The sequence below is a fragment of the Gossypium hirsutum genome, chromosome D05, assembly GCF_007990345.1.
Source record: "Gossypium hirsutum isolate 1008001.06 chromosome D05, Gossypium_hirsutum_v2.1, whole genome shotgun sequence".
NCBI lineage: Eukaryota > Viridiplantae > Streptophyta > Magnoliopsida > Malvales > Malvaceae > Gossypium > Gossypium hirsutum.
In genome coordinates, this window is record NC_053441.1 from 28,059,963 (window position 1) to 28,199,072 (window position 139,110).

The 139,110-nt window shown below is 32.6% G+C and overlaps 6 protein-coding genes, 1 non-coding gene and 4 pseudogenes across 9 annotated transcripts; 7 read left to right on the plus strand and 4 right to left on the minus strand.

Moving 5' to 3' along the window:
* Nucleotides 1–13,178: 13,178 nt before the first annotated feature.
* On the minus strand, nt 13,179–14,527 carry LOC107904848 (expansin-A8-like). Its single transcript, NM_001326940.1, has 3 exons — nt 14,340–14,527; nt 13,861–14,173; nt 13,179–13,772 (listed from the first exon to the last, which is right to left on the minus strand). The coding sequence occupies exons 1-3, from the start codon at nt 14,479–14,481 to the stop codon at nt 13,469–13,471; spliced, it is 759 nt and encodes a 252-aa protein (NP_001313869.1). The 5' UTR covers nt 14,482–14,527; the 3' UTR covers nt 13,179–13,468.
* A 1,876-nt stretch (nt 14,528–16,403) lies between these two features.
* TRNAT-UGU (transfer RNA threonine (anticodon UGU)) lies at nt 16,404–16,475 on the plus strand. Its single transcript has one exon. It is a non-coding gene; the product is annotated as a tRNA-Thr (tRNA).
* Nucleotides 16,476–23,578: 7,103 nt separating this feature from the next.
* Nucleotides 23,579–28,111, minus strand: LOC107904847 (transcription factor RF2b). Its single transcript, XM_016831351.2, has 4 exons — nt 27,078–28,111; nt 25,198–25,330; nt 24,759–24,843; nt 23,579–24,387 (listed from the first exon to the last, which is right to left on the minus strand). The coding sequence occupies exons 1-4, from the start codon at nt 27,596–27,598 to the stop codon at nt 24,011–24,013; spliced, it is 1,116 nt and encodes a 371-aa protein (XP_016686840.1). The 5' UTR covers nt 27,599–28,111; the 3' UTR covers nt 23,579–24,010.
* Nucleotides 28,112–39,078: 10,967 nt separating this feature from the next.
* LOC107902561 (protein MAINTENANCE OF MERISTEMS-like) lies at nt 39,079–42,605 on the plus strand. The gene is made up of 3 exons (XM_016828718.1): nt 39,079–39,091; nt 41,882–41,943; nt 42,057–42,605. The coding sequence occupies exons 1-3, from the start codon at nt 39,079–39,081 to the stop codon at nt 42,603–42,605; spliced, it is 624 nt and encodes a 207-aa protein (XP_016684207.1).
* Nucleotides 42,606–48,152: 5,547 nt separating this feature from the next.
* LOC107904846 (uncharacterized) lies at nt 48,153–48,863 on the plus strand. Its single transcript, XM_016831350.2, has one exon. The coding sequence runs from the start codon at nt 48,153–48,155 to the stop codon at nt 48,861–48,863; it is 711 nt and encodes a 236-aa protein (XP_016686839.1).
* Nucleotides 48,864–52,073: 3,210 nt separating this feature from the next.
* Nucleotides 52,074–54,959, minus strand: LOC107904844 (probable microtubule-binding protein TANGLED). Of its 3 annotated transcripts, XM_041094565.1 has the most exons (7): nt 54,460–54,959; nt 54,149–54,328; nt 53,710–53,767; nt 53,371–53,513; nt 53,222–53,280; nt 52,719–52,900; nt 52,074–52,605 (listed from the first exon to the last, which is right to left on the minus strand). In XM_041094565.1, exons 4-7 carry the CDS (start codon nt 53,406–53,408, stop codon nt 52,588–52,590), a joined length of 297 nt encoding a protein of 98 aa, XP_040950499.1. In that variant the 5' UTR covers nt 53,409–53,513; nt 53,710–53,767; nt 54,149–54,328; nt 54,460–54,959; the 3' UTR covers nt 52,074–52,587. The 3 variants fall into 3 exon arrangements, with proteins under 3 accessions (XP_040950499.1, XP_040950500.1, XP_016686837.1); XM_041094566.1 differs by lacking the exon at nt 53,710–53,767; XM_016831348.2 differs by having other exon boundaries at nt 54,149–54,959.
* Nucleotides 54,960–57,002: 2,043 nt separating this feature from the next.
* LOC107904843 (uncharacterized) lies at nt 57,003–61,039 on the plus strand (annotated as a pseudogene).
* Nucleotides 61,040–62,195: 1,156 nt separating this feature from the next.
* Nucleotides 62,196–64,166, minus strand: LOC107903105 (phenylalanine N-monooxygenase-like; annotated as a pseudogene).
* A 21,446-nt stretch (nt 64,167–85,612) lies between these two features.
* On the plus strand, nt 85,613–86,833 carry LOC107904842 (two-component response regulator ARR17). The gene is made up of 5 exons (XM_016831347.2): nt 85,613–86,030; nt 86,120–86,199; nt 86,274–86,351; nt 86,442–86,512; nt 86,646–86,833. The coding sequence occupies exons 1-5, from the start codon at nt 85,868–85,870 to the stop codon at nt 86,740–86,742; spliced, it is 489 nt and encodes a 162-aa protein (XP_016686836.1). The 5' UTR covers nt 85,613–85,867; the 3' UTR covers nt 86,743–86,833.
* A 38,493-nt stretch (nt 86,834–125,326) lies between these two features.
* LOC121217919 (G-type lectin S-receptor-like serine/threonine-protein kinase At5g24080) lies at nt 125,327–126,822 on the plus strand (annotated as a pseudogene).
* Nucleotides 126,823–127,751: 929 nt separating this feature from the next.
* LOC107902560 (G-type lectin S-receptor-like serine/threonine-protein kinase At2g19130) lies at nt 127,752–131,934 on the plus strand (annotated as a pseudogene).
* Nucleotides 131,935–139,110: the final 7,176 nt, after the last annotated feature.

The following is a 139,110-nucleotide window of genomic DNA, read 5'->3' on the forward strand; positions in this document are numbered from 1 at the left end:
AAAACTTAACAATTGAACAAATTGATACATGAGCTATCTAAATCAAGCTCCCATGGTAAAAAAATCTATAAAAATTTGATGAAAACAGCTTGCTTACCTTGGTAATTTTTGTTTGGCCAAATGAATGAGGAACTAGAAGTTCTCTTCTTTTCTTTCTTTAGACGGTGGAAAAAGATGAGAATTGATGGGTGTCAATTCTGCTAATATAAACCTACGCCTAATTTGCAATTTAAGCAGTATAGGGAATAGGGTCGATCCCTCAGAGACTGGGTTTACTGAAATTACTTCTCTTTCTCGACCAGATTTGTGTTTGGGCAGTTGTCGTACCCAAGAAATTTGGGGGGGAGGATAAAATTAAAAACCTGGAACCTGAAATGAATAGGGGGAAAATGTGTGAAAAGTAAAAGCTGGAAATAAAATAATAAAAATAGTTAAATAAATCTGAAGAAAATTTAATTAAACTAAGCTCAACTTTAGGCACGGGTTCTTCCTCGTCTTTCAACCGATCCTCGAAATTAGATGAACCCTCTTTTCTAATAAGCTAGTTATAGCTACGAAGGACGCCTCAGTCACCAACTCTTTCTTGTGTAAATTAGTTATGGAACATCCTATAACTAACCCTTACCGATCGAACAACCAACGAAACGTTCGTGGTTTAGAACTCCGGTAGCTTTGCGTTCTAGAAGAGCCTAGCTCGAACCAATGTCCTCAATCGCATGGGACATTTAAATCCGGTTACTACTTCCCTTGACGAAACCAAACAGCAATCCCCACTTGGCACGCCAATGTGTTCACGAAAAATCGATTAGAAAATCAATCCTTTCAGAATTCCAACTGTACGTCTAACCACACTAACTCAAACGACATCTTTTTTGACTTAGTGTTGATTCGACATTTTGAGTTGATTAAGTTATTTTCTTAATCCGGAGAAGTAATAAATATTGAAAATTAGGAATTGAATTGCTCGGGTTCGTAACTCATGGATCTTGACGAAGCTAACACCGACTTGAAGTTGAAATGGGTTTAGTTAACTAAGGTTTGGGGCATATTGGAGTTGGGCATATTTGGAGAGAGTTGGAAAAATGAAAAAGAAACGTAAGTGGATGCATATTTCCAAAGCTGGAAATTAATAAATGGAAAAATATAAGGAATCAATATTAGCAAATAAATTTGCAAAAAGGAAAGAAAAGATTGAATTCAAGAGATGAAGGCTTGATTGAAAACTTAATGATTAAAAACTTGATGGAAAACTTTATGAAAAGACTTGATGAAAAGCTTAAAAAGAACTTGATGCAAACTTAAAAAAACTTGATAAAAGAACTTGATGAAAAACACTTGAAGAAAGAAAACACTTAATGAATGACTTAATTGAAAGCTTGATTCATGAATTGATGAATAAATGAACAACGTAGCCCCCTATTTATACTAGTGGCCTTGCTAAATTAAGAGCCACTAATCATAGAAAATTAAGTAAATAAAATATTAAAAATCCCTACATAATCTCTCACTAAGTCAACAAAAATTTCAGCTAATTATATTTTGGAAAAATTCTGCTTTGGCCCTCCTTCTTTGCTTCTTTCTTCAATCTAGCCCAATTGTTTAATTTTTCTTCTATTTAGCCCCAAATTACATCCCTGTATAAAATTCAACATAAACATGGAAAAATCAATGGTGCTCTCTCATAAATTAACCAATTTAATTACATAAAATATGTAATTTTAGCATTTAATCAAATCCCCCTACTTAGTTCATGCTAGTCCTCGAGCATTATGCATGTATCTGTAAAAGGAAAAATTTCCTCCAAAATAGGACTTGACCCTCATGGTTTGCACAATTCAACAATTTAATCCTAGCACATTAACATCTCAAATAACCTAGCCTAAGAAGTAAGTAAATATATTTCAGAATTTATTAGAGCTTGATAGACTTACCTTTCATTTTATTATTTTTGTACTTAGGACATGCGAGAAATGATGACAACCTAAACACCATGTTCCGGTTACTCAATTCGAACGTCTCAAAGCCGGTTATTTCGCCCTACTCATGATAACTTGTTAGCGGAGTGAGTGCAAAGAAATTGGACAGCCACACGAACCTTTTTATGCGAGATGTGATGACAACCCAAGCACTACGTTCCGGTTACTCAGCCCGATGTACAACCCCAATTTTTCACTCTTAACATTCGTATCAGAGGAGTATTATTATTTATTATTTTTTTGAATGCATTCAAAAATTTGACATCTGATAAAAGGTAGGCAGGTAAGCAAACTCATAATTCCCAAAAATTTCTTACCCACTAAGTCTAGGTTATTGAAAATTTTTATGTGTAAAGAACTAAATAGCTAAATAGGTCAAACCATAAGTGTACCATCCCAACTTATCAAAAGAAAAATTTTACCTTTTACCGAAAACATGCAAAAATAGCGATGACAGATAAGCAAAATAGAACCGATATTTATATTCCTCTCCCCCTACTTATTGTACATTGTCCCAATGTAATTATATTAAGGATAAAAAGTAAAAGTAAGTAGGTAAAGGAAGAAAAATGAACTCCCCATGTATTTCAACGTCGTGGAGGGTGGCCTCGTAGGTGTGTGAGAACGTCTGTCACTAAGGTACGTAAAGAGTCGAACCCTTCCTCGATTCGGGTTAACCGAGATTCGACGGAAGTTGGAGGCTCCGTTCTGTGCTGGTGTCTTCGTCGGAACACTCTATGCGACCGATCCATTCTTGTACCTAGAGGAACAAAATAAAAAGAAGAAAGGGTACCAGCAAATAACCCCATAGAATCCAAGCAGTACGTATCTAAAGAGTTCGTTTTGTATGCCAAATTCAAAGAACTAAAATTGATAGCTGATGGATTCAAATTAGAGGTTAAATGTGTGATGTAAGTACCCACAATTAGTTACCGATTCGACCGCAAAACATGCTGGAACTGAATAGCAAACCAATAGCCTAAATTCACCTTCCTACCCAAATGCATGCACCATAGAAAAAATAATTCAGTCCTAGTTAAAGAGGCAGACGTATCATTACGTCCAGAAAAATTGAAAACAAGAAATCGATGTATGTATCAAAGTGCAGGACTATGAATTCCTATGTCCTTGCAACGTTTCGGATCGTACGAAATCTGTCTCATTTTAGTTAACAATGCTAAAGCTTCATTACCATCAAAGTCAGATGGTACGTCGAGAAATAAGTCATAATAGTCATCAGTTGCTAAATAGTCATCACTAACGAATCCCAAAGCAACATTAAACTCAGAAATAGACAGATTATAATGCACACCTAGCAAGCGAAAATTGACAGCATGAGGCGTATCTATGGTGTTAGCAGAACGGTCGAAGAAAAATGTAGAATAAAATTCAAAAACCAACTCATAATATGCAGGTTTATCAATGGCAGCAAAATCAGTCCACCCAATAGCATCAAAATATTGATTAACAGATTCTTCAATATCTAAAGAATATAATGAGAATGAGTCAACGTGCTTACATATTGGAAGAGGGCGATGTTGGATTTGTTCGAATTATGCTTGATGTATCGGGTTCGTGAACGTTAGATTCTCGTGAAATCTATTCTCCGAGGGCATGAATCCTCTTCCTTGTCGAAATTAACCTCGCTCACATGGGTGATACTCAGTGTCCTGATTTTTCATTTCATTTTCGCAATATTCGACATCATTTGCTGACGGAGTTGATGAACCGGCTAAAAGTGGCTGTTGGCGACCTTGGGTTCGTCTTTGCGTTGAATGTGATTCAGCACCATCGTTCGGGGGTCATAAAATTCTTCTCGAAGGCCCCGGTTCTGTTGGTTGATGTGCATGGACGTTTGGTCGGGGAGATGGGTGGTCTTGGCTGTCGGATGAGTTTGGTGGTTCGACCGGGCTGTTTGGAGGATGGTCGGCCGAATTGGGTGGCTCATGAGGTGGGTAGACTACGGCGATCGGAGTTGGGCTACGGTTTCTTCTAGGATGGCACGGTTGCGGCGGCGAAGATGGAGGAGACTCGTCGGAGTCGATGGTGACGAAGGGTGGGGCGGTGAACCGATTTCATCGTCAATTTATTATGGATGGTGGTTCATGCACCGCGCGGTCGCAGCTGCGGACCATGGTTTGGTGGTGGATGGTGGTGAGTAGTGGTGAAAGGGGAAGGGGTTTATGAAGAGAAAAAGAAATTTTGAAGAAATGTTTTAGTAAGAAACATTCGGCTGGTCAAATAAGGGGTAATTGGGTGTTTGATTGGTGAAAGTGTTTTATTTGTTTGAGGAGAGTGGTAGTGGAGTTTTAATTTCCTATGTGAAAAAGTATGATTTGATGGGTGAAAGGTTTTTTTTTTTAATTTGAAAAGAGGTGGACGGTTGGGGAGATAGGGAAGGGTTAAAATGGGGGTATGAAGTTGTAGTTTTCTAGGTGAAAAGCTGGATGTGATAGGTGAAAGATTAGGATTTGATAGGTGAAAGGTTGATGGGTGTAGGGTTTTTTTTTTAATATTTGAAAAGGGGTGGACGGTTGGGGGTAAAAATTTGGGTTTTTTGTTTTTGATTTTTTTTTTATTTTTTTTATTGGGAAGGGTGGTTTCTTTTCTTTTCTTTTTTTTTTGGGTTTGAATTTGGGTAGGTATAATAGGTTTGGGTTTAGTTAATGGGTTAGCTTTGGTATTGGATTGGTTTAAATGGTGGGTAGGTGGAGTTCGGCCTTGGCTGAAATAAAAAGAATTTTGTGGGTTGACATGGGAGATTTAATTTTGTCTTGAAATGTCTCCCTGTAAAATAAAAAAATAATAAAAATAAATAATAAGGAAAAATTAAAATTAAAATGTGTATTTTTTTTATTTCTTGAATTTATTAGCTAAGCTATAAACTCGAGAAATAAATTATTAAAAACCAAGATTACGAGATTTGGTAAAACAGTTGTGATAAATGCACCAAGTAAGTTCCCAAGAAAGAGAGGTGAGTCACAATGGACATTCTTAAGTACCAAGTCTTTCCTTAGACAGAACTGATCCTCGACATGCATTTTCATTTTCCATTTTACCAAAACTTTTATTTGCATAAAAGGAAAATTTTGGGTTGCCTCCCAACACCGCTTTGTTTTACGTCGTTAGCTCGACGACCTGTTATTCAAATTCTGGGCTCCTCGAAAATGATCTCCTCAACTGTGTGCGTTTGAAAATTATTGTAAAAGGGTTTCAGTTGTTGACCATTCACCTTAAAGCACTTCCGGGTTTCTTTGCTTTGAATTTCTACTGCACCATTTGAGAATAAATTAGTGATAGTAAATGGATCTATCCATTTCAATCGAAGCTTACTAGCGAAAATTTTTAAGGTGGAGTCGTATAGAAGAACTTTTTGTCCTATTGAATACTGCTTCCTAGTGATCATCTTATCGTGGAACGCCTTCGTCTTTTCTTTATGAACTCGAGCATTTTTATGTACATCGTTTCTAATTTCCTCGAGTTCCTGAATGTCCAACTTTCGAGCCCTTCCTACAGTCTCCATCTCCATATTACATTGTTTAATTGCCTAAAATGCCTTGTGCTCTAATTCGACCGGGAGATGGCACGGTTTACCAAAGATGAGTCGATAAGGTGACATGCCTATTGGTTCCTTATAAGCTGTCCTATAAGCCCAAAGTGCGTCATTTAGTCTCAAGCTCCAATCTTTTCTGTTAGGTTTAACAGTTTTCTCCAAGATGGACTTGATTTCACAGTTTGACACTTTGGCTTACCCGTTTGTTTATGGATGGTAAGCAGTGGCAATTCGTTGAGTCACTCCATATTTTTCCATAAGTACACTTACGAGCTTATTGCAGAAATGAGTTCCTCTATCATTGATTAATGCTCGTGGGGTGCCATACCTGGAAAAGATAGAACTTTTAAGAAAGTCAACCACAGTCTTAGAATTATCATTGCGAGTAGCCTTTGCCTCTATCCACTTAGAAATGTAATCAACAACTAAAAGTATATAAAAATTATCAAAAGAAGAAACAAAATGACCCATAAAATCGATACCCCACACATCAAAAATTTTACAAATATGAATAGGAGTAAGGGGCATCTCATTTCGACGACTAAGATTGCCAACTTTTTGGCATCTTTCACAGGTTTTGCAGAATAAAAAGGCATCACGAAATATGTTTGGCCAAAATAGTCCACGTTCAAGAATTTTATGTGCGGTGCGTTTTGGTCCAAAGTGTCCTCCACATGCATAAGAATGACAAAAAGTTAAGATAGATTGTACCTCTGTTTCTGCTACACAACATCGAATTACCTGATCAGAGCAATGCTTCCAAAGGTAAGGATCGTCCCAAATGTAGTACCGTGCATCCTTTTTGATCTTATCTTTTTTAGACCATGGTAATTCCAAAGGAATAGTACCTGTAACGAGATAATTTACTATGTCTTCGTACCAAGGATGAACCGCATTTGCTAAAAATAGGTTTTCATCAGGGAAGTTTTCTTTTAATGGTATGTCGTCTACTGGAATCGGTAATCGACTCAGATGGTCAGCTACTAATTTTTCGCATCCCTTTTTATCTCGAATTTCAAAATCGAACTCTTGTAAGAGCAGAATCCACCTAATCAGTCGAGGTTTTACCTCCTTCTTCCCTATTTAATATTTTAAAGCTGCATGATCAGAAAAGAAAATCACTTTAGTCCCCAACAGGTAAGATCTAAATTTGTCTAAAGCAAACACAACAACTAATAATTCCTTCTCAGTGGTTGTGTAATTGCTTTGGGCAGTATCCAAAGTCTTCGAAGCATAATAGATAACATGAGGCTCTTTCCCTATTCTTTGGCCAAGAACAACTCCCACACTTTGATCACTTGCATCACACATGATTTCGAATGGGAAGTTCCAATTTGGTGGTTGCACTATGGGAGCAGAGACCAATTTCTACTTCAATACGTCAAATGCATCTTTACAAGTTTGATCAAATTCAAATTATTTATCCTTTTGTAGTAGACTGCAAAGCGGTTGCACGATCTTCGAGAAGTCTTTTATGAATCGTCTGTAAAATCCTGCATGGCTAAAAAATGAACGAACCTCCCTCACAGATGTGGGGTAAGATAACGAGTTAATAATATCTATTTTTGCCTTATCGACTTCAATTCCTTGCGAGGAAACTATATGACCCAAAATTAATCCTTTGTCAACCATGAAGTGGCATTTTTCATAATTTAAAACAAGATTAAATTCTAGGCATCTCTGTAATATCTTAGCAAGATTATTGAGACATTCGTTAAAAGAGTTACCGTACACCGTGAAGTCATCCATGAAGACTTCAATGATTTTCTTGACATAATCAGAGAATATGCTTACCATACATCTCTGGAAAGTGGCCGGAGCATTACAGAGTTCAAACGGCATTTGTCTATACGCAAACGTTCCAAAGGGACACGTGAAGGTTATTTTGTCTTGATCTTCAAGTGCCATCGGAATTCGGAAAAATCCTAAGCACCCATCAGACAACAATAATGGGTCTTACCAACTAATCGCTCGAGCATTTAATCGATGAAGGGAAGTGGAAAATGGTCTTTTCGGGTAGCTGCGTTCAACTTCCTGTAATCGATGCAAACCCTCAATCCATTCTAGACTCGGGTAGGGACTAGCTCTCCTGATCAGTTTTTCACCACTGTCACGCCAGTTTTCTTGGGCACGACATGAACCGAGCTAACCCAATCATTGTCGGAGATCGGGTATATCATTCCAGCATCCAACAGTTTCTGGATCTCCTTCTTTACTACCTCCATCATGGGTGGATTAAGGCGTCTTTGAGCATCTCTCTTTGGTTTTGTGTTATCTTCGATGGAAATTCTGTGCATACAGGTAGATGGACTTAACCCTTTTATGTCAGCTATTGTCCAACCAATAGCCTCCTTATAATCCCTCAGAACTCGAACTAGACTTTCCTCCTCCTCTTTGGTCAATTTGTTTGACACTATCACCGGTAAGGTGTTTTTCTCTCCCAAAAAGACGTACCTAAGGTGGTCCGGTAATGCTTTAAGCTCCAAGGTTGGTGGCTGTAAAACTGAAGGTAACATTTTAGTTTGGGAAGGTAATAGTTCAAATTGGTTACCTCGATTCGTCAACGATGGTTGCATCTCCAAGTGTTTGACAATTTCTCGCAACGGTTCTTCTATAATTACTAATTCCTCGAGATGATTTAAAACGTCCATGTCAATGCTTCTGTAAAGGACAGTTTCCAACTCATCATAGTCATGATATTCGAAATAAGATTGAGTTAAACAATCTATACTATCGATGCTAGAAATATTTGATAGTGAGTTAGGATGACTCATAGCTTCGTAGACATTGAATTTTACGATTTCGCCATCAAACTCCATTGTCAGTGTTCCACTCCGAACGTCAATTTTTGCACTTGCGGTACTTAGAAATGACCTTCCAAGCAAAATGTTAAACGAATTAGTTGAGTTATCGTCCTCCATATTAATAATGTAGAAATCTGCAGGGAAAACTAATTCGTTAACTTTAACAAGAACGTCTTCAAGCAACCCTTTAGGATAGATGACTGACCTGTCCGCCAACTAGATTTTTACTCCTGTCTTTTTCAAAGGACCCGTTTTAATCAACTTATAAATAGGATAAGGTATAACATTAATAGAAGCCCCTAAATCACACATGGCTTTCTTAATTCCTACATTACCTATCTCACAGGAAATAGCAAACATACCTTGCTCCTTGTATTTGGGCAGAACTTTATTTTGCAGTACTGCGGAGACATTTTCTCCTACATTTACTCTTTCGTTACCTATTAACCTCCTCTTGCTAGTACACAGTTCCTTGAGGAATTTTGCATAACGAGGGATTTTTTTTGATAGCGTCGAGCAAATGGATATTTACCTCCACCTTCCTGAATGTTTCGAGGATTTCTTTTTCCTCCTTCTCTTTCTTATCCTTTGTAAGCCTCCCTGGAAAAGGAGGTGCCATCACAATTGGTTTCTGAATTTCTGATTCCAGGTTGGCTTTTGGATCAGAGATATGCTTTTCCCGTTCGTTGTCTTGCCCATGACTTTTGTCTGGAATTGTTTCCAAAACTTTTCTGCTACGAAGAGTTATTGCACTTGCATTCTGCCGAGGATTCGGCTCTGTTTGGGAAGGTAATTTACCTTGAGACTCCAAATGATTAACTGCTATCGAGAGTTTACTCACTTGATTAGTTAACTCTTATATTGATGCGTCTGTCCTTTGTTGGTAGTTTGCAGCATCAACGGCAAGTCTCTCCATAATAGCTTCTAGAGATGTGCTCGGCTTGAGTGGCGGTTGCGGTGGTTGCAGAGGTCTCAGTTGGTATGACAGATTGTATCAGGGATTAGCTTCATAATTCTAGTTGGGATAATCCTTCCACCCGGGATTGTAGGTGTTGGAGAAAGGATCATAGCGTATTTGCGGAGGTCTTGAAAAGCCTCTGACAGTGTCAACATGTGCTGTTGAATTTTTGTTAAGGATTGGGCACAAATCCGTCGGATGTTTAGATGTAGTACAAATTCCACACAGTTGGGTCAGATTCTTCTTTTCTGTAAATATAGATTGAACAATATTAGTAAGCTTATCCAATTTATCTTCTAAGGATGAAACGTTTACCCTATTAACCCGGCTTGTGGGTTCTGAATTCGGCCGATACTGTTGAGAATTTTCCGTCATGGTAGATATCAGTTCTCTTGCCCTTTGAGGAGTCACATTGACAAGCGCCCATCCACTAACAGCGTCAATCATTTTCATTTCCATAGGGAGCAAACCCTCGTAGAAATACTGAAGAAGTGATTGCTCGATCAAACCGTGTTGAGGACAACTTGCACACAGTTTTTTGTACCGCTCCCAATAGTCGTAAAGCGATTCACTCTCCATTTGGCGAATTTCCACTATGTCTCTCCTAAGTTCAGCTGCTCACGATGCTGGGAAAAATCTGTCAAGAAAAACACGAGATAAGTCATCCCACGTTGTAATAGAACCTAGGGGTAAGTAAAATAACCATTCTCTTGTTGTATCAACTAAAGAAAAAGGGAAGGCCCGAAGTTTGATTTCATCTTCAGTTACTCCCTATGGTTTCTTGCTTGAGCAGACCATGTGGAATTCTCTCAAGTGGGTATGTGGATTTTCGTTCTTCAAGCCTCGAAAAGTGGGCAAAAGGTGAATCAGGCCTGATTTCAACTCGAACGGGGTTTCTCTAGTTGGATAGTTGATGCATAACGGTGTTTGCTCGTTGGGAGCAGCCACTAGTTGACGAATGGTTCGGTTCGCCATCCTTTCTAGTTCACCAACTTCTGCTTCTTTTGTTTCAAAAAGTGGTTCGGTCTCAAGTTCAACCACTTCGACTTGTTTCCTACGTCGAATTGCCTCTACACGAATTGTTTGGCTTAACCTTTCGACGTCGGATTCTAGGATCCCTTGTCCTAGCTCAACTTCTGTTTTACTTGCACGTTTAAGAGCTTCTGCCTCTTTTCGTCGTGCTCGTACTAATTTCTCGATCTCTGGGTCATATTCGAGATCTCCGGATGAAGATCTGGTCATGAAGATGATTTAGACAATTATAAGTGTTGCCAGATGATTTAGACAATTATAAGTGTTGCCAGTCCCCGGCAACGGTGCCAAAACTGATGGGTGTTGATTCCACCAATATAAACCTACACCTAATTTGCAATTTAAGCAGTATAGGGTGTAGGGTCGATCCCTCAGAGACTGGGTTACTGAAATTGTTTCTCTTTCTCGACCAGATTTGTGTCTGGCAGTTGTCGTGCCCAAGAAATTTGGGGGGAGGATAAAATTGGAAACCTGGAACCTGAAATGAACAGGGGAAAAATGCGTGAAAAGTAAAAGCTGGAAATAAAATAATAAAAACAGTTAAATAAATCTGAAGAAAATTTAATTAAACTAAGCTCAGCTTTGGGCACGGGTTCTTTCTCGTATTTGAACCGATCCTCGAAATTAGATGAACCCCTCTTTTCCAATAAGCTAGTTATAGCTACCAAGGACGCCTCGGACACTAACTCTTCCTTGTGTAAATTAGTTATGGAACGTCCTATAACTAACCCTTACCAATCGAACAACCAACGAAACGTTCGTGGTTTAGAACTCCGGTAGCTTTGCGTTCTAGAAGAGCCTAGCTCGAACCAATGTCCTCAATCGCATGGGACATTTAAATCCGGTTACTACTTCCCTTGACGGAACCAAACAGCAATCCCCACTTGGCACGCCAATTTGTTCACGAAAAATCGATTAGACAATTGATCCTTTCGGAATTCTAACTGCACGTCTAACCACACTAACTCAAACGACGTCTTTTTTGACTTAGTGTTGATTCGACTTTGTGAGTTGATTAAGTTATACTCTTAATCCGGAGAAGTAATAAATACTGAAAATTAGGAATTGAATTGTTCTGGTTTGTAACTCACGGATCTTGACGAAGCTAACACCGACCTGAAGTTGAAATGGGTTTAGTTAACTAAGGTTTGGGGCATATTGGAGTAGGGCATATTTGGAGAGAGTTGGAAAAATGAAAAAGAAATGTAAGTGGATGGATGTGGGTGACGCAAGGTTTGGGTGTAGTATTTCCAAAGCTAGAAACTAATAAATGGAAAAATATAAGGAATCAATGTTAGCAAATAAATTTGCAAAAAGGAAAGAAAAGATTGAATTCAAGAGATGAAAGCTTGATTGAAAACTTAATGATTAAAAACTTGATGGAAAACTTTATGAAAAGACTTGATGAAAAGCTTAAAAAGAACTTGATGCAAACTTAAAAAAACTTGATAAAAGAACTTGATGAAAAACACTTGAAGAAAGAAAACACTTAATGAATGACTTAATTGAAAGCTTGATTCATGAATTGATGAATAAATGAACAATGTAGCCCCCTATTTATACTAGTGGCCTTGCTAAATTAAGAGCCACTAATCGTAGAAAATCAAGTAAATAAAATATTAAAAATCCCTACATAATCTCTCACTAAGTCAACAAAAATTTCAGCTAATTATATCTTGGAAAAATTCTGCTTTGGCCCTCCTTCTTTGCTTCTTTCTTCAATCTAGCCCAATTATTTCCTTTTTCTTCTATTTAGCCCCAAATTGCATCCCTGTATAAAATTCAACATAAACATGGAAAAATCAGTGGTGCACTCTCATAAATTAACCAATTTAATTACATAAAATATGTAATTTTAGCATTTAATCAAGAATTCACATCAATCTTTAATTAGTTTAATCAAGTTATTATTATACTTAATCAATCATTAATTAAACAAAAGTGGAATCAACATCATCACCCACTAATTCATAATGGAAAATGGCCAAATAACCATTTTGGTCCTTTAGATAATTGTTATCTAGGTCCTCAAGCATTTTCTAATTTAAAACTCAATAGTGATTGAACTTTTACAATTTAGTCTCTGAGCTTTAATTAACTATTTTCTCGGTTAAATTTCTTAAACAAGTTTCAATATATTTTCACAATAACTTCCTTAATCTCTGTATTTCATCCTTATGGACTCAGTTTACGGAAACGAGGTTCCGAAACTGTATTTTTCGACACCATTGAAAATCTGGTCATTACAAGCACTAACAATATTAGGTACACATTTCACCATCAGTTGAACTGCAATGTCTGGTGGATGATTCTTCTATATTATAGTGGATAGATAAAGATGGTTCGAGATTTCTACCGACCTGCTATTGCTAGTTCCACATGACTCATGGTCTGCATAGAGCTTGTACATTTGTTTGTCTATACTTTTACTAAATAAATTTGAAAAGGACTATATCTCTGCCTACTTGCTTATGTCAGTCAGTTTTCTTCTATGGTTTTGGATGCACCATGATTTTCATCAGGATTGGGATGCTACTGAATCTTCATACTGATATATTGCGCTAACAAGTTAGCAATATGCAAGTTATGGACAAATGAAGCTCTATGTTTAAGTATAATAAATTTGCCGTTCTGAGTACTTGTGAGAATGGTCTATGCGAAATTGATGTCCCAACAAAATCTGTTACAAAATAAGTTTTCTTTGTAGTTAAAAACATTGGCTTCTTGCAACAGGTAGCTTGACCATTTTGAAGTTTCTTTGTAGTTTGTATTGAGATGGGCTGCCAAAAGCAACCACCAAACTGGGATCTGTGATCAAAATCATACATATAAACTAACATAAGGCAACTTTAGAATTAAGTAAAGAAATCTTTTAAATATATATTTTGATTCGTTTCATGGCATGGCTATGATGAATTAGACAAAAGCCAAACAGATGAAAATATCCTTGATCATCATCAATCAAGTAAAGATATATGTATAGGCCTAGCGGGTGCCAATAAATCACCTCAGCAATTGACAGCCATATGGGGCCGGCTGAGCCTCTCCTTTACCCTAACTCTCCTTCTTATACCTTCCCCTATCTCAAACAATGGCTATTACATATACAAGCTTCCATTTAAAGACCCTTTACTGTCCTGAAACTCTAGAACTGATCGCCCTCAAATGTTTGTCCAAACTGCCAATTTCCCGGTGCCACGTTGTAGCTGGTCACAGTCCTTCCATCGCTTGTGGTGACTTGGAATGAAAGACTTTGACCGTTGAGGTAAGAGTTGCTCTGCCAGTTTTGGCCCCAGTTCCTCGACATTGATTGCCACCCTGTTTTGGAACCTTTGATTGATACTGAATGAACATCTCCAGCACCACCAACATTTGTAATGAGGACCAAGTTGAAGTAAGAGTGACCATTGATTGTAAACCTGATTCCTCCTTTCTTCATACAGGGGACTCTGTTTAGACCAACATGAATTTGTTATTCAGGCGAGAGCTCAAATCATTGTTTTAGTACATAATTAGTGAAGGTTTTGTAAGTTTTACCTTCTGAATGAAATGGGGACGATTCCAGCCCGGTACTGAGCAATTTGCAAGAAGGCTGGCTCAGCCAAGTCAAAGTGCTGTAGAGGAGGATTGCACCAGCCACCATTGTCATTGGACAAGGCCAAGTTAGGGGGGCAGAAGTTGGTTGCAGTGACGGTAATGGATCCAGGCAGGCACCATTTGGGGTCGCTGTCACACCTCATTTCATAACAAGAACCACAGCTGAGGCCATTGTTGAACAAAGCAGTGCTAAGTGCTGCAGTGTTGGTCCCATAACCTTGGCTATATAAGTTACCATATCCACAAGCGCCTCCTGAAATAGCAGCAAATAGAAAACTCTCAGATTAAGTAAACTTTTAATAAGTTATAGACCATTTAAAGTGACTAAGTCCAATAACGGAAAATACACAAAAGAACTTGAAACAGCAAGTTGCTTTAACTTCACGTTACCCCACACTACTTTTTTTAAGTTGACTTACCCATTGTGCCAGATGCATCACCGCCCCCATAAAATGTAGCATGGCCACCTTGCCATCCTCCCACATAATCACCAAAGGCGCCTCGCAAGCAAAAACCAAAGACGAAAAGCAGAAAAGTTGCAGAAACTGCTGATGTTGCCATTTTTGACAAATAGAAAGAGGCTAATCAAAAGGCTGGTGTGTGCTATGTTCGTGGTTGATGTTTGTGACATAAAAGGGCTGGAAAGAAAGGGGTTATATAGGAAACAAAAGGGCGGTTCGATGTGGACTTGAATAGAAAGAAGAGACAAGAAAGCAATTGTGATGTTAAAGAGAGAAAAGCAAGACCAAGAAACCGATTTTCGTATATTCGGGAGTCATTTACAACGATCAAACCCTGCACATGCAGATGTTCCAGTTAAGACTTAGGCCCCCACCTGCACATGCATTTTGATGTATCAACCCTTCCCTGACCACCCACTTGGTTTTATCTTAATCTCTTAACTGCTCTCCTTTAATACTACACCTTCCTTACGTGTAGTTCCATGGAATTTTCTCCTTAAATTCCCTGAAATCCCGCCAATCCCTCGGCTAGATCCGATTGCCTTTTTTTTTTTTGGGGGGGGGGGGGAGGGGTCTTTTTTGAGCTTTTATTTGGTACCAAGTAGTCATTTTAAACCATTTCGCTGTCAAACACATTGTAAAAATGCTGGTTGTGGTGAATTAAGGACGCCAACAATGTCTTTCAACCATTCAAATCAGTAACATAAGGACGACATGTGAATGTATTTTTCCTTTTGATGTTCTTGTAAGCATATACATATACATATGTGTACGTGTGTGTAATGAAATCAATAACTTTTTCTGTCAAAGCAATTGGCTGTTTAACGGGGAAAGCTGAGCATCTTGTATTTAAAAAACATCATGTTTCTTTTTTCTTTTTTTTTTTGTTACAGCAATGAACAGCTTGTTAGGTCAACTTTTGCTTAAGCTTAATCGGAAATACGTTGCTGAAAGCAACAATATATTTTAGTGTTAACGACACATGCGCATCGATCTATACATGGATAGCGACTATATTATCCATTAACCACTACATTATATTAATATGACTTCCAAAATCCTATTAATCAATCGTTAATGGATGATTGAAATCATCAGCGGACGTGGGGGGGAGGTGATGATTTTTTAAACATCAAGATTTTGTAGTTTTTCACAATGACTACTTGGTTCTTCGATGAATTATAATAAGAATAATAGGGTTATTTAGAGAAAGATTTGGTTTGATTAGAGATAGGGTGGAGCCTACCATGTTAGGAAGCACATGCAAGCTCCGGACTTCACGGTCCCTTCGCCCGGCATCCTTTTCATTTCAATTTCAGTGGTAATCCCATACTTATATGATAAGATAAATGAAAACATCCAAAATATAATGATATAAAGTAATATTATATATGAGATATCAACCACATGATGTTGATTAATGCTTTTGTTTGCTAATTTATTTTCTTTTTTTGAAAAAAACCAAAACAAAGGGAAGATTAAAGAATCAATTAGAATTGTGATCTGTTGTCAACCCACTAATTTCAAATTTGATTTCTATACAATCTTTATCCCAACCCCATTTCTACTTCTTTCTTGATAAAAACTTCCACCATTTTACAAAATTCTAATTTATATGAAAAAGTCAAGTTTTGTGGCTTTCAATTCCAAAACAAAAATTTGAAATTTAATTTTTATACTTTTTACTTCTTAAATTTCAAAATTCAAATCTAACTATTAAAACTGTTAAAATTATTTTATTAAATTCAAGTTCATTAGAAAGCGATTCTTTTTAGTTACATAGCTACTAAATGAGTTTTTTTTTATTATTATTTCAAAATATCATACTAATAAATTTAACAATGTTAGCAATTGCATCTAGAATTTAAAATCTGAAAAGTAGAGAGGTTAAATTCAAAATTTGTAAAGAGTATAGGAATCTATGCTATATTTTAACCTAATAATAAAAATATAAACATCCCACTATCTTATTGAGGTTTACAAATTGTAGAAATAAATTATGTTTGGAGCGGAGTCTCAAGAGCCCCTATAGCTCAGTGGTAGAGCGTCAGTCTTGTAAACTGAAGGTCTGTAGTTCGATCCTGCATGGGGGCATTGTCGTTTTTGTTGTTTTTTTTGTATCAGAGACGAATGGAAGAGGAATAATAAAAAGCTAGATTTGGATTTTTAATTAGAACAATGACGAAGATTTCTTCAATTAATCTTTATACAAATTGGTCCCTTTGCTTGGTTCAGATTTTCCCTCTCTTATTTCTCTTTATATCAGTAATGATTAAGATATGTGACCATAAAACTCTGCAGCCATATAGGAAAGCTTGAAATAAGATCCACAAAAAAGAAAGGTCATGTGGATTTATATCCAAATGTAGCTATCTTTGGTGCCAATGAGAGTGCCCTTCTCAAGGGATTGTCTCTCTTAGTCCCACTTCAAACAGACATCTTCAATGGTCATGGGACCAGTAACTCAATAGTCATTTTCCGACATCATCAACCACAAAAACAGACCCACTTGGGGGGCTGCCAAATTCCAACATAGATCAGTTCTAACTAAAATTTGTTCACCCCTCAGCCATGTGCATTTAATTGGAAGCTCACTTTGTAGGGCAGCTTCACCCCTTATAAGTTGGCAAGGTAGTTATGTTTTGATGACCAAAGCCTTGATTTTGTGTGCTACTGCAAAAATATGTTCCAGATCTTGATTACGTAAAACCCACTCTCTGAACGTAAAACCAAGGTTACATGTATTGACGTTCAACAACACTTCGATTCTTAATTCTATTTGTTAATCTTTTTAATAGGTTGAATAAACTACTTTTATTATAAGATTAGTTATGTCTGTTTTCGATAAGTGTTTACAAACTGTCTGATAAATGTGAGGCACACCTCACAAAATCATATCAACTTTCTATTGCCTAATATTCTTAAGTTTACATGGTATTAGAACTATCAACGCTCATACGAGCTTGATATATTTATTCACCCCATTACTTCTCTCATAGTCGTCGTTCTAAATGGCTTCTACCAATAATTTCGTTGTCAATATCGACACCACTAGTAGCCACACTATAGTTATACAATTTAACTCCGGTTTTCAACTACCCGTAAAATTAATTGATAATATCAAATTCTCAACGTAAAAATTATAATATTTAGTGTTCGTGCATGATTATGATCTTTGACCATCTCAATGGTTCTAAAGTAGCCCCTTGGTTGGCCTAACTTTTTAGGAACTATATCTCCACAACTGTTATCAGTCACCAAAAGCACCCCAACTGTACAACATGACACCATTGTCTTGGGCATCCCTATATTAATGTTTTAAATAAATCCTCTCTGACTTATTCAGCCAAGGAAAAATTGCATTTCTATAATTCTTGCTCAATCAATAAAGCTCATCACTTAAACTTTTTTAAGTAATTAGTTTGTTTATACACTCTTTACAATCTTATCCTTAATAGAGAATTATATTATTATATTTTTTGTTGGCTAATTTTCAGAATACATTTGGTTTTATACTCTTAAGACCCAAAATGACGTAAAAGATTTTTAATGGAAAAACATTATAATCCAAAAATATTTTCTTTTTCCACTGATGGTGAAAAATACGAAAGCCTTGATTTGAATCTTGTCTCTCAAGACATGAAGCACTTTGTAATACCTTTCTATACACCTCAAAGAGTAGCTTTTGCTCACCGTGGACATTGACACTAGGGGTGAGTATTTGATCGAATCGAATCGAAAATTTTCGAGTTAATCGAGTTTTCGAATCTCATTTTATCATCCTAACTTTATTTGAAGTTTTCTCGAATCGAGTCGAGTGAGATGGAATTCGAATCGAATCGAATCGAATATATTTGTTCGAGTTAAATTTTAAAAAATAATTTTGGGTACTTGTAACCATTGTCACCCATCGTAATAAAATTTGTCCACCTTAATCAAATTTTTATTAACTTTCATCACTTCATAATTTATTTATTAATTTTTTATATACTGGTTAGCTTCTTTGTTTGCTTAGTTGTTTCAATTATCTTCAGATTCTTGTCACTATTTATTTTAGAATTAAAAAATATATTAAATGTAAAAATATGATTTTTTAATAAAAGTTTTTTTAAAAATAAAATGATACCAATATAAAATTTTAACACGAATATTTTATGGCATAATTAATAATTCAATTTTAATATAAATATTCAATATGGCTAAACAATTTAATAATATAAATAATATAAAATGTGAAATTTAATTTAATAATATAAATAGTAGATATAAATAAAATTATTACTATTTATGTTTAGTGATTTTTTTTGGATATTTTGATTTTTTATTTGGGAGTAAAGGGTGAGAAGTAAAAGTTTAGGGGAAAAATAAAAAGTTTTGGGGAATAAAAGTTTGAGGGAAAGTAAATAGGGGGAGTAAAGTTTTGGAGGGAAAATATTAAAAAAAAAATTGGAGGGGAGAGGATTTGGGATAGATGGGAGGTGAGATTGGAAGGGAATAAAAGTTTTAGGGGAAAAGTGGGATGGAGTAAAAATTTTGGGGGAAAATAAAAGGTTTTGAGGGTTTTTGGGAGTAAAATTTTGAGAAAAAATAAATGGGAGAGTAAAATTTTGGTGGGAAATGGATTTTGGGTAGGTTGGGGGGGTTGGGGGAGGGGAGTAAAAGTTTGGGGGGAAAGTGGGAAGGAGTAAAAGTTTTAAGGGAAAAGTAAAAAGGTTTGGGAGTTTGGGGTAAAAATGTAAAAATGTAAAAATTGGAGGGGGAGGATTTGGGATAGATGGGAGGTGAGATTGGAAGGGAATAAAAGTTTTAGGGGAAAAGTGGGATGGAGTAAAAATTTTGGGGGAAAATAAAAGGTTTTGAGGGTTTTTAGGAGTAAAATTTTGAGAAAAAATAAATGGGAGAGTAAAATTTTGGTGGGAAATGGATTTTGGGTAGATTGGGGGGATTGGGAGGGGAGGGGAGTAAAAGTTTTGGGGGGAAAGTGGGAAGGAGTAAAAGTTTTGAGGGAAAAGTAAAAAGGTTTGGGAGTTTGGGGTAAAAATGTAAAATATTATAGTTTGATATTCGAATTATTCGAATTATTCGAGTTATTCGAATTCGAAAACTCAACTTGATTCGAACTCGAAATTCGAAAAAAAAATTCAAGTTGATTCGAATAACTCGATTAGTTTAACTTGAAATTCGAATTATTTTTCGATTTTTTCGAGTCGAATCGAGTTTTGTTCACCCCTAATTGACATATAGTGAAAATAGCTAGAACTCTATTACATGAAGCCTTCCTCATGGTCTTTTGCCTGTCAACAAATATCTTAACTACATGTCATGAATACAACTATTCATAGGTCGGGTCATCCGTTTAGACTTAAAAATTCATCGATAAAATTGGAGGGTTTGAACAAAAATACAAAATCCGAAAAAATGGGCTTAAGTAATATTTAAGGCTCGTTTTTTATATGGGCGAAACTTTGGGCAAGATTTTTTCCCAAGCTCGACTTGTATATATTATGTTATAGAAAATATTATATCGATTATATATGTTAAATAATAATTATATATTTATATTTATATTTATATTAAATCACTAACCCAAAAACAATTAAACTCTTTACCTAAAACCTAAAAAAAATTTACCCAACTAAATAATTCAACCCAAAATATAAAATTTTAAAAATTATATTTAATACAATAAAATATTTATTATATTTGTTTGTGTTTTTTAATATAAATATTTTTAATGTCTTAGAAAATTTTTATGTTAGCCTTTTTTTTAATGCATTTAGTGTATTATATTTTTTAAAAAATTATTTTTAAATAAAAACTAATCTTAAATATGAACAGTCTGGGCTAGGCTCAGGTTTACCTTTCTCAAATTGGGTTGGATTTGGACAAAAAAGTAAACACATTTTTTAGGTCAAATTAGAATCAAACTTCTAGGTACCTTACATAAACCCAACCCGACTCATAATCACCTATGGCTAAAGAAGTTTGCTACCCTTGGCTATAGACATATGCTGATAAGTAAACTAGATCTCAAGTCTAAACCATGTGTCTTTGTGGGTTTCTCTACCATTCATCACTGCCATCAATGCTATGATCAAATTTCCTCGAAAGCATATTTGTCCAATGATGTATATTTCTTTTGAAACAGTCTTCCCTTTTCAAAATTTATTAGTCCATATGAAACAAAACTTTAAATCTTAACATGGGATATGCCCACGTCTAATTCTTCCTCAAATACAAATATTACCCCTTCAATACCAACTCTTGAATTACCCTTGCCTAGTTTAGTTCAAGCATCTCAAGTCCCATCTCCATAAAATCAACAACAAACACCCTTAGAGACATTTATTCTGTGAACCTAGTAGAGGTGAGGACATTCATTATGACTCTCAAATTTGCCAAGGGTGGAGGCTATTTTGATGTCATGATCGAGGGCAACTCCATGACTGTGATCAACAAGTTCCATTTGAAAAGCACAAACCTATATTTTTTTGGTGTGCGCCTTTTGGAGGCTGATAGCATTATTAGTTCATTTACTTCTATTTCTTTTTCATATGTTAATCGTATTGATAATTCTGTTGTACATCATTTGGCTAGTTGGGCCTGTAGTTATATGAATGTTTTGCATTTCGATTTTAATTATTTGAATTTCATTCATTATTTTGTAATGTATAATGCAATAAATATTTAATAAATTATCTTTTTACCCTAAAAACAATAACAAACAGCCCCTCCTCATTCACAGGTCACTCAACGATGCCACCCTCACCTACTCCAATGGATCTTGCATAGGTACATCCTCTTCACCTACTACATTCTCTCTTGGCAATCATGCTACTTGGAACCAAAACCTCTCACCCATCAGAATCCAACCCATCCAAGCTTCACAACATCAAAAACTCAATCGGTTCCTTATTATTTATTCGTCGAATGCCACGACAGAATCAATCCACCACCAATGTCCCTAACAATACCTCTCAAAACCCAACTCTTCCGACTCCAATAATAGCCCTTAGCTAACATCTACCTCACCCTCTACTAACTATACTAGGACCACCACAACTAACACTAACATCTCCCATTGAACCAAATCCGTCAGTCATTAAATCGAATGATAACCTGTTCCCAAAATAACATTCACAAGACATTTTTTTTATCTCATGGCTCTTCTTCATCCAAACAACACTCCTCAAGCCTTTGCCCAAGCCAACAAACACTCTAAGTGACAAAATGCAATGAAAGTTGAGTTTGATGCATTGCAACAGAACTAGACTTGGGGATTAGCTTCTAATGACCCTATGAAGAATATTGTGCGGAAAAAATGATTGTTTAGAAAAAGAAAAAAAAAAGTAGATGAACTCATCAATTGATCTAAGGCTCGTCTTGTTGCAAAAGGGTTCACTCAGTGACCTAGAGTGGATTTTCATGCAATATTCAATTCAGTAGTTAATTCAACACAACTGGGTATTACGTAAACTCAGCGCCAACAATGCCTTCTTGCAAGACAGCTAGAAAAAAGAGGTATATATGTCTTAACCTCACATTTATCATATTTGCAAGTTATGCAAAGCTATTTATGGACCGAAACATACGCCATTGGCTTAACTCTCAACTATCTACAATCGTGGTTTTGTGAAATCAGATCTGACCTATCTCTATTCATATCCATTCAACCTCAAGCAATAGTCTACCTACTTGTCTATGTTGACGACATCATCATCACAGGCTATAAGCCATCTTTCATAAACAACGTTATGTCCTCACTTGCTACAAGGTTTTCAATTGAAGACCTTAGTTTATTGACTTACTTTTGAGTATTGAGGTTCTCAGACAACCTAATAGTTTCGTTTCTCTCAAACAAACTATATCAAGGAGCTACTAGCTGAAGAAAACATGGAAAATTGCTACCTGTCCAAGACGCCCATGAGCAACACCAAGATTTTTTGCACTATTGATGGTGCACTACCAATCAATGCAACCCATTTTCGTCATGTAATAGGTAAACTTCAATACCTATCCTTAACATGACTTGACATCAGTTTCTCTATCAACAAACTTTCTGAATATATGCATGCACCCTCTTAGTCACATTGGAAGGCAACTAAAAGGATACTTAGATACCTTCGTGGTACCTCTCATTATGGCTTCTATATCATTTGAAGCGACTTCAGTATATATGTATATATATTCTGATGCTGAATGGGTAGACGATATTATAACCATAGCTCAACCTCCAGCTACATTATATTCTTTGGCCTTGACTCAATTGCTTGGTCATCTAAGAAGCCACATATTGTTGCTCACTCTTGAACTGAAGCAGAGTATCGTTTTGTTGCCAATGTTGTCATTGAAACTACTTGGGTTAAAAACCTATTGTTAGAACTTCACACCCCGCTAAAGAAATCTTCAGCAGTCTACTGTGATCATGTTGGAGTTACTTAATGTGAAAGTCCTATCATTTGCAACTGCATGAAACATATTGTTGTGGACTCGCACTTCGTTCGCAGTATGGTCTTTGCATGAATAGATTAATGTTATCCATGTTCACGCTACGGATGTGGATGCATTGACCAGGCCACTAGGGAAAACAACATTTGATCGTCCTCTATTCAAACTAGGCGTCGTTGCACATTGCCTACGTTAAGACGGGCATATTGGCGATGAACAAGTCTTTGGTTATTACTTGATTTTTGGGTTTCTTTGACCATTTCTTTAGCTTTTGTTTTCTATTTGTTAGTCTTTTTAAGCTGTTTTTGCTTGATTAAATTAGCTGTCATAGGAGAGTATCATGAAACCTGTTAATAGTTTGTTACCACTGCAGTGTGTAATTAAAAAACTCTCCGGTGAATGATATCATATCAGCTTTCTATTGTCCATTATTGAATTTACAACATGAAGCGTTTTTTTTCTCATTCACAAACTCCAGAACTTTATCTATGTTGCTCTGGCATGAATATGGGGATTTGACCCTCTCCAAAAACCCTCTAAATACATAGAAAACTTTAAATGATTTGAATATACACGTGTTGGGTACAAATCCAAATCTGAAATTCACACCCGAATTTGAGTTATGTACATGAGTGAACATTTGAGTTATGCACAAAAGCATTAAACTGGATGCGAGTCATTTCTTAGGAGTCTCCTTGCACTAGTTTAATCTGAGCTACACATGACTCTAAAATCATAAAGGTTAATAGTAAACTCAAAGGAACAACAATCAGATAACCATATACAGTTACAGTTGCACGCACATCCTTTTGGAAAGGAGAGTGAGTGAACGACTGAAACAAATAAAAACAACTTAAAAGAAATTCAGCAGCAATACAACTTTAAAACAATTCTTAACAGACAATACAATGGAAGCCACCAGCAATGTAGCATTAATCTACTCCTAAGGATCAAACCTCTATTCCCACAACATTGCTCCAAAAAAAAAAAAAGAATCTGAATTCCATGAAAAAAAGAATCTAGAACATCTAATGACCTAGCAAAGCTACAGAAAAACTAAAATTCCAATCACATTAAAAGAATCGACTCCAAACAAATAGTACCTTTTGATGTCAATAAGGTCAGTCTATGAACAATCCAACAAAGAGAGCAGAGCAAGGTGTAGACCAGCAAAACTTGTATTATAATGTTCCACTGCTTTCATCGGCAGAAATTGAGGGGCTTTCAGATTTCACTAAGTGGGAACTCCTGCTGCTGATATCAAGCCCCTGCAATCGACCAAGAGGATCCTGTTGCATAAGACCAGCAAAGGCTTGTGAGTTTGAGGAAGTTACCACGGATTGATTAGGTGTCAACATGTTAGATCGCAAGGGATGAAATGGTGGCATTTGTATATTCTGCGTGCCAACTTGCATATGCTCTGGCTGGGGAGGAAAGAAAGAAGACTGGTTATATGGCATACAGTGCATTCCCAAATTAAAGGTATCTGTGGATGTTGTTATTTCTCCAGTAGCAATCTTGAGCCTCTCTACTTCCTTCTTCAGCGCTTCATTTAGAGCTGTAGCCAGAAATGGACAACAAGAAAACCATATACAGTTAACAACTCTCTACAATATTTTTTATAAATGAAATACCAGGGACATGATAGAACCATGTCTAGATACCTACATGAAAATGGACAATCACTAATGGTGCCTAAAGCTTGAGCTCTAAAATTAATGTCTAGAACACTATTTAAAATGCACGCCCCGGGTTTTGACTACTCTGGTGCCAGCTTGTTTTGTTTCTTATCAATATCATTTAGATGTAAAAAAAAATGCTCAACTTGTGAAGAAAATAAACATGTCCATGGACAAGTGAGTGTACACTAATGAGAGCATCCCATATTGGAATAAATTTGGTCACTAAAATAGTCTGGACAGAGCGTACCATCACGTAGCTGAGCCTGTTGCTCCATAGCTTGTAGCCGAAGCTTAAGCTCAGTGTTCTCAGTAGTTAAGCCTGTTGTATCTCTCTAGAAAGAACACAAGAATTAAGACTATTAACATTCAGGTAATAATCAATATAGAAGCATTAAATCAACATAAAACAGAACGCATCAAAACTAGTGGAAAATCCAGAAAAATAAGATGCCTTTATTGAGTTAGAAGCATATGCAACTACATCCACAGAAAAAGAGGGCTCTCAATTGCAAAAAGAATTAAAGCCTCCAGCTGCAAAAAGCTATTGATTTATTAGAAAGTAGAATTGTCAAATTTTAATTGTTTAATTTGTAGATACGACATTCTCATAAAAAGGAATGGAAATAATCACCACAACAAACAATCTCATAAGTTATGTAACTAGACAGGTATGCATATTTTAGAACCTGGAATAGAGTTAATTGTGCAGAAAGAGTAGTTGCTTCTGTTTGAAGTGTTTGAACTTTTCTCTCCAGTTCAGATATATACCGGGCCTTCCTCTCTTTAGAGCGAGCAGCTGACTGCCGATTTGCAATGATCCTACACAAATTATGTACTTTCTTAGCAAAACTTAAACGAAAACACAAATCTGACCATATAATGAGTTTATCAAATCTATGAGAGAAAATTTTGCACTAAGTTTTCAGGAGTGTTGAGCAAAGAGATGAGAACAGCTCTAGCTCATCCACCTCACCCAATGCTCATGCATTTAAGGCAAGGTACACCTTGTCAGTATTTTATAACTTACAGGATTAGAGTTTAGAAGCTCTCAAACACTAGAAAATAGTGAATGGAAAAAGGTTAAAACATCCCAAATGTAGAAATCCGTTCGCACATGACATAACCCAACCCATTATTGTAAGTTCCGAAGTCTGGAAAGACAGCTCCTTTGCACAAAAAGTTGAACTTAAATGAAACCAACAGTATTCAAATGTGCGAGATATAGAAACATTCAAATTATGATTTCAATGAAATCCATAACGTTCAATAAGTCATTTTATTGATGTTTAAGTGAAGTTCACCATATTTAGTTAATCTAATGATAGTTGCATCTTTGTACTGCATAGAATATGGTCACAGGACCAGACTTCAAAATTAACACTTTCATAAAGGCAGGGTGTGCCATGATAAATAGGTAAATATTACAAAACAGATTATCAAACTTTAAAGAGAGAAGGATAAAACTATTACGCAAAAAAAAAAATCCTATAGAAGGAGATAGAGTGACAAGGTCAATAAGTTTACAATCAGGAATAACTCTATCAGATTAATTGAAGCTAAACTATGCTAGTATTTATGGAGAAAATGTTCAATGAGACTGACATAAAATATGACCTACCCATGACTATACCATTACAGCATTAGATAGTGAAACAGCCCATATATATGTTGAGATTCCCCTAGACAAGCAAAAGATATACTTGGCGATAGATTATGCAATACAAGATTTGATTTGCTATTAGAATTATATTAGTTGAATTTGGCACTTCTGACTACAGTATTTCGTTAAGCATTTATGCCATCTCCGAATCATAGTACAAAACAAATCATGAAAAAAAATATATATATATATAAGAAAAACATATTGGACTGTCCAACAAAAGAAGCCAAACACACAACACAAATAATCCCTAAAAAAGCATGCATAAAAAGAAACCTTGTAATTCACATGAATTTGGTTCGTAAAAATACATTAAGGCCTAAAATAATGAGAATCCCATTAATCAAAGGGTGAGAAAGGTCAACCGAAGCATTACTTGTCAAAAATGATAGCCAAAACCATAAGTCCAAAGAACGCATGAAACAAGAACATTAGCTAAGAACCATTCATGATCCATATATATAAACCCATACTCTCCAAATTCTCAAATGCATACCTTCCAACTCTCAATTTCTTTCAAATTCTAACCTCCCCATAATTTTTTTTCACGTTCCAACTATTTAAAATCCTTGCTTCGGGTTCCTAGTAAACTCCATTCAGAAGCACCCAAAACATAAGGGGGAAAAAGTAAACTTCATCATTAAGATAATAAATAAATAAAAAAAACACTTCTATAAAACAATCATAATGCCCATGAAAAGAAAAGGAAAAAAACCAACCAAAGAAGAAAAAAAACTCGTATAAACAAAAAATATAATTTCTTTAAACAACGAAAAGATTTACTTCTTCTAAAAAAGTTCCAAACTTGCAACTTCCTACTGCAATTTGAAAAGTACCCCAGCTCAAACTCACTTTAAAAAGGCTCAAAAAAATAGTTTGATGGAAAAAGGAAATAATTCCACAAACCTTTTGGCTCTCTTTGGGTCAATAGTCCACAATTCAGCAAGCTTATCAGGTGACATAGCTTTCTTAGCTTCAATCGACTCCATTAACGAGCACCCATCAATCGAATTACTATACCTATGCCTTCCTTTCCCTCCTCCATTATTCTTCTCTCCCTTCCCCGACACGCCACTCATTTCCTCTCCCTCCGGGTTCCGACCCGAACCACCACTGGAAGACCCGGCAGCCCCTCCTCCATCTTCCGACCCCTTGGATGATCCACCCAGCTTCTCAATATCCACGTAAGTGCAAAACAAGTCGTCTTCGGATCCTAACCCTTCGAAGGGGTCGGAGACGAGATCCAAGTCGTCAGGGATCCGAAACTGGACTTCGGAATGGGCTCGCCTGTGATAAGAGCCTCGAAATGAGGTTGGGTTGGGGAAGGAGGGCGTGGTTTGAGTGGTGGAGGATGATGCATTGGAGGGGAATGGTCGATCGGGGTTGGGGTCTAGACTTGGCGGGTCCTGCATTTTTGGTGTTCCCATTTTAGATTTCAGATCTCAGAGGAGAAACGTGAGAGGAAAATATCGCTGACTGTTGAAATCTTTTCCTCTTCAGCTTTCTTCTTTCGGTCTCTGCCCCAAAGAAAACATTAAAGAATGTCTCTAAAACGATGGGAATTCGCAAATTATATGATTGTTTACATTTGAATTATATAAAATAACCAACAAAAATCGATTTTATTCCCTTTAACTCCATTTGGTTTAAATATTACATCCTTACAATTGAAGTTAAGTAAGTTGTCATTATTATATATAAGAAAAATGTCCCTAACTTTTAATTTTAATCACTCAATTCCCCTTCTCCATTCACTCTTAATTTACCAATAACATATATTTGATACTACACTCCCAACATCAACTTTAAAATTTCATTACAAAATAAATAAAGATGATCAAACCAAACATGTATAGCATAATTTGTTTTCCGGCCAAATGGTTTCTTGGTATGGTTTCCTTATATGCTTTCCTCCTTCAAAGGTATTCTCAATTCAGGTGAGTTCACAAACATTCTTAGTATTATAGTGATAATAATACGACGAAAACTGCACAGGTATGTCATAAATTGGATGATCTATTAATCAAAAAAACATAAATTGAATTGTGTTATTGTCATGTTCATCATCTTCAACTTACTTTCGAAACGAGGATCATCAGCAAAAATAAAATAGACAAAAGAACATGGACTTACTTTATTCATGGTCAAATGAAGAGAAGAAAAGAATCATACAGTGGAAAGTTGTGTAACTGGATAATGGGGTTTTAAGCTCTCTCTCTTTTTTTCGAGAAAACTTTTCAAAACTTTTTTATAATTTTAATTATATTTTTAAAAAATTATTTTTATAATTTTAAGAAATAAATCAATTATGGATTTTCATATTTTTTTTAGATTTTTTTTTTGCTGTTAAAAAGATTCTAAAAAGTAACAAATTGATATTTTAGTTATAGTTTAAGGACCAAATTAATTATTAAGCCTACGAGAAAATATGTCATGTCATCGATCTATTAGTGTTCATTTCTTTTCATAGTTAAATGATCAAAATAAAAATATACTAATAATTGAATGACTAATACTGTAACTTACCCAAATATATTTGAAGAACAATGACTTAACGGTCTATGTTGACATCCGCTAACAAGTTAACGAATGAGTGATTTAAATAATCAATTTCGAATAGTTGAGTGGCCAACTTGTAACATTTTATAATTAATATATACTTATCTATTATTACAATGCACAAATGAACACATTAATGTTTGAAATATGTTCAAAGGTAGACCAAAATATGATGTGATAAAACTAAAGTCTCAAAGGTTTAAGACATCAACTTGTACATGAATCATCTATACCATAATTAAAACATTCTAATTGAATCAATGTCTTATATTCAGTACAGAAAATTTTATATAAATTTAATAAAGTAAAATTTAAACTTAAACCATTATAATTTTTATACTTTAATTAAAGCTATATTTGGGTTTATATTTTTTATAAATTTGTAATAAATAATTTATTTTTCACATAATTTGTTCATTATCGATAACTTGTGGGCGAAATGAAATTTTTTTTTGTTAAAAATATCTTGAAGATCTCTATATAATAGAGATTGGATCAATTTAATCTTCATATTATTAAAGAGAATTAAAGAAGTTCAGATCATATAGTGTTAACATTTATTATATTATAAAATGTCTTGAAAATCTTTTTTCTCAATTACAGTTTAATTCTAAACAAAAGATTTCATTTACAGAACTATAAAAATTTTAAAAATATTAATTTTGTTAAATAATAAATGATATTTTAAAGACAATAGATTTTAATTTTATTTCAATTTAATTTAGTTTGAATCTTTTTTAATAGTATAAGAAGCAAAATAATCTATTTAAGTCCTTCGCCCGTCATTTTTATACGTACAATGTTGATTGCTTCTGCTTAGCTTTTACCTAAAAAAGCTGTCGACATTATTGTGAAAATGTAGAGGGGGCATAAACCCATGCTAAACAAAGGTTTAGAGTGGAATTTGACATGTGGACCTCTTGATTTTCTTTGTAGGTCATTGCCCACGTGATCTCCATGTGCCTCACTCGTTTCTTTCATATCCATCGTAGCTTTGGTTGTTCTTTTGGACCATTCTCAGCAACTACTGCAACTTCACCTTCATGATTTCATGGAAATATAAGCCTCATATCTTATATATGAAGAAGAGATTCATATCATACCCTTCTAGGGTTTTTAACAAAATAATGCTTTAAAGGTTTTCTTTAAAAACTTAAGTAATTCATAATTACTTAAAATATAAATAAGTTACGGGAAAGTTTTCAAGAAATTAAATAATTACTTAAACTATGAAACCATTTCTTAAAACATAAGTAATTCATAGTATATAAAAGAATTACTTAAAAATACGAGGTTTTTAAAAAAAATTAAGTCACTTTTAAAACATAAAAGAAGTACGTAAAAATATTTTTTTCCAGTATGGTGTTTGTATTTAGCAAAAGTTATACATTTAATATCTAGAAGTAATGGTGTCAACTTTTTAATATTTAATTGTGAAAATTCATAATTAACTAATAATATTTACAAATAACTTTCATTAAATTAACCCAAAAAACAACAACCACCATACTAAATTTAATAAATTGAAAAGTCAAACCTAATAATATTAACCATTAAAATTTCATAAAATCATTATCTTTGAATATAAAAAGTTAAATATTGAATGTTAATATTGTTACCTTTACATAAAAAAATATATAACTGGCATTAAATGCATATACATTTTAAATAAAAAATATCACATTAAAAAATTATCAAAATTATTAAATCTTATGTAATTTATAATACAGAAAAATATAAGCCGGTAAAAGGCTAAAACACCCGGAATTCACTTGAGATTTTGGTGCTTATAAAAGTCATAATCGGTGTCATCAGTTTGATATACCACTTGCAATCTCTTTCCAGGGCAAATTTTATGTATAACATCGTTACAGCATGTTATTTTGACTGCAAGCGAAGAATTTCTAATTATTTTAGATAGGGCTAACCCTTCGATCAAATTGAATGAAAATATTTTAAATTAATTGAGTTGATAGTTTTATTTTATCATCTTAATTTGATTTGATTTTTTTTTCAAATCAAATTGAGAAAAATGAAATCTAAGTCTAATCAAATGAAATTATTTGAGTTAAGTTAAAAAATAAAACATGTCAAACTAAAATCTTATTACAATATAACTAACTTCATGTTAGAGCACGTAAATTTGAAATCATATATATTTGAAAATTCTTCCAAAGCAAAATAAGAGAAAAAATAAGATACTTCACTATGATAATCTTGAATCATTAATTTACTTATTTAGATTCTAAAATTATCATATTAGAATTTTTAAAATTTTTCTTATATATTCTTTAGAATTTTTTTAGAATTATTCTTGTGTAGCTTTAGCTTTCTTAGGTTTTCTCTTAGTTTTCTCTTCTAATTTTCAAGGGTTTTCTTTTTTCTTCATTTTCCATAGTTGCACAAGTTATTTTTTTTCTGCATTTTCTTCTTGCTCTTAGTGTTCTTGTAGTTAGTTAAGTTAGTTAACACTGTAACTTAGATTTATTTGCACCTTTTACTTTGGTTGTAATGACATTTTCAATTTTAGTTTAATGCATTTCAGTTTCTTTTTTTACATTAATGTGTTAAAGCTTGCTCATTTTATGTTTCTTGCTTTAGACTTTCATGTAATATGCTTCTCCTTAGATTTCCTTTAAGTTCTCTTGCATAAAAATCCAAACTTTTATATTTTTCTTATGTTTTTCTTCAATGGCTTCCATGTTCTGCACTTTCATGTTCATTAGCTTTATTATTAGTACGGGTAACTAAACTTTTAAGGGGGTTGGTTGATGGAGATGTGGTGAGCTGATTTTTGGATGAGGGACCAAATTGTAATAAATTAGACTAATTTGAATGAACCTAAAAACTTAGGATTGACGACCCTAAGGAAATATCTAAGCAAGTGAGACCAAGAGGAGATCTTGTTGAGCACCAATTCATTAGTCTTGGGTTAGCCGGTGAGATCGAGAGATAAACCGAATTAATTTGTCTAACTTGGTAAAATTGAGATCAAGAAGTAAAATGGAACCATTTTAAGAGTTTAAGTAATTTGGATCCCTAATTTGAGAATGAGTAAACCACATTGAGATCAATCAACCACCTTTTGTTATTTATTTTTTAATTTCATAATTTCACATTTGTTACAATTTAGTCCTTGGTAGTTAGATCGTAGATTAGTTTAACCATTCTTGACTCTATTATTTGCTGTAATATAATTTATAAGTTATTAGCTAGTTAGACTCTCTATTTTGCATGCTCGTTCGTAGAAATTGTTTAATCTCCAACTCTCTTGGGTTCGATCCTCAGAGTACTCTTATACCCCGTTGTACAAATATATTACAATTGACTTGTCACACTTGCAGGCACCACACCTATTAGTTTTATTCGATCCTTGTCTATCTGTTGATTTCTTCCTCTCCCCCTGTCTTTCATGAGAGCGAATAGGAGAGGAAGGCGGTCAACTTATCAACAAGAGGAGTTGTAGCTCATAGAACAACAACTTTCTTTTCCACGAAACCTAGATGACGTTTCTCCAGTGCTCGATAAATCTTTAACATGAGTTGCAACCTCATGTTTCACACGAGCATCAATCAAATGTTGATTTTCATTGCTCAAATGTGCTCGATCCTTCCTTACCCAAATCTATCTATGTTGTGGTCTTATTGTTCCATGCATTCTTCTAATAGGTTTTGCAGTCGAGTTGAACTTCTTCCAATCTCGCATCATTTTATAACAAAGGGGTCTGATATGTCCATCTTTCCCACAATAATGGCATGCAATCTTTCTAAAGTTTTTATTCCCTGCCTCATGACGAAAAGAAGAACTCACATCTTTAGCTCTAACAAAAATTGGATGAGCGGTAGTTTCCTTACCTTTATTGATGTAACCAACTCTTCTATGGCTTGGTTCAGTTCTCTTTGAAGCCAAAATCTTATCAAGCTTCTCACTTTGGCCTCCAAACTACTTCAAGACAAAATTTGCATCATCTACTCACTCTAGGTTGCTTTCAAAGCATCATCCTTTTCTTGGACCACTATTTCAAGCTTTTTTTTTCTCATTTAAGGAGAATAATTTATTCCCTTAAGGAATCATTCAATTGGCACAATTTCTCTATTTTATTTAAACATCCCTCAAAGATTTAAAAGGAACACCGTCATTATCCGAATCTTCTTCAGAATTTGTTGGAATATGGTTTGGAACAGTAGTAATAAAAACAATATAGTTGCTTACATATTTATCTACATAAGAACTTCCTTTATCACTCCAAGTGATTGTGGGTGACTTCTCTTTCTTCTTAGTATTAACACATTCTGATTGTAAGTGACCAAATCTCTTACATTCGTAACAGTAAACATCTTTTTTTTTCCTATCTCACTGTATCTACTTTAGTTCCCTTCTTAACGAACCTCTTCATGCTTTTGGTGAGCAAGGCTAATTGCTTTTAAATCTCATCAATATTCTCCATTGTTTGTTTCCCTGTTGGGATAGCCTTTTTAGCATTGAATGCTACGTTCTTTAGCAAATCCATTTTTTCACATTTTTCTTCCTCTATATTCAGCTCAAAGGTTTGAAGTAAACCTATTAACTTGTCCAACTGGGGAGCAGTAATATCTTTGGCCTCCTCTATTTTCGTGACTTAGTGATGAATCGTTCTAGTAAAGATCTCAACATTTTGCGTACCAATTTATCATTAGAAAAATGTTCACCAAGATAGAAAGCCTCATTAGAAATCTCACATAATATTGCATAAAACTCAGAGATATTTTCATATTCAAACATTTTCAAATTTTCGAACTTGGTTGTTAAAATATAATGTTTTGACATACGTACAACATCATTTCCTTCATGTTGGTTTTTCAAGATTGTACATGCCTGCTTAGCACATTTGCATACAAAAATGACTTTAAGTTGGTCTAAGTCAACTTTATTGAAAATTACATTTAGAGCTTGTAAATTTCCATAAAAAGCAATAGGGGTCGAGTAACCTTCCTTCATGGATTCCTCAATCATAAATCGAACAAAGGATCACCTTTAAATAACATTTAAAGCCTGCTTTGATACCAATTGAAAAATAATTTGTTTGCCAATATGATAAATCAACTTTGATTAACGTTAATAAATAGAATATACTATCTTTTTATTGGTAAGATCATACCTATTATCAAAAATCAATCTTGAACCTAACGAATCATTTCTTTTTCTAATATAAAAAATATGAGATTTCACTAAGTCGATTTTTAAGAAATATTGAATTAGACCATTTGTCCTTACTTAAACAAAGGAAGCACAAACCTCTTCGACTGAAGAACTTTTGTTGTCTTAGCCCCAACTCAACACTAAACAAGTTCAAACTAGCTGAATACTTGTGTAAAAAATTCTCCAAGTTGGTTTGCCATTTCCATAAAGGATATAATTGGCAACTCGAAATTGCATATGATCTTTTTCCTGAAATGGGTTTTGGGGGAAGAGTGTTGCTAAATTTAGACTGTCTGATATTTCATATGGAGTTACAGGCAATAGGCAATGAAAAAAATAAGAGCAAAAGAATTGACATGATCAATATTTATTAACGTAGTTCAAACACAATGGTCTTATGTTTGTAGAGCCTCACCCAGTAAATAATTTATTACAACAATTGTTCGAATCACCTATTAGCTTAAGCCCAATCTACCCTTACACAAAGAAGTAATTGCAACCTTAATACCAAAACCCATTTGTTACAAATCACTCACACAAATACCTCACAATTCAACCAATAAACTTTCCAAAGAATACCTAAAAGAGTGTCACAAAATAACCACAAGAACACAACAAAATTGTTGACAAATACACTCCAAAAACTACTCTTGATGTGCAACACAAAACAACTTATTTATAGGCCTCTTCAAGTGGTCAATCGATAATGTTTTGAAAGGCTTTAAACTTCTATTTAAAAGTTAAAATTATCCCATTAATTTTCTAGAGTATTTATCACTAAGCTTTCATAAATCAATCTTCCAACTGCTCTAAAACTTTCTTGAATAAATATGATATTTATCTCTAAAAAAAGAATTTTAATAATGAGACTTTCATGTTTATCCAATCACCTCAAGCAATTCAGTTGGGAGTCTTAGTACCCTAGTCTGCCCATGCTTCTAATTTTGTCAAATATGCCACAATCAAGTGAACCAAACTCAACACAAACGATATCTATTCAAGGCCCAAGTCATTGACCCAAGTAGAGAAACAATTTCATTATAACAAGACCTGGAACCAACAACAACTTTCTTAATAGTAACCATCCCTCAAAAGTAAAAGGCACAAAATGTTGCACCACAAATCCTCTATTTTTCTCTTTTTAATATTTTTTCTTCAACTAGAAATTTCTAAATTTAAACCTAAAAAAGAAATGAGTCTGTCACATAAGACAAAATAGAAAGCTCAAATCATAGTTACCATGGCATAAAAAAGAACCGATAACCACATATACTTATTGAATAAGGGCCAATTTGACAAATAAAAAATGCAAACGTTGAGGACTAAATATATCATTATGCCCTATTTTTTGTTTATTTTTCAACGTCATGTTATTGTTTATTAACGATGTATGAGACTCATACACCAATCATGTATCACATATTCACCATTTATATAACACATCTAATGATAGACATAAGTTTTTTTGTTTTTGTAAACTCACATACCACCGACAATGGCAAATCATTGCCACACATACTATTAGTAGCAATGACGAATCTAAAATTCTTTTTAGTAGGAGCTGAAATTTAATTATACATTCTTGAGAGAGAAGGCTATCATGTATTAATTTATAATTTTATTATTTTTGAAGGGGCTAAATAGAATTTTATTATTTTAAGGGGTTAAAGTGTAATTTCACTACATATTAATTTATAATTTCTTTATTTATAAGAGAACTCAATTGAATTTTTTTTTATTTTGAGGTGCCAAAGCCTCTACCTTCGCCCCTCGAATTCACCTTGGACTTGTAGACAATTCTAACAATTTGATCCCATGAGGTGGAAATAGGGATTAACACTTTTAACCAACCAAACTTTGGGTTAAAATTTACCAAGGAATGTAAAGAGTTAAACTCATTTGTGAAATATCCTTTTGTAAGATAATAGTACGATGCTTTGGATAATAAATTCAAATTGCTTTCATCAAATTATGCTTTCTGTGCTTTGGCCAATATCTATTGAAATCATATAAGTGATGAATTAGACTAATCTAAACATATATTATTTTAATTAAAATGAATATCACTCAATTTTATCTTATAAAAAATAAATTATTTTAATTATAATATATAAATATTAATATAATTTATATTTTCATTTTAATTAATAAAAAATTTACCAAAATATTTTTTTAGAAATTCTACTAATAATCAAATAGCATATTAAATTAAAGAAGATTTGAGGATTTTTTACAAAATTATTATAAAAAAATAAAAATAACCAAAATATTATAATTTTTTTATTTACCAAAATAAAAAAACAGAAAAAAGAACCTACAAAAAGCCTGCATCGAATTGACAACACCCTGGTCAGGCCAAGGTGATTGGCGGCACCAAAGGTGCCAAAGCCATTGGTGGCACCAAGCTTATAATAGGGCCGGTCGGTGGTTGGGGGGAGAAGGAGAGGGAAAGAAAGAAAGAAAGAAAGAAAGAAAGAAAGGAAGGAAGGAAGGAAGGAGAGGAGAGGAAAGAAGAAAAAGAAGGAAAGAAAAGGAAAGGAGAAGAGAAAAAAAAAGAAAGAAGAAGAAGAGGAAAGAAGAAAGAAAAAAAAGGAAAGAAAAGGAAAGGAGAAGAGAAAAAAAAAAGAAGAGGGAAGGAAGGAAGGGAAAAAAAGAAAAAAAAGGTAATTTTTATTATAAATTTAATTTTTTTGTAATATTTGTGTGTTAAAAATTTATGTTATGTAATGTACATTATACGTATTTTATTATTTTATTTAGCATATATATTTTATGAAATATATTTAGAATGAAAAATTCATGGCATGTACATTGTATGTTGATTAGAGATTTTTTTTTATGAAATTTACTTAGGATGTTGAAATTAGTTGTTTTAGGAAAATAGTATTAAAAGTAAAATGATAAAGAAATATGTTTAAGAAAACATAAAATACGAAAAGAAAAAACAAAAATTGTATATTCACCGAAAATAATAAAATGCGAAAAAAATTGTATATATAATAAATTTCAAACATAATGCATTGAAATAATGTAAAATTATAAAATTAAAAATTACGATATTTTTTAAAATAATAAAATACGGATAAAAAAATAAGAACAAATGGCCGAAGTAAGAGTATTAGTAAATTTTTTAAAAATTCAAAAATAATTAATACAAATTATTGAAACAAAATGTACTGAAATAATATAAAATAATAAAATACAAAAATAATATGGTTTTATTGAAAGTAATAAAAATCGAGAAAATAATACGAATAAAGGGCAGGGAAAAGGGTTTTTTGGGTTTTTTACCAAAATATTACAAAAAAATAAAAAAAATACCAAAATGTCGAAACCGCTTTTTGAAAAAACAAAAATTTCAGTTGTCGACTTTAAAAATAAAAATTGGAGTCGCCACCGATCCTTTATTAAGGTGTGATCGGCCCACCTTAAAAATTATTTTGGTCTACGAGTTTTAAGAAAATGAGTTCGGGAGTCAGTTACGCGCGAGGAAGGGTTAGCACCCTCGCAACGCCCAAAATCGGTACCAAGTCGATTATTTAATGTCTTAGTGTCGAATTTTTTTTTTAAATTAGCTTGAATGATGAAATTTGCAAAAGGATAACAAATTGTTCAAGTCATGTAAAGAAATCGAGTCACAATATGTTAAGGTACAATTCCTCATAATCCTCGAACTTTGAATATCACTTTTTATTTTATGCGAAAATCTTCATTTCGAGAAGGTAACATGCCACACCCAATACGTTAGGGCACGACAAATTAAGTTCCCAAAAATGATTTTTGGTGCTCGTGTATTTAAAATAAAGAATATCCTCGGTAATTTGAAATCAGCAAAGAAAATCAGAACCCAATACGTTAGGGCTCAATTTTCCTCGAAAATTCCAAAACCTTGAATATTGGTTTTTATTCACAAAAACTCATGAATTGAGAAAAATTAATTTTAAGGCTTTGATAAAACCCCAAAAAAATAATTTCTAAAAGGTATGTTGAAAACCTCAATGTTCAATTATGTGGCAGATACTTTAATTTAAAGCATATATGAATAAATATTTATAAATACATATACAAGTACAGTAAGCAAATTTGCAGATATGTATACACATATATTTAACACACATATGATAATACTTATAAAAAGATGGAATGCAATATATATAAAAAATGCATGTATGAGTGAATATGAAAATTGTAAAAAAATAAAAAAAAAAATGTACATACGTTAATGCACATAGAAGTGTACAAATAAAAAACAAAATTTATAATAATTTCTAAAAACATGTATATGTAAAAAAATGCATATGAATTAGAAAATGTAGGCATATACACGTATATATCTACATATTTATTTATAAAAACTATGGGAGCAGAATATATAAAAATATATGACATATGTGTATATAAGAATTAAAATATGTATGCATATATGTATCTATTTTAAAAACGTATAAGTATATATATGGAATATAAAGTATGAGAAAGTTAAAAAAAACTGTAAAAAAAAGGTTTAAAAAAATGTATGAATGCATGTGTTCATGAAAACTTAAAAAACATATATGTATTAATTAAGCATTAAGATAGGCGTATATAATAATAATAATATTATTAATAATAACAATAAATAGGATAAAATAAAAAATGATATAGCATAATTATGATAAAAACAAAAAATTGGATTAAATTGAGTTAAAAACGAAGCAATGGGGCGAATTTAGAATAAAATTTTAAAAAAGGGGCCCACTCGAATGCGCGCGTAACAATGGAGGACCAAAAGGGAAATTATCCCATCATTCCAATGCGCTGCGCAGCGAGGGACCCAATTGAAACAAAAAAGAAATATGCGGCCTAAATTTCAAAAAAAAAACAAAAGGGGCTTGACTGAAGCGCGTCGCAGCCAGCAGGGACCATTCGCGCAAATCTCCCATTCGGCCAGAACGCGCGGATCCTCCCCTCCGGGTCGGGTCACCGCGCGGGCCAAAGCCTGGATAAAACGACGTCGTTTTAATCTGCTATTTAAAGCAGTTTTTTTCCATTAAAACCATTTGAAACCAAATAAAAGAAAAAAATTTTAAAAAAACTGTAGGCCTTCTGCTAGGGTTTTCTTCTGGCCCCTCCTTACACCACCGCCGCAATCGGTCTCCGCCGCGTTTTCGCCGATCGGAGATGCGGCGCGATGGGCTCCGAAGGTAAGTTTCTTTCCTTTGTTTTTGATAAAAGAAAAAAAAGTAAAATAAAATAGACTGAGAAAATAAAACGCAAATCACCTTAAAAAAACACTTTGTATTCAAGATTGTCTCTGTATTTTCCTATTTCTTTGCCTTTTTTTCCCCTCTTCACAGATTTCCAAAGGCTTTTATAGCCCGAAAAAGATCAACTACAAGTGCTATGTTTACTGTTTTCTCTCATTCGGACTCTTTTGAGTCTATTTTTTGCAGGTGTCGTGCGCGCGAACGGCGCGCGTGGAGAGGTCGGCCTCGAGACGTGCGGCGCTTGGGACGTCTGCTGGAGGCGCGGAAGCTGCTGTGGCTAGGGCGTATAGTGCTAGGGTTTTTTGTTTAATTTTGCAATGTTGGGCTAGTTCAATTGGGCCTACGTATGTTTTTAAATTTGGGCTATGCTTTACAAGGGCTTGGGCCAGTTGGGCCTTATTATACAAAATATTATAAACTTTTTTTTATTTACCAAAATAATAAAGGAAAAAAAAGAGGGTGATGGAGGGGAATAAAAATGCGGCAGCAATGAAGAGGAATAAAAAGGCGGCACCAATTTGTGGCTAATTGCCGTTTAAGCCCTCCTTACTTATTATTTTCTTTTATTCCCAATCAACACACTAAATTAATAAATTTCAAACATTATGTACTGAAATAATGTAAAATTATAAAAGACTAAGTTTATGATATTTTTTAAAATAATAAAATGCGGAGAAAAAAATACGAACAAATGGCGGAAGTAAAAGTGTATTATTAACTTTTTATAAAATTCAGAAATAATTAATACAAAATATTTCAAAGAAAATATACTGAAATAATATAAAATAATAAAATACGAAAATAATATATTTTTATTGAAAGTAATAAAAATCGAGAAAATAATACGAGCAAAAGGCAGGGGTAAGGGTTATTTTCTTACACCAAATTAATTTAAATAACACACTAAATTAATAAATTTCAAACATTATGCACTGAAATTAGGGGTGAGTAAAACTCGATTCGACTCGAAAAAATCGAAAAAAATAGAATTTTGAGTTAAACGAATCGAGTTATTCGAGTTAATCGAGTTATTCGAGTTATTCGAATCAACTCGAATTTTTTTTCGAATTTCGAGTTCGAATCGAGTTGAGTTTTCGAATTCGAATTCGAATAATTCGAATATCAAACTATAATATTTTACATTTTTACCCCAAACTCCCAAACCTTTTTACTTTTCCTTCAAAACTTTTACTCCTTCCCATTTTCCTCCAAAAACTTTTACTTCTCTCCCCTTCCAACCCCCCAATCTACCCAAAATCCATTTCCCACCAAAATTTTACTCTTCCATTTATTTTTTCTCAAAATTTTACTCCCCAAAACCCTCAAAACCTTTTATTTCCCCCCAAAATTTTTACTCCCTCCCAGTTTTCCCCTAAAACTTTTATTCCCTTCCCATCCCACCTCCCATCTATCCCAAACTAGACCTGTCCATGGGCTGGGCCGGGTTCGAGTCGGGCCCGGAAAAAATTCGTGGCCCGCCTCCTAGGCCCGGGCTCGGCCCGGCCCGAAATATGGGCCTGAAATTTTGCCCAAGCCCGGCCCGGGAAAAATATCATAAGCCCGAGCCCGGCCTGGCCCATTTTTAATAAACATTAAAAAATTATTTTAAAAATAAAAAAATAAAAATATTTTAAAAGTGTTTTAAAAATAAAAATAAAAATATATATTTATTATATTCGGGCCGGGCCGGGTCGGGCCCGGGCCAAAAAAGTGGTGCCTGAGGCCCGACCCGTTTTTTAAACGGGCCTCGTTTTTTTGCCCAAGCCCATATTTCGGGCCTATATTTTTACCCGAACCCGGCCGGCCCGGGCCACCCAGCCCATGGACAGGTCTATCCCAAACCCTCCCCCCTCTATTTTTTTAATATTTTCCCTCCAAAATTTTACTCCCCCTATTTACTTTCCCTCAAACTTTTATTTCCCAAAACTTTTTATTTTTCCCCTGAACTTTTACTTCACATCCTTTACTCTCAAATAAAAAATCAAAATTATCCAAAAAAAATCACTAAACATAAATAGTAATAATTTTATTTACATCTACTATTTATATTATTAAATTAAATTTCATATTTTATATTATTTATATAATTGAATTGTTTAGTCATATTGAATATTTATATTAAAATTGAATTATTAATTATGCCATAAAATATTCGTTTTAAAATTTTATATTGGTATCAATTTCACATTTTATTTTTAAAATAACTTTTATTAAAAAATCATATTTTTACATTTAATATATTTTTAATTCTAAAATACGTAGTGACAAGAATCTGAAGATAATTGAAACAACTAAGCAAGCAAAGAAGCTAACCAGTATATAAAAAATTAATAAATAAATTATGAATTGATGAAAGTTAATAAAAAATTTGATTAAGGTGGACAAATTTTATTACGATGGGTGACAATGGTTACAAGGACCCAAAATTATTTTTTAAAATTTAACTCGAACAAATATATTCGATTTGATTCGATTCGAATTCCATCTCACTCGACTCGATTCGAGAAAACTTCAAATAAAGTTAGGATGATAAAATGAGATTTAAAAACTCGATTAACTCAAAAATTTTCGATTCGATTTGATCGAATGCCCACCCCTAACTGAAATAATGTAAAATTATAAAATTAGAAATTATGATATTTTTTAAAGAAATAAAATACGGAGAAAAAAATACGAATAAATGGCCGAAGTAAAATTTTTTTTACTAACTTTTTTTTCAACTTGCAGGCATCGCAATGGCTCGATTGATTGGAAGCGATAGACACATATCTGATGCGGCTAATAACGCGGTATGATTTATTATTTGTTAATCACGAGTTCTATTTATTTAAAAATGATATACGCAGTATATACAAATAAATCATGTTATCGTAATATTTTTTCTGTAATTTAACACTATCAGGACTCGTTCCGAGTATTAAGGGGCCTTGTGAGTGTTTTAAAGAAAGCTCCGGATGCACGATTGATGACGTACTTGGAGCTAGCCAGATTTGGGTCAGTAGCATTGATCCGGTCCTCCGACTTGCGTTTTGATTTATTATCTGCGCTAGTGGAGCGGTGGCGCCCGGAGACCCACACTTTTCATTTTCCGTGCGGGGAGTGCACTGTGACCTTGGAGGATGTTGCATTGCAGCTTGGGCTCCCAATTGACGGGAGTCCCGTAACGGGAGTATCTTCATTTACCGATCTGACTGCACTTTGTTATCAACTCCTAGGAGACTCGCTAGGGGACGGTGAGTCATATTTTTCCGGCATAAAATTTACATGGCTGAAAGCCAAAATTAGACAATTATTAGCGACTGCCACTGAAGGTGAGTTGATGTGCGCTGCTCGAGCGTACATCATGCATATGGTAGGGGCAGTACTCATGCCTGATGCAAACGGCGATAATGTGCATTTGATGTACTTGCCCCTGTTAGCTGATTTGCCCACTGCTAGGTCGTATAGCTGAGGTTCCGCCGTTCTAGCAATATTGTATCGGGAGCTTTGTCGGGCGACAAACCCGGATGTTGTAGACATGGGCGGATGCCTCATACTGCTGCAGTCCTGGACACTTTATCGGCTGCCGTTTTTGGCATCCGTTAGTCACCAACCGTATGTGTATCCACTGCTGAACAGGTGATAAAATATAAATTGTCATTATTTGTAGTTATAATATATTGACTAATGTTACCAATCCTAAACCCTATATTATTTTTTGTAGGTGGAGTGTTCGTCCAGGTATCGGGAAGTCGTATAATGTCCCGATATACCGCCTCATGATTGAACAGCATGCCCGGGAAGGGGTAAGCTGCTATTCTAATATTCATGACATCTATTCTATTTCTATATCTTACTCACATGTTATGGCTCTAACTCGTTACAATGTTATTAAGCATGCAGTTTATATGGATGCCATACCGTAGGCCAGAAATTACAAATGTTGTACTGCCGTCCGCATATGTTGATTCCCACATATGGTGCACTAACGCACCAATTATCAATTTCAACGTAGTTTAGTGGTATCACGGAGATCGAGTGTTACGACAGTTTGGTTGCATCCAACCTATCCCGGATCTGCCGTGCCAGGTGGGGGTAGTTCAAGGCATGACTAAGCGAGGAAAATTTCAAATGGATTGTGGAATTAAACACCAGAAATTTGTGGCACGTGGAACGATCGATTGCATCGAATACCTCAGATGGTTATGGCTACCGACCCGCAACCATATCAGAGTGTATACAATGCTACTATAGTTGCAGGAAGCCATATATACTTGGAGGCCAGTCGACTGTAATCCCCCCGCACGTGCAGCAACTTGGGGGATCAGACACAGCAAGCCCGATGGATCCGAATCCGATGGCATATTATCCTCCGCGACCAACAGAGCCCGAGCAGGAGCCCCAGCCAGATCCCAAACAATTACAGTCAAATGTGGATTCACATGGCTATCGTCTGGATTTAGCCAGCGGTGACTATTTTCCGAGCTTCGCAAGGGGCGAATACGCCTACAATTTTGAACTGTTTGGATCCTACCCGTCGCAATACGGCATTCCCGCCCCGTCCGACCCGTATCCGCAGCATTATGGGACTCATTCCGGTTCAAGTTCGTCGGCAGCGAACGAGCCATAGGATTTTTCCTCTATGTTTGCCACACCCCCATCTGCATCGAATGATGATGTTGGTCGTCGCCCAGAACGTGATCGTCGACCTCTGAATAGGTATACCCCTAGGACAACACCATCAAACCATCAATTTTAGGGGTTTAATGCACTTTTTGTATAAATTTAATATTTCTAATTTAATATTTGCTTACTTCTGAAATTTTTTGTATAAATTTAATTATTCTATTTTTTCATTATATTAAAGCTGAATCCAATTATGAATGCCTCTATTTTCGATATAATTTTAATAATTCCAAATGCGCACATGGTATTTTATAACTTAATTTGGATACAATTTAAGCATAAGCATAAGCCGAATAATAAAAATTATTTCAAATGAATTATACTTTTTATAACAATATACATAAAAAAATTTACAGCATTAGGTCAATTTCGACCCGATCCGGATGACTGTCCAACATGAAAGTTTCGGTCAGGGCATTTATTCCGACTATGACCACTTAACCTGCATATTCCACAACGCTTTCTGTCAGATTTCTCCCTAATGTCCATATCATTACGGATTCTGCTTGACTGCGGACGACCCCTTGGATTCCTCCGTAGCCCTCTGTCTAGGAGAAGCTCGAAAGTCATCGGCGGCACCTCCCACTTAGATAGGTCGGACAGGACGGGGAACTCATTCTTCCAGACACGCAATGTGCGCTCCAGCGTGTACACATCATCGACATATTGTTCAGCATCTAGGTTGACTTTAGCACACGCTGCCACGAGATGCGCACAGGGATAATGAAGTGTTTCGAACCTCATGCACTCGCACCGTCTGTTTCAGAGATCAACTCCGTAGGACCTAGTTGGTATACGAGGTTGATGACTGATGGTCCCAGTAACTTAAACGTTTCCAGTCGTCGTGAATATATTTCCACGTTTATTGACCTCGCCAACCGACGGTTTGCGACCATTACATCCCTGACATGTTCGACAAACACATGTCCCGCCTAAATCTGGTCGACTTGCTGCTGACCCATTCTTGGCATCAAAGTAGCCAGGTTGTAGAAAGTAGCAGAAAATACCGATGCAATCAAAAGATGACGTGTTTTCAACAAGACAGCGTTTATCCCCTCGACTAAGTTTGAGGTCATTTGGCAATAACGAAAGCCCTCGTTAAAACTTTGAGCCCACTGCCACGGCTCCATTGTGCCCAACCATTGTCGGAAAGATGTGTTTGTCTACTCCTCCATGTCACTCTCAAGTCGGATCATTCTTTTCCGGAAAATATGTGGCTCTAACTCGTACGCTGAATACGTATTAAGGAAAAATAAGTTCTAGTAAGTCGATAACATCAAACATTACAACTTATATTGAAAATATAATGTTATCATTTACCCATTGCCACGACTTGTCTCTTCCAGTCAGCATTCTTATAATCTTTGTGGAAGTTAGCCGCAATGTGATGGATACAGTAAACGGATCTCCACGGCACACCGGAGTGCCTAATAGCTGTAATTAAACCCTTTCCTCTATCGAAGATGATGCAAATGTTATCGTTCCTAATAACATACCTCCGCAAATTTGTGAGGAAGAATTTCCAAGACTCCATGTTCTCTTTATCTACGATAGCAAATGCTATCGGGAGCATGTTTCTGTTACCGTCTTAAGCAACTGCAATAAGTAGGATCTGTGTATATTTTCCATACAGCCAGGTCCCATCCACCTGCACAAGTGGCTTGCAGTGGGGAAATGCTCGCACACATGGATCGAACGTCCAGAACATTCGATGGAAAATCCTTTTTGCCGGCTGTAACTGGTCGTCCTGGCCGTAATATGGCATTGTCTGCAACTCAATCACAGTCCTCAGTACGTACTCTCGCATAGTTGCTATCCAACCTTGAAGCTCGTTATACGACGAATCGTAATCCCCATACAGTTGCTCCATCGCCATATGTTTAGCTATCCATGCCTTCCGATATAAGACTCGATACTGGAATCGTGCTTGCATTTCGGCAATCAGTACCGAAACTTTAATGGTCGGTATGCCCTTCACCATTGGCATGATACACGTACAGATAGTTTTCGAATCAAGTTTTCCATGATTTTCTGTCATACGTGTTGATGTGCATGTATGAGGACCAATAAATTTTCGTATCTCCCACATCTGAGAACTTCTAATGAATGCAGCTCGTACCTGCCAATTGCAGCCTTCCGCTGCCTTCAACACTCCCCAACATATATTGTCGGAGTAGACACGGAGACTTTATAATCCACCGATATATTCATGTTGTACCGTTTAATGGCATATACACACTCTTATTTACAGCTGAATCTCTGGCCTATGAATAACTCCTCATCATCAGATGTTACGGCCAGCCCGCAAGGATGAACTATTTCAGGGTACTCCGGGAACTCAACTATATACGCTGCGTCGGGGTCTATGAGCGACATGTGTGGCCCAAGATTATTGTGTATCAAAATACGCCGCATCTACTCCCCGACCGAAGAAGCGTTAATGCCTTCATCGTCAATATCATCAGGTACATCGTCTACATCGGGATCACCGTCACTATCGACCTCTTCATCCCAATGATCGCCACCACCTTCTTCTTCACCACCAACCATATCAACATCGGGTGTAATATTCAGGTCGATACCAATCCCACCCATAGTCGATTCACTATCAACGTATGATATTGGAGCCACCATCCACGGTTCTTGAGCTCCGTGTTCTTCATCAGATGCATTGATATCTTCATTTTGCTCCATACCGGCTAACTCAGCAAATAAGTGAATCGGTGCATTCTTGTCACTCTCATTCCCACAGTAGAGATCGACCATTGTCTCCACGTCTTCGTCCTCTACAAGTTCCATTTCGACAAATTTGACCGGATTTGTCAAAACTGGAAACTTGTAGAAAATTTTGAATTCCTTCTCCCACAACGTCTAAGAATTTTTGCATTAATCATTGCCTTCATTTCATCAAACGAGACATTTCTATTAAATTTCATTGCTATTTGTTGCCGACATTCAAATACACATCCAACACTTGTTGTCAAGATGACTCCATCGAAATAAACGCATACAAAAAGCTTAGCATCCATCTTCAATATTTAATATGTCAAAAAATAAACAAAATCTCATAAAAAATCTCGAACGGTAAATAAATTACTTAAAAAAAAATAATGTTTCAATATGCAATTTTGTACATGAAAACTGTTTAACCACTAATCCTAATAACTAACACAATAATAATATTAATAATTTTATACTCAAAATAATACACACTAAAATTATTAATTAGGGTTTTACTAAAAATAATAACTAACTAACTATAATAATAATACTAGTTTTTTACTAACTAGTTTATTTTGGTAAATAAAAATAATAACTAACCATAATAATAATACTAGTTTTTTACTAACAATAATACTACTAAGTTACATCTTAATACATTAACAACAACAACAACAACAACAATAATAACTAAAACTATCAATTTGAGTTTTATTAATCTTAATAACTAAACTAAAACAAAAAATATTACAAAAATACAAAACAATAACAACAATATAATCAATTATTTTTTTAAAAAATACCTTTTTTTTCTCTTCTTTTCAGCAACATCTCTTCTTCTTCTTCTTCTTTTTCTTCTGATTTTTCTCCCTTCAGCTGGACAGAGCTCGTGTTTATAACACGAGTAGTGTCGCCAATCAGTATGGCACCATTGGTGCCACCAATGGCTTTGGCACCATTGGTGCCGCCAATGGCTTTGGCACCATTGGTGCCGCCAATCACCTTGGCTTGACCAGGGTGTGGTCAATTCGGTGCAGGCTTTTTGCAGTTTTTTTTATTTTTTTTGTATATTTTGGTAAATAAAAAAATTATAATATTTTGTTAAATAAAAAAAATTATAATAATTTAGTTATTTTTTATTTTTTTTATAATAATTTTGTAAAAAAACCCAATATTTGACTAAAATATATCTCTATGCTTAGTTAGAAGACACCCGATTCTTTTATGAATCATGTGATTTTGTGTTGGTGACGTGGAAAACTCACGTGGCAAACGTTTTAGACAAGGATTGGGTACAGAGCGTGTGGGCGCGTACATCCTGCATGCAACCACGTGCCTTTTCCTGTCACCGTTGGATCAGATCTCAACGGCCATGATCCTCCGACAAGTCCTCGAGGACAACGTGTTTAGCATCGGAAAACAAGTACATGGTATACAAGTGTACAACTAAAGGAGATCTTAATCAAATAAAACTACAGCTTTGATAAATGTTTTTAATCTTTTACGATTTCTTGGAAGGGTGAAGATTAAAACATTTATCAATGCTTGCGGCAACGTAAACCGATTTTCCGAGGCGGACCATAAAAAAAGAAAAGAAAAGAAAAAAGCAGTAATGGCGGTGGCAGGCGGTGTTTGTCGCGGCGGAAACGTTTGCCTCCGGCGCCGCGATTCTTTCAATCTTTTCAACTTCCATAATCAGAATGCTCGCCCACGTTGTTTCATGGTCTCAGGTTCACAATCGTCATCGGGATCAAGAAAAGAAAAGATGCTGGCGTCGTCTAAGGTAAGAAGAGTAAGCCTTCTTCAACCATTGTTGAAACAAGAAAAGACGAGAGGGAAGGAATTGTCGTACGAGAAAATAGACGAGTGGATGAGAGATTCGGTGGCGGAAATCGTGAAGAGGTTGCCGGAATCTCCTTTATTGGTCCAGGTGTTCTCCGACGTAAAAAATAACACCACGAGAACAAGGACGGAAAAGGCGGAGGAAGATAAGTGGGGTTTGGTGAAACAAAAGTGGGAGAAAGGGGAGAGTCCAATGCCTGATGGGGTGATTTTTGTCGAACAAATACAACAAGGAGAAGAAGAAGAGGAAGGGAAGGAGGAGGTTTGTAATACAAGGGCATGGGGGATAGTGGTGCAGGGAATTGGGGCGGCTGCTCCAGCGTGTTATTTGTTGAAGACGAGTAAAGTGGGTTCAGGGTTAGGGATAAGGTGCACCCACTTTTGCTTGGTTAGGGTAAAGAGTTTCAGGGAAACTGCTTTCTCACAGCTCAAGAATTGTTGGCTGTCGCAGCAGGCGATCCTTGAAGACAATGAAACATGAGCATCTGATTTCTATTTTCTTGATGATGAGAACTGGTATTATGGGAAACGGGCCCTGTTAAGTATTCACAATTGATGTACAATATAGGAATTCAGAATTCAGAATTCAGAATTTTCACTACTCACATTTCTTTTATAATATGATACCGGTTTTAAATTAATTTAGCTCTTCCTTTTCATATTTTTTTATGCTGATTATTTCTTTTAAAAATATCATTTCCAAAATTTGAATTTGAATCCTCCTTTTTCTAATATCTGAAAATAGATACACAGAATAACCTTAAAAAATAATTACAATTAAAAAAAAAAAGGCAACAACTAATTCCATCCGTTGTTATTATTCTTCCCCAGATTTGAATTAAGTTGAATAAAAAACCTATATTCACATCGGTGGTGTCGCCTCTTTAAAATCTTCTCAGCTGTGCTGCTACTATCACCGTGAGACAATTCATTCAACAACTCAGCCAGAGCAGTACCTTCTTCCTCCCCAACCATGGTTCATGCACTTAACCGTGTATTTGTATTTAAAAAAAAAAAACAACAACTAAGAAGTGTACGAGCCTTCAAGTTATGTCCCCAAAGTGGAACAATTCAAGAATGTTATCAACTTTCCAAAATTGTTTTCGAAGGTAATTATTCTCACGTGGAGTTGTTCCCGATAGTTGCTTCCAAATGTGCTCCTGCAGCAAACAAATGTTTTTAAAAGCCATCGTTGTTTTGCCCAATCCATCAAAATTATCATTCACAAGAGTGTTTTCATGCATTGAACTAAAATAAAATAAAAAATGAAACAATGAGATATTACAAGTTACATGCAATGTTCAAAAACCAAAGTCTATTCTCTTACAAGGCATTTAAGCTTTGCTTGGCAGGTGGAAAAAACATTGGAATGATCGAAAATTAAAAGGTAGAAAATTAGAAGGACGGAGAACAATTTTTTTTAAAAAAAAACCATAAGTGTGAATGAAAAAAATAAAAAGAAATTACTTAGTTAGAATTGAAAAATGAAAGTAAAGAAAATAAAACATTTGAAAAATACATTTTTTTGAACTAGCATACACCATCTCTCCCATTCCATCATTCAAATTTGAAATGATTGATTTTTATATATTAAGATGGAAAATGATCATCTTTCTTATTTTCTTTTATCTTATTTTTCTCTCCAACCAAACACACTCAAAATTTATTTTCTTTCCATTTTTTCACCCAACCAACTACACCCTTAAAAATAATTGCTTAAGCTATTTAAATAGCAATGTGTACAAGCAAGTGATATATGAGCAAATGTATTTTCTTCTATAAAAAAAAATGTCACAAAATAAAGAAAGAAAAGAAAATGGTTTATAATAAAGATTTCACTAAAGTATGTAAAAGAATAAGTTTTGGGGCATTTGGAGTCATTGTGATGAAATATAAATGTTGGAGTAACAAGAAAATATTCATTAGCTATGGGGCATCGATCCCGAGATTGATCGTTTAAGGATTATTGATTTCAAAGGGTTTTGATCCTTGCACAAGGGAGATTAGTCCAACACTTCATCGTTTTTTTAAAAAATCTTTAAAACGCATTGGTATGATTTAGGATTCACTCAATAATATTTCAAATAGATCAAATATTTTATTAAATGTTTTTGTGTATTTTAGATAAGATAACTTAAAATAAATTACAATTTCTAATTTTTTTTGAAAGTGATACAAGTACAATTAAAGTAGAAATATATGTTAGAGAAATCACAAGTAGGAGTGTTCAAATTTTGGTTAAAATTGACTTAACCGATCGAATCGATCTAATCGGTTGATTAACTAATCTAATTCGGGCGGAGGTCAGTTAATGATTTTTTAGAAGTTCGGTTATCGATTAATTCAGTTCGAAGTTGGGCAATTAACCGAACTTAATAATTAATAATACAAATTATATGTAGTTTTAATTCGGATAATTCGGTCAAATGAACATTATCAATTTATTTTTCATATGTTTTATACTTATTTTAACCAAAAAAACAAAAACATATAAATTTCGGTTAACCAACCAAATTAACCGAAATGATTCGATTCAGTTAATTTTTTTTGAAAAAATTCGATTCGGTTAAAAGATTAAAAAGTTCGGTTTGGTTAATCGTTTGAACACTCATAACCACAAGTATTAAACAATTACAACACGAATTGTCCAAAATAAGAACATGTACAATTTAGACTAAAGCCAACATACACACGACAACTATACATAGTGGGACTCGAAAACCCGTGCATACAATTGCTAATGATAAATCTTAAATCTAGGTACTCAAATTCCAAAGCCTCATTGGTTGTACTTTCAATTATTTAAATGTTATACCATAAAATCAAGGGAAATTCTAGGGTGAGTTCCAAAACATCTAAGGGCACGTTTGGTTCGCTGTAATGAAATAGAGATGTAATTGAATAGAGCTGTAATAAGTAATTTAATTGTTTGATTGAATGGAATGAAATAGAGCTGTAATAATATTCTTGTGTTTGGTTGAATGAAATGATGTTGTAATAGCATAAGGAAAAAAACTAAAATGACTAGAATACCCTTAGCAAATTTTTTTTAGGTAGATGATTATTGTTATTGTTATTGTTATTAAATTTTAATAAGATTATTATTAAAAATAATTTAATAAAATAATATATAATTTAATAAAATTCTTAATATAATTATTATTATATGAATTAAAAAAATCATAATATATAATACTATAAAAAATAATATATAATCTACTTTAATTTCTTATTAATAAAATTTGAAACATTGAACTCATCCTCTTCTTCAACATCAAAACCGCACCAATTATAACAATAATCCAAATTGATTTCAAATTTTTTGGCATTTAAACCATTCCCTCTTACTAAACCTGATTTCACCACGAATTCGTCAAACTCTTTGTTTCATCTGGGGCAAATTATAGGTTTAATTTTCGTCCTTTTTCTCTTAAATTCTAAGGAGGAATCTCACATTTTTTTCTTCAATTTTATTATGAAGAAAATTTAATAAATAAATTTGATGAATTTTATTAGATTTGGAAAATGGTGCTTTAAACAATTAGATGATACACCTTTAGACTCCACAAATAGAGTCAAAAGATTGACAAGTGTTCCATAGAGGTATAGTAAAATATTAACCTAATAAGATTAAAAAAGAAAAAATGTGAAATTGTTTTCTGGTAGAATCTAAATAGAATTGAAGAAGAAATAAAAGGGAAATGTTACAGGCTAAATTAACCAAAATGGTAAAGATTGAGGGCTGTATCTACAATAATATAGGGATTGTGCTTAAAATTTACGCCATAAGTTAATAGGCCTTAAAACGTTTGTGATAATATCCAAAATCTTGTCCCTATAAAACTGGGTGATGATGTTACACTAACCATGTTGGCTTTTAGAGACCCGAGTGCTAATACCTATCAAAATTCACTCAGTCCCATATACATATATATAACACACTCCACCTAATCCAATTTTACCTCATATACAAACACTTTTGTCTCTCAAGTCTCTACAGTCTCGTTTTTCACTTGTGTCCTTTGGATCGCTGCTTCCGAGTTGTTTTCAAACCATTCAAACCTTCTTTTATTGGCTTCATATCACCATTGCTTAATTGGTAGTCAAATGTTTTAACATTCGTAACAATTGCATGAACTATGGTCTCACTTTTCGGGACTAATACGGTTTTCCTCTCCACCACTGCAGTCTGCCCGCATTTCGAATCATCCTTTTCCATCAGACTAGAAGCACCAGGAACAGTATATTTTAGCAGAACAGGGAATATATCATGGCACGACCAGAAAAAAAACAACGGAAAAATTTGAGTTTTAACTCAATTGGTTCATGCAACTACCTTTAAAAATTGATATCTTTGCTTCTTGTGTTCAGTCAATGGAGTTTTAGGATCCTTAGAAGTATTCTTGGTTTTGTTATCAACAACAGCTAGGATATGTCTTGCAAATTGATTTGCTTGAAGTATTTCACCCACTGTTTCCCCTACTAACATTGTTGGTAATGACATTCTCCTACATTCACCTGCATCAAAAAGGTTGGATAAATCCAATTATTTGCCATCTTAGCTTGCTCAACGAAGTTGAACTTTGAAAAAGATCATTTCATCAAAAATTATCTTATAAAGGAAAGCTAGTCTAATTGGGTTTAGGGTATATATGTATCTAACCACACTCAAGTGCAAGAGAGTACAAGAGGTAGACAAATATGGCATTCTAAAAGTTACCTTGTAGTGGATACTTATATAGGAATTTCAAAATGAATGATAAATTCAAGAAACAATGCTCAAGAGAGGGAAACTAGGCCACAAAATTTAAGAATATAAAGAAAATAAGAGGGATATACCTCCTGCAGTGGCTGGAAACTTCCCAACTGGTGATTTCCTTGGAGTAGAGTTCTTTATCCTTCAAATTGAAAACCACCTAATTTAGTATGCAAAACAAAAAGATTGAACCTTTTGGCACAGTTGAAGACAAACCAAAATTTGATCTTACCTCAAGGACTCTTGCTTGCATTTGAGACTAGTCCTCATATAACCCCTAGTACGTCTTGGACTTAAACTCACCCCTGATATAACCTTAGACCCTCTTGCAACCGTTAACTACAACTCTTGCAATCTTGCCATACATTTCTCCACCTTCAAAATCCCAATAATAATTAAAAAAGCAAAAACCCCATAAGTAAAAAAAAAAACACTTTTTTTTTCTCATGATTTGATTAGAAAATGAAGTGCCCAAATTTACAATATGGGGGAGGATTCGTTAACATATACGTTAAATACACAGAGATTCATTTTCTAAAATAAGATTTTGTGTCTTTAAACCATAACATACATCGCGCATTGACTTGATGTCCAGATTCTGCTATTGAAATTCCTTACGAAAATCCTCCCTTGAGTATAAGAAAATGAAAAAATCTGTTAGTTTAATGTCTTTCACAGGACATTCAATTTCTGCAACAAAACTAGCAGGCAAAATCCTTCGATTTAAGAACCAAAGCTCACTTTCCAGAACACACAGACACATACATATATATATTGCATATACATTTGCTCCATTACAGGCAAGGAAACACAATCCATTTGCAAGCCTAAAAAACCAACTCAAAATTTTGCATAAAAAAAGACAGTCAAGAAATAAGTAGATAGATTTTAGCTCTTACACGACAAGGGCACACGAATAAAAGCATGAAATTTCCAGGCAGGGGAATGTTATAATCAACAAAATGTTAACCAATACTATGAACAAAAAATGATTCATAAGCAATACTCACAAGAAGTAAAAGAAGGCAGTGGAGGGTTTCTTAGGCATTTTATCTTCGATTTTTGTTTTCTTCTTCAGCTTCGATTTGAGTCTTGACTTCGACTTGGGTCTCTTTTCTCTCTCGCTAACAACACTCACTTCAGCTGTCTTCTTCATGTTCTCACTTGATTTTACCCTTAACGCCGTTTGACTAACAATTTTTTTTCAAGCAAAAGTGTCTATTGTTAACCCCAAAAATTCCTTACAAGCAAAACAAACTAAGAAAGCCATAATTTATTCTGCAAAAAATACAATAAAAGCAAAAGGGTAAGTGAGAAATACTGATTGGAGGCTGTTGATGGGTTCTTAGCGGAAGTAACGTAGGTTGAAAATGAACGATCATTTTTCGACTTTGAAGCTTTCTTCGCCATTTTTTTTCTCCTTTCTATTTCTAAGACAGGTAGGAGATGGAGACAAAGACCCAGTGTTGGCTGGCTCTCACCAGTGAAGCAGTTGCCACCATAAACTCGACTGTTTCCGGTGGGAAGGTGCTGGGATTTAGACTACCACAAGCGAGGGTCAGTGCCAAATTGCTAACGTATTGCTCTCAGAGGAAATGGGGAGAAGAATGAGAAATAGGAAAGCTTCAGATGTGAGAAAGAAAGGGTAATCAGAGGAAATTTTTCACCCACCTATTCGTTGAATAGATATTCCCAATCCAGACCACCGAATTGTAAACGACACTTTTGCCCTGAATAAACCCGCTTGGAATAGTGCTGTAATAACTCATTACAGCCAACCAAACAATGGAATAGGCATCGGCCACCGAATTGGGGAATGCATCCCTATTCCTCTAATCAAACATGTTGTAAGAATTTATCAATATTTTTAAGACTTTATTAAAATTGATCTTTTACTAAAATATTTAAGAATTTACCAATATTTCTAATATATATTGATAAACCTTAAAAATATTGATAAATTCTTAGATATTTTGGTAAAAGTTTTTCTAAGTTGAAGCAAACTAATTACCTTTGGGATATATAATGTATAATAACCCCTTTTTAAGTTCATTTATCAACTTCAACAAATTATTGCTTAAACAATAAAATATATTTAAATTATACTCATTTTCCCAAATTTATATGTAAATTTATCTTTGTCACGAGTGACGCTAAGTTATATTTCTTATCTAAAATAGTATCTAAATTATGCTCCGTACTCAAATTATCCCGGCCATTAAAAAAATTTCTTAACCAATTATTTTGTGACAAGTGACAATTTTTAATTAAAAAATCTAAAAAGGGTTAACTATTTTTTCCTTGAGCTTTTTTTTTTAACAAAAACAAACTTATAAACATATTTATTTCTTTTGTTCTTCATCAATAACTCCAGTGATGGAAAATTCAAGAACTCATTAAAAAGCTCATCTAAACTCATATTTCAATGACAAAACCTAGATTCTGACAAGTTTCTTTTCCTTTTTAAATCTCAACTTTAATTCCTTTCTCACCCTAATTCAAAATCTATATGTTATTTTTCTTCAAAATAACTTACTTCGTTATTTTCTATATACTTTGTATAAAAAAATTAATATTAGGTGAACTTCAATAATAAAATGACCCCAAATAAAGTATGAAATCCAAATACATAAAACAGGTTAAGTAGAAAGAAAATGGAAATAGGATTGCAAAAAAAATCTATAAGTTAAAAAAGTGCATTAAAAGAGAAGAAAGAATTGTGTGAGTGAGATAATGTAAAAAAAAAAAGAAAAATTTTAGAGTTAATATTTTGTACACAAACCACGTAAATATTCAATTCTACAAAAAAAAATTAAAAAATTGTTATGTGCCTCTTTTCTTATATATATATATTAAACATTTTATTATATTTTATAGGACACTTATTATTACTTAAACCTTGTGAGGTTAAAAATTTCACTGACATGTTCCAAATGTTTTCTCAAAGTTTTAATTTAATTAAAGAAAAATTATCTTATGGAATTTTTTAGATTCCACGAGTGAGTTAAAGGTACTATATATGTCCTATAAGATATAGTAAACATTAAAAAGAAAAAAAATGCTCATCAAAATTTGGGTTTTGTTGTCAAAAGTTGGGTTTGGATGAGTTTTTTGACATGTTCTTGAATTTCCTGTTACCAAAATTATTGGGTGAAGATGAAAAGAGATAATATATCTATAAGTGTATTTTTTAAAAATTTAAAAATAATATTTGACTTTTTTTTAGATTTTTCAACAAAAATTTTGTTACAAAATGATTGTCTAAGAAACGGTAATTTAGATAATGTGATATAGTTTAGATATAATTTTAAATAACGAAGTATAGTTTAGATATCCATTTATAAAAATGAGTATAATTTAAAGGGTAAACTATAAAGATAGTCAGTTTTGTTTGTCTCAGATTATATTTTAGTCACTTATGTTTAAAATGTTACGTTTTAGCCACTTACGTTATCGTTTTGTTACGAAGTGGTCACTCTACTGTTGAGCTCCATTATCTCCCTAACGGCGGTCCCACGTGGCAGTGCAAATAGGTTTTAAATGCCAACTTGGATGTTTTACGTGGCAGTTCAAATTAAATTTATTTAATTAAGAACCTATTTTCATCCCAACAACTGAACATCCAAGTTGTCATTTAAAATCCATTTAGGCTACCACGCTAGGGAAGTAACGAAGTTTAACGGTAGAGTGACCACTTCGTAATAAAATGATAACGTAAATGACTAAAACATAGTATTTCAAACATAAGTGGCTATTTTTATAGTTTTTCCTAATTTAAATATCATTTTATGATATTTTTAATCTAAAAAACAGGAAAAGATATAATGGTGTGAAAAATGCGGGGAACAAAGGAGTCAACTTCTAACCTGGCTCGCATTTGAATAAGAAAATCCCACCAAAAAGTTGCTATATTTCTTTTGCATACATAAAATCCTGAAGCAAACCAAATGCCTTTGCCAATTTAAAAATGTAAAAAAGCCCGCTACTTCCTTTGCTTCTGTCTCTTCCGCAATTTCAAATCCTCAAAATACCCTTTTCAGCAAAACTTCTAGAGCTTCTTCAAATTTGGGTTTTCCAGGAAATGGAAGATCATGCTGATTCTTCCATGCTTTCTAATGGCTTGGTATTCATACCTTAATCTCATTCCAATTTAGCTTTTTAATTATTTTCTTCAAGTTTTTTGTTTTTGTTGTTGTTCATTTTCTTGGTTTTTGGATGTTTTTTTAGTTAGTGCCAGTAAAGAGGAGCATTGATGATTTGGAGGAAAGACATGAAATTTCACCTAAGAGAACCAAAATGACTGATCTTAATTCTGTCAATTTCTCTGAAGGTAAACTTTTATGCTATTTTTATTTGGGTGGGGAGGGGTGTGTTGTTCATTTGAATTATTGGTAAAGTAATAATCTTAAATCATTCCAACTTTTTTTTTTGCCAAGTAAATTAGAACTGATTATTGTGTTGGCAGCCTCATTTATGCCCCTTTTGTCCCCCCGGTTGAGTTTGGGAATCAAAGTTCATAATGAAGTCTAGATTGAAAGCAATTTTTTTTTTTGGGGGGTTGTCACTATTTTATTCTTGTAAAACTTTAAGCTTTTGAATGTTTCCTTCCTTTTCCTTTCATTTATGCTTATGCAACAGAAAACAATGCCCAAAATTCCAAATCTTTAAAAAGAAGAGAATCTAGACACCAATCGCAGTTAAGTGGAGAAGAGGTGGAGGTATCTCAAGTTACTGAGGTACCATTAAACTTCAACTTTGATGGTTCTCTAATTGAAAGAACTAATGGGGAAAAGTTGTTGGCAGTGGTCCATCCTGTCTCTCTTTCTCTTGATCTCAACACTGAGATTTGCACTGCACTGCTATCAATGAATCCTCTGATATCAATCCGGAATGCGAAGAAAACTTCGACCAATTGTGTTCACAAGAGAGTCGTTGTGTAACCTCCAATGGAATTGGCTTGGGTTTGAATGTGGAAGATGTTTCTAGCTCGATAAACCACGAATTAATTCATCAAAAACATGTCAAGAGTTCGAAGACAAGGGATGTTTCTGACTGTGGAAGTTCTCTTGGTCTTGTGGGGGAGAAAGACTCATTGAGGGTTTGGAAAGAGATGAAGCAAAATGGTTTTCTTTCATCTTCTCATGGAGGTTTATCTATGCAAAGTGGTTTAGTGTCAACTTCTCATGGTGGAAGATCAGTGCCGAAGCATTGTGGGAGGAAAAGTAAGAATGATACGCTCAAGAAGAAGATGGAACTTGCAAAGAAAGAACAGGTTGACAGGTTCACAAAAATTGCTGGTCCAAGTGGACTGCTGAATGGATTAAACCCTGGGATTGTAAATCATGTTAGAAATAGAAAACAGGTCCATTCCTTAATAGATGCCTTAGTAAAGTCTGAAAAACTAGAAAATTTGCATCCCGGGAGCAAACAGGCAAGTCATGTCCAGAGTGGATCTAAAGATGACGATAGCAATAAGGATCAGGGAAGTATGGACGTGAGCCTCCCAATATTACATCTATAAGCAATAAAGCAAGAGGTTATCCAGTGCCAATGCATAAGTCAATTTCCTCAATAATAGAAAAAATAAGTAGAGATGGTGACTTAAGCATGTTAGGCCCACTCGGTGAGGATGATACACTCACATTGAAGTTGTCATCATCAACGAAGGCGTTTGAAAGTGCTGCTTGCTCTTTGTCTAATGAGGAATCAGCAAACATTACCAGTGCCACTTCTCTTTCAGTAAAAGGTCAGAATTTGTATTGGTTACTAATTCTTTATTTTAGACCATCCTTGTAAAAGATGTTAGTTGAGTGATGCCCAAAGAGGGCTTATGCTTTAACATATTCATCTTTGTTCATAAAAGAAAAAAAAAGGGTGACCAAGCAAGATTTAGATATCCTAAGATATTTGTAGTTTCTACCCGAAAAAAAAAAAGAACTATCTGGAACCCACTGCTTTTGGTCTTGCGATTGTAATGGAGAAAGACTTCCCAAACTAATAAAAATGAGACATTGTTTTCAGCTGCAACTGTCGCATCTCAATGGTTGGAACTTCTTCAGCAAGATATTAAAGGGCGTCTTTCTGGTATTTTTCTTTCACTCAAATCATTATTAGAGGTTTAGAGAGTGGGACATGTACTTATGTACCCTTTTTGTTGTGCAATGCTCTGCATTGGCAGCACTGCAACGTAGCAAGAAAAAAGTAAGAGCTGTAGTTACTACAGAACTACCTTTTCTCATATCAAAAGAATTCTCCTCTAACCAAGGGAGTGATCCCAATGTCAAAAGAAATGCTGCTGATGGATTTTCCCATGATGCTACTGCTGAGATGCATAGAGCAAGATGGAGTGCAATGTTTGATCGGATGGATAAAGCTCTTTCTGAAGAAGAGAAACAACTAGTAAGCTCCAAAAAGCTTGTTATGTTTACTGTCTCTAGTGTTAGTTTGGAAGAGAAGGGACTTACGCATTGCTGTCTTTTTTTTTCTTGGTTTGAGCATGGTATCATTCATGTCCGTTTTACGGTCCATGAATACTAATTCTTTCAGGGTTCATGGCTACCCCTCCCAATAATGTCAACTCTAGGGTTTGAACATGAGTTCTCTTCTTGAGAGTGCAATTTGCCTTACTACTGCACTCAACACTTGTTACATTGTTGTCTAATTTAAACCTTGGTATTCTTTTTATCAATAATTCCTTGCCAATAAGAAAGTTGGATAACGTGATCCTACCTTTTAGTAAAGCCAAGAGTACTTGATTGAATTTTACCTCTTCAAGTTCATTTTTTTCTTCTCAGTTTACTTCTTTTTAAGTAGAATATATATATAGGCCCAATTTTAAGTAGCATATTTATGTTTAGAAACAAGGGTATTTCTTGATATTTCTTATTTTCCCACTTTTATTCCAGGAAGTTTGGTTGAACCAAATAAACGGGATGCAATTGCTTTGTCATCAGGGCTTGCAGCATATGCATTGGAATGTACTTTACAATTTACCACAACAAACAGTATCAGGAAACAACATCAGGTTTGAGTATAGTTTTAATCTTATTTTGCTATTAAGATAGTTGGATATTCTGTTATTTTTATTTTCTTTAATATCCATTGGAACTTCTCATTGACAAATAAGTTCATTATGGTGACTAAAAATGTTGAATTTGGGCATCCAATATCAAATTGTATTTTGTTGCTTTATTCATCATCCGAGTCTATAATTTTGCTTTTATGCTAAGGATTTAAAACAGTTTTGTACTTTTTATTCTTCGAAATCTTGATTTGACTGTTGCCTTTGAGATATCATTTCTATGTTATTTAGGATGAACATTGCATTAGATTAAGCAAGTTCAGATGCAGGCTGAAGATTCATTCATCTTACTACAGAAATATGGCTTGGTGGCAAAGATAATATAGCTCAAGAATAAAGCTGAAATTAAAAACTAATGATATCCATCTGCTTGTTCCTGCATTTTATGTTGACTGGTGAATATGAACTTTTCTAGAACTAAAATGAAGATTCAGCACTGGCTGTAAAGCAGAGATTCATGAACAATATTATGATATGGTCATGTTCTCGTGCAGATCAGGGATCGGGGATAGCTTTGACCGGGAATTGGCTGTAATGGCAGCTGCTGCTTCCATTTATTCAACGTGTGATCTCATGTTGTCGAAGGAGAATGTACTCCAAACCTAGATTGAATTTTCTTAATGCTATCCTAGTAACATCAATGTTCAGTAACCGCATACTAGTTTGATATAGCGTTGCTGGGTTGTGAATTTCTAATGGAACTGGGCAGGCAGTGCCTTGGCCTGTTGGTTAAATGGTAGACTTACAACTTTAGTTCCTTTTAAATATTAAATCCTTTAAGAATCTACATTAAATAAAAAAAATATATTTTTGTTTAAAATTTCAATTGAAGTTATTGTAATACAATCTTTTTAGCTGACCTCTAAAACTTGTAAATTTATGTCGCTCCCATCAAACAATAATTGGCTTTGGCTTTGCCCTTCATCTTTTATATAGTTTTGTTTTTTTTTTTTTTTTTGTACAAAAAATGAAAGTTAAAATGTTAAAACTTTGTAATATCAACCCAGAGGTCCTTGTACTAGTAGAAAGTTCATTTTAATTATTTTACTAAAAATTGCTACCAATCAATTCTTGTACATTGACAAACGCTTACATTTTTTGGTTTTTGACAGAGTAAGTACAATTAAGATTCCCCAGCACCTTTTAGTGTCTAAGTTGCATACATAATGTAGAGTTAAACTCTACGGTAAAGGAGCTTAAAAGGGAGATGTAGGGTGCTCTCAATGTTATTATAGATATGCTAACCCAAAAGTATCATGCTTTGAGGAAAGAAATGGAAGAGTTCATGGGGGAACTTGTTTCGTGAGAAGAAGTCGTGGTAATGATAGGTTAAATGTGACAACCAAGCACAAAATTGAAGTCTAATTTGAAGCAGTTCAAGGGATAAGTTTGCGAAGGATGTGGACAACTTTTTTATGTGGAAATGGAGCAATACTTTCGCATTCACGTTGCCAAGGTAAATAGTTCCTATGTATTTTACCATACCACTCTTTTGTGGTGGTGTCATAGGTGTATAAATTAAAACTGTAGCCGCATCGTTCTTGGAATTTGGATACCTAAACTTAATTTGATTAATTTCAGGTTTTATGTTTTTCGAACTGATCAATTTTAGTTTATTTATTTTTTAAAATTTAAAATTTTAGTCATGATTCAAATAATAATAGTTAAATTTATTGGGTTAAATTCAGTTATTAATTGTTTATTTGTTGCAAAAAATTATTAATTTTTTACTATGTATACAGTTGTAAATTTAGTTTATATTCTCTAATTGGATCATTCTAAATCCTTGTACTTTTTAAATTTTGAAATGTCAGTCTTGACGCAAGTGACAATCACTGATTCAGTAACTGGATTTTTAGTGAGTATTAATATGTTAAAATAACAAGCTAACATGACATTACACATGATAGTATGTTTGACGCATTAGATTTTGAAAATAGTAAAATTTTAACTTGATGAATTTAACAGTTATCAACTGGAATTTTAAAAATTGAAAAATATAAGAATTAAAAATGAACAAATTAAAATACAAGGACTAAGTCCACAACTTTTGTAAAGTACAGGGAGTCATAATAAAATTTAACCTTCTTTTCAGTTATAGTTATAGATCATAGATACGCCATATCTAAATATATGCTATCGGTCGTTTCCTACATACAGAAGCATTTTATCACTGAAAATTAGTAGGGCGGATATAGTTGCTCTCCAGGCAAGCGAGGTTTAGCCATTGCATGCAAAGGTTTCGCCATGAAAAGATCATTTTCCGACACGGAGAGATCGATGTTAGCCTCATTTGATGGAACCCTCCATGAAAATCCTTGAATCAGCCTTGCCAACACCATCACTGTCATTGCACTTCCAAGAGCCACCCCCATGCACCCACGTCTCCCTGTACTAAACGATATGAACCTCAGTTCTGTCTCTGTCAGATCAACTTCTTCAATGCACCCATCCTTCAAGTGTCGCTCAGGTTTGAACCCCAATGGCTCGTCCCAAACCTTGGGGTTCCGGCCTAGGCCTAGCCGACTAAGCAAAACATGGCTGCCTTTGGGGATGAAGTAGCCAGAAACGATGGCATCGGCATTTGAGACATGGGGCAAGTTGAAGGGTGAAATGGGGTGAATCCGAATGCTTCCCTTGCACAAGATTTTACGTAGTTGAGTCTTGGAATATCGGACTCTTGAACCCACCTCTGGTTTCCAACAACTCTTTCTATTTCCTCCGTTGCTTTCTGGAGGATTTCAGGTTGGTTTATCATCTCTGCCATTGCCCATTCCGCTGCATTCGATGGATTATCCAGTGTTGCGAACATCATCTCCTGCATGTATAAACAAACAAACACATTACAAAATGTTAAAAGTAAGAGAACCCCAGTTTAAAAAACATGGCAGAAACTTGTTCATTTGTGTTCGGAGATCATCTGACAGTGCATTGGGCTTTGATTTCTTCGACTGAAAGTGCTGGTTTCCCCTCTGAATCCTTAGCTAAAATGAAGGCATCAAGCAGGTCTTCAGGCTCTTTCCTCTTCCCATCTTTCCACTCTTTTACTCTCTTATCAATCAAAGGATCATTGTATCCATTCAAAACTTTCATGGCCTCACTTACAATCTTTCCATGACCTTCCAAATCCAAGGGTCTCAACCAGGGCAGATAATCTGATAAGATGAAACTGTAAAGGTGACGGAGCACTGTAAATACTGATTCAATATACTCTACTTCTTCATATCCAGGGCCTCCATCTTTACGTCCTTCCCCAAAGTATCTTCGGTTGAGCAACATCTTCCTGATAACATTTCCAGTGCATTGCCTCGCTGCAAGTCTCAGATTTATAACTGCTGACGAGCCACTATTGCTCTTGCATTGGTTGTATATGAACCTAACAAGATTATCAACTTCTTCGGTTCTTTTGTAAAGTAACGAACGAGGTCTTGCTGCGGTCATAATCTCAGAAGCCATCACTTTTCTCATTTTCTTCCATTGATCTCCCCATGGAACCACAGCTATGGTCAAGAAGCCTCGGCTAGAATACTCGGTTGCCATTGTAACGGGCCTCGATGCGAAAACTGCATCATGTTTCTTCAAGAACTCTCGAGCAATCTCAGGTGAAGTGACGGAAATGACATGAGTGTTGGCAAGCCTGATGCAAGCAATATCAGTGTTGAGTTCCTTCATGAAGCCATTAATCCATCGATATGTTGGCTTATTTTTTTTAGATAAAATCTCGGGAATGTTCCCAATGATTGGCCAAGGAGTTGGCCCAGGAGGGAGAATAGGTTTCTTTCTGCTTTTGCCCTTCGCTTTGACAACAAAAAGGGAAACAAGGAGACACAAAACTAGAAATGTTGGTTGAACCAAAACAAGACAAGAGGCAGCAAATTCATGCAAACCACATGGAAGAGAGGGGAACAAAACATTGATTGAAGAAGTATTGTCCATTGCAAACTGGAATTCCTTGGTTTGAAATATTTGAGGGTATCTCAAGTGTATGGATGTATATATACGAGAAAGGATGGTATGAATCGTAGGTAAGCGAAATGTTACACGTCTTACGACTTCAATTACACCATAAGATTTTCCGTATCCTTCGTGGAGAGATGTTTTTAGTATATAATTTAATGTTTTGGATACTAATATGCTTTTCTTAGATTTTGCATCTCGCAAATTTTGGATCTTTGCTGCATTTATGAAAAATAGGTGTAAAGTTATATCTACTAAATTTTTTAATGAACTTATATGTATGTATTCCTGGATTGATATTATCTTATTTTATTTGTACTAGAAATTTTATCATCTATTTATGTGTGTGAAAACCATATATTTAACATATAAGTGTACATTTAAAACATAACATATAATAAATAATGAAACGTTAAAGTTTAAAACTAATAATAACATTATATATGTACGTACGAAATTAAGAAAATAGTTTAAATTGAGAGTACAAGGAATTTTAAATAAGTAAACACATAATGTTAAGAATATTAAATGCCCTTCAATTGTTTATTATGATATTGTCATGAGTTGATATCGAGTTAACTTGTGACACCAACTCAATCAACGGCATTACGAATATATACAAACAGTACGAGTGAAACGAAATGGATAAAAATGTCAAAATAAAACTTTCGTTGAAATGGTAAAGAAATTTTTTTATAAATGCTCGCCACATATATTCAAATCTCAATATTTTCAACATTTTTTAAAATAAAGACAAAAGTGTCATTGTAATAATATAATTTATTTAAAATATATAAATTTATTTTAGTAATTTTATTTAACTGTGTTAATGTCGAGTTGATTCGTGACACCAATTCAATCACACATTTAAATAATACTAGAAACTCTATCACACACGTATGCGTGTGGAAACCACAAATATAGAACACAAATGTGTGTTAAAAATAACATATAATAAATAATGAAATGTATGCTTTGAAATTAATTAATAATAACATATGAAATATGTGTGATATTAAGATTTAAAAAACCTAGATCAAGTTGTTATTATTAATATAAACAATTGATGGAAGTAACAATAAAATTAAAATGTATAAAAATATCAAAATAATGGTTTAGTTGAGTGGTAAATTAAATGTTTTACTAATGAAATTGGTTTGGGGTCAAATCTCACCCATGCATATTTTTATTTTTATTTAAAATAAAAAGACTAAATTATCCTTGAATAATATTACTTATTCTAATTACAGAAGGACATTCCTGTAATTTCATAATTGAGTTGGTACCTGGTGGACTTTTGACCCCAACTCAATCAGGAGTTTAAATAATAATTTATAGACATACAACTGATGGACAAAATAGAGTATGCATAATAAAATTAAAATGTATAAAAATATTAAAATAAAACTTTAATTGAGTGGTAAATTAAAGATTTTGCTAATATAATTGGCGTGAATCCAAATCCCATCATATGCATATTTTTAATCATTTTTTTAAAAGTGAAAAAGCTAAAATACTCTCGTATAATATTACTTATTTTAATTATGGGAGGATATTCCCATAATTTCCTAACCAAGTTGGTGCCTGATTAATATCTGACACCAACTCAATTAAGAATTTTAGTTATAGGCAAATAAACAAATATCAAAATTTCTAACATGGTACCAATATTTTTAATGGAAATCGATTTTGGTATACCAAAAATTTCCTTTTCCTATTTATGTGTCGAGGCCAATAGCTTGTAACAAAATTTTTAACACTATACCAATATTTCTAACAAGATAAAAAATTTCTAATGCATACCCAAGTTTCTAATGGATAATTAAATACCAAAATTTCTAACAATTTTGTAGAAATTATAAAAATATAAAAATCTTAAAAAATTGAAGAAAGATCCTATAATTAAAAAAAAAAACTAAAAACATATTTGAAAATAAAAAAAACTACTAAATAAACATAAAAATTTCAACTAAATTTTTTTGTCACGTATTTTCTCATTACCCATTCCAAATTTTCTCATCAAATAAATAAAAGATAAACTATTTAACAAGTTTCACTTGCAATTTAAAATTTCAAATTACAAGAAAAAAACATAAGCTTAAATTAATGGAAAAAAGCATATCAAACATAATCCCATGAAAAAGGTTTCTGTTAAATTTTGTATGGTAGTTTTAAAGAGGGGGAGAAAAGGAAGATTTCAGTGGCCATTGCGATGCAAAAGCTTGTCGGATGGTGGCAGTGTCAGTGGTTGTAGTAAGAGCAGTGGTGGTGCTATTCGCCGAAGAAGACGCTGGAATCTGACGGCAACCATAAAGAAAAAAAGAAAAAAAAAACCAAAGGAAGAAATTTTTGTTTAAATATATGATATTTTTTATATTTTAAATTTTTAAATGATTTACTTACATGAAATACTATAATTTTTAACGAAACCATTAGATATTTTGGTATATTAAAATTCTCTTTTCTAGCTCATGGTTTCACCAAAATTTTTAAAGCCATACCAAAATTTCTATGGATATCAAAATTCCTAATTAAATATCAAAACTTTCCCTTTCTAACTCATACGAATTTGTACCAAAATTTCTAACGCTATACTAATATTTTTAACAGATACTAAAATCTCCAAATAATGTTAAAATTCTTCCACATTGAATGCCTATAAAAGCCTAAAGAATACTATAGAATTTTTTACGGACACATATTATTTATTCCTAAGGTAGATAAAATTATAATTTTAAAATTGAATAATATGATTGTTATTATCGAATCTTTTTTTTATCTTTTAAAAAAAAAATATGATTTAATACATTTATTTTAAGTAAAATAAATAATTGTGTTTTGACTTTTGCCAACAATGATAACTACCACATCTTAGTTGGCAAATTTTGATTAAGTCTGAGTTATCATTACTTGTGTATTATGCAGTAAAAACAAACATAGTATAGGTGAGACCAATAAAGAGGATAAAGCATGAAGAGTCCTCCCACGCCATACAACATGATAAGGCGAATTTTTCAAAATTAGGATAAACATACAAAAGATACTCATCACAGTTTAATTGTTGTGTATTGTTGACTTATGTACAAGAGAGTTTTGGGTGAACTTTTTTATATTTGTACAAGTAGCTTAAGCTCAAATTGTGTTATGCAAAGGTCTATTATTATTGTTGTTACTTTTGTGGCCACAACTTTAACCATAATATAATCAAATGTGCATTTAATTATAAAAGATTGCACACTTAATTGATTTGGTGATTCTATGTCTAGTATGTAAAAATGGAAAAATGGAAGCTATGAAATAATGACGATAAGCCACATGCCACCTGTAACACCCCTTACCTGGTCTGGTCGTCGGACCCAAGTTATAAGATGTTATGACAGTCAACGGAACAGTTACATGCAAACTAACAAATTCAAAAATTTCAAATAACATGTGTGGAGTTATGCCTCATATTTTTCGGCTTTTCTTCTCTCATTTAAACTCTATTTTTAGTTTCTCACTAACTCTGGTTAGTGCAGATTATTTTAATATTATTTCACCTAAGAATTTAGCCTATAAATAAGCCCTTTTCCACCCTAGCAAAATGGCTCATTACACATTTAGGTATTAGCTTTTACAAGTTTTTAGAGAATTTTGTGTTTACGTTTTGAGGGTTTTTATTTTGGTTTTGGGTTTAGTTTTATCTCCATCTTTGAATTCTTCATTTTTGCCGTTTTAGTGAAATCATCTTTACCCGTAGTTTTGGGGTTCTTCTTTTTGCTGTTTCAGAAAATTTTGTGTTTATCTCCATGTTGCTCTTGCTAAAGTTGCCGACTAGATTCAATTAGATAGTCGATCATTGCAGTCTAATTCTAATGGTGTCTCTGTTAGTTTGTAATTGATTATCTCCAATTTCTTAAAACCCCGCTAAAAAAAGTTGGAAGAAAGATGAAATATGATCATCTTCTTCCCCGAATCGGCTAAGCAAAAGAAAAATAAAAGGAAAAAGCTTTAGGTATTCAAACATTTGACCATCTATTTCCAAGTAAGTCTCTGGTCAATTTTTTTATTTTTATTTTTATGGAAATTGAATCATGGGAACTTGATTTAGCTAGCTCATGTATCGATTTGTTCAATTAGTGAAAATTTGACAGGTTGCAATTGTTTAGAATTGGATGAATTAGGCTTGAAATTGATAGAAATTAAGCTTAAATTATGAAAAGAACTAAATTTTAAATATTAATAAACTTACTTGTTAACTTTATTACATTAGAGACCAAATTGAATAAAATGAAAAATGTTATGAAATAATATAATTAGGATTTGAAAGTAAAAGGTTGAAATCAAATTTTAATCCGATTTATGTCATAAAATATTAACACATAAAGGTATCATGTATTTTAGAATTTAAAGTAATATATTATATATTATTATTTAGTATTATATCTTCTCAAATTTTATATAAATTCATATTATAATGTGTTTGATAATGAAAATAAAATGTCAAGTTATGTTTTGTTGTAAGCATAAATTTTTTCCATTATGCAAATATATAAAAGAAACTCAATGTTCTTTATGCTAATAAGTAACAATAACAAATTTTTTATTTTAATTTCAATTAAAATATAATTAAAAATATTATATTACAATAAAAAATACTTAAAATATAATACTTTAAAAATTTATATTGAGATGTAAACATTTATGTTATGTATGTATATAATTACATTAAATGTAAACAAACTCGAGATCGAACTCAAAGTAACCCAAATTTGAAAAAGCCTGAACTTGAAAAAGTTCAAACCCAAGAAAAATCTGAACCTGAAATAACCTGACCCGAGCCTACTCGATTTCTACCTCTACCAAAAACCCTTCAACAAGATGGGATTGTAAAAGAAAAAAAATAGACAAAGTGCTTCAAGAAGGTGATGTTAAGCCCCAAAGATCTTCTATACAAGTTGTAGGCAGAAGCAATGAATACAACCTATTATATCATCAACAAGGTGTAGCTTAGGCCAAACACCATACTCACTCAGATATGAAAAAGTAAAAAATCCTACTTTAAGCTACTTTCATATCTTTACTTCGGAGTACATGCAAAAGCTAAATCCAAAGACAAACTATTTTGTTCAATTAATTACACTACAACAGCTACCAAAAGAGCTTAATTGTAAATCAAAAATATTTTTCTCAAATCAACTTTGGAATAAAACTGATTACACCAAATCGAATTTTGTCGGCTCACTGGATCAATTAATCAACTTAATCAACAATTTCATGTTTTTCTTTTTTTGAAAATTACAGAAAACTAGACCAAATTATAGTCATTACTTATTACACAGTCCAAACTAAATTAGCTGTTAATTATAATATTACAAACTAACACAAAATGCAATATTAGTTGTAATAAATTGCGTCTGGTTCTACATTTATAAATAATTGTACTAAAATTATTTTGTTCAATTAATTATTCTACAGCAAAGTATACTACTTCAGCTATTAAAATTCAAAAGCTTAATAGAACTTCATGATTTTGAGTTTGTAAGTTTGGGATTAGGAAATCCAAAATCACGAAGAAAAAGGAACTATTAATATACTAAACACTAATTTTCTCTCACTGTTAGAGTTGTGTGACCAAATTCCTGTTAAGGAGATAAAATATAGTGGCAAAATAAACCAGGCTGCACAAGTAGAATCCGTACAGAAGTACTCTTATTCTATTTGACATTGATTGCACAAGTAAAATCCTTATAAAACTACTTTCCTTCTATTTGACATTGATTAAAATAAAGTTTTTCAACCTATAAATCGATATAGTTCAAAACCCCCCTTGTATCATTTGAATTTCAACATTAGTGAATTTTCTTCTCCTCTTCCCGTAGTTTTTCTCGAAAGGGTTTTCACGTAAAATTTGTGTGTTCTTATTTTTCTTTCTTATTGCTTTGCGATAGTTCTATATTGTCATTATCAACGTTTAGTTTTTACACTCACATTAATAAAAAATTAAAAGGAAAAAGAAAAGAAGTGATAATGGAGAAATGTTATTTTCGATGATAAAAAGGACTACAAGAGACCGGGTTAGGGGTTAAAATAGGTGAACGAAGTAAGCATCAATGATAAAAGAAATGAAGATTCATTATCAAAATTATATATGAATTTTAATTTAATATGTAATTTTACATATAAATTTTGATTAATTCGATTTTGGATTTCAAAATCGAAGCTGAACTAACCCAATACGTTTTAATCTATCTCTCCAACTGATAAATGGGATCAAATTATTCAAATTAATCAATTTTACATGACTTTTGCTTGCCATTAGTAGGGACTTAAACTTTCAATCAAAACACCATTTTTGAAGCAAATTTGCAAAGGATTCGGAAAAAGTCACAAAAATGCATTGAATGAGGTAAAATGCATTGAATCGTGACCTCCCCACATAGGAGTCATTTTCGCAACTCTACTAAAATTGCAAAAAACAACTCAACATCAAATGCACCAATCATGCGTTAATTTAAACTTATTCCTCATGCATCAAGAAAACTCTTTGAATAATAAAATATAAATCAATAAAATTGCCCATACATTGTTTGTCGAGAGCATCTAATGTAATGTGCTTTCCTCCTCATTGGTTCAACACACCTTTAAGAGAATTGATTTTTTGGTACCCAAATATTTCTCTGTCTTTAATGGTTAGTCACATAATCTTTGCTTTTTTTGGAACACATTCTTATCTAACTTTGTATGCATTTATTTTTTATTGGATAAGTATGTGAGTTATGACCATGTTAATGTTCAATTTAATGAATTTCAAAAACAATTCTTTTTAATATATTAAGCACTCAAGCTTCGTTTTCAAAAATTTCATTTATTCTTTCCAAATCAACCTTTGTTTTTAAGAGGAAATCATTTTTTCTACTTTCAAATTTGAAATCAATTTTAAAGTTTCCCATAGACTTAAATTCAAAAGCTAAGCTTTATAGTTCATTAAATGGATACATGAGCTCTTCAAGAGCATTGAGGTGGGACTTCCACTTGATTGCTTATGTTTAATTACTTTCCTAGTTGTTAGACTTTGACTCTTACTAGGCTTTTCAACTTCTTTCTCTTCTTACTTGTCTCCAAAGTTTCTCTAGTTTTTCCATTTTGTCATTCTTACGAAAGCAGAATCTATTCTATTGTTCAAATCAGGCTTTCTTGAATCATTTGCATTCCTATCCTTTTTTCTCCTTACGCATCACTTATAATAACTCTCCCTAGTATGATCATCTAATATTTGGATGAGGAGCAAATCTAGAAATTTTTTAGGGACTAAAATTGAATTATAGTTTTTTGAGATGTCAAAATAAAAATTTTATCATATATTAATTTATAATTTTATTAATTTTAAAGGGACTAAATAAATTTTTTTCATTTGAGAGGATACAAAGTGTAAATTTACTCTATATTAATTTATAATTTAATCATTTATAAAAAAATAAAAATATAATTTTCCATTTTTTGGGCTACTCCACTTATATTCTCCCGTCTTGGAACATCTTAATTTTGTAATGATAGTGGTTTTCATCATTTAGAAGTGGACACAAAACCTTAACTTAGATGTCCTACTTGAACAATCCAAAAGTCTTGAGCTTTAATGATTTTTTTCTCTCAATGATGAAACTTTCGATAACCATCTTACTCCAATATTAATTAATAGCTCAAATAATTGAAAAATCACCATTCGTGTATAAAATTATCTGGCTAAAACAGAGAAGGGGTAAAAAAAATTCAACACCAAAATTTGTAAAGGTTGGACTTCACTTGCCTAAGTCTTTCGTCTTAGTCCCACTTGCAAGTTGTTAATTAACTAACTTAAATTGATACCGTTTAAAGATAATATAAAATCTTACAACCTCTATCTTTTGTTAGTATAAATCTCCGGTGAGAAAAATTTCGAACACACGAACGGAACTCGAACAGGAAAAGAAGAAATAGGACAAGGCTCCAAGGCGTGTATCAAGCCACTATTTTTAAGGTTATATTCGCCCCCACCTATTTTCGATGTGCAAATGAGTTCCAAGCAAATTAACCTCAAGGATACAATGAAGCCAATGACTATTTGCGTTTTGTACTGACGAGAATAGTCCACTACGCACTGAGCAATGTATAACAAGAAACTCAATTTCTACAAAGGATTTCTGCAGTAATACTTTATAGAATAATCTAATAATATTAGAAAATGAAGGAAGGAAAGAAAGAATATTAGAATTTGTTGGTGTGATTTCCAAATGAAATCTCATTCCTATTTATAGGAATTTTCATGTCTCTTCATAGAGACATCTTTCAATAGGTGTCTTTCTGAATAATAATGTCTTTAAAATAAACACATAATTATTCATTTAATATTATAACTATTTAAATAATATTAAATTTATATTAAATAATATTATTTAAATAGTTATAATTCTTTTTCAAAAAATCAAATAATATAACTTTTGATTAATTACACCTATTCATTTATAGTTATTGGAACACTATAAATATTTGAAAATGTTCCAACAATCTCCCCCATTTTCAAAATATTTTAGATTTTGATATTCTTGGAAATCAATTTGCATAAATGAAAGTATCTTACGATTGAACATTCACTTAGTGAAATCATGTTAAAGTTAATCGAAATTGCATGGTAGACTAAGCTTTGAACCAACTATTCCATTTGATTAACTGAACACATCTCACACAATGATTTCAACATCGGTCAATGCATAGTATCTAGGGACACTATTATGGCCATGCGTCTGTGTCCTCTTTTCGTGAGTGCTGTCAGAGCCAAGCTCTTGAGCTCCTAGAAGCGACCACACTTCCACTCACATAGGTAGATCCCATCAAGAGTGTTCTCGTAATTATAACACTCTAACATATTTATGTTATGGGTCTATTAAGAGTACATTACTCATCCTTCCCTTATCATTACAGGTACCTAGCATTTTAATCTTAGGATGGATTTATTTATAGTGCTAACAGTCACATACTAATAATGTACTTTGTCTCATTGAACTCAAGGCTTGAGGTTATACCAAGTGTTGAGTCGAGTTTCCATCATGGGTGACTTTAATTAATGGGCTTGAGTCCCATCCCTTTTGAGGTCCTTTTTACTGCATCTCTAGCATGACTTTTTGTCAAAGGATCCGCCAAATTTTCACTTGACCTCACATAATTAATAGTGATCACTCAATCAGAGATTAATTGTCGGACATAGCTATGTCTTAATCCAATATGTCTAGACTTTCCATTATATACTTGGCTATATGCCTTTGCTAGAGTAGCCTCATTATCACAACGGATAGAAATAGGTGAAATTGGCTTAGGCCATAAAGGTACATCATAAAGAAAATTTCTTAACCATTCTGCTTCTTTAGATGCAGCAACTAATGTAATAAATTCTGCTGCCATAGTGGAATCAGTAATACATGTTTGTTTCTTGGAACCCTAAGAAATGGCTCTTCCACCAAGAATGAAGATCCATCCACTAGTAGATGCATGATCTTCCAAACTTGTAATCCAACTAGCATCCGAATACACTTCTAAAACTGGAGAATATCCATTATAACACAATCCGTAGTTAATAGTTTTCTTTAAGTACCTAAGTACTCTATTCAAAGCTTGCCAATGCAAACTACTTGGATTACTTGTGTACCTACTTAATTTCCCAACAACATATGCAATATATGGTCTTGTACAAGTCATTATGTACATAAGACAACCAATTAGATTTGCATGTTTCAATTGATCAATTTTCCTACCAACATTAGATACTAATTTCATTTGAGGATCCATGGGTGTAGATGCTGGTATATAGTTGAAAAGATCAAACTTTTTAAGCACCTTTTCAATAAAATGTGATTGTGATAAAGCCATAATGCTTTCATCTTGGGTTATTTTAATCCCAAGAATAACATCTATTGCACCCATATCCTTCATAGAAAAGTTGTTTGACAAGAATTTCTTTATGTTTTCTATTTGTTCCAAATCCGTGTCAAAAATAAGCATGTCATTTACATATAAACAAATTATGACACCTTTTCCATTTTCAAATTTGCTATATATGCACTTATCGGATTCATTTATTTTATAGCCATTAGCTAAAACAACCTTGTCAAACTTTTGATGCCATTGTTTTGGTGCTTGTTTAAGTCCATATAAAGATTTAACAATGTTATATACTTTATACTCCTGTCCTGGAACAACAAATCCTTCCGGTTGTTCTATGTACACTTCCTTTTCCAATTCACCATTTAAAAATACAGTTTTTACATCAATTTGGTGAACAACCAAATTTTATATAGGGGTAAGTGATATTAAGAGTCTAATTGTAGCAATTCTTGCTACTGGAGCATAGGTATCAAAGTAATCAATACCTTGTTTTTGTGTAAAACCTTTGGCTACCAACCTTGCTTTAAATTTATCAATGGTTCCATCGACCTTCATTTTCTTTTTAAAGATCTATTTACAACCTATTAGTTTGGATTCATCATTTATTGCTTCTTTCCAAAAAGCAGAGTCTTGAGATTTCATTGCCTCTTCAAATGTAATAGGACCATATTTGGTATTATAACAATAAGGTATCTTATTGCATATACTTTCACATTTTCCTTCTACAAACATAATGAAATCTGGTCCAAAATCTTTGACCTTTTTAATCCTTTTACTTCTTCTTAATTCTTGACAAGATTCATCATTATTATCAATTTGTTCCAATGGTATCTCATTCTCATTTGAAGAATGAATCAATTTTTGTGGCTGTAATTGTCTTGAAATAGAATTAAATCTATTTTCATAAAAAATAACATCTCTTGATTTAAGAACAATATTAATTAAAATTGAATCATTTGGTTCAATTACCACGAGCCTATATGCCTTGCTATTATGTGCATATCCTATAAATATGCATTAAATTCCTCTTTCACCTAACTTTTTACGTTTAGGTGTTAGAACTTTGACAATCGCTCTACAACCCCAAACCTTCAAATAATTAATGTTTGATTTCTTTTTCTTCCATTGTTCATAGGGGGTTATTTTAGTTTCATTATTAGGAACTCTATTCAATATATGACAAGATATTAGAACAACTTTTCCCCAAAAACCTTGTCCAAGACCTGAATATGATAACATTGAATTTATCATTTCAGTCAAAACTTTATCTTTTCTTTCAGCTACACCATTTTTTTGTGGTGTGTAAGGAGCTGAAACTCGAAGGACAATTTCAGTGGATTCAAAATAACTTGGATTATAGTATTCTCCACATGTATCCGATCTTAAGCACTTGATAAATGATTCACACTGAAGTTCAACTTCATATTTTTAAACTTTAAATTTATCAAGCGCTTCATCTTTTGAATGCAATAAATATATATAAGAATATCTAGAACAATCATCAATAAAAGCAACAAAATATTTCTTTCCACCTAATGTAGGAGTATTATGCATGTCACATAAATCACTATGTATCAAATCAATCAATTTTGTTTTCCTTTTAACCTTAGGGAAATGGTTTCTTGTAATTTTAGTCAACATACATGTATTTCATTTTTCAATATTATTATTAAAAACATGAATTAAATCTAACTTATACATGTCATTCAATTTTCTATAATTCAAATGACCTAATGTATAATGCCATAAACAAAAAGATTCAACCATATAAGCAGAAATAGTATTTTTATTCTTATTAATAATATTGAGTTTGAACATATTCTCAAACATATACCCTTTCCCTACAAAAATTCCTCCCTTAGACAAAATAAACTTATCTGCCTCAAAAATAAGTTTGAAACCAAACTTATTCAACAGACTTCCAGACACTAAATTCTTCCTAACTTCTGGTACATAATATACATCATTTAAGGTTAAAACATTTCCAAAAGTAAATTGTAGTTCAACAGACCCTTTGCCTTTGATTGCTGCAGTGGAAGAATTTTCCATGTATAAGACATTGTCATTTTCACATTGTGTGAACTTTGTGAACATGCTTTTGACTTTGCACACATGTTTAGTTACTCTGGTATCAATCCACCATGTATTATCGTCTTGTGCCATATTAATTTCAGATATCATTGCAACGAACATTTTGTTATTATCAACCTTAGAAGACGATTTCTTTTTTAAAAATCGACATTCATTCTTGAAATGTCCCAGCTTACCACAATGATAGCATGTTCCCTTTTGTTTCTTTTTGAAATTAGGTGCTCTATCAGTCTGTTTGACCTTTCTCTTGAATGGTTTAGTAGTCTGTACTTCCTCCGTAACATGCACTTTGGCATTTTCAGAATTTAGGTTCTAGTCTTGCTTTCGTTATTCTTCTTCAATACGAAGATGGTTTACCAAAGTCTCAAGAGATATTTCATCTTTCTTATGTTTTAGACTTCTTTTAAAGTCTTTTCAAGATGGATGAAGTTTGTCTATTATGGAAGATACAACAATCATTTCATCCATTTTCATATAATATTGCTTGAATTGATTCAACATCTATTCAATATCACAGAATTATTCCATAATAGAACGACCATCAACCAGTTGATAATTATTGAAACGACTAACAAGAAATTTCTTACTTGTAACATCTTCGGTCATGTATCTTGTCTCCAATTTGTCCCATAATTCTTTAGCGGTGACCTCGTTTTGGCAGGTGTCGAACAAACCATCAGATAATCCATTCAATATGTGGCCCATGCACATGTAATCAACATTGTCCCGTTTTTTCCTTTCTCTGGTTGCAACAACAGATTTGTTTTCATTCTCTTCAGGTCTTGGAGTATCTAAAACATAAGCAATCTTCAAAGTTGATAATAAGAAGTGCATCTTTTTCTGCCATCTTCAAAAATTGCCACCATCAAACCGATCAAGTTTGACAAAGTTGGAAGCCAACTCCCTTAGTGTTCCACTTTCATGTGTTGTGGTAGTCATCATGAAATGTAACATTAAAATTGTTAGTACAAATCTTCGGTGAGGAAAATCTTGAATACACGAACAGAACTCGAACAGAAAAAGAAGAAATAGGACAATGCTCCAAGGCGTGTATCAAACCACTATCTTTAAGGTTATATTCGCCCCCACCTATCTTTAGTGTGCAAATGAGTTCCAAGCAAATTAACCTCGAGGATACAATGAAGCCAATGACTATTTGCGTTTTGCACTAACGAGAATAGTCCACTACGTACTGAGCAATGTATAACAAGAAATTCAATTTCTACAAAGGATTTCTGCAGTAATACTTTATAGAATAATCTAATAATATTAGAAAATGAAGGAAGGAAAGAAAGAATATTAGAATTTGTTGGTGTGATTTCCAAATAAAATCCATTATTATTTATAGGAATTTTCATGTCTCTTCATAGAGGCATCTTTCAATAGGTGTTTTTTCTGAATAATAATGTCTTTAAAATAAACACATAATTATTCATTTAATATTATAACTATTCAAATAATATTATTTAAATAGTTATAATTCTTTTTTGAAAAAATCAAATAATATAACTTTTGATTAATTACACCTATTCATTTATAGTTATTGGAACACTATAAATATTTGAAAATGTTCGAACATCTTTTTGTATTGGCTAAGATAAAATTCCCCTTATATTCTACAATGTTTAAAAATTAAACTTCTGATCAAACTGGTCATACCACCCATTCAACAATAATTAATAAAAAAATACAAAAAATAAACCATAATTGGTTGAACTTGTTGAATTGCTAGTTTTTTTGTCCTTATTCTCGATTTTTTATTGGTTCACAATGGTTTGCTCTATTCCCGATTATACACCTTTGATCGAAACATTGATTTCAAATTCAATTGATCAATTTGATCTGATTCTAACAACATTGATAAAAATGATTCTTACTTTCAAGACTCAACAAGCAATGTGTGTTTACAAAACGTTAGGTATATAATGAAACGTGTACAAAGATATTCAATGAAAAATGAATATCTTTCTTGATTGCTTGCTTGGTTTGCCATCCTCTTATTTGAAGGGTTGCTAAGCTTTATTTATACCAAGGAAATAAAATCTAGTCATTTTATAGCCGTTAGGGATCAAATAAAAAATTGGAACTTTGTAGGATCCATCTTTCGTTTGAGGGTCAATTTTGTGGGGATGGATCTTACAAATTAAAATCCTTAAAATTCCTTTTTGAATAAACTCAGAAAAGATTTTAAAGATGTCTAAAACATTTAACAATATAATAGAGCATTTCAAATAATAGTTTTTTTTTTGGATTTTGAGGTATTAAAATTGTTTTATAAGATCACAATAAATATTTGACAAAGTGGCTTAAAGGATGGATCATTTAGAACTTTGGCGAGAGAGCAACTAAACACTTAGCATTATCCAATGTTTTTCGTTCTTTACTTAAAATTTCTTAGTAATTATGATCATTTATGTCTTTCATGGAAAGCAAGTAATTTTCATATTAATGACATTAAAGCTTCATTTAGTTATGAGTTTGATGGAAGGTATTGTTAGATGCTTCGTTTAAGTTTTGAGTTTAATTGAAGGCATTATAACGTATTGATGTATCATTTAAATTAAAAGACATTCATGAATGCAAAAAAGTTTTGTTATCATAAAGAGAGGCATTAAAGTCAGAAGTTGCATTAGCTGTGTGTGTCTCTCTCTATGGAGTTATGTGTGAAAGGTCTCTATGCTCACCAATTCGTAATATATATTATCTACAATAAAAATAAAAATAAAAATTGAAGTTAGACAATAGGTGAAGTTAGAAATATTTTTGGAAAGGCTGGAATTAAGTTACATAATTTTATGAGAGTTAAAATGTAACTTCATCATTTTATTAGCTTATAGCTTTATAATTTTTAAAGAATTAAATTAGAATTTTTATCATTTTGGGAGTTAAAATACAATTTTACAATGTACTAATAATTTTGAAAAACTTAAAGGACCAAATATGTAATTTTTCATTTTAGGACCACGATCGCCAGCCTCATGGCGTAAGCCCTAAGCTGGAAGTAAAATTGTATTACACTTGTAGTTAAATTTTTACATATTATTAGATTTATAAGCATGTTCTGTTTTTACGAGAAAACAATATTTAAAGATATCTAATACCTTTAATGTCTTAAACAATATTTAAAGATATTTCACTTTTGGCTTACTAAGATAATGTGATAGACTTCGGTGAAATATAAAAGCAAGAACAAGAACTAGATTCACATAGTATTAAAAGGAGAGGATTTGCCGACTCATATGTTGGAGACACCTAGTAATATCTCACACGACTATAATTTCAATATTGAACACCAAAACTAAATTGGGAACACCAAAAGTAAATTAAAACTACGTAAACGTAGTGAATTAACTCGACAAATTATTATTAAATATCAAATGCAATAGAAAAATCAGTAAATACAAATAGAATAGAGAACACACCAAATATACAAGCTAATGAATTCCCTAATTAAAAGCATTTCCCAAAGTATACTTAATAGTATACACACTTGAGAAATACACACTTGAGAAGGGAAAAGTTGGGATTCTTCCTAATTAAAGGAATAGAGCCTTCTTTTATTTAGGGTAAGAGGCAACATAATTAAATGCGCTCTCAGATGGGATTTTATGAGCCAAACAACCAACAAATCTCCACCTTTGGCGAGTTTATCAATTCCACTTAGCTTCCTGAATCTTTCACTCTTCAATTTCGTGAAGTCATGTTCAAAAGTGCCTCCAAATGCATTCTCAAGCGCTTGAAGGTGTTCAAATCTACAAGATATTCATCAAGTTCAAATAGTGATTGAACTTGATTATTGTCACCACCTTGGTTATCATATTTACAAGATTTTCAGCTGTTACAATTTTATGAAGTAGAATCTTTCCTTTTTCAAATATTTCCCACACAAAGTGATACTTCACATCGATGTGCTTGGTTCTTGAATGGTAAACTTGGTTTTTCACTAAGCAAATAGCGCTCTAGTTGTCATAGTAAAAACTAATATGACTTTGAACCATTCCCAAATCTTCCAACAACCAATTGAGCCAAACAACCTCTTTAATAGCTTCAAAAATTGGCATATACACTGCCTTTATAGTTGGCAAAACTACAATAGACTGTAAGGTAGACTTTCAACTTACTAGGGCTTTAGCAAGAGTAAATAGATACCCGGTAGTAGATTGACATTTATCTATATCACCAGCATAATTGGAATCAACACATCATACTAAACATTGACCAAGCATTTTATCCACTTAAAGATCAAAATAACATTTACGGTTTTCATAAGATACCATGGAATCCATCTCACAACTCCAACTGCTTGTGAAATGTCTGGTCGAGTACACACCATTGCAAACATTAGGCTTTCAACTACATTAACGTATGAAACCTTCTCCATATATTCTCATTCTTTGTCACTATTATGAGACAATTGCGCACTAAGTTTCAAATGAGAAATAAGTAGGGTGCTTACATGTCTTGTATTTTCATTTAAACCAAAACATTGTAATACCTTTCTCAGATATTGCTTCTGAGTCAAACAGAGCTTACCTCTCTTTTTGTCTCTATGTATCTTCATGTTGAGAATTTTCTTGGTTTCACTTAGATACTTTATCTAAAAATCTTGATTTAGCTGAGCCTTCAATTAATATATTTCTCTTTGATTTTTTACAGTTATCAACATATCATCAATATAAAAGAAGAGATACATAAAAGATCCATCTTGTAGCTTTCGCAAATACACACAATGGTCATATTTGCTTTTAGTGTACTTTTGTCTTCTAATAAAGCTATCAAATCATTTGTATCACTACCTCGGGGATTGTTTCAACACAAACAACGATTTCTTTAGCTTACAAACCCAATTTTCCCCACTAGCAACCTTGTATCCTTCTAGTATATAAATTCCCTATTTTAAATCACCATGCAAGAAAGTCGTCTTCACATCAAGTTGCGCTAGCTCCAAATACAACTGTGCTACCACAACTAACAAAATTCTGGAAGAAGGCTTCACAACTGGGGAGAATACTTTATTGTAGTCAATTTCCTCATTTTGAGTGTAGCCTTTAGCTACCAACCTTAATTTGTAGCAAACATCTTTCTTACTAGGATCTCTTTATTTTTTTTGCATATACCTACTTGCATCTGATTACTTTTTTACCCTTTAGTAATTTCCAGGTCCCAAGTATTATTCTTCTGGAGAGATTGTATTAATTCATCCGTGGTGCTTTTCCACTTGTCACTTTTAGAGCTCTACAACATTTCTTGGTAAGTGACAGGAATATCATCATTTACAACTGGGAGTGCATAGGCTGCCATATTAGCTAAATGAATAGGTTTACTAATTTCTCTCGTTGCCTTTTAATTACAAGTGGTTTTGGTGTATTTAACGGTTATTGGGTCGAAACCTCTTCATTCTCTGATTCCTCCAATATGGTTAGGGAATCAAACTCATTAACTAGACTAATCACTATCTGCTTAAACTATACCTACCGTGGAGTACCATTTGTCTTAACATCTTCATTTGTTACCTTTTTCAACGTGGTAGACTCATCAAAGGTAACATCTCTGCTACGGATTATTTTCTTCGTGTCTAAACAAAAAAGTCAGAATCCTTTTACTCTAGAGGTGATTCCCATAAAAAGAGCTTTCTTTACTTTCAGATTTAATTTTGACTCTTTCACATGGTAATAAGTAGTGGATTTGAATACATGTAAGGAATCATAATCAATAGTAGGCTTTCCAAACCATACCTCCATAGGTGTTTTTCCTTCTATTACAAATGATGTCAAATGACTAATGAAATGATCAACATATGTCACAACCCCAGCCTAAAATTGCTTACCCAACCTAGCATTGGATAACATACATTGAAATTTCTTTAACAACGTTTGATCTATAAGCTCTGACACCCTCATTCTGCTGCGGTGTATCTCTAATTGTGAGGTGTCGAACGATATCATATTTCTGGCATACATCGAAGAACGAATCACTTTTATATTCCCTTCCATTATTTGTTCTTAATCAACTGATCTTCATGCCATTTTGATTTTCGATCATAGTTTTCCATTCAAGGAAAATTCCAAGCACTTAATCCTTAGTTTTCATCATGTACACCTAAAATCTTCTAGAAAAGTCATCAATAAAAGTTACAAAGTAGTGTTTTCTCCCAATGAAGGTGTCTTGGAAGGCCCCCACACATCTAAGTGAGCATAGTCCAAAATACCCTTCTATTATTGATAGCGGTGCCAAACTTCACTCTTTTTTTTCTTTTTTAGACTAAATTCTTGCAAAATTTTAACTTGCAAGCCTTTTCACCTTTCAACAGTCCTCGCTTTGCTAGTATTTGTAAGGATTTCTCATCATGTCTAATCATATATGCCACAACTTAGTTGTAACTAGTTCGTCATCACTGGATGCTACAACTACTGCACCAATAATTGTACTACATTGGAAGTAATACAAACTATTTTTCTTAATACTTATTTCCACAAGTTCTCCAAATGTAACTTCCAAAATTTCATCTCTTATAATAACAATTGAACCTTTTAAGAGATTCTTTTTCAAAGTGGGTACATACCGAACATAGATTAGAACCTTGGTTGATCTATCCTGACTTTTCAGTTGTATTAAACCTATCCCAATTTTTTTACATGTGTTGTTGTTGCCCATATAAACAACTCCTCTATCTAATTCCACTGAATTGAAAAACCATTCTCGATTAGAAGACATATGATAAGTGCAACCTGAATCTAATATTCACTCATTTGAATTGGAAGATGATGGTAAAACGACCAATGATATTTTAGAGTCCTTAGTATCTCACTATGCAACACTTGCATCTAGCACGTTCTGATCTTTCTTCTTCAGTTTCATATAGTCTTTCTCATGAAAAAAAAGGCACATTCATCTTTTCCAATTCTAACCATTGACTTCGATCTCTCCCTCCTTTTTGGCTTTTGGCTTTTCGAACGACCTCTTACCACCAATGCCTCTGCTACATTGTTATTGCTTTCTTTTTTAGTTTTTTTTCCGAGCTCATAGCTATACAAAGCATCGGTTACTCCATTAACGGTTCTTGTCATTTCCATGATGTAAGACTATTTCAAGATATTCAAATTCATCAGGAAGAGATGATAGGAACATTAAAGCCAAATCTTCATCTTTGAAGGTTTCATCCAAGCTTAGTAAGTTTTCCACCAACTAATTAAAAGTTACGTTGTGTTCATTCATAGTGGTGTCTAGTTGATAATCAAACCTAAACAATCTTTTCTTCATGTAGAGACGATTCTGACTACTCTTCTTTATGAAAATTTCCTCTAGTGCTTTCCACTATACATATGCAGAAGTTTCATTCTTGAAGCTATACTTTTGATCCTTAGAAAAACAAGACCAAATCGTACTACATGCCTAACAATTGATAGTATTTCATTCTTTCTACTTCATATCTTCGGGTTTTTCTTCTTCAATAGCTATGTCTAGACCTTGTTGAAACAAAACATTAAGCAGCTCTCCCTACCACATGTTGAAATGACCAATTCCAACAAAAACTCCATTTAAAACTTTGCATTTTACATTACTATCCTCATAGGTGACAAGTTTGATGAAGACATCAATTTCATTTCAATACCAACTAACAATGTTCAATAGTAAGCACTTGATACCAGAATAATGAGTATAATTCAACAACAACGCACTAGGTAAGCTCCCAAGAAAGAGAGGTGGATCATAAAGACACTCTTAAATACAAGTCTTTCCTAACCAAAACATTTCCTAAACATGCACTTTCACACAACTACACTAATATCCAATAATCAAGGAACTGCGAGACTCTGATACTAATTGTTGGGGACACCGGGTAATATCTCACACAACTGTAGCTTTAATATTAAACACCAAAATTAAATTGAGAATACCGAAAACAAATTGAAACTACCCCAACACAGCACATTAACCTGAAAAATTACTATTGGTTCAACAAATTGCTTACGTCCTTGGATTCCAACATTAAATGATAACTTCACTAGTATTAAAAAAATTACAAACTAATGAAATCCCCAATTAAAAGAAATTCCCAAAGTATTACACACTTGAGAAAGAGGAGAAGTTGGGATGCTTCCTAAGTGAAGGCATTAAGCCTTCTTTTATATAGGATGAGAGGCGGCATGTGTAAATGCCTTATTTTATGAGCTCCATATATGATTCAAGCAACTGCCTAATGATGAACCACAAGGTAAGCTCTATGGAACCATCTTTAACACATACATAAACCAGACTTACATTTCAAGTAATATTTTTTGCTGCCCACATCCACAAGTTCCTTAATAGCGAAGAGTGTTGAAAAGAGATTTCTTCTCTTTTGGGCAATGGGAATGGAGAAGAATATCTCATATTAGTGAAAATATTATTATTCCAAATTCCATCACTTGGTTCCTGATGATTTTGCTTTTGTAATATTAGAATTTTTTTTATCTATATAATTATTTTAAATTTCGACTTAATTTATTATCTACATTATATTCAATGATTACTATCGAAATGGAAATTAAATAATATAAACTGTTTGATTTCGAATCCATTAAATATCTTAATTTAATAACTCGTAACTTTTTAACAAATAAAATATGTTAAGATTTACATATTCAAATATTAATATTTACATCAATTCTGAAATCCGCTTTGCATGGAAATAATGTTTTTCAACCTTATAGAACTATTCTTCTTCTATTTGACATTGATTAGAATAAGGTTTTTCAACCTTTAAATAGATGTAGTTAAAACTCCTCTTCTATAATTCGAATTTCAACATTAGTGAATTTTCTTCTCCTCTACTTATGGTTTTTTCCCGAAAGTATTGTGCTTTATTTTTCTTTCTTATTGTTTTGTGATCATTCTATATTACCATTATCGATATTCAATTTTTACAGAAACCAAATTTATTAATAAACAATTTAGGATTTATTCAATTGAAACGTTTAAAACTAAATCTATATATATTTTTAAATAATTCATAATTTCGTGACCACGATTAAATCATGTCAAGATTTCATGTAACTCTTAATACATGGGATATGTAGTTATGAATTGAAATATGGAAACGGATTCAATGATCCAGAATCAATATTCTTTATAAGTTGCAAAATAAAAATAAAAATTACAGTGTTATCTCTCAATACGCAAGCAGTAAAAAAGAGAATACCGTTGGGCAAATCTATTAGTACCCATAGAGAATCTAAAACATTAAAAAAAAAGGTTGTAAAAGCATTTAAGTTAGTTCTTATGTGGTCCATATGTACTGGCCTAGGAAAGAATCATGTTGCAGTAAAGGATTGAAGACACTGATACTGGAAATCAATAATGGAAAAAGAAAATTGGTGGGGACTGAATCAAATCAAAGAGTAGCCCAAAAAGGATCACGAAATATCTGTGATATACATTGATTTTAATGAATTTTTATTTTCCTTCTGTTATCCTACAAATTCCTTTTAAGGGGCTCCACTTTCTCTCCCTCCAAACACCACCCACCACCAACCTTCAAATTCTTGTTGTTTTCTCTTTAAATACAATCTCTCATTACATTCATACATCTCTTGTGAGCTTGTTTATTGGTCTGGTCACTCGATGACCAATTTTTAATGCTATACCAGCTTTTTTTTTTACCCTTCATGTTACACTATATAAAATAGAGGGCTAAGGCAACTGTCTGCTTATTTGGTGTTCATTAATGTTTTATCAAATTATGGATGGTGACTATGGCGGCAGTTGCGGTGGCTGTTCTGAGGACATGACGGTGGAGTTTGGTTATGAACCACATGTTTTAGCGGTGGATGATAACCTCATTGATAGAACACTGGTGGAGAAATTACTCAAGAACTCCTCCTGTAAAGGTACATTATACTTTTTATTCTTTTTACAATTTAATCCTTCATTACTTTGGGTCATTTTTCAAAGGAATTTGCTTGTGTCTTTGGTGCAGTAACAACTGCAGAAAATGGGCTGAGGGCATTGGAATTTTTGGGTTTGGGAAGTGACGAGAGGAATTCCTTGGAGGGCACCGTAAGAACCCAGAACTTAACTCTTACTGATTCATGCAGCAAGCTTAATGTCGTGTTTTAAATGTCAAACTGCAGGTCTCAAAGGTAAATCTAGTAATAACAGATTATTGCATGCCTGGAATGACAGGATATGAGCTGCTTAAGAAAATTAAGGTATTGAAAATGCAACATTTTGTTAAGAACCCATTTTGAAGAATAAATGTGAGCGAGCATTGAAATTAAGTTGATGTTGTGAAAAAACAGGAGTCATCAGTTCTGAAGGAGGTCCCTGTTGTAATCATGTCATCTGAAAATATTCCAACTCGAATTAACCAGTAAGTTTTCCTGGAGATGTTTTTTTCCTTCTTCTTTGCATTTTATTCAATGGTAAGTGCAAAATAAATAAATGAAGTTTAATTTTTCATAGTTAGATTTTAATGTTGGAGTATATTATGTGAAAAAAAATAGGTGCTTAGAAGAAGGTGCTCAAATGTTCATGCTGAAGCCCTTGAAACAGTCGGATGTTAAGCAATTGAAACGCCATTTGATGAAATACAGAAGCTGAAATTTACCCTTTTTTGAGGACAAACTTTAGCCATTACCAAAAAATGTATGAGAAACATTTATTCTAATAAAAAATATTTTTTCAGATGCAATTTCTTGTTCTGTTTTTAATCCAGAGTTCAGCTATCTTCGGAAAGAGAATATTCATTGTACCGAGTAAAGACTTCGTTTGTACTAAGTTTTATTTAAATGTTTATATATGATATAGTTTGTGTAAATTTATATTATCATATTTTTCTTTTTCTAAATTGATGAAATGATATTATTTGCTTTATTAATATAATAAACTTTCTTTATAATAATTTTGTTCGTTACATAAAAATTATGGCTATACATTTATAACAGCTCTCTATTTAAAATGGATAAAATGACATTTACACCCTTAATGCTTTGACAGATTAGTTTTTCCCTCCATTGGTTCCTTTTCACCTATGCAATTATTGTCACATGTTTCCAATGTGAATTAGTTGTTAACTTGCATACTCAATTAAGTTTCACTATCAATAGTCATCATTAGTTTTGTAATTTTCATTTATAATAAAGAGAAAATAATTAGTTATGGATTATTTAAGAAAATTTCATAGAAAGACCCTGGTCATTTAATCTTTGCAAACTAAATCTTTGCTTCGTTGGTATCGACATTGGCCTTCGAGTTAGTTGCTAGTCGCGGTTTCTCCAGCATTTTTTCGTAGTTTTATTTTATTTTTAATTTCAATCCATATTTCTATTAGGAACTGCTCTCAAAAGGCTTTATCATGATAGATCATAATGATGGTGATATATTCAAGATAATGAGGAGAAGGATAGCACATTTGAGACTTGACCTTTTGTGCATGCATCACTAATATGGTATGTCTCTTGCGGCTTTTGGTAGTTTTTCTTGGTTGATCAGCGTTCATCTTCAAGTTGATTTAATGATGGCGAGGCTAGGATGCAAATTTCAGCAATTTGATCAAGTTGGTGCTTTTCTAGTTTGTTTCTAAATTATTTTAGTGTTGCAGTTATTGTCAACTTGCCCTTTTTTTTATTACTTTGCAGACATGACATTTTTACATTAATTTGTAGTGGTTTATTTATCATTTGTACAATGTGTCATGTCTTTGCATTATTGTTGACCATGGTTCCTATAAATAATATTTTCTTCAAACAAAAAAAAATTGCTATAACAATATTTGATATTTAGATCATATTTGAATTTCTTAAAATTTCAAATAAAAAACTATAATATATTAATAATATTGATTAATGAGATTTAGATGATATCTTTAATAAAATTTACAAATGTAATTTATTTTAGGGTGTGTTTGGATGTCACTGAGTAATTGAAGGAATTAAAATTTCCTAAATATGTTTGACTAATAGAGTGTAATTACATTGTAGTTTCCTATGTTATATTTGGTATTTTAAATTGTAATCACGCAACTACATAATTTAAATTTTAAAATATATTAATTATTATAAAAATTATCAATAATTGTTTGAGAAAAAAAACAAGTAGCATAAACTAAATCAATAAATATTGTATAATGTAGTTAAACTTGGTATAATTAATTTATAATAAATACTATGTGATGTAGTTAATTATTTAGGTCAAAATATATAGGAAATTATTTATAATAAATAAAATTTTAAATTATTTTAACGAGATTAGTAATTAAAATACTATTATTATTGTATAAAAATTACTCTTTAAATTTAAGTCAAGTACAAAATACTTGAAAAGTCACATATGGTAATTGGATTTTAGTGTAATTTTTTATAAGTACCCGCGTAATTACTCAAATTCTCATCTTTCATAATAATTGAAAAATATAATTGGTTTTAGTTACCCGCAATGACTCATTAATTACAATGGTTATGTCACACCCCAAAATAAAGGGGGTAGTTGTGATGAGCAAGTAAGAAATAAGTCTTATGCTTAATAGTTAAGTGGCTTTTATATTCCTTAGAGGTTTTAGATTTAATCCACACTTCTCTCATTTCTTTAATCTTTATTTTCAGCAAACTAGGATGAAAAATTACTTTAAAATAAATATTATTTAGAGTAAAATCTATCAAGAATGGGTAGCAGCCCAAATGGTTAAGCATCAATCCTCCCCCCTTGCACAACCAAGTTTGAACCACCCAAGACCCTTTCATTTTATTTCGACAGAATAGGGGAAATTACCAGCTCTAGCTATTTAGTCATTTCCCCCCCAATTACACTAGGATTATGTTTCTTCTTCCTTTCCAATTAGAATTTCTCTTCCATCTCCCTATATCTTCTCATCTTTCTTTTCCATCCTCTTCTTTACATTAAATTTTCTCTCCATTGCTGAAATTATTATTGCTTTCGATATCAAATCAGTCCCCAATAAAATTGATTCTCTATCAATTGTTGAAATTCTACATTGATAGCCTTCGTAATTCCATCAACTATGATAAGTGCATCTCAATCTAAAGTTTAGAACCCCGAATTTCGTTAAATTTCTATCCGATATTGATATTTCAAATCAATTAGTCAACCTTTCATTGTTCTTGACGAATCTTTCGTTAATATCATTGAATATTGATAAATCTTAGAAAACAAATGTTATATCTTGTATAATTATCATTTGAAGGACCTGATTTATGTACCTCAGATTAGATTTGAACATGAGGAATGCCGTTCGAGATACCAGTGACAGGTGTGTCTTCTTTTACAAGCGAATCGGGGCAAATCAAGCCTCAGAATAGGGCCACATGGGCTTGTGGGCCACACATGTGGGCCACATGGTCCACCACATGACTATATGCCTTAGAAACCCTAGTGTAGTTTGTGAACCACATAGCCTTCCACACGACCATGTCTCCCATGTAGATTGATTTTGCAATTTCCACACGACCATAGCCTGTTACACAACTGTGTAACCCCTTCAAACGGCTTATAGCCTCACACACGACCATGTGACCCAAGTTTTAAAAAAATTATAGTTTTGCCCATAAATTTATGTTATGTTCAATTTAGTCCCTAATTGATCCCTAAATTGTTCCTAGAAGTTTTTGTGCACTTAATTGACCATTAAATTAGTGTTTATACGCAAATTTACAATTTATATGCCTGAATTTCTACTGTTATAATGTGTTTATTGATATTGTTTAGTTGAATCATTATGGTGATATGAATAAACAATTGATATTAATCATGCCTACTGTTAAAGTGTAATTGACATATTGTGAGTCCTAATACTGTTATTACCTTATTGAATACATGATAAACATGTCATTGCTAGTGCTGAATGGAATAAGTGTTAAATAATCCTACAGATTTCTACGTTATTATGTTATAAAGTATATCATATTGCATTACACGGGAGGATGATTTGTACGGAGGAAGAGTGTCAATTTAATAATTTGCAAACTAGTGGTGGCTTGTCCACAAACCAAGTGGCAATTTGTTCAATGTGCAAACATGTTGTGCACTTACAACAAGTGGTAGTAACTGCAAATATGTAGTTCGATCACAAACCCAGTGGCAGCTTAATTGCAAATGTTTTTATCTAAATTACCGGTGGTTTACCTACAATATTTATAAACCCAGTGTCAAATTTTATCTGCAATTACGTTGTGTATCCACAACAAGTGGCAGTTATCTGCAAATCAGCGGTGGCTCAACCATAACCCAGAGTGATATGGTAGGTGAGTACTGGGAAGCTTATGAGTGAGGTGTGTAGCGAAGTTAGGTAGGACCTTTCTGATAAACTGAACTTTCATTGCCATACATTAACATGTGTATTTGACATTGTGTTTTATGAAGTAGTGTAGTGAAGTGATGATACGATAAACCGTTAATCTAAAGTGCTTTATGATTGTGATTATTTTCAAAATTGCTAACCCACATGCTTTGCCTACGATTTTGTTTCAGTTTTCTTGTGAAAGTACTTACACTGAGCTTCATAACTCACTCTCCTTTACTTTACATCTTTACAGATAACCCACTAGGTTAAGAAGCGAAACTGGTAAATAGAAGGACTCGACTCGGATTAAAGTTTTATTAATATTTTTATTTTTACGCATTATTATTTATAGTTCCTATTATTTAAGAACTGTAATGTCTTATTTAAATTGTGGCATGCGACTTAGTTTCAGGTTCATTTAGGGAATGCATGAAATATTTAGGCTATTAATGCTTGAGTTTTATTTTATAATGCATGAAACATTGTTTTCATTAAATCTATGCTAGTATGACTTTTTCATTGCATTGATGAAAAACGAGTTTTTAAACAAATAGATAATTTATAAGTCAATCGGTTTTGAATTAAATGTATTATTTCGTAAAAAGGGTCGTAAAACGCTAAGTTTTTCTGAAAATAGACTAAGTTTTCTCTAAAGTTAAATAAATGTTTTAAAACGGCTATTTTATAAACTTTGCCAGCTTAATGGGTCATCTCAGTGGCCAATGTAATCTGTTGAATTCGGGCCTAATGTCTAGGCCGGGTTGGGGAGGTCACATTTGGTAGTATCAAAGCCTAGATTTTCTAAACTTGGACTATGGAAATTTGAGGAAGTCTACATGAATGCATCAAAAAATGGTATTTTAAGAAAAAACCATGCCACAGTTTTTGAAAAATTAATTTTTCTACAGGAAATTAAATCCAAGACCCCATTATCAGTCTTGACTTAGATACTTTTGAAACTTTAGATAAATTGTGATCGTTATACTGTAAATACTTAGGAAATAGCTAATGCTTGAAGCCCTTTGTTTGAAACCTATAGATACCCTTTAGATCCTAGATTTTTGAGAGTTCACTATGAACACTTAAGGTAGACGTGGTAGGTGTAAGCCACGCAGGGCTGCACTTGTAGAGTCGCCTACTGTTCAGGGCGAGAACCGGATCCATGAAGAGGACTATGTTGAGAACTCTACCGCCAATGGTGGCGGAGGCTATGACAACGACAACGGCAATGACGTTGTGACGTAGGCAATGCTAAAAGTATTGCAAAGGGTTGCTTGAGCCTAAACTGGATTGGGGAGCCATGGATCTGTTGCGGAGAGATTGCGATCAAATGGGGCTAAGATGTTCAAAGGCGTTTCTAGAACAACTCCTATCATGGCTGAGTATCGGATGGAGTCGACAGAAGGGTGGTAAAACGTTAAGTTTTTTCGAAAATAGTAAGTTTCCTCTAAAGTTAAACAAATGTTTTAAAACGACTTTTTTTTATAAATTCTGCCAACTTAGTGGGTCGTCTTGGTAGCCAATGTAATCTCCTGAATTCGGGTCTAACATCTAGGCTGAGTTGGGGAGGCTATAGGTTACTCAAACAAGTCACAAGTATGTAATTACAAATAATTACATTCAAATCTAATTACTAGGTGGTTTTTCAAACTCGCCCTTGTTAAAGATGATTTTCATTTAATTAAATATGATTAATATGTTTTATTATGCGAAATTGAAATAAGTTATTGAAATAAGTTATTGAAATAATGTCTTAACTAAAATTTATGATTTTTAAAGAACTAATTTACTAAAGAGTGTACTTCATAATTTGTAGATGCTATTATAGAAAAAAAAGCTACTATGAGGATAAAAATAAAACATACAAAAATCAGTTGTACAATAAACTTTTATAATGAAATGTTGCTATAACAGTATGTTGATCTAAAGAAGTTTGACTGTATAGTCTAAATTTATACTTCATTAGTGTGTAAAATATAAAATTTTTAATTAATATTTATTTTAATAAAATGGTTACAATTTTAGTTAAAATAAAAAATAGTTATTAAATTCCACTATAGATTAATAGAAGCATGAGTTTAGAGAAACTTTTAAATCAATAGGAATATTCTTATTTTTTATTATATTACTACATTAAAATTAAAATATATCTATTTTTATTATATTTAATTAAAACAAAATTTACGCTTTAAATCCATGTTAAATTACATTGTAAATATGATTTAAATAGATGAATATTAAAACTATACAGAAACTTTGTTTTAATGTACAATATTAAATATGAACTTTTATTTTATTCAATTACATATGTGACATTTGAAATTTAATTCAATTTTCAAAAATCAGCAACATGGTTATCAATGTAACACTACTTTATATTTATTTATTGTATACACAAATAATTATAATTATCTAATATTAAAAATAAGTGGAGTTATTTGATTTTTCAAATATACACAAATGAATTAAGCTTAAATATTTATATATAATTAAATAAAAATAAAAATCAATAATATAAGACTTATCACTACGAATAAATGCATATTTACACTCAACATTTAGGTATTTCCATTCAATTAGCTAAAATAATCACAAAGTTCAAATTTCATTTTTTTACTTATATAATAATTATGGTTAGAAGTTGAGAAAAATATAATGTCGGTAATGACAATATATCGCAAAGAAAAATAGAAATAGAAAAATAAAGAACACACAGATTTTACGTGGAAACCTTTTCGGGAAAAAACCACGGGCAGAGGAGAAGAAAATTCACTATGTCGAATTCGAATTATTTACAAGAGGAGTAGACTATGCCTATTTATAGGCTTGTAAACCTTATTCTAATAGGAGTGAAACTCCTTATTCTAATAATAATATCAAATAGATGGAGTTTAATAAGGTTTAAAAAACCTTATTCTAAAATAAAATAAAAGAAGTATAATTCTATAAGGATTTTACTTTTATTTTATTTTACCACAGTATTTAATTTAAATAAGGATTTGTGTCACTTAATTCTAACAATCTCCACCTTGACACGAATTCTTAATGAACAAGTTCTTCATCGCGAACTCTCAACGAACAAGTTTCTCCACCTCTTCCATAAAACCCCTTAAGGGTTTATTTTCAACAATGAACACCAACCAAGTCTAAGCAGTGCTCAAACTTGGTTATAGGAAGTGACTTAGTCATCATATCTGCAGGATTTTCATGAGTACTAATTTTGCTCACAACAATATCACCACGAGCAATAATATCACGAACAAAATGATACCGAACATCAATGTGTTCTGTTCTCTCATGAAACATTTGATCTTTTGTAAGGAAGATGGCACTCTGACTGTCACAAAATACTGTATTGATTTGAAGGTCTTCATTGAGTTCACTAAATAATCCCTTCAACCAAATAGCTTCTTTACAAACCTCAGTAATCGCCATGTACTCAGCTTCAGTGGTAGACAAAGTGACTGTAGTTTGCAAAGTGGCTTTCCAACTGATTGCACAACCTCCGATTGTAAAGACATAACCTGTGAGAGATCTTCTTCTATCGAGGTCTCCAGCAAAATCAGCATCAACATACCCAATTACTCCATCTCTAGTTCTTCCAAACTGTAAGCAGACATCGGCAGTACCTCGTAAGTATCTTAAAACCCACTGAACTGCTTTCCAATGTTCTTTACCGGGATTTGCCATGTATCTGCTAACTGCACTAACTGCATATGATAAATCTGGACGTGAACAAACCATGACATACATGAGGGATCCTACTGCACTAGAGTATGGAACATGTGACATGTACTCAATCTCATCATCTGATTGTGGAGACAAAGCTGATGATAGTCTGAAATGGGCTGCTAAAGGAGTACTAACAGGCTTAGCATTCTGCATATTGAATTTGGAAAGAACTTTCTCAATGTGCCCTTTCTGACTTAGGTACAATTTACTTATTTTTCTATCCCTGAGAATCTCCATACCAAGTATCTTCTTTGCTAGTCCCAAGTCTTTCATCTCAAATTCTTCACTTAGTTGGGCTTTGACCTTTCTTATCTCTCCTTTATCTTTTGCTGCTATCAACATATCATCAACATAAGGGAGTAGATACACAAAAGAACCATCATTGTTTTTCTTAAAGTAAACACAACTGTCAAAGCTACTTCTTTTAAAATTATGATAAGTCATAAAGGAATCAAACCTCTTATACCACTGTCTTGGTGACTGTTTCAAACCGTAAAGAGACTTTTTCAGCAAGCAAACATAGTCCTCTTTTTCTGAGACTGTAAAACCCTCTGGTTGTTGCATGTAAATATCCTCCTCAAGCTCTCCATGCAAAAATGCAGTTTTTACATCTAACTGCTCAAGCTCCAAATCATGCATGGCCACAATACCAAGCAAAGCTCGAATCGAACTATGCTTCACAACTAGAGAGAACACATCTGTGAAATCTACTCCTGGAATTTGACTGTAACCCTTTGCAACAAGCCTTGCTTTATATCTGGGTTCTTCAACTCTTGGAGTCCCCTCTTTCTTTTTAAACACCCATTTACAATGAACAACCTTTTTAGCTTTTGGAAGTTTCACAAGATCCCATGTTTGGTTTTTGTGGAGTGATTCCATCTCCTCTTGCATAGCAAATATCCACTTTTCTGAATCTTCACAACTAACCGCCTCAGAATAATTAGATGGCTCTTGGTTTGCATCTATATCTTCAGCCACATTTAAAGCATAAGCAACTAGATCAGCCTCGGCATACTTCTTTGGAGGTTTAATTTCTCTTCTAGTTCTGTTTTTAGCGATAGAATATTGTGGTGAAGAAGCAACTCTATTTTGAATTTTCGTACTGGCTTTAGTAGTCGACTCTGTTGTAGATTCTAGATTAATCTGATGCTCCACCTGCTTTTGATTTTCTTTATTGGAAGAGTCTTTAAGAGATAAGTTAGGTAGCATAGCAGTTTCATCAAAAAACAACATCTCTGCTAATCACAACTTTTCTATTTTCAGGACACCATAACTTATACCCTTTTACACCAGCTTTATAATAAGAAAAACACATTTAATGGATCTTGGTTCCAATTTTCCATTATCAACATGAGCATACGCAGGACAACCAAAGATATTTATATCAGAATAGTCAGCAGGATTACCAGACCATACCTCTTGTGAAGTCTTTTTCTCAATGGCAACGGATGAAGATCTGTTGATCAAAAAACATGCAGTAGAGGCTGCTTCTGCCCAAAATGACTTTGATAAGTTGGCATTTAACAACATATATCGAACCTTCTCTATGATCGTTCTGCAACGCCGTTTTTCTGTGGAGTATGACGAACTGTCAAGTGCCTCATGATCCCTTTTGACTTGCACAGTTTATTAAATTCATCAGAATAGAACTCTAAGCCATTGTCTGTGCGGAGGTATTTTATTTGCTTTCCTGTCTATTTTTCAATCATGGTTTTCCAAGACTTAAATACAGAAAACACGTCGCTTTTCTTCTTCAAGAAGAATGCCCACACTTTTCTGAAAAAATCATCAATAAAAGTTAGCATATAATTAGCTCCACCTCTCGAAGGCACTTTGGATGACCCCCACAGATCAGAATGAATATACTCCAACGTTCCCTTCGTGTTATGGATTCCTCTGGTGAATCAAACTCTCTTTTGCTTCCCAAAAATGCAGTGCTCACAGAACTTCAGTTTGCAAATTCCTTGCCCATCAAGAAGTCGTCTTTTGCTCAATTCTGTCATACCATTCTCACTCATATGCCTTAGGCGCATATGCCAAAGTTTAGTAATATTATCATCTGGCAAGGAAGAGGATGACACAGTTACATCACCAGTAACAGTAGAACCCTGCAAAATATATAACTTGGCAGTCTTTCTCTACCCTTTCATCACAATGAGGGAACCTTTGGAAATCTTTAAAACCCCACTTTCAGCTGTGTATTTGTACCCTTTTAAATCAAGAGTACTCAATAAAATTAATTTTCTCTTTAATTCTGGAAATGTCGTACTTCATTGAGTGTTCTGACAACTCCATCAAACATCTTAACTCTAATTGTTCCAACACCTGCAATTCTACATGAAGCATTATTTCCCATCAGCACAATACCTTCAGACACTGTTTCGTAAGTTGTAAACCAATCCCGATTGGGACTCATGTGAAAGGTGCAACCTGAATTAAGGATTCATTCATCGCTTGCTTTGGAATTGTTGACAGAAGCGACTAGAAGTTCACCATCGCTATAATCTTCTACAACATCAGCTTTACCAGAATTTTCTAGTTGTTTTCCATTTTGATTCGCAGCCTCCCTTTTAATCTTGTTCTGTATCTTATAACACAGATTTAATGTGCCATTTCTTCTTGCAAAAGTTACAAGTTTTACCTCTGTTTGAAGACTTCGATCTACCCTTAGATTTACTGCGAGGATTCTGTTCCTGTGTCCTTCCATGATCATCATCAGCATTCCGATCTTGTCTCCCATGAACAATAAGACCCTCTCCCTGAGAGTCAGTTTTAACCACAAGATGCTTCATCTTATCATATGAGGTTAAAGAATCATAAACCTCATCAACTGTGAGAGACTCGCGGCTATATAAAATCGTATCTCTAAAGGTTGAATAAGACGGGGGCAACGAACAAAGTAGAATCAACCCTAGATCTTCCTTATCATATTGAACCTCCATGGCCTCCAAGTTTAAGAGAATTTCTTTGAACACTGTTAAGTGTTCGTGCACAGATGCACCTTCCTCCAAACGATGAGCATAAAGACGTTGCTTCATATGTAGCTTACTAGTTAGAGTTTTCGACATACATATCTGTTCCAATCTCTTCCATAATCCAGCGGCAAACTTTTCCTTCATCACATCCTGCAAAATTTCGTTAGACAAATGCAGATGTAACTGTGTTAACGCTTTTCGATCCTTGCGCTTCTTCTCTTATTCCGTCAATGTTGAAGGCATCTTATCTACCCCTAGTAGGGCTTCCTCTAAGTCCATCTGTGCAAGAACTGCTTGCATCTTTATCCGCCACAACGCAAATCTGGTGTTGCGATCCAACAGCGGAATTTCTTACTTCAAAGACGTTATTACTGTGATTGAGATGAACAACCCGGAAGCTCGGATACCAATTTGAGAAAAATATAATGTGGTTAATGACAATATATCGTAAAGAAAAATAGAAATAGAAAAATAAAGAACACACAGATTTTACGTGGAAACCCTTTCGGGAAAAAACCACGGGCAGAGGAGAAGAAAATTCACTATGTCGAATTCGAATTATTTACAAGAGGAGTAGACTATGCCTATTTATAGGCTTGTAAACCATATTCTAATAGGAGTGAAACTCCTTATTCTAATAATAATATCAAATAGATGGAGTTTAATAAGGTTTAAAAAACTTTATTCTAAAATAAAATAAAAGAAGTATAATTCTATAAGGAATTTACTTTTATTTTATTTTACCACAGTATTTAATTTAAATAAAGATTTGTGTCACTTAATTCTAATAGAAGTAATATTTTAATTATTAAAATAGTTAATTTATTTTATTATGTTCAACAATTTGAGCTATATTACTCTATATTAATTTAATGAAATAAAAATATTGTTTAATAAATTATAAATAAACATATAAAATTATGTGTAATGCATGTTACCTTAGAAATTAGTGTTATTAAATACATGTATCATTAATGAAGAAAAATCCAACTTGAATCTCTGCCCTTCTATAGTTAACTTCTTTTTGAAAATTATCCAAACATTTGCTTACGAGGGATGAGGGAAGACATAATTGAATTCAAAAATTGGTGTAAATCAGAATTTTATTTATTATTTTGTTATTTTTCATAATCATTTATTTATTTGGTACCCTTGACCGTTGACAAGTGTTTTGTCGGGATATAATAAAATATTTAAAAAAGGAGGCACTTGTAAATTTTTCAAGGTTTCTTGTGGAATAAAAGATATATATTAGCAGTGTAGCAAATACTAAATATATCAAATTTTTTTATAATTTTATATTTGATTAGCACATTAATATATTAATAAATTGATAAATGTTAAATCTAAGAATATAATTGTACTCATTATACATGTAAAATTTTAAATCCATTAAATAATTATATTATGTGAATTGAGAATATTATTATTTTTTATTATATTTAATAGTCAATATTTTTACATATAAAAAATTATTAGATATTTATAATTTGATCGAAGTTGGATGTGCATCATCTAGTAATAGTTGGATTGCAAAATATATAAATCCTATAAAATAAATATCTCATGTAATATAAGAGATTTAGGCGAACTCAATTAGTTTTTTACACACTACCATAATTTTTTTATACGATTTATATTTTTATACTTTTAACTATCTTGTTTTATGTTTTATCCATTAGATGAAAAAAAATAATTAAAAAGTGTGTAAAAAATATTCTTGATCAATACAATAAATTAACTTTGTTACTAAATTAGTTGCTTGTTAATTGAAAAAATTAATTAGTTTACTGATATGATACTTAATATTCGTTGTAACAGCGGTTATAACAAAAATAAATAGTAAAAAAAAAAAGAGAGAGTAGAAAAGAGTCAATTGAATTGATCTTTATTAAATGCATTTGCGGAGCTTTGCCCGATAAATGGTTTTATTCAATGATCATCCGAATCACCTATTGGCTTAAGCCCAATCTATCATTACACAAAGAAGTGATTGCAACCACAATACCGACCCCAATTGTCACAAATCACTCACACAAATATCTCACAATACAATCAATGAACTCCCAAAAAATACCTAAAAGATTGCCACAAAATAACCATAGGAAAACACAGCAAAACTTTTGACAAAAACACTCCAAAACTACTCTTGATGTGCAGCACAAAACAACCTATTTATAGGTTTTTTCAAGTGGTCAATCACCAGTGTTTTGATAGGCTTTAAACTGTTATTTAAAAGCTAAAATTATCCCATTAATTATTCTAAGTATTTATCAAATAAAAGTATTCATAAAACAGTCTTCTAACTACTCCAAAACTCTCTTCAATAAATCTGATAAATAAAAAATAACATTTTAATAATAAAACTTCCATACTTATCCAATCACCTCGAGTAATTCGGTTGAGAGTCTTAATATCTAAATCGGCCCATGTTTCCAGTATTGTCAAATATACCGTATTCAAATGGACCAAACTCAGCACAAGCAAAACTTATTCAAGGCCCAAATAGAAGAACAATTTCATTATAACATGACATGGAACGAGCAACAACTTTTTCAATATTAATAATGTTAAATCTAATAATTGTTGGTTGAAATAACAATTTTTTATAAAATTATATAAATATATATACACTAGAAAATTCAGCGTGCCCACTCTGTGGGTGAAAAAATATACTTTTTAAAAATTTATATATTTATTTATAAATAATTATATTTGAAAATAAAATTTTAAAAATTTCTTAAGTGAATGATGATTTTTAATGATAGTTATTTATTAATACAAATAAAAAAGAAAAGAAAAATTTAAGATGTGTTTTGACTTGAATGGAGTAATGGAGCGGTGGTTAAAGCTCTTGTCAAATATTTGTTTGGCACGGGTTTGAACCGTGTTACCCCTATTTCTTATCCTTAATATTATATAAAAATAAGAATAACTTAAGATGTGTTCTATAACGATTTTAATTCTTTACTTAATATAAAATTTTCAACAAAAAAAGTCTTGAATAAGATAAGTAAGTAGGTAACTACTTATCACTTATTATGCTACAATTGATAGGAGTATTATTTGTTATACATTTTATACCATAAAATATTTAATATTTTTAAATTGTAATATTTATTATTAAAATTTTAACATAAATATTTTTCGATAGTATATTAAGAATATTTTTCAAAATTCTTATTTTTAAAATATATGTAACCTCCCCAACTCGGCCTAGACGTTAGACCCGAATTAGAAAGATTACATTGACCACCGAGATGACCTAGTATGATCAGAGTTTATAAAACATTCATTTTGAAATATTTGTTTATTATTATTTTTAAAGAAAACTTAGCCTATTTTTGAAAACACATTATTTAACAAAACCAATTAATTTTAACATTCTTCTTGTAACAGTGACTATTTGAAAATTTAGTTTATTTATTTATTTACTACTCAATACTTATTTGTAAATTAGCTGCAGAAAAGTGATTTTTAACTTAATTTTAATAAAACTATATTCCATGCTTAATTAATTAAAAACCATATTTTAAGTTCAATTAAATGTCATGCAAGCTAAATAAAACCAAAACCTAAGTCACATGCCACAATTCAAATAAATCGATAGAGTTCCAAAATAAAATAATACAATCTTTAAATAATAATAAAAATCAAATAGTAACTTAAAAATATTTTAATAAATAAAACCGAGTCGAGACCCTCTGGATGTCGTGTCTGCGTCCTAAGCTGGTGGTTATCTGTAAAGATGGAATTAATTAGGGGAGTGAGCTAAGAAGCTCAGTGTGAGTTCTATCACAAGAAATCAATGCAAACAATAGACAAAATATACACCGTCAACTTCGAAGGATAAACACAATTTGAATAGCAACTCAAAAATTCGGTATTTCATATTAACTCATTATCATAATATCTCAGCATTCACAGCAATGCAAATATTTATAAATGCAATGCAATTTCAATTTATCAGAAAATATTCCTACCCCACTACTACACACCATAATAGGAGTTCCCTAAAACTTCTCTACCTTTACACCACATTGTAGATAAACCACTCATCGTTATGGATAAACCACTAGTAATAAAAAGGGTGGATGAACCACCGATTCTTTTTTTTATAAAATAGTTTTTTACAGACAAGCTACCAAAAGGTTGTGGATGCACAACATGTTTGCAGATTGAAGCTGCTAATACAGTGTGGTTAAACCACTCAAACAGTACAGATAAAAGTTGCTCAAAAGGTGTGGATAAATCAATCAACGGTTTAGATAAACTGCTTAATTTCCTCCGTTCACATCGTCCCACCCCATGCAATGCAATATGACATTCTTAAAACAAATTATTACAATAGCATTTAATATAATTTTAACAAAACATTACGATAACAATCATTATGCTTATAACTGTTTGATTTAGTGGCAATTATTATGCCTATAACAGATTGATTCAGTAGCAGAAGGCATGCTTATCATAGATTCATATTAACAATAATATAAGGCAAGTTGTACGTAAGATCTTAAGTGTAGATACAAAAGTCATATATAAATTGTTCACAATTCATGCAATTAATTATATAAATACCATAATAATTCAATCAATCAAGGATTCTAACATAAATCATACTATTAGGGACTTATTTGATCAAAATTGAACATTAAAATAGTTTGGGAATCAATCATGGACTAAACTGAACAAAACATAAAATTCTAGGTCAAAACTATAAATTCTGAGTTATAGGGGACACATGGTCGTGTGATCGGACCGTGTGGAAGGGTTACACGGTTGTGTGGCTAGGTCGTATGACAGATTGTGGCAGTGTGGTTTTTGCAAAATTGATTTACAGGGGAAACACTGTCGTGTGGCAAGCCGTGTGGAAAGGTCTAGGCCATGTAAGAAGCAGACTGACTAGGGTTTCAGAGGCAAATGGTTGTGTGAGGCGGCCGTGTAGCCCTATTCTAGGCTCGATTTTGCTCTAATTTACTCATAAAAGAACACACACCTTTCACCGGCGGCTCGAGCGATGTTCCTCACGTTCAAATATGATCTGGGGCACCTAAAATGGGTCTTTTAACTGACAATTGCACAAGAATTAATAATGGATTTCAAGTAAAATCAAGATTTCGATAGATTTTCTTTTACAAAATTCTTAAAAGATCCATTAATTCAAATGAAATATTAGCATTGAATGTAAGTTCTATGAGAATTTGAGATTAATTATCGGGATTGAGTTGAACATACTGATTCTATGGACGACTATGAAACCAGTTGAAAAACATCTTGAATTGAGAATAATTTTTTGGGTTTGGGAAGCAAAATAATTTTCAAAAACAAAATAACATGAAATATTATGAAAAAGAAAAGGGGAAGAAAAGAAAAGATGAAGATATAGAGAAAAGAGGGAGGAATTCTAATTTGGAATGGAAAATGAAACAAAATCCTAATGTAATTAGGAAAAAGGGACTAAATAAATAGGTTTTCAAAATTTTAGGTGGCTGGAGGGTAATTTATCCTTGCTACCGAAATTAAAAGGAAAATGGGGGAATTTGGCGTAGATGAGCTTGGGAATCCAAAGGGGAAGGAAGAATATATAACCAATTAGGCTACTGCCTACAATTGTTTATTTTCTACTCCACTTAATATTTGTTTTAGGGTGTTTTTCATTCTAGTTTGCTGAAATTGAATGAGAGAAATAGAGTTTGAACCCTAAGATCTCTAAGGAGTGTACTAACTACTTAACCATCAAGCTTAAGACTTATTTCTTGATTATTCATTTCATCTAACCTCTTATATTTTGGGGTGTTACAATTTATAAATAACATAATAAATTATTAATATTTATTAATATTCAACATTATGATATTTTCTATTAATTTTTTTAATTTTTTAAAAATCAAAATAAAAAAATATTAACATAATAATATTATGCTTGATTCAAGTTAATTTTTATATAATAGTAAAATTACTCATTAAAAAACTCTTTCTTGAAAAAATGACTTATACTTTTCATGATAAGTGTCAAGTGGTATAAAAATATCGTTCCCACATAGAGTGATCACTAATTATACACTAATCACCAAATATTACTCTAACATCTATCCAAATAAATTGATAATATAAAATTTTAAACTAAATCAGATAAATAAAAATAGGCAACTCAAGTTAAAATGAAATAATCAATTAATAATAATAATCTAGGATTACAATTTTATCCAATGTATCACCTAATTCTTCTATCACCACCCAATTTTACTCTCATATAGTTGATTACTAACCTGAGGTACTAAAATTCCCTTAATTATTTGGGTAAATTACACTGCGGGTCACTCTAAAATAGCGTTGTTCCTATTTTAGTTACTTTAAATTATTTTTTTGTTAATTTAGTCACACTAATTAAGATAATTTCTTAAATTGGTCACTGTCATTAAAATTTTCGCTAATCCACTGACGGATTAACATTTTTTTTGTCTTTTGACTAAAGCTAGAGACCTCTTTGTCATTAGTCCAAAGAACTTTTTTTTCTTTATTTGCAACATAAGACTAAAGCTTGCAAGTTTTCTCTTTTTCCTTCTTCTTGGTGTTTGTTTCCTGGGAATATTAACAGAGAAAAATGAGAATAGTTTTGACTTTTTTGTTTGACTTGTCCAAAACACCCCATTTTCTAGTTTATTATTTAGATAACCTTTTTACTCTTTTATTATTTTATTTTATTTTAATTGATTGTCTCTTAACATTTTTAAGAGAAAACATGCATAGGAGAAAATAAAAGAAAAAACTCACAAATCCTTAAAATATTCTCTTGAGTACCCTTAGAATCATCCTTTCATTATTTACATTCAATACCGAGTAACAATGACATAATTACTATGAAAAAGAAAAAGAAAAAGACAAGAACTATTTATATCATAAAAAAAAACTACTTATCATGTTTTTCATTAGAAAAGTTGAACACCTAACAAAACCAGAATTGTTAATAACCCCCCCCCACACACAAAGAAACAGAACACAACCAGTTCTAGAAATTGAAGAATTAAAGGGGGAAAATAAACTTTTTCTTAAAAAAGAAGAAGAAAAACTTACCATAGTAAAACCAGATCTTGAAGAAATTGCAAAGGATCTCCGAGAAGCACATTGCCAAATCAGAGCACAAATCAAATGTCTACAAATAAACACTATGAACATAATACTCAATATAAAATCTATAAGTCAAACAAACAAATTAAAACTATCCTCATTTTCCTTTTGTTACTTTTCTCAATAAACAAACAACAACACAAAGGAAAAAGAGAACTTACAAGTTTTAGTCTTATGTTGCAAATAAACCCAAAAAATGTGTTTTGGACTAATTAAAGAGAGGTCCTTAGCTTTAGCCAAAAGTAAAAAAGTGTCACATCAATAATCCGTTAATAGATTAACAAAATTTTTAACGATAATGACAAATTTGAATAATTATCTTAATTAGAGTGACTAAATCGACAAAAAAAGTTTTAAAGTGACGAAAATAAGAACGATGCTATTTTAGAGTGACCTGCAGTATAGTTTACCCTAATTATTTTCCAAGTAATTAAGGAACTAATTTAATCCAACTATTGAGATATATTCTTATGTCCATAATTTAGACCAAATTAATTAAGAACAAACACAAATTAAGGTTACCCAAGATAATCAAGTATATTTCTATCCTAATTAGAAATCACATATTGGCTCATCTAATTTAGACCTAGAATTATTCATTCTAGACCTAAACCTAGAAGCCCTCTTCTAATTATTTTTTTAGGTTTTATCAAACTAATAGTAGACCAAACTATTATAAATAAAGAATAAGAATGAATAAATAATCAAATCTCTATTAAAAATAAGAAGAGATGAAAATAGAAAAATATTCAATTAACTAAACATGGAATCCACTACAATCCTAGAAAAAAAAACTTAGTTCATTGAGGAATTGAAAAATATCTTGAAATAAAAATAGTCAAGCGTAGAAAAAAGAAACAAGAAGAAAATTGATGGAAAAACTTAATCTTCTCGATGAAATCTACCAATTCTTGATGCGTGAAGGCTTTGGCGACTTCTACTTTTTTTCTCCTCTCCCACCTTGTGTTTAGGTCTCTTTTTTCCCTTTTATAATCCCAAACATCGCAACTCTTGAAAATTGTTCGAGTACGTGTACTGCATTAAGGAGCAATCTTTTTGTCGAAGTAGAAAGTTGTCTGTCTGCGTTTGCTGGGTCGAAAAAATCTTTCATTAGAGCGGAGAGTTGTCTACCTACGTTTGTTGGGGGTAGAAACCTCTTTCATTGGAGCATAAATCTGCCTTAATTGCCAATATCAAGCTATCATTTATCCATGCTTTGTCGAACCTACATTGGGTCAAAACACGCAAAAATGAGTTCAATTTAATACTAATAATATATAATTAAATAATAAAATAACTAAAATGTACTAAAATAACTTATAAAATAAACTAAAATCCTACTAAAATAATAGACAAATAACTCTAAGATTTTATAAGGAAAAAAGGGGTTTATTTTCCGTTGACATATAAGTAATTTTTCATTGGCCAAATTATTTTCCACGAAACAAACACAGAAAAATACAAAAAAAAACATTTTTTGTGAAATAAATGCACCCTTATGCTACGTTTGGTAGGGGTATTATTTTTTACACATGTTTTAGTATATGAGTTAGTAATAAACTAACTCAATTAACAATATTTAGATATCCCACTAACTTATTTTTAGCAAAGAGAGGAGAAATTTTTCAAAGAGGTCTTATTTCTCATCTTTCTAATTTTAAGTTTAATTTTTTACTAATTATTCTTTATTTTGTATTTAACTATTGTAATACATATGTAATAAATACGTTTTTTTCTCATGTTATTACACTAGTAACCAAATGAGGCATTTGTGTTCTAAGTTCATGCCTCATGTTATGTATAGTTTTTTTTTTCTAGATTTATTATTGGTTTACATTATTTATATAGATTTTAATTAAAAATACAAAAAAAATCCTAATAATAATATTTTTTTTTAAAAAAATCATTTTTAATTTTTTTCTTAATTAAGTTGGTGATCAATTAACTCGTTACACTAACTCAATTAATACATTAATAATAACAATAAACTCTAACACCCATTGGGTGAAATCATATATATAATGATAATTAAAAGAAGAGTATAAATAATGTAATTATTTTGTGATTGATTTTGTTATTTAATTTTACAAAATATTAATTTTATTTAAAAATATAAATAAAGAAGAAAATATTAAAGTTGTTGGAATCGAACCGGATCAGAAACCGATTGATACACCAGTCTGGAAAATGAGGTTAAACTGGTTGACTATAACACCCCTAACCCATCACCGTCGCCGGAACAGGGTTACGGAGCATTACTGGAATTTACATATCAAATACAAATATTTTATATCATTTAACATTCATATCAGAAATCAATCATATTCAATCATATTGTCCCTTATATGACCCTCGAGGCCCAAAATACATATTAGAAACAAATCGGGACTAAACCGAGTACTTAGAGAATTTTTTGCAGAACTTCAAAATTTTTTCTAGGTGTAGGGGATACACGCCCGTGTGGCCAGGCCGTGTGGCTCACACGGTCAAGAGACAGGCCCATGTCACAGGCCGTGTGGGCATTCAAAGTAGGGCATAGAGCCGAGTCCCAGCCCGTATCCAAATTAGGGTGCTCTCTGACTTGGGTCACACGGCCAAGCCACAGGCCCGTGTACTAGGCCGTGTGAGCATACTGACTTGCATTTACTAAGGTGCAGGGGTCACACGACCAAGCCACACGCCTGTGTGCTAGGCCATGTGAAAATTTCTGAGCATTCTATTTCTCAATTTTTAAGATACAGGGGACACATTACCAGATCACACGCCTATGTCTCTGCTTGTGTGAACAAAAATAGATCAATTCCAAAGCCACTTTTCTCACCTAATTTGTCTTCCACCTACATCAACACTTCAACACTTTCACCAACTAATACAAGACATTTAAATCAAGCTAAAACCAAGTTTAACAGATATCATAACACCCCATATGTCCAAGTATTCAATCTTACCTAAATGACCATATAAACATATATACATATTTTTTCCAATCATGTTATCTCAAACCATTCATCAATATACCCATATATTATCCATTCTTAACCACACCAGACATATATCAAGCATAATAAGACCACACCTATATATATACATCAAAATATGATCAACACAAGCCATTCCAATGGCTAGCCACCACCAAACACATACATACCATCATTGGCTAAATCTAGTCTATACATGTCATTATAATCCACAAATTTAGTTTGTTACATATACCAAATTGAGCTGATGGATAGTGTGAGATATCTCCGCCAAGCTTCCAACCCAACGAGCTTCCTAAGTACTATAAAACAGAGAAAATAAAACAAAGTAAGCATTTAATACTTAGTAAGTTCATATAACGGGAAATTTACTTATCACTCATTTACATTTAAGATAAGCATACAAAATATATCCAAAGCAAATTGACTAGTAGCCTAAACACATAACTTCATCAAACATATTAGTCATTTATTTCACATGGATATCAAGAAACATATATGAGCTCATTAGATATTAAATTTCCATGCACTTCGTGTATATACGGCTAATGATTCATTTCGAATTCATATATTTTCTCATGTTAGGATTTTTGTCTGTTGAATCATTTAAAATATCAATGGATACACGGGTAGTACACACGAAGTGTACAAATCTATAATCCATCAATTCGTATCCAGGAATGCTCATACGAGCACATAAACGAGAAGCTCTTTCAAGCCATATAACAGGAAGCTCATGTGAGCCATGTAACGGGAAGCTTATAAGAGTTATAATCGGGAAGTTCAAACGAGCCAATATCGGGAAGCTTCAGAGAGCTATAAATTGGGAAGTTCCAAAGAGCCAATTATCGAAAAGCTCCGGAGAACCATAAATGGGAAGCTCGCAAGAACCAAATAACAAGAAGCTCACGTGAGCTAATAATGGGATGCTCTTTCGAGTTGTGGTGTGTCCGCAACACATGTAGGACGACAACCAATTCAGGAACCCTATATCCATTTTATTTCATTTCTTCCAACGGGACTTAATACTTATCAAACATTATCGGATATATAATTGATTTTCATACATGATAATTAGACAATTCACATACTTATATTTCAATTCAAATATATAATTATACAATTTAGTTACACGAACTTACCTCGACAAGTGTTCGTGTATGTAAAATCTACTAATCTGACACTTTTTTTTCCTCGATCTAACTCTATATTTGGTTTATCCAGATATGAAGCAAAAATTGAAGAACCAGCTTAAATCCTCTTCAATGTCCTGTTTTAGAACCGAATTTGTTGGTGAAATGTCTAGAAACTTTTAATTTCCAATTTGTTTCATTTTAATTTGGCAAAATTGTAAATTTTGCCATTAATTGGTTTTTATTTTATTAATTTCTCAGGTTATGCCGCCTCATCCACTTACTTTAGGCATAATTATGCCTTAAGTCCTCCCCTATTTATTAGTTAAGCTATTTAATCACTTAATTATCACAATTAGCAAGTTTTGCACCTTTTTCAATTTAGTCTTTTTTAACAAATTAGACATGTAATCGGCAAAATTTCTTAACGAGATTTTCATACGACATTCCTATCATACCATAGACCATAAAATAATATTAAAATAAATTTTCTTCCGACCTCAAATTTGTGGTCTCGAAACCACTGTTCCAATTTCACTGAAAACAGGTTGTTACATTGACCCAATAATCAGTATAAACTAATTGAACAAAGTTAAATAAACTAATTGAACCAATTTATTTAATTTTTTAATTTTTAAATAAATTATAATAATTTATTTAATCAAGTATTATCATCCATCATGTTATTAAAACATTAAAATTATGGGAAATAAGGGGAAGTGAAATAACAATATCTACTTGATTTTAGAACAACTAAAAACAGGACTTGATTAATGATTTGATCGTTTTTAAAAATTATTAAATTATTGTAATCTTTAAATTGATAATTTGGTTTTTACTGGTTTTTTTTTTGTTGAGCAAGTATTATTGAGTTTAAGTAACATCAACTTCATTTGAAGGTTTTATATGATACAAATTAAAAAGATTATGTAATAAATTTATAAAACATTATATATAAATCAAATATGTTATTAGTTAAAATAATAAAATTTATGATGCTTCAAGTTCAAATCTTATCATGTTTATATATATTTTTAAAAAATTTATATAAAAAATAAAAAAAATATAGATATAAACTAGATTGTATTCTTCTCTGATACAATGGTTGATTGTATATATTAAATTGATAATATTTTTTATAATATTAAAGTAAAGCAAAAAATTATCATGGAATATTAATATTAATATATTATAATTTAAATAATATTATTAATAGTTTCTTATGGGGTTTTTTATTTTATATATATTGTTAAACTAATTTGTTTTAATGTTAAAATTGTTAATATTTTCTTTTTGTAATTTTATATTTATCTTTGCTCTGATTTAACCAATTAATGTAATTAAATTTTATTATATTTGAAAAATATAAATTTTATTTGATAAATATTATCAATATGTGTCTTTTTTTTCTCAAAACTATATTTTAAATTTAACAATTTAATATTTGTTAATTTTAATATTATAACATTAAAAGTTAATTCAGTTATGAAAAATCTTAAAACAAAGAGATAGTTTATTTAAAAGAAATTTTATATTTAACATATAAAAAATTACAAAGGAAAAATTAAAACAAAACGTATGGAGTAACTTAAAAAATTTAAATGCAAGGAGTAAAAGAGAAATTTACCTAAATTGTAAATAAGTGCTTCAAATAAAGAGTATCATGAGTCAAAAAGTTGTAATGTAAACATGATTATTATTTTTATAACCTAGTATTGCTATAATATATATACTAGTTTATATTCATGTTTGATGCCGAGTTGATTGTATATATTAAATTTATAATATTTTTATAATGTTAATTTTTTTAAAAACATTTTAATGAATTTCTTCAAAAAAGGAAACAGTAATAAAAAAAAAGTATGTAATTACAAAATATTTTTAAAAATATCTAATTAATTTAAAATTCGTTATATTAATTTTATTTAATTTTAAAACATTTAATATTAAAATGATACATAAATTCATCATGGCTTGAATATTAATACTAATATATTATCATTTAAATAATATTATTAGTAATTTCTTACTCGTTTTTTATTTTATATGCATTATGAATTTGTTTTAATGTTAAAATTGTTATTACTCGATTTAATTAATGTAATTAACTTTTATTATATTTAAAAATATAAATATAAAGTGAATTTATAAAAGGTCCAAATAATGACATGTTCCGAATCATGTCACATGATGCTATGTATCAATCAGAATGATTTTTTATTATACAAATAATATGGACAAAATGATGTGTACAAATTAACATTATGTGCTTGCCGCTATGTTCATTATTGGGGGAAAACTCCTAATTGGTGGAGCAATCCCCTCCTTCGATTATGCTTTTTATCGCTTTATTTAATTTAATTTGGGATAAATTTTAAAATTATATATGAATTATGTATATATAAATTTTGATTTTATCGAATTCTTGTAAATTATTAACACAATTATTGATATAACATTATTTTATGTTTATTTATTGCATAAATAAATAATTATATTTATTCAATATAAAAATAAATTGATGTATTTATTTATTTAAATGTGTATGATTAAATTAAAATTAAAATTTTACGTATAGATTTAAACCACAATTAAAATTTCAAGTGTATAGTTACACGAAATTAAAGTTTATATATATAATTATACATTAAATCAAAGTTTATCTATAATTTTAAGATTTAAGCCATTTAATTTCTGCTATTGTTAATTTTGGATAGTTAAGATATTCAAAAGTTTTTTAAAATGGTTTATGCTAACTACCCAATATCAACATTATAAGTATAAATTGCTAATTTTTTAAGTTTAATTATTGATGACATTTTTTACCCAAATTAATGTCCATATCTGATTTGATGTTTGTAGATTTGGCAAGATATTTTCTTAAGAAGTTTCGTTATAACATTTATAATTGTTTTAGGTTTAGGGGACAATCCGACAAATAAACATCACACAAATTAACTTATGAATTCCCTAAACAGCACTGGGCATCCTTTGTACATGCACCCATAGCAATAACATATCTAGATTCAAAGATTTATTCATATAACCTCAATTGAAGAGAGAGTCATTTTCATTGTTACTGTTTGAAGAAATTAAAAGATGAGTACAACAGAGGTTTATTAGGAAATTATTATCTAATGGTCTCGATTAAGTCTTAATTTAGTTAGTATTGACATTCGTAGTAATATAGGAGGATATGAGTTTAAATATCCTTATACACGTTTTATTCTCCTATTTTAAGAATTGGGGAAAAGTTATGAATAATCGTATAATTTTACAAAAGAAAACTTAATTTAGGGAAGAAAGGGAATGGTAGGTCTTTAGGCATGATTTTCACGTAAATCCAATTTAATCTAAATTATCATTTAATAATGCGAAAAGTTTTCATTTAATTGAAATTTTATTATATAAAATAATTTATTACTTTTTGAATTCGGAATATTACATTAGCCACTGAAATGACCCGATAAGCTATCGGAGTTTTTAAAATGGTAATATTAAAACAATTGTTTATTTTAGAAGAAAACTTAGTCCATTTTCAGACAACTGACGAGTTGTCAAAAGCTGATTTAGATTTACTAACCTATGTAACGGTGATTACCTTTATTTAAAAAACTTGGTTAATTTCCCATTTTATTTATTAGTTAAAATTTTAATTATATTTTAGCAACGGAAACGTGATATCTATTTTATGCTTTTAATAAAAATAAAAGTTCATGTATAATTAAATAATATTCATAATTTGGTATCCTAAAATCAAATTAAATGTTATGCATGCTATATAAAAACCCAAATCCTATGTTCCATGCTACAGTTAAAAAATAAAGCAATACATTTTCTGAATAAAAATATCAAATAATAAACTTAAAATATTTTCAATTAAACAAAACCGATCTGAGACCCTCTGAATGCCATATATGCGTCCTAACTTAGTGAATTATTTGTAATATAGAAATTAAAGAGGAGTGAGCTATGAAGCTCAATGTGAGTTCTATCACAAGAGATTCAGTACAAAATAATAAATCAATAATACATAATTACAGTTTCTAGTACAGTAATAATCATATAGTATAGCAAGATTTTGACAATTCATTCGATCATGTTTGTGAGTGTCAATGCAATGCAATTTCAATTTAACAGAAAAGAATGGTCCTACCCCGCCACTACACTCTACAGTAAGAGTTCCCCAGAACTCTTATATCCTGGACACTCTAGTTTGTGGACGAACCACAAGTGTTGTAGGTTAATACGGTGTCAGTAGTTTTGAATGCACAGCGGGTTTGCATATAAAAGCTGTCAGTAAAAGTTGTAGGTAAACCACCAATGTTTGCATGTTAATACGCTTTTAGTAGGTTGTGAATGCACAACGAGTTTGCATATAAAAGCTACCAATAAGTTTGCGAGTAAACCATCAATGTTTGCAGATAAATTGTCAGTACTTCTATCACACCCCAAAAATTGGGTTAGAAAAATCGGGTTTGTGAAAATCAAAAGTGGTCACGCCCTGATTTATAAGGTTATCTTTGAGCATTTATAAATCGATGATTTCAAACAGATACCAAAATTAGGGTCATATATAATTAATTAAAGTATTAAAAAATATACTCAGGTATTATTAATTAATCTAAAATGAAACTTACGAGGTTTAATTTAAAAATAGTGTGTTTTAATTGAGTTAGGACTTGATTGGAAAAGGGGTAAAATGAATTAAAATATTAATAATGAGACTTGACTATGAGTATTAATTATTGTATATAAAATAAAGTAGGAATGTGTTAAAAACTATAAAGTTAAATATTTTAATAAGAAAAAAATTGAGTAAATGTGTAAACTAATAAAAAATATGTAAGTTGAGCTCAAAATAAATATATACAATTGAGTGACTAAATTAAGCAAGAAGTAAGACATATATTGAGTGGTACGGCATCCTCCTTAGAAGCCCATGTTCACAAAATATTGGGAAAATTACAAGTGCAGCCCTTAGGTTCACAAGCCCTAGGAATTGACCCAATTCTTTCCTAACTAGAATTCATATTTTGCCCTTCCTAAAAATCTTAATAGAATTGTCCCACTATATTTCTATTTATCCTCTCTTTTTTTTAATCTTTTCTTTACATCATATTTTCATCCTAATTGTTGATAATTATTTTGCATTCTCCAATCAAATAATCCTCCATACAATCGTTCTCTCTACCAATTTCATAATTTTCGTCAAATAGCATCCTTAATCCTTGCCAAGAAATGGACCCGTTTTAGGCGCATTGGACCGAATTTGAACGTGAGAAACATCATTCGAGATCCCGATGTTAGGTGTGTGTTCTTTTACAAGTGAATCGGGGCAAATCGTATCTAGGATTAGGGTCACACGGTCTGTCATATGGGCATGTGAACCACACGAGTGGACTACACGACCCTTCACATGGCCATGTCCCTCTGAAACCCTGGGAATTTCAATTCTCACACGGCCAGTGATAGAACCGTGTCTCCCTTATACCTTGATTTTGCAATTACCACACGGCCTCGGTTTGTTACATGGTTTGGCTACATGGTCTTGTAACACCTCCACATGGCTTAAGGCATTGCACACGGCTTCGCCACATGGTCATGTGCCCCTATTTTTTAGATTTTTTAGTTTTACCCAAAAATTTATGATTTGTTCATTTTAGTCCCTGAATGGTTTCCAAACTGTTTTTAGTGTTTTATTTTTCAATTAAGTCCTTAATAATATAAACAATGTTAGAATCCATGACCTGATTGGTTGAATTAATGTTATACGTATAATTGCATGAATTGTGAATAATATATATATCTATTGTATATATATTTATGATGGTACGTACAATCTACCTTATATTACCATTAAATCAAACACATGACAAGCATGTCATTTGCAACTAAATCAATATGTTATAAGCATAATATTTGCCACTGAATCGAATTGTTATAAGCATAATAATTACTACCGTAATATTTTATTAAAAGCATATTAAATGCTACTATATTGATATGTTTTGAGCAGGTCTTATTACATTGCATGGGGTGGGATTATATGAACGGAGGAAGTTGAACAGTTTATCTGCATTGTTGAGTGGTTTGTCCACAGTGTTTAAGCAATTTTTATCTACACCGTTTGAGTGGTTTATCCACACTGTACAGTAGCTTTTATTTGCAACAATGAGTGGTTTAACTACACTATACTAGCAGCTTTAATATGCAAACATGTTGTGTATCCACAACCTACTGACAGATTGTCTACAAAAACTTTTTATCAAAAATATCGGCGGTTCATCCACCCTTTTTATTACTAGTGGTTTATCCGCAATGAATGGTCCATCCACAACAATGAGTGGTTTATCCACAACGTTGTGTAAAGGTAGAGAAGTTCTGGGAAACTCCTACTGTGGTGTGTAGTGGTGGTGTTGGACCTTTTTCTGATAATTGAAATTGTAACGCCCCAAAAACCTTTATATATTTATTTTCATATGTTGTGACATAAATATATGTTTGCTTCAGTGGTTAAGTGTTCGAGGAAGTGTCTGAGAGGTCCCAAGTTCAAGCCTTAGCTTGGGTAAATTTTTGTTTTTAAATGAATAAACCTCTATCTCTAGTCAGTAGGCTTTTTAATAAATATTGGTAAAATACATTAGAATGGGCTTGCTGGTCTGGTGATTAAGTGGAGAGCAAAGGAGCTGGAGGTTCGGGGTTTGAATCCTTACGCAAACATGGAATTTATTTTTACTGCTTGTGCCGTGTGGGTGTTGTAGTTTGACCAAAATTTTGAAGAGTTTGATTAGGGTTTGAATTCGGTGGTTGGGGGGATTGTGTTGGAGTGATTTAGGGAGAAAAATATGGGTGGAAGAGGTTGGATAGAGCCGAACTGGTAGTGACAAATTTGGCTACCTTTCCTCATTCTTTCAGTTTTCTGACAGTTTTTCCTTCTCTACTTTTGGTTTTTTCTACCGAATTTTTCCCTTGGCTTTTTTTTCTCCTCTATTTTGTTTTTTGTCGACTAATCCTAGTTCTTTGTACCAATTATTCCTACTTGAATTTTTTATTGGATTTTTTCCCTCCTATTTCCCATTGTTGCTGCCGATTGCTTACTGGAAAACTTCCTTCTCCTTCTGCTTTGGCTTCTCCATTAATCCATCTTTTATGTGCCACAACTCATCATTCCCATTTTTTTGTTGTGCGTTCAATAAGTAATGTTTCTGCCTCTTGTCTTTTGTTTCTTGGTTGGTGACTAAAGGGATTGTTGTACTTGTGGTAGGCGAAAGGTAGTGGTCGATTTGTGCTACTGCTAAGGTTGGAGCGTTAAGGACATTGTTTATCATTGGTAAGTGAATCATACGTATTGAATTACCTTCAGAATGGAGGTTTTACTTAAATCGTTGATTTAAGATTATTAATGATGTTTTAAATGTTCGGTTTTTAAATAAGTAATTGGGGACCTTTTGTTAACTGTGATGATAGCTGAAAGTCTAAAGTGAAGGGCTGGGCTAATGCCGAATTATAAAGGGAAATGTCCGTGGTTCATAAGGTAGGTACCATGCGATTGATTTGAAAGTACATTAGGCTTTGTGTTGTTGTGCTAATCATGAGTTGAGATTAACAGTTAAGTTGAAATGTTCAATTGTAGGTATTACTGATCTCGAAAGTGTTTTTGCTTCGACACCATAATAGGTGTGTAAACACAACTTTGAAAAATGAAAAGCGGCGAAAAGCCAAAAACTGGGGCTGTCGACGCCACACGAGTGTGTGGCCACCCTTGTGGTAGGCCTTGTGATCGAACATAGGCGTGAGATCGAAGAGGCTGGCCATGTGCGATTCATGGACTGGGCCGAATTAGGCTGTATGGGCCACATGGGTGCGTGGGCCCATACAGGTGAACCACACGTGCGTGTGGAATGCATTGGGCCAAGCTGTGTAATCCACACGGCTAAGGCCATTCTGGGCCATGTGGGCCACACAGGCGTGTGTGACCCACACGGACCGACAACATGGGCCTGTAGACTCATTTTTCACTGTTTTGATGTTAAGGTTGCATGGGTTGTCCGAGACGGCTGTGAACCTTCTGTAGGGTCGGTAGGTTTACCTAGACCCCTAATTGACTGAATAACTATTATATCCATGAACGATATATAGATTTATGACTATGTACAGAGCATGTTGTTAAATTATACTGAATGTATGTATGATACCATGATATGACATGACATGATTGTATGATGCATGGCATGGGAATGGGTTATTATTGATCGGAGGAAGTGTACTGGAAGACTTCAAGCCTAACTTACTGGCAACTTATCTACATATTACTATATAGTGCCGCAATCGGTACTACTTGGAGTGTAGGGATGGGTGGGTTGTATCCCAACATGGAGTGTAGGGTTGGACGGAGATGGTGTGTAGAGGTTGGCTGGGTAGGACTTGTATACTGTATAATCTGTTACTGCACTGATTGTTGACATTGTAATGGGCCAAGGCCCAAATACATGATTACTTCTGTACTGAGATGGGCTAAAGTTCAAACCGATATTGTCACTGATATTGAAAAGGGCTTAGGCCCAGACTGAGTTTATTCTGTTTACTGTCTGATTATTCTGTGTACTGTCTGTTTGTTTGCACGGGGAATTACACACTGAGTTTTGAAAACTCACCCCTTCTGTTAATCTGTATAGGTAATCCCCAATCATAGGTGGATCAGTGTGTTACAGGACTCAGCGGTGGCCATACAACTTTTTTTTACTATTTCGTACCTAATTATATTTATTTTTAAAGCTTTATTTGGGGTTTTTATCTGTAATAATGGCCGCTATGAATTTTTGCTTTAAATTTGGATTTAACACTGCTCTATGTTTTATATCTACTAGAGGTAGATAAAACACGAGTTTTTAAAAAGAAATGCATGTGTTTTAGCAAAATACCCTCAATGACAAAAACTGTTTTAAAAAGCTTCCGCAACGTATAATGTTTTGCAAACTAACAATTGAATAAAAACACTATTTTAGGATAACAAAAGATAACGACAATCTCTAAACGGAAAATATTTTAAGCAAAGTTACGATTTTTTCAACATGAGCTTTGATTTTCAAACACACTACCATGTGACATTACCAGATTTGACCATAATGTCCAGGCCTGGTTTGAGGTGTTACGGAAATTGCATTGCATTTAGAAGCATATGCATAGTGGTGAACATTGAGATATTGTATGATGAGATAATTTGAAATTTTGATATTCTGAAATTACTATTGTGAATTATGTGATACTAATTTGAAAAATCGATTCTCTAATTTACTTTACAATTATACTATGTGTTATTATGACCTATCGACTATTTGCACTAATTTTCTTGTGATTGAACTCGCACTGAGCTTCATAGCTCACTCCCCTTTATTCTCTCTATCTTTACAAATAAACCACCAGGTTAGGACGCAGATATGACATTCAAATAGACTCGACTTGATTTTGTTTATTAAAATATTTTAGATTTATTATTTGAAATTTTTTCGTTATTCAGAAACTATAATGTTTAATTTAAACTATGGTGTGGGACATTAGTTTTTTTAGGGATTATTGAACATACATGACCTTAAAATTTTGATTAGGTTATTAAAATTAAGGAATTTAATTATATATGCATGAAATACAACTTCTGTTAAAACATAAATAGATATCACTTTTCCGCTTCTAAATTTATAATTAGATTTTTTAATAATAAATAATTTAGAAATCAACCAAGTTTTCTTCTAAAAATGACTGTTTTATAAACCTTGATCGCTACTAGGCCATTCTTGTGGCCTATGTAATCTCCCGGATTCAAGCGTAACGTCCAGGGTAGGTTAGGGAGGTTACAACTTCCTCCTTTCAAAGTTTCTCACCCTATGCAATGCAGTATGACATACTAGTAATAGTATAGTACAGAAACAGTAGACATGATTAGCATGTAATCAGACTAACAATAGTAGTGCATATGTATGACATGTTCTTAGTTTATCGGTAACAATAGTCATGTTGATCATGCAATCGGAAACACAATTGTACGAGTAACAGTAACAGTATATCAGTAAACCTTTTATAGTAAACATGTACCGATCACATACCATGCATATACAATAACAATTTAGTTAATCAAATTATGGATTCCAACATTAATCATAATACCAAGGACTCAATTGAATGAGATAAAATACTAAAAATAGTTTGTGGACTATTCAGGGACTAAATTGAATTATTCATAAAATTTGGGGTAAAATTGTAAAACAAGGGGTATACTGCCGTGTGGCTAGGCCATCTGCGATGCTATAAGCCGTGTGGAGGGGATTACATGGTTATGTGGGTCAAGCCGTGTAACAGACTGTGGTCACGTGGAAATTGTAAAATTAAGCTACAGGGGAGACATAGTGAGCGGCATATGGTTGTGTGAGGGGTCGTGTGGTCCACACGCCCGTGCGAGTGACCGTGTCACCCTATTCCTGGACACAATTTGCCCTAATTCGCTTGTAAAGAAACACACACCTTTCACCGAGAGATCGATTGACTTTTCTCACCTCGTTTCTGATTTGATTCACCTAAATTGAGTTCTTCAAACGACATTTATGCACGAGTTAATGATTGATTTCAAGATTAGTCAAGATTATCGAAAGATTCGGTAAGAACTGAAAGATTGATTAATCAAACATAAGATTAGCGTCGTATAGTAATATTACAAAATTTCATATATAAACATCAGAAACGAGATGTACTTACCGATTCTTGGCAAAGGTAGGGATGTTATTGATGGCAATTACAAAACAGATAAAAAGAACGATTGAATGGAGGATAATTTGGTTCGGGAAAGCAAAATAATTTTCAACAACTAAGATGAAAATATGGTGTAAAGAAAAGGGAAAGAAACTAAAAAGAGAATAAATAGAAAGATGGAGACCAAATTCTATTAGGACTTGAAAAGGGGGCAATATAAAAATCTAATTAGGAAAAGAAGAGAAAAATATGGTGGAATTCTAATTCTATTATTGATGAAGGGCAAGCTATGAATTCTATTTAGGAAAGATTTGGTTAAATTTCTAGGGTTTGTGAACCCTGGGGGCTGCACTTGCAATTTTTCCAATATTTTATAGAAATTTGAAATTAAAATGAAAAGGGAGGAGGAGAATGATCAAACTCAGCTTTCCAAGGGGGAACCTAACACTTAATCACTTGTGCTATCGCCCATTTCTTGTTAGTTTTTACTCCTGACAGTATATATTTTGTTGTGGGAAAAGAAATGGGAGAAATGATGTTCGAATCTAGGACTTCTAGGAGAACTAAAGCCTTAGCCATTGAGCATATAGCTCATTTCTTATTTATTTTTTACGCTTAATCATATAATATGTTTTGGGGCATTTTTGGTAGAATTATGAAATAAAAAGGGAATGAGGGGTTCAAACATAGGATGACAAGGGAGAGAAGCTAACTCTTAACCATTAAGCCTAAAACTATTTCTTGCTTAATTTTATTTTTCAACTGTATATATTTATTTTGGGGTGTGACTTTTCCCTAGTTTGTTGAAAATAAGGGACTCAACTTACATATTCTTTATTAGTTTACTCATTTATCACATATAACACCATAATTTTAACACTTCTTCACTTAAGCCCTCTTTCCATTTTATACAATGTCATGGCATACTTTATTAACTTTATGATTTAGTCCTTTTTCCACTATTATTGTAAATTACCATAATTTCATAACTTCAACTAAAATTTTTATCAACACTACTTTTCTCTAATAATACTATGCATAGTATTAGTAAATTAGTAAATAAGCTACTTAATTGACATAATTTCTAACATAACTTAAACATAATTAATTTCTTGAAGTTCTTTCTCTTGGAACTTAGGACGAGGGTTTAGATTAGGAGAGGAAAGAAGACGGTGGGAATTCCTAGTAGAAGACTAATTTCCCAAAAATTAGGCAATTTACCCTTTTGGTCACTCCCTATTTCTCCTCTTTTCCAATTAGGTCCTAACTCAATTAAAATACACTATTTTCAAAATAAACCTTGTAATCAAGTTTCGTTTTAGATTAATTAATATAATAAAACTTGATTATATTATTTTAATACTTTAAATTAATTATTTATGATCCTAATATAAGTATCCGTTTCAAAAACCCTCGATTTATTTTACAAATGCACGAAGACAACATTTTAAATCGATGCATGACCACTCTCGAGATTTTTACAAACTCAATTCTTCTAACCCCATTTTTAGGATGTGAAAAATAAGTCAAGCTATTGACAAACATGTAATTAGTTAGCCCTCGAATTTAAAAAACTTGTTAGTACCTTTTAAAAATAATTGTAAGAATTAACGGGACTAATCAACTAAATTCCAAACTCATTTTTCAATAAATATTCTTGTCATGATACTAGTAGTCTTCTCTGTTTCTTCCATTAATCCAGGAGGGTCTATATATATACATGTAAAACATGATACTAACATGTTAAAATTAAAATCATAATTTTTTTTATATTTTTTGTCTTTTTTATAGTTTATATTCGAGATTAGTAATTATTTTTTCAATAATATTATTTTTGAAAATTTAAATTTAAATTCTATTAAGAATACAAACGCACCAAACACTTAATAATAAACTGGAATCACAAAATAATTAATTGATTACAGATAAAGCGCATATTATTTGTCTTATGTTAATTCAAAACATGCATGGCAATGCCTTTTTCCAAGTCATCTTGTCAAAAACAGGCTGAGGATAAATCCAATTTGATAATAAAATACACAGTTTTTCAATCATTAGGGTAAAAGGAGCAAGTTGGTATATAAATAATTAACCATCACATCAGCCAAACACGGCACATTCTTGCCAACTAAATTTAATTAATCTTCCAAGAAAGAAACCTCAATTTTGGTTAATTTCTTAACCAACAATTACATTTCTCAATTATAAGCATTAAAATCGGTACAAATTGTTAATCCAATTACAACTATATTTAAATTGGATTGTAAGACTTAAATTCGGGCATTTTAACTTCCAAAACCTCAACCTTTATTAATAACACCAAGATGTTTTTGGCAATTTTGATTTTATTTAGAATATGTTATTTGTTTTTTTTTTAAGTATTTTTTAGTCAAAATCAGAGTGCCTAATGTTGGTAGCAATGATTAATTCTCTTATTGTAGATGCTTTTTGAAAAGGTAAACGGGTGATCATGAAATATGTTACATTCTCATGAGTAAGGATCGAACCCCCAGCATCATGGTTAACGGATGATGTGATTTTTAGAAAGTATTTGTATTTATACCAAATAAATAATCTAATATAATTATGTGTGCATAGATTCACATCAAATACATATACACACATCTGACACTAGTGTTTTATAGTCATCCAACTATAAAAAATTACAAATGTTCATGAAAAGATGACATGACAATTCAATAACTGATATAATAACGAATTTAATCCTAAATGTATATACATTGTGTCAATTTAATTATAGTCTAAAAATTTAATCTTTACACATCAGTAACTTTATTATTTTTTATTTCTATTATTATTTTTCTTTCTTTTCTCTTGTCTTCTCTTTTATTTTTACTCATCCAAACCATTTATCATGTAAAATTTGTTTTTAGTTCATTGAATGTTATTCTATTGACATTTCATTTTTCTTTTGGGTTTTTCTATTTTGTGTTGAAATTTTGGTTGTTGGTAGATTTTTTTAGTTGGGGTAAACTCCTAGAGAAGTGCAATTTTGTGTTTATATTATAGGAAAGTAAGGATTTCATAATTGTTGAAATGGATTTTTGATCAAGTGGTAAAAGCTCTTTTTACCCTTTGAGTTTTCAATTATTATAGGAAATAATGTTGAATTGATTCGCCAAATGAATATGGTAGTGATAGGAATGTTAAGGTTGAAACATTGAACCGTTTGAATGTTTTATAGGGTTTATTCTTGATCGGTTAATCCAAGATCTTCAAAAGTTTGATTAACTTCTACAAGAAAGTAATTGTAAGCACTCAGTTTGATTTCTTTCAAGTAGTGGCGAGCATTGGGAAAGGTCAAAAAGTTTATATAAATGGGTTTTTGGGAAATTTGAAGTTTGCTATAGTAGAAGCTGTTCCATTACGTATGGTTGTAGTTACTTCTCATATGAGAAGTAAAAAAAAAAAAGAAGAAAAAATAACGCCATTAGAGCTGAAAAAGCTGGAAAGAAAGGGTTACTACCAAATAGCATAAAATTGGTTTAACATATATAATTTTTAGTAGGGCTAAGCAAAATCCAATTCTATTCGAAAATTTGATAAAAAAATTTAAATTTTGAATTAAATGGTTCGAGTCATTTGAGTTAATCAAGTTATTCGGATCAACTTGTATAAAAAATTAAGTTTTTCCGTTTAACTCGAATATGAATTATACAATTCGAGTTATTCCAAAATCCGAATAATAAAAGGCAAAACTACGTCATTTGATAAATGTTTACCTTTTCTAAAGTTAAAATTCAAAACCATTAAATTAAAAAACAAAACTATGTCATTTTGATAAATGTTTACTCATGAAGTTAAAAGGCAAAATCATTATATTTATTTATGTAGTTAAATAATTTTGTACTTCGTCTACTAGATAAACAATCGATCCATGTAAATGCAACATTGAGTATAAATAATAGGATTCGTTAACTCAACTCGACTCAAATTTTTTTTGACTCAATTTGATTCAAAAAAATTCAAATTGAGTTCAGTAATTGAAATAGGATTCGTCAACTCGATCAACTCAAAATTTTTAGACTCGATTTGATCGAATACTCGGCTCTATTTTTTATTGAGGTAGAAATGGGTTTTTTTTTTTCTTAAAAAAAAATTGAGATGGAAGAAGAAAATATGGAAAAATGGATTAGTAAGCCCAAATCAAAGGCATGCACTAACTGGCCTTTCCAATTTATAATTCGGAATGGCCAATTCTCAACTCTCACCTATTAAAATTGGATGAAATAAGTCAGTATGCTTTTGCATTTTAGGGTCGCACTTGATTGTTAATGTATGTATATATGATAAGACACATCTCAAATTTACATATCTATGTCCCCCCCCCAAAAAAAACAAAAATTTAACACATCAAAATTTAATTAAAAGTGTAATTTAGTACATGAATATTTTGTGTAATTATTACATGCAATTTTGATTGTGATATAAATATATATACGAGACTTTGACTTTAATTCAACTGTACACACTTAAATAAACAAATACATTTATTTATTTTTATATTAGATAAATATAATTATTTATGTATACAATGTATAAACCTAAAATAATGCTACGTCGATAATGGTGTTAATAGTTTGTAAAAATTAAATCAAATACAAAATTCATATATAAAATTGTATAAAGTCTAATTTTATGTATTGTAAAATACATTATATCAAAGTTCGTTCAGACTTATCTTATATATAAATCTCAATTTTTAATAATTTATTTCATAATCATCAAAAGAAAGTTATTTATAAATTTTGATGTATTTATACATCAAAGCATTATCATTGGATTTGTAGTTGTTTTGTTGTAATGTATATTATTTTTAAATGTTTGATTGAGTTATATGGCATGCAACACATCTTTTGAAATATGACCACAAACTCAACATGCTAAACTATGACACAATCTCCTACGGACTCTCTGTGTGTTGGTGAGTAATCTCTGCTTGAGCACTGGCCAGACAAAAAATCTAACCCTTTAGGGCCCTTGAACTTCCAAGGGATCTTCCAGACATCTTCATTCGGTTTCCAAGAACATTCCCGAATTTTCCCATAAGCACTTTTAACAGAGAAAGAACCTGTCTTCGTTCCTCCCCAGATAATCCTGTCAACTCTTGTTGTCAAATGAGGTAGGGGTATCCCAATAATCTTTTGAATGACTCTCAAGCAACCATAGCCGAAACAAATCAAGGTTCCAAGTACCATCATCAGCAACCATATCACTAAGCAAGTAGTCCAAATCAATACTAGCATGTCCGGGAATCAAATTAATGAGATGCCTACATTTGAAACCCATGGATCACTCCAACACATGATATTTCTCTCATCCCCTACTAATCAAAGCAAATTCTCCCGAATAAGTGGCCAAACCTTAGTAAGGGCTCTCCACAAAAAAGAGCCTCTAATGTGGAATAGAGTTTCTGGAATTCTGACAACTACCCCATACTTCACTCAAAGCACCTATACCCAAAGAGCTTTAGAATCAACCACAATTATAAAACCCAACTTCATTATGAAGAAAGTGTTATGATCCTACAACTTTCGAAAACCAATACCGCCATGCTCTCGAGGCTGACATACATCCTCCCAACCGACCAAAGCCACTTTCCTACCATTACTCAATGACCCCCAAACAAACTGACGCACCATACGTTTGATTTCCTCACAAAGACCCTTGGGAATCAACATTGACTGCATGAAATAGCTGGGAATCGCTAGTAAGACAATTTGCGCTAGGGTGGCCCTACCAGCTAAAGACAACGACCTTGCATCCCATCCCTGCAATTTACTCTAAACTTTATCCACCACAAAACGTAAAGAGCTATTGGTTACTCTATCATGAAACAAAGGTACTCCCAAATAGCTTCCAAGATTATGTATTCTACTAAATCCAAGAATACAGCACAAGTTATCTCCTAAGAATTCACTTACTCCTTTTGAAAAGCAAACATTCGTTTTATGTCTTTAAAATTTAATAATGTGACGAAATTTTATTAATACCTGAATACATTAATTTTTAACATCTTAATATAAATTATTTCCTATTTTTAAATATCATATACATATACATTTTATTAAGCAAGTCACTATATCTATGTCCAGTCTACGTGGGGAACACAGCTCCAAACGCCTGCATTAATTGGTCAACATTCTAAGGCATGGAAAAATTGTTCTCATCTCCTTGGTCAAAATTTCAATTCATTCACCCATTACTCCATCATGGAAAATTCTACTTTCGAATGGTAGACATCTAAGATATTGTTCATTTCATCATCTTCTCTTGTCCCATCTCCGATCTCTATTCATCATCATCAGTGGTATCGAGTTCAGGAATTACTGCTATAGGTAATCTTTTTAATTAATTTCTTCTTCTTCCTCCTCCTCCATATGTCGAAACAAACTGATCATAAATTCACTTGTAACCATCTGCAGTAATCGTGGTCATCATGATTCTTGTCTCAATGTTCCTTCTCAGTTGTATTAGATGGTATCAAAAGAAAATTTGTTCGTCTTCCCCTTCTCCACTTTCGAAACTAACAGCAACTATGGATCAATTCCTCAACGACATGGAAAAGGAGAAACCAATCCGATTCACCTCTCGCCAGCTAAAGATCGCCACCGATAATTTCTCCACTTTGTTGGGTTCAGGGGGTTTTGGAGCTGTATACAAGGGTGTTTTCAACGATGAAACCATGGTAGCTGTCAAGGTTCTCCATGGAACCTCGGATAAAAGAATCGAGCAACAATTCATGGCGGAAGTGGGCACAATCGGCAGAGTTCATCATTTTAACTTGGTTCGACTCTATGGCTTCTGCCTTGACAAGAACCTGAGGGCATTAGTTTACGAATACCTGCAAATGGTTCGCTTGACAGGTTTTTATTTACCCAAGAAAAGATATTAGGATTCGAGAAACTCCATGAAATTGCTGTAGGAACTGCGAAAGGAATTGCTTACTTACATGAAGAATGTCAACAACGAATCATTCACTATGACATAAAGCCTGAAAACATTCTATTAGATTCAAAATTTTGTCCCAAAGTAGCTGATTTTGGTTTGGCCAAGCTATGCAACAGGGAAAACACTCATATGAGCATGACAGGAGGTCGAGGAACTCCAGGGTATGCAGCACCGGAACTTTGGATGCCATATCCAATAACCCACAAGTGTGATGTTTATAGCTTTGGGATTCTGTTATTTGAGATCATAGGCCGGCGGAGGAACCTTAACGTCCAACTTCCGGACAGCCAGGAGTGGTTCCCTAGATGGGTGTGGAAGAACATTGAGAGCAATGGTGATATTGGAGAGTTAATGGAAGCCTGCGAGATCGATGAAGGAAATAGAGAGACCGTGGAGAGAATGGTGAAAACGGCTTTATGGCGTGTTCAGTATAGAGCTGAACGAAGGCCATTGATGAGCATGGTGGTTAAAATGTTAGATGGAGCAGCCGAAATTCCTCAACCTTCAAATCCCTTCGGGCATTTGCTGGATCACAATTCCACCATTGTTGCTGCAGGTATTTCGAGTTCAACATGGAAGGACGATTCAGAGCCTTCTTCTTCGGTGGTAACAGATCAGTCCAAGTTGGTAGTTGAAACTCCAACTACAAATATGGAGAATTGTGAGATTGAAGTGGTTTGCACTTCTACTTAAGGTTTGTTAACCCTGAATTGGTTTTTTAATTTAAGCACAAATAATTTAAAATTTATAACAATATTCAATTTTTTTTCAAAATTAAAAGAAATTATTAAAAAATTAAAAAAGTATACGGAGATTACATATAGGTAGAGGTGATCATGGGCCGGATCCAGACAAAATTTTAGGCCCGTTTTCTAGGCCTGGGCTCAGCTCGACCCGAAATATGGGCTTAAAAATTTATCCAAGCCCGACCCGAAAGAAAATTGCTAAGCCCGAGCCCGGCCCGGCCCGACCCATATTAAATATATATTTAATATATAATTCGGGCCGAGCTCGGCCCGGGCCAAAAAATTTTACCTGAGGCCCTACCCGTTTTCTAAACGGGCCCTATTTTTTTGCCCAAATCAATATTTCGGGCCTATATTTTTACCCGAACCCTTCTATTTTTTGGGAGGACCGTCGGGCCAAGCTGAGTAACCCAACCCATGATCACCTCTACATGTAGGCTACCATGTTTAAAAATTTAACGTTTTAGTCAATATTTTTATAACCTCCCTAACCTGGTCCAGACGTTATGGCCGAATTTTTAAGGTTACATTGGTCACCGGAATGACCTAGTAAAATCGTTCAATTTCGTAAGTATTAATTTGTCAGATTTAAAAAAAAAACTTAGGATAGTTACCAAGAAACGTCCATTTAAAAAGTGAAGCCTTTAGTTTTTTTATAAAAAATCAAGCAATATCAAGCCAATTATTAGGATTGTTCGACTTTTAACAAAATTGTACGCATGCAAAATCCCAATTAAAAACAAACTCACGCTACATGCCACAATCCAAAATAATCATTACAATTCCAAACTCAATAATAAAATTTAGTTTAAAAGTACTTTATTTAAAAAAAATTGTTTGAGATGAGTCTCCTCAAATATCGTGTCCGATCCTAACCTCGAGAATTATCTATAAGGAGTAAAACTATGAGGGTGAGCTTTAAATGCTCAATGTGAGTCTTAAACAGAATAAACAATATACATACATACAAACAAACAAGTTACAATAAAACATATAGCCAACAACATTTCTGAGATCATAGTAGCGCATGGCATCATAAATATACAGTATATATATGCATGGGCATGCTCATAAGAAAATAGTGCACAATTCCTACCCATCCATCCGCTACACACTATGAGTTCCCCAAAACTCATCATCCGAACACCAAAACAATAAGAGTCATAGCTCAATGTGGACAAACCACTAATAACAATTTGTAGTTAGATCGCCAATATTTTGTGGATAAATTATCAGTACTCCACGGAACTCCTCTGTCACCCATCAATCCCAATCTCCATGCAATGCAACATGTCATATAAATAGTGTAGCAAATTATGCTCATCAATATCAATTTCAATAAAAAATGACATGCTTAACATGCATTCAATTTATCAGTATTGGTGGCATAATTTTCATGCATTCAGTAATTCAATATCAATCGATAGTATATCTTTTCATGCAAGCAATAAATAGTGCACTAGGCATGCTTAACATGCAGTCGATAAATAGTAACAATCTGCATGCTATAAGTCAAGTAGTAATAGTACAAATCAACCAATTTCATCAATCATACAATCAACTTAACCTCTATAGTACTTACACATTCAGTTAGCATAATATTTGCCACTGAACCGAAGTGTTATAAGCATAATAATTGCTACCGTAATATTTTATTAAAAGCATATTAAATGTTATTATATTGATATGTTTTGAGCATGTCATATTGTATTGCATGTCATATTGCATGCTACTATATACAAGGGTGTTCTCAACAATGAAATCATGGTAGTTGTCAAGGTTGATACAAGTCTCATGGCCCGAAATTAAGCTCATGAATGTGATGGGCTCAAATTTTCTCAAGGCTCAATAACAGCCCAATAACAAGGTTAAAGGCCAAGTAAATCCAAGCAAGATTGAACGAGACCATCCAAGACTTCGTTACCAAGGCCATAGGTGTACACACAACCGAAAAAGAAAATCAAGATTCACTTTCTTGTTTTCAAGAAAATCAAGAAACCAAATCTTAGTCCAATTTTGCTATTTCAGAGAATTTGAAAAATCAAGATTTCAAATCTTGGAAATTGTAACACCCCTAACCTGTGTCTGTCGCCGGATTAGGGTTACGAGACATTACTGTACAAGACACAGTTCAATACAGTCATTTATCACCTTTCATGCATCAAAGAATAATGATTCATTTATAACATTATCAGACTCGAATATCCACAATTCACTTATACTAAATTCGATTACATGAATCATAAAGCTAATCCAATTTAGTTGTACTTTACTAATCATGAATCACAAATAAGCATACTTCAAAATTCAACCCATTCAATTCGGTTACAATTTCTATATTTTGAATCAAGCTAACATACATCAAAAACTCAATTGAACATGTTCCAAATTATCAAATTCGAACTAAAATTATATACATCAAAGCCATGTTCACATACTCACTAATTAAATTATATTCAAGCATATATCCTTACTTTTCGTATACAGAAAATACATCAGTACATAATTTCATTAGCTAAATATCGAATTTTTTCATTTCATTACTTTTGTATGTGCACATAATGAAACCAACCGAATCAATATATACAACTTAATGTCCATTCACATATACTACATTAGCAACATTACAATATAACCAAACATACTTTTGATGTCATTATAATATACTAATTTTACCCTAATACAAAAACCATTTCTATGTATATCTACCGAATCCATATTAACCTAATTCATTAAATATTACATAACCATACAAATTTCACATGTTATACATATTAATCTATATTCGAATTAAACTCGTAATTAATTTCCTACTTTAAATAAATTTGGCATTGTAGTATACATACATACATTTCGATTCAGCTATTTATAAATTAAATACATTAAATTTAACATTAATTATTCACTTACGAACTTACCTCGAACAAAGACGAACGATACGGAACGACTACTCAACCACTTTTGATTTCTCCCATTTCAAATCTGATTTATTCTTTTCTTGATCTAATTCAATACTAATTTGGCTTGTTTATTCACATATTCATTTAATTTCATCCAAAAACACATAAATGAGCAAATTACATTTTAGCCCCTAACATTTCACATTTTCTCAATTTAGTCCCTATTTTAAAACAACTCAAAATATTCAAAATTTCAATATACCCTAGTTAGGCCGAATCTACCTTTAGCTTATACAAGCCCACATATTTCATTTATTTCACATTTTAGCCCTTCAATTTTTCATTTTCACAATTTAACACAAAATACTCAAATTCATCAAAATCTCAATACAAAACATATTAATCCAACATCTATCCTTCATAATTTATCAATTAACATCATTAAACTCACAATTTCATCAATGGATTAACTCACAATCTTCATCAAAATCAGAAATTGAGGCATGGACTTAATAAAATGCTAAACAACAATCACAAAAACATAGAAATTATTAAAATGAATCAAAACACATACCTTAATCACTAAATATCAAAGCTGAACCCTAGCTTAGTATTTTTCTTTTCTTTTCTTTTCTTTTCTTGTTAACATCGGCCAAAGATGAACATAATGGCCTATTTTCATACTTTTATCTTATTATTTCATTATTTAATAATCAATTTCCATTTTTAGCCTTTATAATATCATTTAAAATCCACTAACCTTAGGCTTTTATGCCCATTCATAATTTTAATGGTATAATTTCAACAAAAGGCCCCACATAATGAAAGCCATAGCAATATAGTACTTTAACAATTAGCAAGTCACTTTTGCATTTTACGCGATTAAGTCTTTTTCACAAATTAAGCACACAAACGGATAAATTAAATCACGAAAATTTCACACATGTCAATTCACATACTATAAGCATGGAAATAATATTAAAATATTTTTCAGACTCAGATATGTGGTCTCGAAACCACTGTTCAACTAGGGTCTAAATCGGGCTGTTACAACTCTCCCCCCTTAGGGATTTTCATCCCCAAAAATCTTACCCGCGAATAGGTTTGTATAACGTTCTCTCATAGCATCCTCGGGCTCCCACATAGCTTCTTCAACCCCGTGTCAATGCCATAAGGTTTGGATCCCACGTAGCATTTTTTTAGGTCCAAAAATAGTTTCTTTCCATCCAAGAAACCCTAATTCATTCTCTATTAGACTCTTTACCAGCTGATTCATTTTTCTTTTGTTTTAATTTCGTTTAATTCTTCTTTCTGACAACTAATCAATTTTCGTTGTTTCTCATTTCAGTTTACATTCGTCTAGAGATCTAGGTTAAATTTGTAACTTAGACAAGCTACGATCCTGTTTCGCACGCCTGTCGTATCATTCTTTATCAAAGGTTCTCAATTAAGCCTCGGATAAAAGAATCGAGCAACAATTCATGGCGAAAGTGGGCATAATCGGTAGAATTCATCATTTTAACCTAGTTTTACTCTATAGTTTCTGCTTTGACACGAACCTGATGGCCTTAGTTTACAAATACCTGCCAAATGGTTCACTTGATAGGTTTTTTTTTACCCAAGAAAAGATAATAGGATTCTAGAAACTCCATGAAATTGCAATGGGAACAGCGAAAGGGATTGCTTACTTACATGAAAAATGTCAAGAACGAATCATTCACTACGACATAAAGCCTGGAAACATTCTCTTAGATTCAAAATTCTATCCCAAAGTTGTTGATTTTGGTTTGGCCAAGCTCATCAATGGGGAAAACACTCATATAACCATATCCAATAACCTATAAGTGTGATGTTTATAGCTTTGGGATGCTATTATTTGAGATAATCAGCTGGCGGAGGAACTTTAATATCGAAGTTCCGGAGAGCCAAGAGTGGTGCCCTTGATGGGTGTGGATGAACATTGAGAGCAATGGCGACATCGGAGAGTTAACGGAAACCTGCGAGATCAATGAGGGAAATAGAGAGACCATGGAGAGAATGGTGAAGACGGCTTTATGGTGCGTTCAATATAGACCTGAACGGTGGCCATTGATGAGCATGGTGGTTAAAATGTTAGATGAAGCAGCCGAAACCCCTTAACCTTCAAATCCATTTGATCATATGCTGGCTCTGCGAAATGATTACGGTTCCAACATTGTTTCGAGTTCGACATGGACTTATTCAGAGTCGACGTCTTCGGCATTATTAAATCAATCCGAGTTTGTAGTAGAAAGTACAAGTTATACTATGAAGAATTACTAGTTTGAAATGGCTTGCACTTCTACTTAGGCCTCTTTAGCATTTTTGTTTGTACAAATTTAATGATTTTATGCAAACATATATCACTAAAACTAAAATTTATGCAAATATGTTATTCGTTAGGAGACTGAAGCTCCTAATTAACAATGCTCAATGTCATTATCATAGGCCTGCCAATGACATCAATTTCCCTTTCATTCCTTCTTTTGAAAGTAAAAGAAAAGAGAAGATTATTTCTACTTTAAATAATTTTATAATTTTTTTTTCAATTTTTTTAATGAATTTCAATGATTTAAGAAAAATTATGTCCAAAATGGCTATCCAAATTCAAATTAATATAGATTTTATTTGTTCAGTTCATTCTAAACCTAAATTTTTTAAATAATTTTTATTTCCATTTTTTACAATGTTCTAACACTACACCAAAACAGTCTTTTAGCGGCATATTTTGTGGCGTTTGATTAACAAACGCTGCTAAAAATCGATCATTAGCGGCGCTAAACCTAAAACGCCGCTAAAACCTGAAGAACTAGTGGCGTTTCTAAAAAAACGCCGTAAAAGAACATAATTAGTGGCGTTTATTGTAAGCACCGCAAAATACCTTAACCAAAACGCAGCGTTGGTTCAATTGTATATTAGAATTCGTGGTGTTTTTTATAAAAACACCGCTAAAGAATAGTATTAGCGGCGTTTAACAAAAAGCGCCGCAAATATCTTAAGGAAAACGCACCGTTTTATCTTGAGGTAGATTAATATTAGTGGCGTTTTTAAAAAAACGCCGTAAAAGAACATAATTAGTGGCGTTTATTTGGATGCGCCGCAAAATACCTTAACCAAAACGCAGCGTTTGGTTCAATTGTATATTAGACATTGTGGCGTTTTCTATAAAACGCCGCAGAAGAATAGTATTCGCGGCGTTTTCGGTAAAGCGCCGCAAATATCTTAATGAAAACGCACTGTTTCGTCTTGAGGTAGATTAGTATTAGTGGCGTTTTTAGAAAAACACCGTAAAAGAACATAATTAGTGGCGTTTATTTTTATGCGCCGCAAAATACCTTAACCAAAACGCAGCGTTTGGTTTTGAGGTATATAAGAATTAGTGGCGTTTACGATAAAACGCCGCAACATCTTAACGAAAACGCACCGTTTGGTCTTGAGGTAGATTAATATTAGTGGCGTTTTTTAAAAAACACCGTAAAAGAACATAATTAGTGGCGTTTATTTGGAAGCGCCGCAAATGCCTTAACCAAACGCAGTGTTTGGTTTTGATGTATATTAGAATTAGTGGCGTTTATGGTAAAACGCTGCTAAAGAATAGTATTAGCGGCGTTTTCGGTAAAGCGCCGCAAAACTACTTCATCCCAACGACGCCGTTTTTGGCTTTTGGGGATTTAGTGTCGTTTTTATGAAGCGCCACTAATACTCAGGGATTTAAAATAATTTAAAATATTTGTTAAAATGGATAAATTAAAATACTATTGATTTTAATTTATGTGGTAAATTATTTCAAATACAATTGTAAGAGATAAGATAGTATTGATTTTAAAATATTTAATTTAATTATCATTATAGTTTAGGATTTAATAAATATGGTTAGGGTATATATATGGTTAATTAATTTAAGATTTAAGACCGATTTAGGAGGTACAATTTTAAGTTTTATAGATTATGGATTAGGGATTCTGGTTTAAGGGTTAATGTGATTTAAAGTTTACAGATTAGGGGTTAGGGGTTAGGGGTTATGGGTTAGGGGTTAGGTTAGGGGTTAGATGTTAAGAGTTAGGGTTTAGGATTTATAAAATCGGCGTTAGGTTAGAGTTTTGGGTTTAGATTAATTAGTGTGTTTTAAGTATATATTAAATAAGTTTTGGGGGTTAGGGGTTAGAGATCATGGGTTAAGGGTTTAGGGTTAAGGGTTAAGGGTTAAGGGTTAGGGGTTACGGGTTAGGGATTGGGTTATGGTTTAAGGTTTAGATTAATTAGTGTTTTTTATTTTATATTTTAAATAAAGTTTAGGGTTAGGGGTTAGGGTTATGGGTTTGGAGTCGGGTTAGGGATTAAGATTTGGATTAATTAGTACTTATTTAATTAACATATTAAATAAGTTCTTTATATAAATGTAAAGGAGATAATAATAAATTGTAAAGATTATTAATTTAAAATTGATATGCAATATATAATAATTTGAATATAATAATTTGGAATTGTAAAAATTGTAAAAATTGTCAAATTACAAAAAATAAAATGAAAATAAAAAATAAAAAGAAATAAAAATAAAAAGAAATAAAAAACTAAAATTTTTATTTTTACCTAATTTTTATAAATATTACTTAAAAAATTGAGATTGATAATTTTATCTAATTTTTTTAAATATTACCGAAATTAACAAAACTATTCATTAAAATCTGGCAAAACGGCGCCGTTTCAATAGAAAATTTAATGTAGTAGTGGCGTTTTTATTAAAACGCCGCTATAAAATAGACATTAGCGGCGTTTTATAACAAACGCCGCGAAATATTCTTAATATTGGAGATAAAACGGTGCAGTTTTTGGCTGAGATTCATACCATTTGATAAAAAACTGCGCCGTTTTATTATTTGATTTTAGTGGCGCTTTAAAAAAATGCCGCAAATTAATTTAACTATGTTTTAAGATTTACGCAAACGCTGCCATTTTATCTATATTATTAGTGGCGATTGGGCTAAAACGCCAGGAGTTCGAGTTAATGGACTGCATTTGGCCTAATATTTAGTAGCGTTTATGTATAAACGCCGCAATTTTAAGAAATTGTTTACGAAAACGGCTCCGTTTTCTTATTTATCTTTAGTGGCGCTTTTAGTACACGCCGCAAAATTATTTTAATTTTTATGGAGACGATGCCGTTTTGTCTAAAACGCCATGAGTTTTAGTTTACTAATCGGGGAACGACAGCGTTTGATCATATTACTAGTGGCGCTAGTATATAAACGCCGCAAAGTACAGAAATTGTTTAGGAAAACGGCTTCGTTTTCTTATTTACTTTTAGTGGCGCTTTTAGTAAACGCCGCAAAAATGTTTTAATTTTTATGGAGACGATGCCGTTTTCTCTAAAACGCAATTACTTAGAGTTAACTAATCGGGAAACGACAGCGTTTGATCATATTACTAGTGGCGCTGGTATATAAACGCCGCAAATGGGTTAATTATTTTGATGAAAACGACGTCGTTTTTCCCATCGTTTTGACTGAAGCTAAAACCCGATTCTCCCCATCCCCAACCTCATTCTCCCAAACCCCTAAAATTTCCCTAATCTCTTACTGCATCACAACCTCTCATTCTCTCAACCCGTCTGCTTCACTGCATCAACGCCTCCGTCCGTGTCTGGTGCCGCAACTGTTCGGTAAGTTCAACTACTTCCTTCATCTTCTTCATGCACGAATGTTTCTGGATAATCTTTGCTATTTGAACAAATATGGGTCTTTCGAACACGTTTGGTTCGCTGTATTGGATTAGAGGCGTATTGGATTAGAGGTGTATTGGGATTAGAGGTGTATTGGATTAGAGGTGTAATAGCTAATCCACTGTTTGGTTGAATGTAATGGAATAGAGGCGTAATAGTAATCTTGTGTTTGGTTGAATGGAATAGAGGTGTAATAGCATAATGGAAAAAACTAAATGACTAGAATACCCTTAGCATAAATTTATTTTGGTAAATGATTATTGTTATTGTTATTTAAATTATAATAAGATTATTATTATCAATAATAAATAATTAATCATATTAAACATAATTATTATTAAATATATTTAATTAAAATATAATTTAATAAATCTTAATAATTAATATTCTTATATAATTTACTGAAATCATAATATATGATACTGTAAAATATAAATTAACATAATTATTATTAAATATATTTTAATTAACTATATAATTTAATAAAATTCTTAATAATTATATTCTTATATTAATTTACTCAAATCATAATATATGATACTGTAAAATATAAATTAACATAATTATTATTAAATATATTTTAATTAAAATATATAATTTAATGAAATTCTTAATAATTAATATTCTTATATTAATTACTGAAATCATAATATATGATACTGTAAAATATAAATTAACATAATTATTATTAAATATATTTTAATTAAACTATATAATTTAATAAAATTCTTAATAATTAATATTCTTATATTAATTTACTGAAATCATAATATGATACTGTAAATATAATTAACATAATATTATTAAATATATTTAATTAAATATATAATTTAATGAATTCTTAATAATTAATATTCTTATATTAATTTACTGAAATCATAATATATGATACTGTAAAATATAATTAACATAATTATTATTAAATATATTTTAATTAAACTATAAATTTAATAAATTCTTAATAATTAATATTCTTATATTAATTTACTCAAATCATAATATATGATACTGTAAAATATAAATTAACATATTATTATTAATATATAACTTGAAAATTATATTCTGCATAACATAATTAACTTATACTAAGAAAAAGTTAGATGAAATGAAATTGTACATCATAATCAATATGTTCAAAAGTTTTACAACATCAAAAAGTTGAACATTGATATTTAATGGTGAGAAAGAAATCTTCTGACCCATTCCAATCGGCAACAGAAGGTAAACTGAAGAAAACGATCATTGAGTTGGATGATCGGGAATTTTACTCAAAGCATCATACCGCTGATCGTCGGTTAAACCTTCAATTGACCATAAGGCTGAATATAAATTTGAAGCTTTCTCTTCCATCTTTTCTTCAGACTTCTGCTGAACTACCACCTCGGAGGCAATACTCATACTGATTCTATCGCCAACGGCCTGGATTTTTTCCCCAACAAGGTGGCAGCCTCCTCAAATGAAGCATACACATTATCACGAGCATCATATTTCTTTTTTCTCTTGTTTGAAGATGAGGAACCCCCTTGATCTCTATCTCCTCGCGGATCCATACCGGAAACATCCATGTCGTCTAAAGAGACGTCAGCTTCGCAGTCATAGAATGTGTTTCTCTCTTCATTCATATCTGTAGTACGATCATCCTCAGCATGTATTTCCTCAAGAACATCAGCAGCTGTTTGAGCGTCTTTCCCAGTCGCCCGATCTCTTGCGTATATGGCAGTAAGCTGGTTGTAGTAAGGGAAAGAACGATGTCTGAACTGAGAGGCTTCTTTGTGACTCTGAAAAAAACGAGGAAATCATATTAGTTATAAGTTTTGTAAAAAAGCAAATAAATACTTGAAATACATTTTACCTTAACATAGGATTCCCAAACGCATCTTCAGCAACAACGAGCTGCCTATGCTCGTCCCAACCAAAACCGCTGTTGTTTTGACCATTAAGCATGTCGTAGACGACTGACCATTCCCTTTTTAAGCACCTAATCCGAGATTCAATATTTGGTCTCGCCTTCAACATTGCTCCTGGTAAAGCCTTTTCTAGCATTTTCTCTAGCTCGTTCAAATAACGGCTTGAATCCGGTATCAGCATTAAATGTTCCTACATTGTGCAAATCCACCATGCAAGAACCAAGGCTGCATCCTCTTCTGGAACCCATTTTCTCTTGCTTCCTCGAGAAGCTTGAGAAGAAGCACCCGTTGGTGGAACACCTGACATATTGTTCTTAGAAAAAAAACAAATTAACATTATTTACTATTTTGAATATCATGAATCAAAAGGTGAACAATTTATAATATTATATCGGTAGTTCAATACTAATTTTAATTTATAACACATGCTGAATGAAAAGATAATTAAATTATAATTCAACAAAGTTTAGTACAATACAGAATATTTGAAACTGACCACAAAGTTTCATAAACTAGATACATAAAATACCATCAACAAATCAATTCAAACTCAATTTTTCCCTAAACCTAACTAATTTCTAGATGTTGCCATTCATCGAACATTTGGTTGGCTAGTTCCATCCTCCAAGTTGCCCAAGCATCCGATGGATGAATATTTGTGATAATCGGTTCATCGTCATCCACCACATTAGTAGGTAATCCTTCTCCCACCTCCGCTTCAATGGGATCATACTCATATGGGTTCGAATAAAATTATGGAGCAAACAACATGCAATAATAATTCTATTGTGCACCCTTACAGGATAAAACGATGGACTCCTAAGTATTCCCCATCTAAGTTTTAATAAGCCAAGCATCTTTCAATGACATTACGTGCTGAGGCATGTTTCATATTAAAAAACTCTTGCGGAGAACTTGGCTGATAACCTGACGCCACTCGTTCAAATGATATCGCTGTCTCTAAATGGTGCAAGAAATCCCTCACAATTTGTGTATCCAGCATCACTAGATAATAACAACCTATTAAATAATTTTTAACAAATGATTAATTCAGCAAACAAGTTGATCTTATGAGTTTCATCCTCTAGTACATGTACCATGGGAACTTAGTCCTGTCTTCTACTGATGCATCTCGGCACCCGTCTCGCAACTGAACTTCCCCCAGAAGACTAACATTGCAATCGTTACAACCCTAGCATACGTTCCAATATGTCACCTAATCATGGGCATTGATATAAACTTGTGTTAGAATACTAATTTAAATCTAAGTCAACTAAATGTTGTACAAGCTATATCTAAAACGTCAGGTCTACTACCTTAACATTTCCACTTGTGTCAGAAGAGTCGGCTGTAATTGGCTCCGGGCTTTTTAAATAAGACATCTTGTAGCGTTATGACAGCATCTAAAACCACTATGAAATGCTCTGCTTACAGTTTCCCCGGACCTTCTAAAGTGATGGCTTGATAACTCGATTTTTCAGGTGATGGGGAATGATATGTAAAAACATTGCTACTTGCTCATCAACAAGCATGAACCTTGACGACTTCAATCCCCCCTATCGATTCTAACATCTCACATAGTTTACCAAAAGGCAGTTCTATTCTCTAACTTGTTTCAATACAAGTCTCGTCACTAGCATATACAAGGCCTCTTCACATATTCCCGTTTTGCATAAATCTAAGGTGTAGACTAATCCTTGGTTGATAAGTCTGTTAGGCT

Coding starts and splice junctions, on each gene's coding strand:
- LOC107904848 (NM_001326940.1), bottom strand. CDS start 14,481: ATGGCAACATCAGCAGTTTCTGCAACTTTTCTGCTTTTCGTCTTTGGT. Junction 14,174..14,339: donor TGATGCATCTGGCACAATGG/GTAAGTCAACTT, acceptor CTGCTATTTCAG/GAGGCGCTTGTGGATATGGT. Junction 13,773..13,860: donor GTCCCCATTTCATTCAGAAG/GTAAAACTTACA, acceptor TGGTCTAAACAG/AGTCCCCTGTATGAAGAAAG.
- LOC107904847 (XM_016831351.2), bottom strand. CDS start 27,598: ATGGGAACACCAAAAATGCAGGACCCGCCAAGTCTAGACCCCAACCCC. Junction 25,331..27,077: donor GACCCAAAGAGAGCCAAAAG/GTTTGTGGAATT, acceptor TAATTTGTGTAG/GATCATTGCAAATCGGCAGT. Junction 24,388..24,758: donor ACAGGCTCAGCTACGTGATG/GTACGCTCTGTC, acceptor TTCTGGCTACAG/CTCTAAATGAAGCGCTGAAG.
- LOC107902561 (XM_016828718.1), top strand. Junction 41,944..42,056: donor CTGATGCGGCTAATAACGCG/GTATGATTTATT, acceptor TAACACTATCAG/GACTCGTTCCGAGTATTAAG.
- LOC107904846 (XM_016831350.2), top strand. CDS start 48,153: ATGGCGGTGGCAGGCGGTGTTTGTCGCGGCGGAAACGTTTGCCTCCGG.
- LOC107904844 (XM_041094566.1), bottom strand. CDS start 53,408: ATGAGGACTAGTCTCAAATGCAAGCAAGAGTCCTTGAG. Junction 53,281..53,370: donor TGCAAGCAAGAGTCCTTGAG/GTAAGATCAAAT, acceptor TTCAATTTGAAG/GATAAAGAACTCTACTCCAA. Junction 52,901..53,221: donor GTTTCCAGCCACTGCAGGAG/GTATATCCCTCT, acceptor TTTTTGATGCAG/GTGAATGTAGGAGAATGTCA.
- LOC107904842 (XM_016831347.2), top strand. CDS start 85,868: ATGTTTTATCAAATTATGGATGGTGACTATGGCGGCAGTTGCGGTGGC. Junction 86,200..86,273: donor GGAATTCCTTGGAGGGCACC/GTAAGAACCCAG, acceptor GTCAAACTGCAG/GTCTCAAAGGTAAATCTAGT. Junction 86,352..86,441: donor AGCTGCTTAAGAAAATTAAG/GTATTGAAAATG, acceptor GTGAAAAAACAG/GAGTCATCAGTTCTGAAGGA.